Here is a 121,896-nt window from a genome sequence, read left to right on the forward strand (position 1 = left end):
TCATATCTTCCTCAGATTTCACTTCCTTAGGAGGTTTCCGAAGTGCCTACTTCAGTATTTTTCAATTGACCACAGTTGTTTTCAATTGACCGCAGTTCCGGTGCGTTCGAGTTGAGATGCTTCGGCACGAAATTGACCTCCGTAGCCTTGTACCATTCTTAAACCTCTTTCGAATAATGGCTCGAGGCCAAATCCGGTCAGAAAATTGTAGGACCATCGTGTGACCTCAGAAGAGGAAGTAGACGCTTTTGGAGGCATTCCTTTAGGTACACCTTCCCTTTGACCCGTCCTGTAGTCACGAATGGGGTGCTCTGCTTTCCACACGAGCAAATTGTTTGCCAAATTATATATTTGTTGGCAGACTTTGACATCTTCTGCTTTCTAAGGTATTCAGGGACATCGAATTTATGATGAGCAGTGAAAATCTGGAGACCCGGAAGCCTGCTTTTATATACGTCTCATCATCCATAACGAGGCAATGGGGTCTAGTCAACATTTGGGTGTAGAGCTTCCGTGCACGTGTTTTACCTACCGTATTCTGCCGTTCATCTCGATAAGGCGCCTTTTGGACTTTATACGTATGTAGTACTTCACGTTTTTTAGTATCTTGCACGAAAGATTTGGATAGATTCAGTTTCTTCGCCACAACTCGAAACTGTTGGGATTCGTCTAGAAAGATTGAACTATCTACCGTTTTGATTCATATTACGGACAGCTTCAAATTCCGGACACTGTACTTTGCATGGGAAACATTTCACACGAAATGTTTCAATTTTTGCCGTTCAAAAGTTCTCATTTTCGAGACTCGTTTTTATACACAGTTGCTATAAATATCTATACAAATTAATAATGCCAAACTGTCTCAGACGCCTCTTTGGTGCTTTGGCGATTTCAAGTAAGGATCTGACTAATCTAATTATGATTTTCATGAGCTGTCCGGGATTCGAATCAAAGTGTCCGGAGTATGAGGCAAGAATAAGGAAGCGTCCGGAATAAGAATCATGAAAAGTCCACACATTTCTATTTATTTAAAACTAGTGGTCCCGGCAAACTTCGTCTTGCCATCAAGTAGGCTGTTGAAAACCGCTATGAATCGTCCCATACAAAATGACAGTTCCGTTCACTCTCGTTTTTCGGACTTTCCCGATGAATATCCTGGAACTTTTATAAACACAAACACGTCGGAACCCTTGACGAACAAAATGGAGAAAGAATCATCCAAATCCATCGACCCGTTCGTAAGCCATTTCGTGACATAAAAACACCATTCCATTTTTATTTATATAGATTATTCATGTTGCGAAATCGAAATCTTCCACCATACGAAAGTTAATTGATTTGAAGGCTCGATGACGCGGAGGAATCATACAGAATGATTCATTTTATATGCTTTCTGATGAGTTATACTTTACTGCGGCCTTAAGTGTCCGTAATATGAATCAAAACGGTATTTGTAATCCTCAAAACTGTACAGAGATCCATTTTTGCCACTTTCGTGGTACCGATTTTTGCAACGTTCGTGGTACCGATATAAAACACGAGAAACCGTTCAATGTACCATTTCCAGCTTTCTGATGATGGCCTGATGAGATAGATTTGGATTTTGAAGTATGTGCGCAAAATTTCTTTGCGCCGCTGCTGTTCTTCCGACTCTATCTTCATAACGATTGTAAATCTGCTAGTGAAACTTACCCAGCGTAAACAAATACACATTAAACAAATTACACCGAAAATTTCAATACAAAATACCCAACGGGTATAAAGATGCAGCCATTTAAAAGTGGTGCAATTTGGTTCCGTACACCCTATATGACTGATTGAATAAGTTTTCGAGAATCATTTTTATTACGTTTTGCTTTTATGGTTTATGAAAAAATCTTTGTTTGTTTTTTTAATGAGATTTCTAAAAAAATCTCTTAAAGAAATCCAGAAGTAAGATAAGTGAAATGTCTGGAGGCATCTTTTAAATACTTCCTTGGAGATTTTTTACAGACTGTATAATTTCGAAGAAAATTACATTACGATTTCAGTGCAGAGAATTGAGAAATGATAACTATAAATGACAAATATAATACAACTGATATTTATCTGCATTTTAATTATATATTTGACCAACACTTGGAAACTATCTTTATTTTTATTTCTGTTCGCGATGAACCACTGCGACCAGTTTTCTTTGATCTTTTGTGGTATACCCGTGTCCTTTGTTTAGTGTATGTCGTTCTACTTCATTACTATTGAGAAATAATGAAGTTAGTCGTTTTTTGTATAATTATCATTCTTTACCATTTTGCATAGAACCACTTTACAACAAGATACCGCTATTTATACCTTTTGAAGAAAACAGTTTGTCACCATGAAACTCTCAAAAGCGCGCCCCTCATTCAGGTTCGGCCACTAAGCTGGTTGAATGATACTGGTTTTGACCATGCATCGATGCATCGGTACTCCAGCGTATCAAATTATTGATTTTACTAATAAGGTTCAAAGTCGTTTTTTGAACTGTGAACAGGTTCCATCACATTAGACATTTAGATTCCTTGAAACAAGAAGCTTATTTTATAATGTAGGAGGTCTGCTACTCCACTGATTCGGAATCGTTTACCCCCTATATATGCAAATATAAGCACTTGAACTCGGAAAGAACTTGTCTCATGAATTGAAACCAGCCTCAGGTGATGATTGAGTTATTTTTCCACTTTAACCTCCTCATCATCTAGGACAAATAGGTGGGTCATAGTAACATGTTACTCTCTTATACTCTTCCGACCATAACTTATCAGTATTAACAATAACAGATACAACAAGTGTACACTAAGGTAGATCTTACCTACGTAACGCACCTCGAAAAGGTGATCTACCCGCGTTACGGGTTATAACTATCTTATATCTTAGCTCCAAAATGGTCCCAAAAGTTTTTAAAAGCTGAAAAGCATTTAACAAAGCGTTTACAAGGAATTCTACGGCGTCTTTTACCGTTTCCTAGGGAATTTAAAGTGGTTTCAGAATGTTCCCAGAACTTATAGTATATTGATGTAAAACATTCTTGTTGGTTTGCAGCCAATAAAGAACAAGATGTTTTAAGTTTTTGAATAATGTGTATATTAAAAACTTTCTGTAATGAAATACATAGCTTTTAGAAAAATATCGATAACATTTTTTTTTTCGTTTACTTATGTTTAAGATTCTTACTCCTTTTTCTTTAAATGCTCACCCTTCTGAATGCCTGTAGTTTTACACCTGTATAAACATCCGATTATAAGTTTCTAATCTGGTTTTGATTCTAATTGAATTAACCGTCGTTATTACATACAGCAGGCTCCCAACTATGATAATCGAAGTTATACTTCTGAATCGATTCCACCTATCATTAGTACATATTATTAACAAATTTTTATTTTGATTTCAAGTTAAGCTTATCGACAATTATGATAATTTTGTATAACTTATACTATTGTTGGTTTATTCACAATTTCAATGTTATATCTGAGAAGGACAAATTGATTTAGAATGTATTTAGCTTTGTATTAATTTAAGGTGAAGATGAATCGAAGCCAAACTTCAAATTTTTGAGAGCACGGATCTGGAGAACCAAACATCCGTTTAAGCTGAAAACTTGATCGATTGGTCACTAGCTGGTGGTGACCAATCGATAAGGTTTTCAGCTCAAACGGATGTTTGGTTCTCCAGATCCGTGCTATTGAAAATGTGAACTTTGGCTTCGATTTATCTTCACCTTAACCTCACCATACAAATATCTCAAAAAAAAAAAAAAACTGATTAGAAACTAATTTAATATATGTTTAATTATGCAGAGCAATATAATCTTTTTAATAGGAATAAATATGTAACATATTCATTATGACCTGATTCGCTACTCACCGCACAGGAACGCACATGCGCTAGTGTCTATTAACGAGTATTTACGAGAAATTGCAAATGCATTTCAATATGGATTCTCAATAGGGTAACGACTGTTTATTTCGTTCTTAAACGCTAACAGTTGGCGCCAGCGGCAAAAAGTACAGGCAACAACCTTTCGAATATTCAGTTTCTTTCACTGGCCGCCGAGCGACGATACTGTTGTTTTAAACCCACGCTACGCTGGATTCTCAAATTTCTCAATTTTCCAACAGGAACTGGGATCGAATCCCATCCCCGAGATAGTCACTGACAAAAAAGTTGTAGTGACGACTTCCTTCGGAAGGGCTAAAAATCTCGTTAATAAAGATAAAAAAAAAAAAAAAAAAAAAAAAAAGAATTTCCAACACAAGCGCATGGAAGAATGGTAGTCGGAGAACTATCGAAACGTATGGAAAAAAATTAAAAACATAAAATACTTGCAATTAGGAAACTGGATCAACAAAGCAGTGATTAGAAATCAAGTGTAAAGTGAATACATAACTTTTTGTGTTTAGTTCATCTTCCGTGGTGCTTTCTTTGCTTCAGGATTTCGTTTTTACTACCACTGAAAAAAAAGAGCCATCTATTGCCTTTTCAGTTTCAAATATCGCCCTATTGATCTTGGCTGCTGTCAAGTCCATAAGGTGGGATTGGGGTTGCCATATACGTGAGTTAGATGCCTTTCCCCACACAAAATAAAACGAGAAAACTTCTGCTGATCAACTGTGGGATAGAGCAAAGCAGGCAGTCCATTTTCCACAATCGACATGGCATTCGTTGCTAGCGCACACATAAATGTCAGAATTTTAGAGTTGGTGGCTGATCGATTGTTCAACTGTTTAGTCCGACGAGCCGACCGAGGGGTCGTGACAATTCTGAAAAGGTATACCTACAGTAAAATATCAGAGTCAAAAGGTTCCCAGAAACTGCAAAAACATTCCATGGTCTTTCCAAAAGTTCTTTGATGAGGTTCCCAAATGTTTTTTTTAAATATAAAAAAAAGAGTTCAGGAGGAATTTGAAAGTGTTCCCATTTTCCCAAAGGGAAAAGTTCAAAAAGATACTTAAAAATTGTTTTATTATCTTTATTGACCTTTGGGCTGTCGCGCTGATGTACTTTGAACAACGTTTTTGATTTGCATGCTATCATTCTGCAACAATGATATCTATGGACACCGAACCAAAATGTATTCCTCAAGAATATTCTTAAGTTTTTGGTTCCAGTATGCCCTTTGTAATGCGGTAAATTCGACAAATATACATCATAATAATACTTACATTATATACGGTTCGAGTTGACCTTTACTTGAAATTGGTATATCTCAAAATCCACATAATTTCGAAACTTGCGGTCTTCAGTAAAGTTGTTCTGGAGGTGAAGCGCTATTTGATGGTACCACATTCAATTCGGAATTTGACCGCTAGGTGGCACTAGTGGGAATGTAACTTTCACTTTTGTTGTGTAGGAGCCTATCTATTTAGAAAGATAGCGTCTTTGGCAAAGTTGTTCAATAACTCAAGGGCTATCATTTTCCCAGCCATTCTCGCTCGAATATCAAGGGTTAAACAAATATAGCCTTTAAGCTACTGAACATCACTGCCTAAGACGTCATCTCCAATTGCATTCGGCTCCGTTATGCCTAATGGCGCCTGAGCGTGAGAAATAAATGATTAAGTAAAAAAAAAACAGACGTCATCTCTCTAAGTAGTTGAGTTCCTGAGATATTTGTAAACAAAAAAAAAAAAATAAAGCACAAAAGTTGTATGCACACTAGCGCTGCTTGGTGGCAAAATCTTGAATCTATTCGCTCCCAATGGACCAATGCACGGGTTCACTAATTTGACGTTTGAGCGGTGCCGAATTCACTCGTTGCCATGGTCACTTAAATAACACGGCACCGCTCAAACGTCAAATAGTGAACCCGTGCATAGGTCCATACGACAATTCGTCCGGTGTAAAGAAACTATAAGCAAAGAAGCGAAATGTTCCAATTGGAATTCCAAGTTTACTGTCAATGTCATTCCAATCGAGCAGGAGACTTGTCAAACACTTTTTCACACAAGCTGAAAACGGCTCACACAAAAATGTTACCGCCCACGAAAATTTTGCTTCTTCTGAAGTAGCATATTTTCTGAATACTTGAGTGTCGGTTGCAATTTTCATACTTTGCATAAAGAATGCTCTACTCATTACATTGGTTTTCAACACATTCAGTCAATTTTTCATTCGTTACCCAAACCTGTAAAAACTCAACACATAAAACCTGTGACTCACTTTTAGCGTAGGATTCAACATTGGCAGCGCTGCGTAATAGATTTGGCATAGTTGCTAGCTGATTTATTTTGAATATGATCAGATTTCGTCTCTTTATAATTTAGACTCTTTAGTCTGGTGGGGTGTGCTGCTGTCGTCATGATGATGGTTGACAAGAGCAATGTCAAACTCATTCATGGTTTCAAAACATTCGGAACAAAATATTTATTTTCATCGCTTACTTCACTTATGTATGAAATTGAATTAGATCCAATGGTGGAGAATTCATTTATCTACCCAATGGTATTTTTAGGGGCAGCGGAGAATGTCCCGAAGCGTGTTTTATTCAAGCGCAAAAATCGCTCAGGCGAAAGTTCCAATGAAACTAATCTCACATATCCTGGTTTTCCAACCTCAAACTAGTGCTCCTACCAGCCGGATCTCAATTTTTATGAAAGTAGTGCAATAATACAAAAAAACAAACGTATGTAGAACATAGAGAATGGATATTCCTACCTTTTCCGCCTAACTGTTTCACTGTGAACGGTCTTATATCAGGAAAATAAAACATTTTTCCCCACAGCGGCATGTGATGGATGCGTGAAAAATCAAATCTCTCCTCATCTGACCAGTTGCGCTACCAAAGTATAGATGGCTAACAGTATGTTGCGTTTTGCGATTGGAAGCGTATTGGCTAGAATAATGATAGCCATTGAGCTTCTGAACAACTTCGCCGAAGTTCTTACTAAGTGGCTAGGATCCTGAGATATCAGCAAAACAAAAGTTACATAAGTAGGTTAAAATTCCGAATTTAGTACTATACCATTTCATTCGACTAGAGTAGTATCCTTTGACAGATACGCGTATTTCGACCTCAACTGTAAGGCCGTCTTCAGTGTCGTGTACTAGACTCGACTTGAAAAGTTACATGCTCACTAGCGCCGCCTGGTTACAAAATCCTGCTTGGCTATAATAATGATAGCTTTTTAGCTACTGAACAACTTTTCTAAATGGTCTGCAATTTGCAAAACAAAAGTTTCATTCACACTAGCGAAACCTGGTGTCGAAGATGATTTTTTTTCAATATTTAATCTAGATCGCGAGTTATTTCATGTTGAACACGAAAAACCATGGATGTTGTACGAAATTCGCGAGACAACCGAAAAGCTAACGAAATTTTCATCTCGAGATCAACGGCTCTACTTCCTTTCCGAAGGAAGTCATCACTATAGCCTTTTTTGACTACCTCGAAGATGGGATTCGAGTCCAGGACCGCAGAAAGTGTAGCCAAAAGATACAAAATCGCTCCTCTTTCGCTTACGAGTCAAGCATAGGCGGATCATGAAATTTTTCGAATTTTCTGGGAGAACGGACGTCGTGACAAAATCCACGTAAATATCCCAGGCTACAAAAAAAATTTGCATGTTCGAAACAATACTCCAATGAGAGTCTGTTGGGAAAAAATAATGCAAATTGGTGCAAACGTTTTGGAGAAATTAACATTTTTTTTTTCTGGTACCACTCTTGCCTTATGAAGTTCTTGAAAACACAAAAATTATTTATTTATATCATTATTTAGTAATTTTCAGATTTCATGGAGACTACTCAACCGATTAGTATGTTTTTTTTTTCAGAGAAGCTTCTTACCATCTGACATTATATAACCCACATTTTTTTTTAATAAATTGACTAGAAACATATGGCGACCAAAGAATTTTATATGTCAGCGCACCAAGAAACGCCTGAATATCTTTAAAACCAGACAATGAATGATCAATATTGACACAGATTCTTAAAAGAGAATATTTTTTTAAAGCTTAAAAATATGGCAAAGATATCGAAAAACAAAATAGTTATCGTTGTTTTAATATATGTTTGTGGTTAAAAATGAAACTGCTTGCCTAGATAACAGTGAAACATTGAAATTTATGTGAAATTTCAGTTCTCCTATTAGCCGTTTCTAGCCAGAGGGTTTTAACAACTACCGAATAACTAAACATTGCATATATTTTGCAATAGGATTAAATGGACAAATTGATGTAAAATTTGCGAAAAAGTTACACGTATTTTCGGTGAGAATCGAACTCACGACTCCCTGTTCTCTAGATAGGGCGCGTTACGCCTACGCCATGGACGCAGAAGTTAACCTGAAGAAGAGGGTCTTGTTTCCCGGACTCGAAAAAATCCCGGGATTCAGGACTTTATTTTTCAAAATTCCGAGAAATCCCGTGATCCTGGGATATACGACTATGAAACTGTGAAGCAGTTTCGTGCGGATTTCAAAGCAATGTTTCGTTTTCGTTTTAAGCGTTTTCAAGCTACATTTTAATTATCATTACAAAAAAAAATTACATTCCATACATTAATATGTCACCTATGTCGAATACAAAAAGGTGCTATTTATGATGTAAATTTTAAATAAATTTCAATTTTTATGGATAAAAATAGGTGATACCGTAATCCGTAGTAACATTGATGTATTTTTATATTTCTTCAATTTTTCCTTTCACGGAACAAATGTTACAAGTTTTATATTAAAAAAATGCTGACTCCCATCGCACGTGACTTAATTTTTTAATTTGCTTTTTAAGCATGTTTAAGTAAATGATTTAAGTAATTTTTTGATTCAGCTTATACGGGGTAACATTGATCATCCGTGTAAACAACGTTCGGAAATATTGAAAATGGAAAATGTTGCTTAATTGAATACACGTATGAACATTTTCGGTAGTGTCGGTTATAATGATGAAAATCATTGTTTCAAAAAGTTGACAAATTTACGCATGAACGCAATTTATGCTAAAACTTCAATTTTTATTAGCTCATGAGTATGACAAAGAGAAGCATGCATACATGATTTAAAAATGTTCCATCAATCATTGTTTATTTGAACTTACTCCGCTGTTCAATGTTACTCCGGATTACAGTATTGATGATTTTGATATTTTTGAGCCTTCCTTAGCCGAGTAGATAGCGTCCGCGGCTACAAAGCAAAGCCATGCTGAAGGTGTCTGTGTTCTATTCCCAGTCGGTCCAGGATCTTTTCGTTATGGAAATTTCCTTGATTTCCATCGTTCTTGCCACACGATATACGAATGGCAATGCAAAAATAGCAACTTTGGCAAAGAAAGCTCTAAGGCTATAACTGTGGAAGTGCACAATGAACACTAAGCTGAGAAGCAGGCTTTGTCCCAGTGATGACGAAATGCCAAGAAGAAGAAAATTATGCTCTGGGTTTTGAGAAATGCACGTCTTTGGTTGCTATTGGATATATCATCTCATCATCATAATGTTTTCTCCGTCGAACTTCACCCAACTCGTCGTTCAGATGTTCTTATTGATCATATACTGTTCAGAGTCAAAACAAAAAAAAAACATTTGATGAGCTAATTTTGAACAGTACCAGCAATAGCATGTCAAAACAAAAAAAAAACAATTGATGAGCTAATTTCGAACGGTACTAGCAATAGAAGACTTACAACATCCAACATGTAGGAAGGAAAAAGATTTATAAGGTATAAATTCAATCATTTTACTGAATGGCGTACGACAAACGTGTCTAAATATATAGAAGCTTCATCATCATATTGCAGGTTTATAGAATGCATAGCAATATTACATCAAATACAATGTTTTAATCTTGTTCTGCGCTGAACATGTTCCGCCGCCAAGGAAACAAAAAGGCCCCCAAGATATGCAAGGAATGGTTGCAAGAAGCCTACAGTGTTTCCATTGCGTCACCTATGAACTGTCGCAAATTAGTTTCATTATTACATGGATGCATTAGCGTGTCTAATGGTTGACTGCATCTGATTTTCTAAAGCTTTTTCGCTGCCACTCTTCATCAGTCTAGTTTCCATCACTGGATAGGCTTTCCAATATCACTCATTTCGTTACTGGTTGATCCCAAATTGATTTACTCCATCAAAGTACATAACTTGTAAGTGAAACCAAATACAAAAATTCATATCCATTGAACCGAGTCTGCACGAGCGACCAAAAGCCGACATGTTAACAGGGGGTCCAACTTGTTCCGATAATTGATAATGATTCCGGTTTATTGGTGTGGATCTCACGGCTTATCACTTTTATGCCGGCTCGTGAGAACCGACAATCCCCAAAGAGGAATGAACGGAACACTAGACAAACCATTGACCGCTTTTTCGATGATGATAATCCAAGCTGATGCATATACGAGAGTTGGGGGCGATGTGGTTTCTAGGATGGGGGTAATCCACCCACCTGTGTTGCGTACGATTGTGATAATTTGAGGAGTTTCCGGTTCGTAAATCATAGCTCGACGACAACGATTTACTTGCCTGTCTATCGCTTTGCGATTCATACGTAAGCGAAAGTTAGATGACATGTGTTTAGATATATTAGATTCGTTTTATCTTGGCAGTAACTGGAAAACTTATACCCACCTAATCAACTTTTTGGCTTCATGGAACAGATCTAGGTCCTGTGACTCACAGCAGCTGGGAATGATGTGACGGTATTTATTATGGTAATCTTATCTTTGATCCCATTTGCGCTAGTTGGATGGAAGGAGAACGCCTCTGTATGCTTTGCCATGGTGGTTATAATTTAGTGGAAAATTATTTGCTGCGTTGTCTAGGTGACTTTCATTTTTATTTTTCTTATACCAAATATGGATTTCAAAAATTGCAGATAAGTGTACAATTTACGCTTTTGCACTTTTTACTTCAAATGAGGTGCCTCAGAAAGTGTGGACACAATTTTGATGACGAGAATCATAGTATTTTTCTTCAGTTAACAAATATTTGGTGTACACGCAAAAAAAATTGTGCGGTAAAAACTACCATTGTACCAGTGTACTGAGTACACGCACTTTGCGAAAAGTCGAAAAACACGTTGAAAATCCCTTCAAATTGATCCGGGTGTTGGTCCTATTCCAAGATCTACTCTTCTTCTTGCTTGTAGAGAAGAAATTTTTCGAAAAAATCAACGAAAAGTATTCGAAAACATTGTGTTTTTAACCTAAGTTTTTAGGCGTGTACTCAGTACACCAGTGCGACCGCTCGTGTAACTTTTTTTTACCGGGCCCGTCACACGAGCGGTCGCATCGTGTACTGAGTACACGCGGAGCAATTTTGATTGTACATCCAAAGCTAGGCAACATAGAATATGGATGTCTTCGACAAATTTCTTCAGTCCAACGGTACCAATTGGTCAGTGGACAGAAAACACTTTGGAAACATCCTCATCTTCCTGTGGCCATCGGATTGTGCCCCGGGGGAACCGATGTAGTGGACATTTTGCAATGCAACATCTCGAACACAAATATCTCAGGATCTAGATTTTTTAGCAAGATGGTGTCTTCGGCAAAGTTGTTCAGTAGGTCAAGGGCTAACATGTGATAGGCTGCTTGTTTCGAAATTCTGCCACCAGATGGTGCTAGTGAGCATTTAATTTTTTAAACACCGATATCTCAATATCCTGATTACCTAGAAAGATGATGTCTTCGACAAAGTTGTTCAGCAGGTCAAGGACTAACATATGATAAGCTACCTAAGAAAGAAAAACTACCACAAGATGGCGCTTGTGAGAATGCAATATTTTAATCACGGATATCTCAGGATCCCGTTTTTTTAGAAAGATGGTGTTTTCGGCAAAGTTGTTCAGTAGTTCAAGGGCTACCATGTGATGATCTTCTTGATTCGGAATTCTTTCAATAGATGGCGCTAGTGACCATGATATTTTGCGAACACAGATATCTCAGGATTCACGTTACCTATAAAGTTGACGTCTTCGACAAAAGTGTTGAATAGGTCAAGGTCTAGCATGTAATAAGCCACCCAACTTGAAATTCTACCAACAGATGGCGTATTTTGATCGCGAATATCTCAAGTAAGTCAAGTACAAACTTGTGATGGGCCACACTTGTTTGGGAATTCTTCCACTAGATGGTGCCACTGAGTATGCTAAATTTTCAACCCAAATATCTAGGATCGTGATTGCTTAATCATGAAAATGACGTCTTCAACTAAGTTGTTTATTCTGTCCAAGACTGAAGCATGTTTAACATGTAATAAACCGTTTGATTCGAAAACGGTGCTCTTCAGCATGAAAATCCCATCAGAATATACTTCAGAATTTCAAGGACAGTCAAATTTCCAGTCGATACTCAAAAGATCATCGACTCATGGAACAGATATTCTTTAGAAAGCTGATAAAAGGGAGCATTATAGTAATTATTATTTTTTTGTTTTAAGTATGGTTTCATGAGTCGATATCGAACTATGGAACATCGACTAATACAGGTTTGACTATATTTAAAAATATGACGATCAAAATCATTGCAGCCTGCTGTTGGTCGCATATATACGAATCGGTCGTTAAAAAAATGATCGATGGACACCTATGAGAATGTGACGCTTTTTTGTTTGTGCTGAAATCAAAGAACTGTCAATGGTGTTTACAATTGAGCAATATGCTTTCTCACGAGACGTCTCAAATCAGCTGATTCGGAAGGTCTGTGACAGTTCTTCTATGCAAATGCCGAACGTGTCGGTGGTTTTAAAAGGTAAACAATTATACAAAATAATGATCAAATATTATGAAGGCGTAATAGGTTTTCTAGAAAACATCTATTCTGTGAATTCAACTGAATTTTATGATAAAATTGTCAATAGCATACTGCAGTAAACGTAGTATTTTTCTGCTTTCAAACAGTATATTTCAAGCACATTGATTGGTTTAAATAATGCGAATAATAGCCTTAAAACTGGTGCTAGACTTAGTACACGTGGCTTCTCATTTCTACTTCCATTTGAAAAAAAAAAATGAAAAGGCCTATCAAATATCTAATGAGCCTATGCATGCTATAAAACGTTTGACTTTTTCTGTGCGCGCTGTTTTCGAGTTGCCCGTGAGAGAGAGCGAGACAGCTCCAATATACGGCGCACAGTAAAAGTTAAAAGAACAAAAGAACTTATGGCACGTACAGAGGCTCTTGAGCGGCCGAAAGCTGTTACACAAAAACAAAGATGGATGTGTGTTGATGCAAAGTGATATGAGAAACTCGGTTTCTCATGGCGACTCACGGGATGGCACGCACACTACAACATTGTTCGAATCACCTCGAATGTGATAGTCATTGCCTGTGTTGTTTACAAATCCATTCAAAGTGCTCTTTGTGCTAGTATTACCATATTATGATTATACTAGCACAAAGAGCACTTTGAATTTATTTGTAAACAACCAGTAAGTGAAATTATCGGTTACGGCGATAATCATAAGCCTATCTCTCAAGCTGATTTTCCGGAGGAAAAAGACGTGCCATAATATCAAACCCGACCAGTACTGCGAGAGTGTGCTCTCACGAGATGTGCATCAACGAATTTAGATTATTACCAGCAACGAGAAGTTTGCGTCCTACTTTTCTACTAAATATAAAAATAATATTGTTCAACTTGAATCTAGAGTTTGAAGTAGAATGAACCCTATATGTTTAATTTTATTTTGTGCTTATCTATTAATTTACTTGTAGCGAAATGTTTTAACATTTGACAAAACGTGTATTGATGAGCTCACATGATCAGTATCATAAGATGTTCTGAAAATTAAATGCTCACTGGCGCAGGGTTACATAATTCAAAATATAATTGCCAATAACATGTGAGCACTTTCCTTACCTAATAAATTTGATGAAGACGTCAAGTTTTAAAATAATCGGGAACTTGAGATTCTGTATTTGAAAAAAAAAATCAAACCAGGAGCTCTTTCTCTAGCCTGATGGAAGTATTTGAAATCTAGCAGCCCATTGCATTTTGAATTGAATGTGGAAGAATTTTGAGTAGGTATATTTTACACTTAACACGTTGGTCCATGACATACAGAACAACTTCATCAAAGACACTATTTTTGTAATATAATTTTATTTTCCTAATCAGGATCCTGAAATAATTCAATTCGAAAATTTCGTATTGTGGAAGAATTCCGAATCAAACTGCATATCACATGTTTAGTCGTTGATCTACTAAAAATCTTTGCTGAAAACACCATCTTGCTAAAATATCATTATCTTAAGATATTGGCGATCAAAATACAGCATATGGTGTTAGAATTTCAAGTTGGGTGGCATATTACATGCTAGACCTTGACCTATTCAACACTTTTGTCGAAGACGTCAACTTTATAGGTAACCTGGATCCTGAGATATCTGTGTTCGCAAAATATCATGGTCACTAGCGCCATCTATTGAAAGAATTCCAAATCAAGAAGATCATCACATGGTAGCTTTTGAACTACTGAACAACTTTGCTAAAAACACCATCTTTCTAAAAAATCGGGATCCTGAGATATCCGTGATTAAAATATTGCATGCTCACTAGCGCCATCTTGTGGCAGTTTTTCTTGTTAGGTAGCTTATCATATGTTAGTCCTTGACCTACTAAACAACTTTGTCGAAGACATCATCTTTCTAGATAATCAGGATCTTGAGATATCGATGTTTGAAAAGTTAAATGCTCACTAGCACCATCTGGTGGCAGAATTTCGAAACAAGCAGCCTATCACATGTTAGCCCTTGACCTACTGAACAACTTTGCCGAAGACACCATCTTGCTAAAAAATCTAGATCCTGAGATATTTGTAAACGAGATGTTGCATTGCAAAATGTCCACTACATCGGTTCCCCCGGGGCACAATCCGATGGCCACAGGAAGATGAGGATGTTTCCAAAGTGTTCTCTGTCCACTGACCTATTGGTACCGTTGGACTGAAGAAATTTGTCGAAGACATCCATATTCTATGTTGCCTAGCTTTGGATGTACAATCAAAATTGCTCCGCGTGTACTCAGTACACGATGCGACCGCTGGTGTAACTTTTTTTTGAGTGACTGACGGAAGGTTAACTTAAGCGCTCGCACCGGCAATTTTCAGAAGACCAGAAATGCGCTTGATTTTACCATGTCTGTAGTTGGAATCAGATTGTTGTAAATTATTTCTGTCAAATGTACCAGTAATGCGGTGGGGTGTACCGTAAACATAGTAAATTGGTCTGAATTTCCATGGTAGTTTTAAGAATGTACTTTTCCTTAGGGCATTCCTGTGGTACCGTAATTTCGGGTGAAATTGATCATTTTTCACGGTTTTTCTAGTCTGTTTTTTTAGAATTTTAACAATGCCACACAACTAAATGCAGGAAAACAAGAACGAAGGTGAGCCTTATCGACTCATGTACCGAAATTTTCTAACAAATGTAATTTTAGTGTTAACAAATATCTTTAAAATAAAAAATCTGAGGATCTCATTTCGGTGTGAAATTGATCACTTGTCAATACCATTATTGTTAGTTTTCCAAACAACTCTACCTGATAAATTTAAGCTCTCTGAATCCGAATATGCTTGTCAAATTCCTAACAATGTAATATTTATATAAATAACGAACAGTTAAATTTCAAGAATTACGCGGCAAACGCCTAAATGTATGCAATTTAGTACGGAATTGAGCGATATCTAACAGAAATTCAATTATGTCAACCATATGAGCTAATTGGTACGTGTTTTGGTAATGAAATCTGGTTTAGGGGTAGGTAATTGAACTTTTGAACCTGCTTGCAGTCTCAGTATTAAATTATTTGTTTCTTCTTCACTTTTCGAAACTAGCAAAAGTGCCTTTTAAGTAACGATATTATTACAAACTTCGTAGATTCGTATTCTTCAGCATCTAAAAACAGATTTCTATAGTAAATTAGGCAAATAGATCTGCAAACAAGCTGGTAAACTTGCATGCAAGTTGTAAGAAATTGATATATAATGTATTTTAAGGTGAAGATGAATCGAAGCCAAACCTCAAATTTTCAAGAGCACGGATCTGGAGAACCAAACATCCGTTTAAGCTAAAAACTTAATCGATTGGTCACCACCTGCGAGTGACCAATCGATTAAGTTTTCAGCTTAAACAGATGTTTGTTTCTCCAGATACGTGCTCTTGAAAATTTGAGGTTTGGCTTCAATTTATCTTCACCTTAACCTTTCAGTCATCGCGCTGTTTTATTTTGTACAACACAGCTGAAAAAACCTCGCTTTTCGTTCACAACAGCAGCGCAGTGGTTCTGAAGGTGGCAAACGCGCGACAACTGAAAGGTTAAAATACAATAAATATCGATTTCAGTCAACTTGCATGCAAGTTTACCAGCTTGTTTGTTGATTTATTTGCCTAATTTACTATTGAAATCTGGTTTTAGATTCTGAAGAATACGAATCTACGAAGTTTGTTATAATATCGTTACTTAAAAGTAAAGTGACCAGATGTGATTGGCTTCAATGCGGGACAAAAATGGTAAACTTATGAAAATTATTGCAAGAAATACTAAAAAGTACAAGGTCGGTTCGATTTTACCCACATGACAAAAATTTTCATGTTCCCTGAATTGAAACGTGCCAAAATCGAACGGTAAACTTTTATCACCGTAATAATGCCCACGAATTGAATTTACCTATTTTGAATGAGGTATGTCTCAAAAGGGCTCACAGAATCAATGAGATTAACAGTGCCAAAATCAAACAAGCAGAGTAAAATAATAAAATTAGGATTTTAAAGCTATTTTTTATGAAGTTTTTAATTAAACAGGCATTTTCTGATTTGCACTTTTGCTCAAAATTTCAAATGTGTTTTCTAATATTTAGTTGGATTTCCATAATCTGTTTTGAAAGAGTTAATATTGAATATTTAATAGATAAAAAATGACAAAATAAGATTAAATTTAGCTCTGGATCACGTGATATTTTCGAACCAGAATTTTCAATGAGTTGCAATCAGAATTTTGTAAGCCTCACATACCAGTTTAAGATATATTGAAGCAAAAATGTATGGTGTTTTGAACTGAATTCTTGTTAGTATTTTAGACTGATTATAATCCAAGAAAGAATCTAGAAGAATTATGAGTAGACACGGTGATTTAATTTACTAAATAAAATCCCAAGAATTCAGACTTCATTACGATCAAAATCATTGCAGGAATAGAAAAATCATTTTGAAAACAATTGGAACAATTGGAAATCAAAAGTAGATTCTGAACAAAAGCATAAAAGGGTTTCTTAACAGTGTGATGAAAAAAATCGCGTTATTAGTATTTTGTCAAGACTCTGGCTGAAATATTGTGAAAAAGTCTTGTGAAAATTTCATATTTTACCCTAATTTTGTTGGGATTCTGATAAAAGGAATATTTGTAGATTCAATAAATTTAGATCATAAATCAGATATTTTAATTAATTTTGAGTTCGAATAGAATTAGGTTAAGATTCCAATAATATTTTGCAAAAAATTCAGCACGAACTTTGTAAAAATGAGAACAAAGTCCTTTTCAAATTTAGCTTCTTTTTTTTGCGTAGAGAAAGCTGACCAATGTGTGATAGATGATTTTGAATTTCTATATAACAATTAAGAACATTTCATTGTTCAAGTTTCAAGTACAAAGTTTTTGTGTAATCCCCACAACCCGGGACGTCTGGTCACTTTACTTAAAAGGCACTTTTGGTAGTTTCTAAAAGTGAAGAAGAAACACATAATTTAATACGGTGACTGCAAGCAGGTTCAAAAATTCGATTAATACCCAAGTAACCATAAGCACTAATAATAAGTACTTAATCGGCATCATAGATGCGTACATGCATTATAATAGCACCACAAATGCTTACACACCTCATAACAGCACTTCCGCTGCATAGAAACCCTATTACAGCATCATTAATGCTTCTAAGCCTGATGCATACAGGCATTAAATAAGCACTATATTGGCTTTATATTCGAATACAGTGCATGTTTAAATGCCATCCAGTGTTTTGACAGATATACCACGTGCTTTGTGTTTGCATACAGTGCCGTAGCGTGCGGTTGGCCAGGTTGGCATCCGCCAAGGGCGCCAGCATTTGGGGGGCGCCAAAATGTGTCATACATTTGGTAAATTTTGTATGAGATTCATTAAATGAGGGCGTCTCTAAGTCACAATTCCAAAAGAAGTTCCTTATTGTTATTATGGAAAATTTGAACAATTCTTGAATCGATTTCAAAGATTATTTGATACTAGAGGTCCCGGCAAACTTCGCCGTGCCATCAAGTAGGCTGTTGAAAAACGGCATGCACTATCCCATACAAATTTGTTCGCCCATTTTTTCAACTATTCCGGAGACTTTTCTAAACTTTTTCTTCACACGAACACGTCGGAACTCTAGATGAATACAATAGTGAAAGAATTGTTCAAATCCGGTGACCCATTCGGATTCCATTTCGTGACATACAAAGACCATTCCATTTTTATTCATATATATATAGAAGATTATGGATGGACCCTATTGATTAATTATAAAATTTATCATTGGAGTGTGTAAAGTTACTTGCTTAATCCCTAAGTGATCTTTCTTGTATGTTTAATAGTCGATAAAACTGATTAGGCTTAAGCCAGGCTATTAAAATAAAGTTTGTTGTGTGAAATTGGAAGTTCATTTTGAGAAGAAAAAAGGAAAAGCAAATATACTTGATGAGGATTATAAAGACTTTTTGTTGACTGTTACAAATATTTCATTCAAACACAATCTCACAGTTTGAATTCTCACAAAATTCAGAAAGAAATTTATAGAATCTTTCACAAGGTTCTCAGAATACGGTGGATAGTTATCACAGAAAATCCTGAACAGGTCTTTCACAAGGTGAGTTTCGTGTGGAACTTCTTTACAGCTGGGCGGAATTGCCAAATCTAAACCTGGAAAAAAATCTCATATAATCTTGAACTACATTTTTTGAGAACTAGTCAGTGAAGAGCAAGCATGAGTTAAAAACAATGATTTTTTTCTAGTATAAACATATTGTTGATGTTGAACAATGATTGATAATAGTTTTTTGTTTGCGTCCGGAGTGTTTGATGTAGTGGAGATGATTTAGCATTAAGCAACATTATCCACAATATCATTTCTGAAATCTAACCTCAACAAGAGGAATAGTTGGAGGTTCTAGAACAGATTCAGTTACATAAAACATAAAAAAGCTATTGAGTATGCAGTGCTTAAAAATTCGTAGCGAATACTTATTATTTTTAATTAATAGAACAGTTTCCTATTTTTTCATGTTACTAAATAGGAATTACACTTATAAATTAAATTTTTACGAAACACAAGTTTTGTAACAATTGTCTCTGGTTATTCTAAAAATAGATTTTTTTTAATTTTTTTAAAACTTTATCCAAATGATAGATTTGCTTCCATTTATTGGAAGACTCTTGTCAAAATAACATAAAACATGTTTTCTGAAAGTGTTGCAAAGCAAAAGCTAGAAGCATCTTCAATATTGTTTTTGAAACAAATCAAAATATAGTTGACATATTGTCTGTCTCGAGATAAATCTAATTATAGCGATTATCTGCCCATGTCTTCAAAGATAAGCGCAGCGGTCACTGATAATACAGAACTTTCAAATTCGAAGCACAGTACATGAACTAGACAGCAAGTACACTCATCGTTTTCAATGACTCCTGATATCTATTACTAATACATATAGATGCACTGCTGTCATTCTGCAAAAAACACGTGCTTTCAATTCAGGCGGGAAAGATTTTCCATTCATTTAACCTTGCGGGTGTCAGTTCGCTGTAACGGCTGCGGGCGTACGACCGCCGCCGGACTCGTAAAAAACATAAGATGATCAATATTGTTTTGAGGAGATGAAAAATATTTTCAAGAAGAATTTCTTTAATGCCAAGTGGTTTCTGCAGATGCGGCTCACAAACAATAATTTTCTTATGAATCTCTTTAAAACATCTTTTAGATAATCTTCAACAGTTCTCAAGAAGAACTATCTTTTACACTTTCTATCGTTATTTACCAAATATTTTAATGCACTTTAAATTAGTTAATACTTAAACCCCAACATGATACTTTTGTGGATTTTGGTAATAATTTCATACAGTAGTTGTCCTAGCATTTAAAAAAATCTCTAATTGCGATTGATTAGTATTATTACTTGTAAATTTATCTAACATTTCATATAAATTTACACAAAATAATTTACTGCATGAAATATTGTACGCATACTCCATACTGAAGTCAATCTGTAATTTTAAAACAGATGGAAAATTGTGGTGAATGCAATGACATCCATTTTGACATTTTGTTCCATGCAACTCGATGTAACAGTTTAAGGGGGCAGGATCCGTCATTGATTTCGGAATTTTCAAAAGCAGCTTTTTTGTTCAAAATTAAGAAAATTTACATGAATATGTGTTCACTGCATTCTATTCTCCAACCGAAACACAGTGAACATATTTTCATCGAAAAATTTTCAGTTTTGAACAGAAAAACTGCTTTTGAAGTTTCGATGATGACGATAATTATGATGACGGAGCGTTGAACGTTAACTGTGTACAACCAAAGTTGATTTAAAGTGAGACATATTGATTATCACCTTCATTTTTGTTTACGGCGGATCCACATTTCGATCGCATCCTATTTGTTTGAATCCACGGCCCTCTTGATTTTGCTGGCGTAAACGGGAATGCAAAACGGTTTTTGATCGAAAGAGCATTCGAATGTAAACAAGAATAGGGGTGTATTTATATTACTCATAACATTAACTCGAAATTTGTGGAAACTTTTCCACTGTAGATCCACTTTAACCGTGGTTAATCAGTAGAGCTAGCTTAATGTGTACCGTTGATATGCATAAATTGATGCCTGACCAGCATGGTAACTTGGATGTTTAACGATAACTTCAATCTCATACAAACATACATCATGAAAAAAAAAAATGACTTAGGGGCGCCTAAAGCAAGGTTTGCCAAGGGCGCCGTGAGGCCACGCTACGACTCTGTTTGCATATAGTGGTAGAGGGAGTCAAACATAAATCTTCTCACTACTACAATTGCAGGTTTTATGACGGGGAAAAGTGATGGTTTAAATTGGTCACTTTTATTTCCAATACTATTCATCTTATGTGGCCGTAGGAGCAAAGGAGCACGACAACAACTCAACAATACGGGTGTCGCAGGTTCGAGACGCAAAATGAGGAATTTCATCATCATAAAACGAGGATCAAAATGTGGCAATTGCAAGTCCTCAAAAGGATGAAAACTACCAAAACGAATATGTCTGATATGGAGAAGTACTATCTGTATCATTTTAGTACATTTTTTGCATACTATCAGAGGTTTCCGTTTTCATTCATTCATTTATTTACCTCGTGTACCAGTTGCTTAGCCGCATACGCGAAAGCTCTCTGGCTGCGTACGCGAAAGCACAAAATATTCGCCCTAAAAACCTGGCGAAAACAACTGACGTTTCTCGCGTGGTCTTATATCAGCATTAGTGGTGCAGAGAAGCACGGTTATATCTTGGCACTATACTGGCACGCTATTTCGCCTTTTCTGGCATTATAATAGTTTTATATACGCATATAGTATATAAAACTGACATGCATCAAATGATTACCCTATATGCGCATATAATGCTGTTACCGTGCCGCATTATCGTGCTTACTGGTTACTTGGGTGGCACGCTATTTCGCCTTTTCTGGCATTATAATAGCATTATATGCGTATATAAAACTGACATGCATCAAATGATTACCCTATATGCGCATATAATGCTGTTACCGTGCCGCATTATCATGCTTACTGGTTACTTGGGTAGTACAGGTCGGACTCGATTATCCGGAGTATCGATTTTGTTTCACTCCTGATAATCGAATTACTAAGAAAGAACTTAAATATTATTTTTTCGTTGTTTTATTTATACGATACGGTGGCGTAGCTAGAATTTCTAGGAACAGTAGGGGTCTTTACAAGAAAATAAAATTTTTGATCAGCATACACAAAAAAGCACTTTTTTAAATACGTTAAAAACTACAAAACCATTCATATCGTATATTGCAATACCTAATAAGCTCAGATTTATGCATAAAAATTGAAAAACAAGAACATCAAAAAATAAATTCCGGATAATCGAACCCCGGATAATCGAGTCTCCGGATAATCGAGTCCAACCTGTATATAAAATTAGGTAACTTGGATCAAACCATGTCTCATACAAAAATTCAAGACCTATTTTGCGTCCTCGATGGATTGCATTACCGAACTAAATAATAAATCATAGTTTAACCTTCATTCAAACATCAACCAAACCAGTTCTGTCTACAACTATAACACAAAATTGTAACCTGTTCTTATATTATCTTTCAATGAAAAAATATATTCATATTAACTTTCATTCACCTCTTTCTTTCCTTGAGTTCTTTCATACTAAATATAACATACATATTTTGCAACAATGTTAGAGCATTTTGTTTCAACATCATCATCATCATCATTCACATCATCATTCCTCATTACTCGCTTCACACTCCTAATTCTTTATTCCTTTTTCATCATTTCTCATTCCTCATTCCTCACTCTTCACACCTCACTCTTTATTACTCATTTTTCACTCCTCATTACTTATTCTTCACTGAGGGATAAGTCATCATTCATCCCTCATGCTTCACTCTTAATTCCTCACTTCTTACTCCTCCTTTATCATCTCTCACTTTTCATACCTCATTCGTCTTTCGAAGAGTGAATCACTTCTCAAATCTTATAACTTACTCTTCACTCCTCATTCCTCACTCCTCATTCTTCACTTACCATTACTAACTCCTCAATCTACAGACATCACTCCTCATTCTTCATTCTTCAATCCTCATTCCTCAAATCTTACTCTTCATCCCTCATTCATCGTTCTTCACTCCTCACTCCTTATTCTTCATTCATCATTCCTTATTACTTACTCCTCACTCCTAGTTCTTCACTCATTACTCCTCGTTCTTTACTTCTCACTCCTTATTCCTCATTCCTTGTTACTTTCTCATCATTCCTCATTCCTCACTCCTCATTCCTCACTCATCACTCTACAGACATCACTCCTCATTCCTTAGTCTTCATTTTTCACACCTCACTCCTCATTCCTCATTCCTCACTCCTTACTCCTCATTCCTCATCACTCATTCCTCATGTCTCACTTCTCATTCATCATCTCTCATTTCTCATTTCTAATTCCTCATTCTTCACTACTCTTTCCTCAATTCTTACTTCTCACTTCGCATTTCTCATTCCTCACTTCTCACTAATTTTTCATTCCTCAATCCTCAATCATCATTCCTTATAATGAGAGAATGAAAAATGTTTCATTACTCATTTTTCATTCATTCCTTATTCTTCACTCCTCTTTTCTTAATTCTCAATCCTTATTCCTCACTCCTCACTTTTCATTTCTCACGCCTCACTTCTCACTCCTGATTTCTCATTCCTGATTCCTTACTCACCATTCTCAATCCCTTACTTTACATTCCTCATTCATCTCTTCTCACTCTTCAATCCTCACGCCGCATTCCTCATTCCATATTCGTCACTCCTCATAGATTTACCCTCTCGGGGGAATTGCTTTATCCTCTCGGGGGTATTGATTTATCCTCTCAGGAGAGTTCATGCATTGTCTTGACGTATTTCACCATACCTTTAAGCATAACACAATAAAATCGTTATTTGAAGAATTCTTGCAAAACTGTTTTCTGATTGTGTTTCAAGTTAGTTAATTACATTACGCTGTGTCTATTGTAGTGTCCTTTGTTTAGTGCATGTCGTGTTACTTTGTCACTATCGAGAAATGATAAAGTATTCGATTTTCTTACAGTTGTAATTTCTAACTTGATCACACGAAAGGATTCTAATTGAAATGTTCCGCTATTTATTTCCTTCGAAGAGTGTGGTGCGTGCACTCTTCACAGGCACGCTCCTTTATCAGTCAAAATCGGATCCCTTGATAAAACCAAGAAATTACACCGTTATTGTCCATTAGACTGGCCCAGCTCAGTATGGGAGAAAAATAAAGTTGTATGATTCCATGGGGCACCCCCCAGGATTATTTCTTGGGGTCAGAGGAAGCCTTTCTGAAAAAATAAGCTCATTTGGTCGTTCCATGAGCTGGCGCATTCGAATTGAAGTTAATATGGGATTTTCAGCTCAAACATATGAGCAACAGCACATCATGTACTGTTTGGTTCAGGAAAATTGATGATCACGTTCAATTGGGCCCAGAATGTCAGAAACACTACTTGATGTAATAGCGAAGAATATTGTAGAAGATTATACCATGATTAAAATTAATAAAGTTGGTGTTTTAACCATCTGAAGTATATCATGCAATACTGCTTGCATTTCTTCAACATAGCTTGGAGGTAGCTGCTAAGCGCATCATAGCCACCTATGACGCTGGGCGAGCTGAGGCACATGTCGCATGCATATAAGTGACTGTACGGGAGTGCTGATCTAAGCCTAACTTTCAACAACTGAAAGAGTAATGAAAATGAGATTAAATCCAGATACAACCTTCTTCAATTATGTTCATTAGGGTATCAACTAGTGTATTTGTCATTCTGGGCTTATTTGAACGCGAACAATTAGTATACGGAACGAAACAGTGACATAGGATCAATTTTCAATATATTTGAGACGAATATCCCATACAAACTTCAAATCGAATGCGCCAGCTGGTGGAGCAACCAATTGAGTTGAAATTTTGAGAGAACGTTTTTCTTACCCTAAGGCTCATATCTAGAGGGTGCCCCGTTGAGTTTTACAACTTTTTTGTTTAAGGGCCAGTCTATTGTCCATGCATCAGAACCCTAGTCCTTACTTCTTCAAACTAGAGAACTAAATAAATAAAAGATTGGAAAACAAATTGTTGAGTTCGACTCATTTTTTTCTTTGTCTCAAGATCATTCTCGGTAACTGAGAAAACCGAGACTAATCACTTTCAACGGGATTGAAAATGTAACAAGGACTTAATGTTCCTTTGATTAGTATTATATTCTGTTCTCTTCGTTTGAATCAGTCAGGACTAGGGTTCACTGGTAGATCTTTACCCCATAACGCACCACGAAAAGGTGATCTACCCGCGTTAACCGAAAAAGTTGGTGAGTGGTCGAATGTTAATGTCGGAATCCAAACTGTTCATTGGCAAACATTGAATAGTCGTTGATGTGGACCATCATTCTGGTCAATATTACCTTTTCAAAACGTTCACTGATAGAGGAAAGTCAGCTGATTGGACGATAGCTGTAAGCTTATGCAAGATTTTTTTTTTTTTTTTAAGGCACTCTGTGCTCGTGGCCACTACTGTGCCGGAATCAGCTGATCTGTAGCTTCTTCTTTACCGATACAGATCTATTTTTAACTTATCTATATTTACATCTTATTTTCACTCTCTCCTACTCTTTTACACCGAGCAGGTAGGAGAGAGCTCTGTTGTTAGTGAGGCTAGCTGCCTGCGAAGAGGGTCAGTTTGTCTCAGTCACCATCTGATACTGACGGAGGATGGATGTGCTCCCCCAAAGCACGGTCCTCCGTAAGGCGTCTTCTGGTGGCTGGACGGGTTTTTTTTTTGTGGAGGGGCTGGGAATTGAACCCATGACCTTCCGCTTATGAAGCGAAAGCGTAACCTCAAGGCTACAGACCCCCCTATGCAGGATTTTTGTCTGGTTTTAAAATTGGTACAACATTGGTATTCTTTCGTTTGTCAGGAAAATATGCAAACTGCTAACATTTGTAAACCTCCAGTCGTCGCGCGGTTCACTACCGTCAAAACCACCACGCTACTGTTGAGAACGAGAAGCGAGGTTTTTTCAATAGTGTTGTACAAAATACAACAGCGCGACGACTGAAGTGTTAAATACGTCAACTAAGAATTATAAGCTATTCTCAGGAAGTTTCTTGATGAGGATGTAGAAAATTCCATCATCGACAGGATTACGAATATTTATTATTCCACTATGGTCAAACTTTTGCGCTATCTAACTTTTGCAAAGAAATACTAACAATAGTAAGAGCTTAAAAATGTTATTGAATATCCAATGATACAGAATAATCAACCGTTTAAGGACGGGTTATCACATATTATTGGTCGATTTATTGCGCGATTCGATTTTCCACTTATGCCTATGTAGATGTAATTATTGCTACTGCTACTGTTTACGAACCTGGTAGTCCTATAACATCCAGTTAGTATAAATCAACCAGTTGAGATATTTCCATTCAAGGAGTAACGATGACATTAAAATTTTATTTATACGCACATCATCAACCTAATATGTATTGATTATCGTCGTAATGACCGTGCAACATGTGAGTCACGAATCGAAGGCTCAGTTGCAATTTCTTCGACACAGTTAGTTCGTTTCAGGCTTTGGAACTACGCATCTTTGCCCACCACTGTAAAGGAATATGCTAAATAAATACCTATCCTGTGCATCTTCGTAAGTTGTCTGTCGGCTTCGAATAATGCTGAATCACCGAAAATGTGACGCCATCAGCTTTTCGTCCGCGTTGTTGATGGTGCCAAATCCTTTGATCCATGTTAATGGGGCAAATGAGCCACACACATACGATAACGCGTCAGTGTCAAGAGGCTTTTGGGAAATGTTACAGGAAAATTTGATTCATGCCTATCGTATAGAATATTCACGATGCCGATTATCATGGGGCCATAGCGAAAAAATTTTGAGTTTCGAAAGGCGCCTTCTTAAGATATTGAAATTATTCTAAGTCGTATTATACACTATTGTTGGTTCCAGCTAAGTATGAGGTTTCGCTCAAGAAAAATAAAGAAATTACTTGACTGAACGGGTCCAGAAATTTCCTACAAAAAGCCCTCTTTGAAATAAAATTTCTTCCACACTCCTTTTTCTTTAACAATATGCCAAGAGGCGTCGAAAATGCGTTAATAAGTCCAATAATGTATCAAGTAACGGATCCAGCAAACGATTGGAAAATTCCAAATAGGCAAAAGTCTAAACATTTAATAGGTGAAGGAGAATATTCTTCTAATTCTGGGCATAACGTCCTCGACCGGAAATCGAACCAGACACCTTCAGTAAGACTTTGCTCGGTAGCCGCGGACTCTAACCACTCGGCTAAGGAAGGCCTCCTTAGCATAATATTACGAATTATAATTTCTTCAGAACTTATCCTTGGGATTTCTATATAAAGCGAAGTATGCACTTCAACAGAAAAGTAATCGCCTATCTCGATGCGTGGAGAATTTCTTGCAAGAAATGGTCAAGAAAAGCATTTTTTCTTTGATCGCAGTACGCAGTTGAAAAGAAATGTCATTTCAAATGGAGCTCACTGTAGAAAATTTGTTGACCATTTCTTCCGCAGAAATTTTAACTTTTCTTGAGCGGAACAGCATACTTAGCTTAAATATTGATAAGAATATTTATAAATCACTGTCAAACATACCCACTCCGAAAAAATCATGTGAAGCGAGCTGAATGACGTGAATGTATGTCACATTTCAAATAGCATAGCGTCTGATTCGGGAAACGCCGATCATAGTGCAATCGTTTTCGTGTCCATTAACGTGTAAAAATACATTTTTTGTTCAATACATCTTGAAGGACACATTTTTGTGTCGTTTTATCGTTTACATCATGTGTCGTTCAGTCATACTATGATTTACGTCCACAGTAATATCCATTATTTTTAAGAGTGTAATAAAGAAATCGTTTTGAACAATCCCTTGGAAATGTCAGTTCCGGATGAATCGATGTTATGTGGTGTTAGAAGAGTGTTCCATCAGTTGTTCCTCGTTTTTGCTAAAACAAACAGAAACAGGTGATGTGTATGATTTTCTTCCCATATAGCAAAAATCTCAACAAACTACCTTGGTTTACAAAACATTTTACAGCAGTGGCTTCCGGGGTTAGTTAGCGTTTTGCATTGTGTTAGAATGCGAGTGTTGTGCATCGTAATTGATTAGCGACGCCATATATACCAGAACTGCAGAAATTAGTCGTAAAATTACACAATTATATGAACATAAACAAATGAGAACTCCCAAGTGAGCTTATATTAAAATCCAATGCACAATGGTCGGAACCGACAACTTAACAGAAGAAAAAACTTTTTTACTCAGTGCTTGTTAATTTTAGACGTATCATGTATGAAGTTTTTCGTAATCGAATTTTGCATCTTGTTGTTCAGCAAACTTTTAGCAAACGTTTCTGTGAAACATATTGCTTAAGGGAAATGGAAGAGTGTCGGAAAGATATTGTTTTGAACCATAAATTAGATATCGAAAATTGGGCTATGAGTAGTGAGAGTTTAGAGTGGTATTCAAAATAATAAATAAATAATATATATCGTTTTGATAGCACATTTTGCAGCATTTTGGTGATTCCTAATTAAAAAAGGATTGGTTTTATAAAAAATAAGTAATATGATATATTTTATCACTTTTATAGCGAACACATTCAAAGCATTTTCAGCTTCTTTTGAAAGTCTTATACAAAACTTAATTAGTTCTGATTGCACCAGCACCGAGCTTCACCCTAGTAAATAGTAAATAGGAAAATATACCAAATTTATAATCACCATTGATCTAGTAAATGGAAAATCAACTGAACACTGCCTACTTAAACATATTCCATGCCTGGAGCAAGTCCGCAAATAGAACCAACTATCAACCATGCTTTCCCACTATTGTACTGGTTCAAAAATGTGTTTCCTCTATCCAACCCGAGATCCATCTGCTTTCGGAACAAATTTGTTTGGCGCAACAAAAGAACGAAAGCTATCGCTTCTGCAGTTTTGCTTCACTCCAGCCACAACTGGCAAACGATCGTTCCGTCCACCCATCACATCGCATCGCAAAGTCCCTTCCTCGTCGTCACACAGTGGTCCAGTTTTTTTTTCAAAAAAGCTGTCAAAAACCCAATTTCTAAATATAGTTTCAAGTTGAAAAATAAAGTTCAACATTCATCTTTTTCTTCTTGACATTTCGTCCTCACTGGGACAGAGCCTGCTTCCCAAGTAGCACGCGAAATATCTTTCAAAGAAATGCTTCCCAAAAATGGTTTCAAAGATGTATCAATGAAAGCATCTGTAACTTTTCTAGTTCTAATTCCGTTGCATTTTAATCAAAAGCTCATAAGGTTTCATTGTCGTTCCAATGAACTTCCATTTCACCCCGTGTTTGACGTCTAAAATCATTGAAATGACGGGATTTGTTGCAAATGTCCTCTGCAAGTATCAATGAAGTCAAGTTTATCATGATGTGTTCTGTAACTTTTAAAACAAACTCTTGCAACTTCTTCAAAAATACCAATTTTCATGTTATGTTTCAATATACTTTCATTAAGAGTATTCGCAACATAACATCATTGCATGCAAGATGCGTTTCAATACCAACAACTCAAGAAGATTCATCCCAGTTGCGTGAAAGTTGCACTAAACTACGTTTTTGACAGTTAAAAGTTTGTTTGTTTCCATCAAGTTGCAGTATAGTTGAGTTGCACCTCACGTGTCATGTAACAACGAAAACATGTTCTAGCAACAGTTAGTTTGCTTACATGGTGTTTCTCATATGTTGCGCGAAAGTTTTTACAAAAACTTTAGCTCTGTTGGGCTTGTCCATATTTTGCCAGTAATGAACTTGAATTCCGAAGGGTGCAGTAAAGTAATAAGCAACAAATCAATGTGGTTGCTTATATAGTGCATTGGTGAGGCAATTTTTCGAAGAGCTGCTGGAGTAGTGGGTAGAGGAGAAGATTTATGATCTAGAAGTCGGGAGTTCAATTCTCGTTTATATTTTTGTTTTTATTTTTTCCTCTTAAGTATTTTGCAACAAATATGGATTTTCTTCATAACATAAATATGTTGCGTTGCTATTCAGTGCAATTGTTAGTAATATTTTTAACGATTTTCAACTCTGATTAGTTTCAAAAGATATGTTTATTTTTGAGTTGAAACAAACTGTGTTGCTTGGGTTCTCAGCTTAGTGTTTTTATGAGAACTTCCACAGTTATTAACCGAGAGCTCTCTTTGTCGAAATTGCCATTTTCACATGCGTATTTTGTCTGGTATGTACGATGATACTCTATGTCCAGGGAAGTCAAGGAAATTTCTATTACGAAAAGATCTTGGATCGACCGGGAACCGAACCCAAACACCTTCAGCATTGCTTTGTTTTGTAGCCGCGGACTCTAACCACTCGGATAAAGAAGGCACCAGTGATATTTGAAAATTTTATTTTTTACTTTATACTTACTTTGATTTATTATTGCCGCCAGGAGCACCGTTGTTGCCTGCTGAACAGTTGGTGAAGCATGCTGCATAAAAGACAATTTAAAAGACAATTTACACCGTCTTCAGCCAAAAGCTGCACAGACTGAACAATCACGAACATTAGGCAACGGACAACACAGAACACCCATTGGCCCAGTGATGAATTTTTCGTTTGACGAAAAGTTTCCACCGATTGGAGCGGGAATCGAACCCACGCTTCGTGACACAATACGCCTAAACGACTGACGCCGCTAACCGCAAGGCCATACAAACCCACTTTATGATAATGAATAACAATTTATCATGTCGTCCAATCAATGTGGTCTTCGGCAAAGTTGTAGCAGGAAAGTTTTCACATAAGAAGAGTTTGTTCACTGTTCCATAATGAATAATGACGAAGAGTAAGAGGGCTGCACAAAAGGTGATGTTTTCCATAGTAATCTTCAAATATCGTGTGCACAGTCAAATTTTATCCGAATCATTTTAAACTTTGGGAGGATGCTATTCACTATCATAGAAATCGTTTAAGCATTGGGGAGTCAAATTTTCAAAATTTGCATCATTCATATTTAAACCATGAATAAAAATCACGAGTTTGTGAAATTCATTCTGATTCACATACGTAACGCCTTGGTAACATAGCGGTGCGTGTCAAGAATCAAAATCATAAATACATCAACTTTGATCTGAATTTTGTGATGCTCAGTTCATCAAAACGTACCTAGTTCACGGAAGCAAGATGTCAATTCATGGAAATAGAAACATATATCGCAGTGACAAGAACAAAGTTCATGATCTGCTATAGTTCACAGACTCTAGCGTTTTTTTGGGTTATGGATATCGGTCCGTTATAATTATTTCTGGGTTCGAAAATAATTACAGGATTGTCCGACACTTCGCCGAATCATTTTCTACCGAAAACCATTTCCCCGAATGTACTGTTTCCCCGAAAGCTTTTTCAAAAGACATTTTTTATTTTTAAATATTTTTAAACTATTGTTGTCATAGACTATATTTAGCAAGTTTGATAATCGCTTCAAACGAATGATTTTTTTTTTCTATGAATGATTTGAATCGAAAAATGAAAGATGATATGTTTGGATTAGAAATTGATCACAATTTTTACTGTCTGGTCTGCTTGTAAGAATATGTAAAAAAATAAATTCGGGATTCAAATTTTATGATGCTAACAATTGTATTCAAAAGGCATAAAATGTAGAAGGTAGGTTTTGAAAGAGTAGTCAAAAGATGAGCAAATCTGATGCTTAAGGTCGTTCGTCTGAAAAAAAAATCAACAACAGTTCAACACACCATGTCCAGGCTATCATTGGATCATTACTTCCATGTTAGTAGTTTGTGTTTCGTAAAGCATAAGCAGACGACTTTTAACTACAATTGATAACGTAAAAAGTAATTTTATAAATATATCTTCTCGTTCTTCCTTATATTACTGGTCAATCATTGGCATCAAAATATATTATATTTTGAAAGCTAGTCTCGCCTTCTTATCATCGTACGCATTTTTTTGAAGTTTTTATGTTTTAATGTTATCCTGCTTGCAACAACTACTGATTTTATCAGAAATTTGCTCTTCTTTTAATAAAAGGCTGTTCTTTATGGATAAATATCAATAAAAATTAACAGAGTTTCTGAAATTTTAATCTGATTTTTTCTGGTAATTATATGCTATTACTTTAAATGTTATTGTAAGAACGATTACTACAAATTCTAATATTTTGATCCAACATATTAAGTGCTTTCGATCTACTATTAATTATGATTTCTTTGCAAATAGGCATTTTTTCTACTTAATTAGCGATTATTAGCATTTTCAGTACAGTAATTTCTCGATTATATCACGAATCCAATAATTTTTGGCGTGATATACCGAAGCGTGATATAATGAAAATGGTTTTTCTGCCATCAAATTTTCATCAAAATTTGAGCTTTATTTTGCAGAAAAAGGTGAGCAGGTGGGTCAAATAGATACATGTTGGTAGTTTAGGGTTATTTTTCTATGTAAAAAGTATGAAATTCAAACAATTATTGTGGCGTAATAAAATCGAACAGAAAACCGTGCTAAAATCGAGAGTGATGTAATGAAGCGATATTAAAACGAACAGTGATAAAATCGAGAAACAACTGTATTCATTACTATCATGCTCACTGAGTTTGACGTTTCGACTAGATGACCCATTTAGGAACGTTTCAGAAAAAAATACGTTCGTCAAAATTGTTTCCTTGGATAGAAGAAAAGAAGATTTTTATCTGAAAAACTGATATTGATTGTCAAGAAACCAATTTAGTATGCTATGTTTTAAAAATATCTAGAAGGAAGACCCGACTTATAATTATGTGGTGCAAGATAAATAGATTCTAAGGATCAATGTACTCACTGTAGCTGCTGTTACTAAGTAGGGTGCAGAGCTACTTGGGCACTTCCACGATTCACTTTGGCATGGGTTTTTTTTCTACAGAATTGCCTGAAACTTTACAATAAGAAGCACTATAATATAACGCATACTTTGGCAAAGCATGAGTTCAGCAGTTTTCAAAAACCCCCGATGCCGAAGTTCCAATAATAGGATCCGGCTCCCTATAATGAATAAAATTACGTTAAATTTAATGGACATATGACATGAAGAAGTTTGACATCTTGCGTAATAATGCGAAACAATGTGAAAGAACAGCCTATTCATTATTGAAAGAAGGAATAATTCAAATTAAAATATTGTGCTATTATTCTAAGAAGTCCATAAGCCAAATATCTATACTTAAAATATACCGCTTCCAATGAAACTGTCTAACAACAAAATGTTGTTTTGCATATCAGATACTTTAAACACATAGATTTTACAACAAATTTATCAATTTCATCTAATCTTACATCAGCTATCACGTTAAACATTTTTTGCAGCAGGATCATGAATAACTGTCGGTAAGTCAATTACATTGCGATTTTTTTCTGGGAAATGGTACATTCGGAAATAGGTCATTCGAGGAAATTTCATTCGGGATTCCGGGGAAATGTCGGACATTACATTACGGTATTAGGTATCGGACAATGAGTGTTCATCTCGGAAAGAAGGAATCGTTTAAGGGATCAATCGCTTTAAATGGTATCCTAGAAGCATAATCACGTTTTGCATCAGCGATAAATTTTTCACCTTCAATGATGTAATCGAAATACCGCTCGCAAAAATAAATACTTCAAGACATCGTGCATTCAGACAGCAACCTTCACCTTTTTTCGGAAACATAAGCAGCAGCGGCATCACAATGATCCAAATATTCATACAAATAGTTATCGACATAAAAAAATAATCTCCTGTAATTCTTACTTTCGTCCCACACGTTGCACCTTTGTTGACATCTGAGTGTTTTCTCCAGCGTTATAAAAAGTGACAGCACGCATGAATGATGTTTACGTTATCAACAACAAAATCCTAATATTAATCATTTTGCTCTTGATAACTGGAACAGCTTTCTGTGAGTTGACGATATTTCTCTTTCAGCCGAGAAGCGTTACAAGATAAATAGAGCGGTTATGTTTGCATGAACTGTGTTCTTGTTACTGTGACTATTCTTTTTAAAGCTAGAAGAACTGAATCACGTTAATGAGAAGCTAGTCACGGAATATGACAAACGGTTTATGGACAAAAGGTCGAAAGACAAAAAGTCGAAAGGATAAAAGATCGAAAATGGTTTGCTTGGAGAAATTTTTTTCCTTCTTTGAAAAAAGATTTTCGACTTTTTGTCCCTTCGTTTCTGTTATTCGACCTTTTGTCCTTCGACCTTTTGACATAGATTCATGACAAAGAGTGCGTTCTGATGTCCATGATGTTTTGTTCAGGGATATCGGAAGGGTTTTTTTTATGCTCCTTTTTTCCCACTATTGCCATAATTGATACTATAGCGATAATTGGAACTTGTACCCTATTCGTATTATGTTCGAAGAACTGTGAAAATTTCATTCAAAGCAGTCCATATGTGACTAAGATCTTAATCTCTAAAATTGACCATTTTGTATGAAAAATCGGAAATGTTTCAACTCTCGCATAATTTCTGATCTCGCCCTAAAAGCCATTGGTAACCGAGTGTGTAGCTTGCTGTTACCGAGCAAACGAATGGATTTACACGTTATTCAACATTGCTACGATGAAGAGAAGATTCTTCTTTATCCCCCAGTGGTGATAGTTTTCATCCTGGTCCATGCATTTGTTTAGAAGCAAGGAGCTACACACTCGGTTACCAATGGCTTTTAGGGCGAGATCACAGGTTATGCGAGCAATGTATTGTCCAATACTGCATAAGAATTAGACTTACATATTCGGCTTCATAATTCATGAATTTTATCAGGTACGGTTGAACATTTTTTTGAACCAACTAAAACATTCTGAAAACAAAATAAAGTTTATTGTCATGAGCTTAGGATGCCAGAGCTTGTTTTGAAATTATAAAACATGCAACATTTGCTGTTCCGAAGAAATAACTACAAAATTGATAAATGTTACCCCGCATTACGGACCCCATAAAATTAATCAATTTTTTAGAATGCGGCATTTCCCAACGATTTTCTAAATCCAAACCACTGTGGCGTCATAGTCGTCCTCCCCTTCGGGAAAACATGCGTGCGAGAAAGGGGGCGACAATTTGGCTTTGCTGCTTAGGTTTATTTTCCCCATAGCAGAACAAGGTATAAATATTGAAGCTTTCTTGTGCAGCCACTCACAACGCGACTAACCTCTTATCAGTGAGAAAGTGCCAAAGCCGCTACCTTTCTTCGTTTGGGGTATAATTTTCCACCAGATCGGGATCAGTTTTTCCAGCCAGCAGTTTGACCGGTGCTGTTGTCTTTGGTGCTTGCTGTTTTCGAGCGGTTATAAGTGAGGAAATTCGAGAAACCGTGTGCCGTGTGGTCGTCTAATTGAATCGGTTTCCTGCGTTGTGTGCTTTTTGCCTGTTTTGCACCTGTTGCTTGATAGTAGCCAGTCGCCAATAATTTGACCCGCAGAAGAACACAATTTGGAGAGGAATAAATTGCCGGTTCGTCACTTCGGCCAGCAGAACCACCAGCCAGGAGGAACATCAGCGTAGTGAAGTGAGTGAGTAAGCTTTTGGAAATGAGTGTTGAGATTGGTAATTAAGAATTAATTGAATGTCATAACGAGCGGTGGACGGCTTGTGATGGATTTCGGAATTAAAAGATGGAGCGCAACACGTTGAGCGCGGGCGTTTGAGATTGATGGGATTGTGTTTCAACGGCTAAGTCGATCATTTCATTCCAAATTCGTGTTCAAAATCCAAAATTAAAACGACATAAGATTGTTTAGTGCGGGTACCAATAAGATTCAAATGTTTGTATTTTGGAAGATCGGAAAGTTCTACCGTGGGAAACATACCTTGTAGATAATTATTCAAAGATTTTCCCTTTGTAAAATTAAAGTCCTATGCATTTATTCTGAATTGTCATGTTAAATTGGCATATTTTTAGTTTATTTGTCCTATAGATGACAATATGTTAAAAAAAACTATTATAAATTTTAGGTCAAACCGATTTGTTTTGTAAATGGCTTAAATAAATTGTGTAAGAAGGATACAATTAAAATGCTGTTGAAAAGCTATTATAAGAATTAAATTAAGAAATTCTCAAAATATGGTCATCTAATATAATACTAAGGTGATTTGACACACTTTTCAAAAATCTAGAATAATTTAGAAATGTGCTCATTTTCCAAATGAAAGAAATGTTAAACGCATCGCAGCATCTCAATTGCTCAATATTATTTTAGAGATCGATCGATTCTATGCAACTATTCATTTTAAAGTTTTTTTTTCTCATTATCAAAATGATTTTTCACACAAGGCACCTTTTGTACATCAATTACGTAAGAGATTATGGAGGGGGAGGGTTTCTGATTTTTTGCGATTCATACAGTTTGATTCTAATTTTCATATAAAAAACTCATCAAGGAGGGTCAAGGGTAAAAACATCCCAAAAATTGTCTTACGTAGTTAATGGACAGTCCCATATGAGTTCGCCACTAACTATGAAGCACGTAAAATAAAAGAAAAAAAATTACTGTACCATATAAAATACTTAGAATTTTTGAGGTTCGACATTATTTCCATCTTAGCTGTAAGCCGTCTTCAGTGTTGCGTACATGAATGGGCAATTTGCATAACTTTTATTATGTTAGCACCAATTCTCAATCTTTTTCCTTTCTTTTCAGTTTAAATTTCTCAAATGTTGTTGGAACATCAAGCTTGTCTAAAACTTCAATTAGTTTTAGTGAAGAGAAGCTTCCTCCAAATCTTCCCAATTAAAAAAAAACTTTGATTCACCATTATTTGACTGTCGTTATAAGGATAACTCTTACAGAAACAAAAGCTCTCTTTAGCAACAATTTTCAGTCCCTTTGAAAATATTTTTATGTTGTAACCATTAGAGAACGACTTTTCTCAATTACTACGCTTCCAATGTATTTTATTTTTGTGTGCATTTGAAGATATTTGTTCTATAAACGAAGTAATAAAATGTAAAGTTGCAAATCATTTTGGTTTAGTTTTTTTTTTTCAAAACGGCTTCTAAGAATATGAATTTTGTAACACTTTTTAAACATTTGACAGTGAAGAATAAAACTGATGATCATAATTTATTGAAAAGAAAAGTGGAACATACCTCTAATGTGAGTTACAATAGAATGAAACATTATTTGAAATGACTCAGAAAAAAAATTGGACTATTGATGTTAAGTTTTGAAGGTGTGTTCCTTTCATGTGTCGAAAGGGGAATAATTAAAAAAATAGAGTTCTGGAGCAAGTTATAAATATATAGTATTGGGCAAAACAGTTTCAACCTTTTCGATTTTCCAAACAAAATGTTCAAATTGGAAGAGTTAGGTCTGAGTTATTTATTAAACGATTTGATTGGAATTTGAACTGTTCTTATAGCTTAAGTTATGAGTTTCATCATCCAGTTTTGAATGATTTTTCCGGTCACGAATTCAAAACCAATAACGGTTTAACTTAAGTATTTTTTAAGAATTTTAATAATTGACATAACTAAAGGGCGACGCGAAATTATTGCGACACCGAAAATGTCATGCCAATTTTTTCATAATGTTTAGAATCAAACCAAATTTTTAGGGTAGTTTTATACATATATTGATCTCAAAAATCAAAAGAAAAGTTAATCGATAGAGCCGTGAGTGTAAAATTGAAGGTATTATTGCTTGACGCCCTCCATCAAAGTCTTTACAGTGTCATCCGGTACCAGTTTCTCAGTTTTTTTTCCATTTTCTTAACATGTCCTTCTCGTCTTTGGCTGTCTTTTTGCTCATCCGAAGTTCCCGCTTCATTAATGCCCAGTACTGCTTCACCGGGCGCAGCTCCGAACAGTTTGGCGGATTCATGTCCTTTGGAACAAAATGGACAGAATTGGCCTCATACTACCCCAGGACGCTTTTAGAAAAGTGGCATGATGCCAAATCTGGCCAAAATAGCGATGCTTCGTCGTGCTGCTGCAAGAACGGCAAAAGGCGCTTTTCGAGGCACTCAGATTTGTAGATCTCGCCATTTACTGTGCCCATTGTCACGAAAGGCTCACTCATCAGTCCGTAAGAGCAAATGGCCTGCCAAATGAGATATTTGGAGGCGAACTTCGACATTTTCTTCTTCTTAAATTTGTCGTCCATATCGAATTTGCTCTTGCCGGTGAAAAACTCCAACCCCGGAGTTTGTTTAAAATCGACTTTTATGTACGTTTCGTCGTCCATCACACATCAGCCATATTTTGTCAGCAACTTCTCGTAGAGCTTCCGTGTCCGAGTTTTAGCCGTCAATCGTTACCGCTCATCGCGTTTTGGGAACTTCTGTACATTGTATGTATGTAGTCCAGTTCTCTTCTTTGCATTCTGGACGTAGCTCTGCGACATGCCGATCATTTTAACCAAATCACGGCTTGAGACGTTGGGATTTGATTTAATCATCCGCTTCACCTTTTCCTCCGTCTTCTTGTTCTCCGGTCCCGGTTTTCTTCTAGCTCCTTTGCCGTGGTCCAACGTCAACCGCTTCTGGAACCGCTTCAACACTCTGGAGACGGTGTAGTGAATGTTCAACATTTTTCCCAACTGCCAGAGTGATAGGTCAGAAAATTCCAGGTGTTTTGAAACAATTTGTTCTCTCGACTTGCGTTGGTTCACTTCCAATTTCGTTGAATCGAAAAACACGACTTCGAGTTTGACAGCATGTAAACTATACACATCAGTGCGAAAGTGTGCAAAATTTGGTTGATTTTTACCCAATGGTATAAAAGTTATGCCCTGTTGAATGTGTCGCAATAATTTCGTGTTCGCCCTTTAAGCAAATTGAAGAAATAACTTCCTATATTCAGAAAAGTTTAGGACAAGATGGAAAAGTTAACTTGAAACAGTTTTCTGTAAAAAAAACATTCAGATTTTCAGATAACTAATTTTAATTTTTTAGTCGAAATTACTTCATTTTTTAACTTGTGATCACTAGGCCGTCCCTTATTTTTCGAAAATTTTAAAAGTTATAAGTTCGTCATTGTTAAGTGCTCGTTTTGGTAAGAAGAAAGCCAGGTAAATATTTGAATTCCGTAAGTGAACGCTAAGTGGTCCCCCAACGGCCCTGAAAGTTTCAGAAGTACTTGACCCCCGTGTGCAAAATCGAGATCACTGCTCTAATGCACGCAACATGAGTATGGAAAGCCACTAGTTACAGATTTTCCTGCGTGCGTAGTTAGTCAGCAAAAAAAAAAAAAAAATTTGAAGGATATCATTTTCAATTTCGATTTCAATTTCGATTTACAATATTGTGATCCTTAGCCGAGAACTCAGCCACCCAAAGTAAAAGCTGATCAAATAAACAATAAAAAAAGTTCATATACCTTGAAATTGCATGGGAATGCAACTGAACCTGTCAACAGTAAAAATCCCTTTAATAACAAGTATAGCAGTGATCACCAAACTGCGGCCCGCGGGCCGCATGCAGCCCTCAAAAGCATTTTGTGCGGCCCGCGAACAAGTTTTGGATAGTTACGTCAAGTGGCCCGCAAGTAGTGAATTATTGATGAAAACGTTGAAATTCTTAAGTTCTTGTAACCAACTTCGGGCCATTTGTCTGCTTTTCTACATGGTCAACGATTGAATGACTATCAGGAAATAATGTACGGGCTGCCTTGATCAGCTCAGGAATAGCTTTGGTGTTAGGAATATTGTCTAACATCCCAAGGTTCCTCAAATCTTGCAGTTATTTCGTGTCCAAAGAAAAAATAATCGATAGACTAAAGGCTTCAAAATGTCCTCATACTTTTAAAAATTTCTTCACTTTCCAGTAATGTTCAGCGTTTATGTCATTAAAATGTGTCCTTGTCTTCAAAGAATGCTCGGTCTAGACCGGGCACCTCAGAAATTTTCCATAAGTGTATTAAAAAGTTTTTGAGCTTTGACTTGGTTGAAAATATTTAAAGATTTACAAAGTTCAAAGAATCATTGAAGTTGATCCCTGATGTTGCATGTCATCAAGGCTTCCTGAAATTCTATGAATCTCATATTCCTGTTCATGAAAAAGATTTTGCAATTATTTAGAAATAAAGTCAATAAAATGAATCCTCACCAGATTCTTCGCCGACTTATGACGAAATAATCGTCATCCAGTATAATCACCCCTTGTTTACATTGAAATGCCTTTTCGTTCGAAACCATTTATCATTCCCGTTTACGCCAGCAAAATCAAGTGGGCTACAGATTCGAACGAATAGGATTCATTCGAAAGTTGGATCCATCGTAAACAAGAATGCGGGCGAATAAATCTGGCAAGTCGTCGACTCGTTATCGACAAAATAATCCACGACTAACGTCATTCCAAAATAGTTAACGAACAAATTTTAATTTCTAACAATTGCTTTTCTCAAAGAATAAGGTGTTAGTTAATTCGCTTGCTACGCACCATACGATGATTTCCATCACAGAATTGCTTGTATTGGCAATTGAACCCGCTATCCTCGTGCTTCTACAATAGCTCTGTTGGTAAGCATGTTGAATTGACGGTTGAGGGATTCTTAGTTCGATTCCGATCGCGTTTTTTAGTTTTTGCTCTATTTTCATTCTTTTTCGACGACACGATTGATATTTTTAGTCAGCTCAGAGCTCCCGAACAAAGATTCGAATAACGAAGGAAGCTTATTTGTTCGTCATGACGCAAAGCCTATGTCAAGAATTACTGCAGCAAATAGTAATTCAACTGTTAAGTGACGAAGACGATTCTTTCTTTTAGTCGTTGACTTTTTTTCATTTGATGGCGAAGATTATCAACCCTCACATAACATGCGGCCCGTGTCATGTTTTGAAACCATTAAAGTGGCCCGCCCAATCAGTTAGGCTGAGGACCACTGAAGTATAGTAATACCTCGATATAACGTAACTCGATTTTTTTTTCGTTTCGTTACATCGAAGCGGAATATTTTTATTTCTTTGAAATCGTTCAAGATGTATCCATTGATAGAAGAATGTACCAAAAATTGATGTTTTCCCTTTTTTTTTGCTTTGGACAGTTTCTGAAAAAATACTGCTTGAAACATGCTAACAATTATGCAGGAACTCTATCAGGAATTTTGGCAAAAATCCATATCCAAATATTTAAGAACTTCGTGGACCATTTTTTGGAAAAATTCCCGGAATAATTCCTAAAAATATGCACAAGAGGGATTCCACGGAGGCATGCAAGTCGATTCTGATCGACCATTTCAAAAATATCTGAAACTTTGCACAGTTTTTCAGTTCCATCTAAATCGTCATTTTCCGATATCAAATCTTCAAGTTGAGTCACGACTAACTTTTCAAAAGGGTGTATGTGAAAATGGTTCAAAAATATTCAAAAAGCTGCACAGCAAAAACGGTTCGTTCGATTGTTAGACAACTAAAGAAACAAAGTTAGACAACTAAATAAAGATTCCAAAAAAAATACACACAGTAAAAAAAATTTTTTTTTGCATTAAAAACATCATTTTTGTCACAAAAACTCATATATCTCAAAAACCTATCGGAATACCAACGTAATTTTTTGAGGGAAAACGGTCCATTATATTAGCTATCTACCATAAAAATTTGGTGATGGTAAGCCAATAAACAAAAAAGAAATGACATTTCAAATATTTCACAAATTTGACACCTAGTGAAAAATTTTTTTTTTCATTGTTAATTTTTTTAGGACCGCAGTTTGTTGCTGAATTTTTTGTTAAGGGTACCACATGAGGTTAACAAGTTGTTTTCATGATATTTTATTTTATTATTCATAACTATTATAGCATCTATTAGAAAGTTAGACGCGATCCAGTGTTGTGATCTAAAGTCTTGATAGTGTCATATTTTTTATTGTACGTAACTGAAGAAAAATTCTCTCAATAGTGTTGAAACCTTTTGATAAAAGAAACCTATAAGAAATCTAATATTGAAGACAAAAGCTACAAAAAAAGTTTTCTATACAGGTATACGACTAGTTTACCTGCAAAAAGTTTACCTCGTAGAGAACAAGGCGGGTCTATACCCAGGTGATCTAGTATACGTAAAGCAGGTCGGTTTTCTCGGCGCTGGTTTTCTCCACAAAGTTAAAATCTGATTACACCTGGGTATAGACCCGCCTTGGTAGAGAATAGACTCTGTTAATCATATTTGGGAGAAAGCGAATAACTTCAACAACATCAAAAACATGATAGGTACATACCATGAACATACTCACGAAAAAGCTAAAAATATACTACCACTATGGTTATAAAAGATTTAATTGTAAAATTTTTCTTCACCAAACTAGTCAGTAAAAACTTAAAAGTGATTTTGTTTATTAAAATCTAACGAGCAACATGAGTAGTCGCTTTCTCAACTGTTGCAGGCCGTTTGCAGAAAAAAAGTGTTCGAAAGAGCTACGAAATCTCACCGAAAGCACCATAGATAAACTGAAAGCGGCTGGTTATGCTCCAATGTCTACATTGAATACAAATTTACGCATTTGTACGTCCTGCCGTTTAAACGTTGACAAACGGGCAATCTGTACATCATCGGTGGATCAGGTTGCAGGAAGTTCGAAAACAACAACAACTGAGGAATTACTAGATGCACCGACAACAACTGAGGAGTTACCAGAAGTACCAAGTGCAGATAGTCTTGCCACGGTACCATCAGCGACATCTGTTTCAACAAATCAATCAGAAGATGAGTGCATCCAGAAGGTCAACATCGAACGCTTCAACGAAGGGATAGCTGGAATAAAAGTGACTCCGATTAAATGGACGAAGATGGGTTACGTCAATTATCCCGAGAAAAAATACCGTGAAATCAACGAAGCTGTACGAAGAAACCTCTTCAAATTAGGACCTGAGGATGTGGAAAATACAGACTACGATGAGGTAATTATGAATATGAAGGAAAGGTTCTCGAATCTAGCCACGACAAGGAAAGAAAAATTATTGATTTTGTCGATGCTGCCAAGCTCGTGGTCTATTCAAGACGCCATTGATGAGTTCAAAACCAATAGAAATACAGCAAAAGAGGCAAAACAATTCAAAAATAACTGTCTTGCAACCAAAAATGCTAGGTCGAGTACTTCATTAACAGATGAGACAAAAGAAAAAATAATTCAATATTTTGAAGACGATGAAGAAAGTAGAGCTATGCCTGGCCAAAAAAATTATGTATCTGTAAAAAAAGATGGAAAGCGTCAAGCAATCCAAAAACGATTAATGATGACTACTTTGAAAGAAGCGTATACACGCTTCAAGGAAATTAACGAAAATATTAAGGTAGGTTTTTCCTCATTTGCAAGCCTTCGTCCAAGGCAATGCAAGCTTCTATCCAATTCAGGAACACATAATGTTTGGGTGTGCACAACACACGAAAATATTAACCTAATCTTACATAGTTTGAAAAGAATCAATTTATCAAAGGATATTAAAATGTTAACTGGTAGTCTTTTGTGTGAAAATACAACATCAAATTGCTATCTACGATCTTGTTCGGATTGTCCAGATTCTTCATCATTGGAAAATACTTTATTCGCTGAGTTTGAAGAAAATTATATTGATCAGTTATCATTTGAGCAATGGGTGACCACGGATAGGTGAGACCTAGAAACTATTGTAAAACCTGTAGATGAGTTTGTGTCATTTTTTTGCTTGAAATTAGAAAGTTTAATTCCTCACGACTTTATTAAAACAGAGCAATCCCGCTTTTTAAAAAAATACGAAAAATACATTACAAGATGGTGAATTTTTAGTCATTTGTGATTTTTCTGAAAACTATAGCTTTGTATTGCAAGATGAAGTGCAGTCCCATCACTGGAACGTACAACAAGCTACAATTCATCCATTCGTTATTTATTTCAATGGAAGTACGCAAATTGAACATTTTAGTTTTATTGTAATTTCCGAAGATTTAAGACACGACTCAGTATCTGTAAATTTGTTCATTGCCAAAATGATTAACTTTTTACGCGTTGATGAGGATAAAGAAATCAGAAAGATATATTTCATGTCTGATGGAGCAGCATCGCAGTACAAAAACCGTAAGAATTTTTCGAGCCTATGTTAATTTAAATCAAAGTACGGAATTGATGCAGAATGGCATTTCTTTGCTACGTCACATGACAAAGGTCCTTGTGATGCTATTGGAGGAATCATAAAGCGCATGGCCACAAGAGCAAGTTTAGCCAAAGAACGTGAGCATCCAATTAAAACTGCAAAAGAACTATTTGATTGGGCGAATCGCAGAAAAGAAGAAGATTTAACAAAATTATCATTTTGTTTTACTACTACTGAAGAGTACGAATTAACGGCATCAGAACTCAGCGAGCAATATAATAACGCGAAAACGATCCAAGGAACCCAAAAATTTCACAGTTTCATTCCATTGTCAGAAAATAAAATTAAAGCTAAACTATACTCGAACTGTACTGATAATGATGCAAAAGTGTTCGTTATTGTAAAAAAAATTAATAACAATAAATAAATAAATAAGTATTAATAAAATGTTTTCATGATCTCATAACGCATACACAAATCCAAAACTTTTAAAGTTTATATATAACATTTGAAACTCATCGATCATACTCTAAAAAAAAATATCCTGGTAAAAAAAAAATATTTTCGTGTAATCTGTTAATTCATTTTAATTTATACATATAAACATAAACATATAATATTTATACATATACATAATATTTATACATATAATATACATAATACTAATGAATACATGAAAACGACTTGTTTAATTCACGCAAGGCCCTTAACAATAAAATCAGCAACAAACTGCGGTTCCCGTAATAATTTACACCGAAAAAAATTTTTTTTTTCTACTAAATGTGAAAATTGTGACATGTTTGAAATGTCATAACTTTTTTGTTTATTGGTTTACCATCACCAAATTTTTATGGTAGATAGCTAATATAATGGACCGTTTTCCCTCAAAAAATTTCGTTGGTATTCCGATAGGGTTTTGAGATATTTGAGTTTTTGTGTCAAAAATTATGTTTTTTAATGCAAAACAAAAAATTTTTTTTACTGTGTTTATTTTTTTGGAATCTTTATTTAGTTGTCTAACAATCGAACGAACCGTTTTTGCTGTGCAGCTTTTTGAATATTTTTGAACCATTTTCACATACACCCTTTTGAAAAGTTAGTCGTGACTCAACTTGAAGATTTGATATCGGAAAATGACGATTTAGATGGAACTGAAAAACTGTGCAAAGTTTCAGCTCAATAGAAAAAAATGAATTAAAAAATTTACCAAATTTTGGTGCTGTTGCTTGGAATCACTCTGCTTGGAATCACTCACAAGAGAATTCATGGAGAAACCACAAGAGAACTTCATTGAATAAAATTGAGCTATTCTTGAAGAATGGAAAATTTTCTGAACGAATACCTTTCTAAGAGCAAACTCTGGATGATACTTGATCAATTTTCAGAGGGTTCCCGGAAGAAACTCTGGTAATAAAAAAATCCGAAGGAATTGGAGAAAAACTCCTAGGAAGAATACAATGAGAACACTTATGACAAATTCCTAGGATAGTGGACAATCTTCTTCCACATAAGAACTTGGATAAGTTCAAGTAATTTGTAGGATTGTTTTTGAATAAACTCCTGCAGAGATTCGTGATAAAATTTTTGAAGATAACCTTAAAGAATTTGTTAAGGTTTTTTGGAGATTCTCTGTACGAATTAAGCTATTCGGGATGGTTCCATGAGTCGATATCGAGTAATGGAACATCGAATCGTGGGGATTAATTTTTTTTTTCAGTTCGGCTTGTGAAAATTAGATTTGGCTATGTCACGTGCAAATGTTCTGTGGAAACATGTTTTTCAAAGTGTAAAAGTGTTTTTTTCTCGGAAGATGATTTGCTTGCGTTTTGCTCGAAAGTGCTCTGTGATGGCTCCAGCAATTGACTTTGTTTCGCGCGACCCGTTTTTTGTACCTCTTCTGTGGTTCGCGGATGCTCGGTTCGGGATAGGTTATGAACTGCAGTTTTTATATCTGCGGTGCGTGCATTTTGATGGGCATCGCCATGTTACGGCTCACGCTATTATTCATTATTGAGGAGAGTCGGATTGCAGAGGAGTTTCGTAAAAGGAATTTGATGAGTTTGTTCCGATCAGCAGCGCATAATCACAATGCGTAAATGTTAACCATTTGTCGGCCAGAACGTCTACTGAACGTATCCTATGGCACTACCCTTCTCATCAACATTCCACAACATCCCGTAACACCTACGAGAGGTCGTAGAGCTCTCTGCATCTTTCTTAAATAGGTGTTCAATCAATCATCCTTTCCCATTCCCCAGCTTTTGCATGGACGTGGCCAGGACAGCTCTCGATTATTGGAGGATGCGTCAATCTTGTCTAAGAGTTAGAGGTTAGTCCCAAATTTCTGACTTTAATTACGGACGGGAAGGAGGCAATCCTCATACAATGGTCTAGGACTGCACCACCTACGAGTTTGTGCGAAATGTTACAAACATTCCACGAATAAAAACTGAATTCCTCAATGAAACATCTTGGATCAATCCATCGACGTATTTCATTAGGAATTCCTAACGCAGTACCTGCACCGTGTTTGCCATATGTCATACGGAGGCGAAAAGGCGATTTGACTTGTTTTCTTTTATGATTCATACTACTGTAAAACGGGATTCCTTTAATAATGCGGGAAACTTTGGTACACACTCAATCTGTTCGGTAAAAATTACTGGGTTTTGGAACTACCGAAAAAGTCAGTAAACTAAAAAATGTCAGTAATCGAACAACAGAGATTTTTTACTGAAATTTTGCAGAGAGCTTTCTTTTTATATCATATATCGATAAAAAATAAAACATGGTGAAATTTACTTTTCAATCGGGTCCTAAAGGCCTGTCCCAATTTTAGTGCCAAACGCTTAAGTTTAGGCTAAAAACACATGTTTACTCAATTGTTTAATGTTTTTCTTTTGTTTAAGTTCAAAAAACATTTTTTTAGATTTTGTCTCACTCCTTAGCTTACACTCAAATTTTGGGTGTATTTTGCTTTCCGTGTCCCTTCCAAAATGTCAGATAGGAACAACCCCAGTGTTAAAACTAAATGCCCTGTGGTGTTTTTGTCGATTAAGCGAACGTCAAACATGATCAAAAATGTCAAGGTTCATTTATGGACCCAATTTTTAAATTAAAGTTTAAATATGATGTAGCCGTTATTTGAGTAGGAAAAATTGCTAAAATAGTTGCAGTAACATCCTCTTTCGTGTCATTAAATAAAAACAAGATTTCATTAAACATTTTAGGACCCAATTACGCGTGGCGACAGTTTTCATTTTACTGACTTTTTCGGTAGTTCCAAAACCCAGTAAAATTTTACCGACCCCAGTAATTTAATCTAAGTATGTAATGCAGGACGCACAACATTCCAAACGAAATGACATAATTTCTGATAATCGGTTAAGCAATGATTAGTATTTATTTGACACTCCATGGCAGAGTTATTTTCGTTTGAATTGAAAGTATTTTAGACTTTTAATTCGAATCAAATATCTTGAAAATAAAGTGGTTTAGGAGAAAACTGTCTTCTGCAAAGTTGATAACAGGACTGCTGACTTCCACTTGGTAATTGTTTTAATTCAGAATTAACGCACCAGGTGGCGCACAGACTCCAACAAATGTCGCATGTAGAAGCAACATATAAAACAACATTTCGGTTTATAAATATTTGCTTCATTCATATCACAGTCCATCGATGACATACAAAATGTGTGTCTTTGACAAAGTTGATCAACTAAATGAGATCTATCTACTTAAAACCACATTAGTTCGGAAAACACTCACAAGATGGCGCTAGTGATCGAACATTTTAATTGTTTATATCGCAGTTTAGTGATGAGATACGAAGCTGGTGTCTGCGACAAATGTGTTTAACTGAATGAGATCTATTCACCCAGAAACGAATTAGTTCGGAACACATTCACAAGATGGCGCTAGTGGTCAAAAATATGATTTTTTTGCATCTTTGTCCAGCTCTTCTTCTTATTAGCATTACGTTTTCACTGGGACAGAGCCTGCTTCTCAGCTTAGTAGTAAGCACTTCCACAGTTATTAACTGAGAGCTCTCTTTGCCAATGTTGCAATTTTCGCATTCCTATATCGTGTGGGAGGTACGATTATACTCAATGCCTAGGGATGTCAATGAATTTTCATTACGGAAAGATCCTGGACCAACCGGGAATCGAACCCAGACACCTTCAGCATGACTTTGCTTTGTAGCCGTGGACTCTAACCACTCGGCTAAGGAAGGCTTAGTCCAGATGAGATATAAATTTGGTGTCTTCGACAAAGTTGAACAACTAAATGGGACCTATTCGCATAAAATGTTTTTAGTTCGGAGAACAATCACAAGATGGTGCCAGTGGGCAACATTTTTTGCTTATATCTCAATCAAGTGATGAGATACAAAATTGGTGTCTTCGACAGAAGTGTTCAATTATATGAGATCCATTCGCCTACAAACATAGTTCTTTGGAAAACACTTGCAAAGTAGCGCTAGTCGGCAAACATATTATTTGCTTATATCTCAAACAAGTGGTTGGATGCAAAGTGGTGTCTTCAAGCAAGTTGATCAACGTATTCGTCTAAAAACTTCTTAAGTCAGGAATCACTCCCAACATAGCGCTAGTGGGGAAAAATTTCTGTCGTTTAAATGACAATCCAGTGATTGAGTTTAAAATTGGAGTCTTGGGCAAAGTTGATCACCTAATTGAGATTTATCTGCCTTAAGTCATATTAGTTCGGAAAACACTCACAAGATGGTGTTAGTGGCCGAACATTTCAATTGATTATATTTCAGTTCAGTAATGAGATACCAAGTTTGTGTCTTCGATGAATGTGTTTAACTAAAAGATATCTATTCGCCTACCCAAAAACTTATTAGTTTGCAACACATTCACAAGATGGTGCCAGGAGGCAAAGATTTTATTTGCTTGTACTGCCCTTCTACGCCAACTTGTCCCATGTTATACCCAAACCTTATGGACTGCAGGTGCATAATTGTACTCGTACGTATCTTACTTAGGGGAAAAGCACTAATTTTCGACCCACAAGAATTCTGTACCAATTTTCGGATTTTCATACAAAGCAGGCCAAAATCGTATGAATGGGTCGAAAATTAGCGCAGGGTCGAAAATTGGTGCTTTTCCCCTACGTGATAAAGCAGAAAATTGAATTGAAGCCACTGAATGATTTAGCGCTGGTATGCAACTTTCGCCTCTGGAATTTTAATTCTTTATGTTTCAATTGCTTTTTCAGGGTACGTCCATAAATTACATCACTTAAAGTTGTGCCATATTAATCTTCCTCCTTTTTCCTGTATATCACACTTTTTGTTTGGATTTCAATTTTTATATGGGTAGTCATGTTTCCCTGAAACATCCTCCTGTGTACGTGACATAAATAATGAATGACTCCTCAATTGCAGTGTTTTCCACATAATTTACATAGTAATGGGTTGAACAGCATGGAAATATATTTGATAAATCTTGAAAATAATCTAATGGAACAACTAGATATGGACGAAACATCTCAAGAATTTTTCTTGGATTCCTACCATCGAATTATTATTTTTTTTTGTGAAATAAGGTTTACTTTATGGGAATACGACTAAGAATAACAAATTTGGAGTTTAATTCCAATTGTGAGATACCTTGGGCATTAACGGGTTAAGAAACAAAAAAATTGAAAATAAAAGTTGTCAATTGTCAGTTGTCAAAATGTTTTCAATTGGCATTTTGTACAGTGGCTCAATTTCATATTCGTACAGGATACTGTATTCACATCAAGTTAGTAAAAAACTATTAAATTATGTATTGAGTTCAAAATACTTTATTCACATTGAAGGTACAGTCACCCCACAGTTATGGATAGCACACAGATATGGATCAAAGTTGCATTAAAACTGGAATATCTTCTCAAATATAGTTGGAATTACCCAAAACACATTTTACCTACGTGAACCATAAATCTATATAGCATCGCAATCAATTATAATATGCTTAACCTATGCGTACCCAACGTCTGTTTTTGAGGATTTTCAAATCTTCAATCAGCTGTTAAAAAGTCATTTTTCAACCGATTTTCATGAAACCAATGGCATGCGATCCAGATTTGTCTAAATTTGCAAGGGCCGCAAAACGGAACCGGTTCACCTAATGGTTCCGGAGTTATTCCGGATTCCGTTGGGGTCAGAACCTGTCGAAATACGAATTTTCAAACAATTTAACTTCTTTACTCGTGCTATTCGATATGTTTATACATAAAACACTACCAATATATATAACCATATACAAATAAGTGTTAATGACCTCTTTGGACACGACAATCCGTTTACTTGTGCCAGATATGTTCCGGAAGTCCTGGGGGAGGTGGTCATTCCCACAATGTTATCAGAACCATTCGTGCGACACCTCAATCTTCATGATTTGTCATATAATGAGTGGAAATGGTTATAAGAAAGTTCAACGACCATTCGGGATTGACCTGGTCACACCGGACATGTTCCGAACACCCTGGCGGAAGTGGTCAATTCCACAATGCTGTATAAGCCGTTCGTACGACATATCAAACTTCATGATTTGTGGAAACAATAACGAAAATAAATGTTCTGGACATTCATGACCATTCTGGACCGGGATACACCGGACATATTCCGGATACCTCGAGGGAAATGTCAATTTTCTAAGTTTTTCCGAAACAATTCGTACAATAACTGAAAATCCACGATTCGTCAAATAATGAGTGGAAATGACCAAAAGAAATTTTCAGAAATTAGTGTGGACAAAATTGTAAATAGAGAGATAAAAATAGAGTACACTACGCACAGGTTGAACCGTTTCAAAATAATTCTTGACAACACAATCTGAAGTCATTACTGTCTGGCTCGGATGATGCTGAAACTGAAGCTAACTGTGCTGCCATCAATGTGGACGAAATTGTAAAAAAAAGAAAGAAAGAAGTAGAGCACACAAGGAGCAGGTGCGACCAGATTATTAGAGTTTCCAAATTTCCCGTGATTGGATTTCCCGGGAAACGGGAAATACAATTACAATTTCCCGGGAAATCCAGGGATCCCGGGAAATTCTGAAAAACGTGAAAATAAAGCAAATTTGATGGAATTTTCTTTTTCAAATTATTCGTATTTCGTGTAGGGTCGGTGTTCCCTTAGTAGACAGTCCCCTTTAGTCACACTAGTGGCTTTTTATGGCCGTTTTGCTATAAATCGTTGCAAAATATTATTTGACATGAGGCTCAGGAACTATTTATTTAGGTACCATTGATATTTTGTTAAAAAAAATGATCCAAGTATAGTTTAGTTTATAATTTAAGCTCCCTTGCATCTATAGCAAATCTTTTATTCCTATAGTAGCAATAGTAAGAGAAACCTTTTTCAAAAAAATAAATAAAAATATATGAAATAAGAACCTTTTTATATCAATCGAAAGCTTTTAATCCACACTTTGAAGGAAAAATATAGAAGTTTTGTAAAAATACGGTTTTGATTTGTTTTTTGCTTTGTATCAAAGGCACATGTATACCTGTAGTGACACAAGCGATAATAAATACAAAAAAAATGAGATTTCGTATTTTTTATGTTTTTTTTCCACAAAACCGAGGTAAAAAGCGTTCAAATGACGTAAAAATAATGATTCTGGCTTTATTTTTCGATTTTAAACGAATAATTGTTCTTAGTTATGCGGCTTCAAAATTCAACATGTATTTGGTACATCGACCCTATATGTATGTATTTGATACCAGTAAATCCATGAAACTTTTATAAGCCTACTCAGTTCAGTTGGAGCCTTCCTTAGCCGAGTGGTTAGAGTCCGCGGCTACCAAGCAAAGCCATGCTGAAGGTGTCTGGGTTCGATTCCCGGACGGTCCAGGATCTTTTCGTAATGGAAATTTCCTTGACTTCCCTGGGCATAAAGTATAATCGTACCTGCCGCACGAGATGCGAATGCGAAAATGGCAAGTTTGGTAAAGAAATCTTTCAGTTAATAACTGTGGAAGTGCTCATAAGAACACTAAGCTGAGAAGCAGGCTCTATCCCAGTGAGGACGTAATGCTAAGTAGAAGAAATTCATAGCAAAGATCCATCGAAAGTTCCTTTATTTTATATAGCAAATATTCTTTTGCCAAAAACGATATTCATTTTATGAACAACTTTTTCATTACGAAAAATAAAACAAATATAAGCATCGAAATATAACTATTGATGTAGTGAGTCCATTGGTTAGAATTATATGAAAAGTAAATTGTGCGATGGTTTTTGTTTGAAAATAGATAGTAAATTTTTATTTTTTATAGAAATATGAGAAATATGAAAATCCCGGGAAATACGGGAATCCTGGGAAAAAGATAGTCATTTCCCGGGAAATCTCAATTCCCGGGAAATGGTCCTGGGAATGTAAACTCTAAAGATTACAATAATTCTTGACAACACTCCTTCTCCAACCAATCAGGAGTCAATCTCTAAATTACCTATCTAAGATGTTTGTAAACAAAACGGCAAGCACTTCTTCACCTACCCTGTCTGGTTTTTTCCACAAAGTGTGCATAATGAGTCACCTTAGTAAAGTGAACCCGCCTTGCTGAAAACAACGGTGCCAGCACCATTGTTTTCAAGTTTTATTGAAGAGCGAAGGAGAGAGAATTTCACCGTGAAATGCCTAATTGCACAGTGATATCTCCAGAAAATCGCTCTCTTTCTCTCCTTTGAGAAATCAACTTTGACAGGTTCTGGCACCGTTGTTTTCAAGTTTTGTTAAAGAGCAAAAGAGAGAGAATTTCGCCGTGAAATGAGCTATTGCCCACTGCACGGTGACGTCATCAAAAAATGTTTCTCTTTCTCTTCTATGGGAAATTTGAAAACAACGGTACCAATACCTGTAAAAGTTGACTGGTACTGGCACCGTTGTTTTCAGGTTTTGACAGGTACTGGCACCATTGTTTTTAAGTTTGGTTGAAGAGTGAAAGAGAGAGAATTTCGCCGTGAAATGCCTAATAGGTCACTTCACGGCGATATTCTATCTCTTTCGTTCTTCTAGAAAATTCATTCGATAGGAGCTGTTTCTTGTTTTTTAGTTTCCCATAGAAAGAGAACAAAGTTTGACTATTACAAGCGAACATTTTATCCATGATTCAAGGAAACATTGTGCGCTACTCGGGATATCCAGATTTTGTTCGGTATGGTCACAAACCATCTGAAATGTTTCCAATTTCATCTAAACGAAATGAGGTACACACGAATGGTTTTGGAAAAACTCAGCTTATGACCACTTCTCTTGAAGCAATCAGATTATATACAAAGGAACCCGTCCTGATTGGTCCTGAAACCGGTGTAAAATGCCGCAAAAATTAAATTTGATATATCGCATGAACAGTATTGTGGAATTGGCCTTTTCCGCCAGGCCGTACGGAACATATCTGGTGTGGCCAGGTCAATCCTGAATGGTCGTTGAACTACCAAAGGACCATTTCCACTCATTATTTGACAAATCTGGAAGTTTGACGTGTTGCACGAATTGTTTTGGAAAACTTAGAAAATGGCCATTTCCCTCGAGGTATCCGGAATATGTCCGGTGTAACCCGGTCCAGAATGGTCATGGATGTCCAGAACATTTATTTTCGTTATTGTTTCCACAAATCATGAAGTTTGATATGTCGTACGAACGGCTTATACAGCATTGTGGAATTGACCACTTCCGCCAGGGTGTTCGGAACATGTCCGGTGTGTAAGTGTAGAACTAGCCCTCGTGCGTTAAAATACACTCTAATAAAGTTTTAAAAAAAAAAAAAATGTCCGGTGTGACCAGGTCAATCCCGAATGGTCGTTGAACTTTCTTATAACCATTTCCACTCATTATATGACAAATCATGAAGATTGAGGTGTCGCACGAATGGTTCTGATAACATTGTGGGAATGACCACCTCCCCCAGGACTTCCGGAACATATCTGGCACAAGTAAACGGATTGTCGTGTCCAAAGAGGTCATTAACACTTATTTGTATATGATTATATATATTGATAGTGTTTTATGTATAAACATATCGAATAGCACGAGTAAAGAAGTTAAATTGTTTGAAAATTCGTATTTCGACAGGTTCTGACCCCAACGGAATCCGGAATAACTCCGGAACCATTAGGTGAACCGGTTCCGTTTTGCGGCCCTTGCAAATTTAGACAAATCTGGATTGCATGCCATTGGTTTCAAGAAAATCGGTTGAAAAATGACTTTTTAACAGCTGATTGAAGATTTGAAAATCCTCAAAAACAGACGTTGGGTACGCATAGGTTAATCATATTTTTTCCTTCCGTAGGAAATAAAATGTTAACCGTATTCCCAGAAGCATTGATTCATAACTGTGGGGCAATAAAAACCATACCACAGTTATGAATCAACGATAAGACGATTCCGAAACAAACGCCAAAACGTATGCTTTCACTAACACACCATTTGTTTTCCTCGCAGATAAATTGCTGTTATAATGTTTTGATCCATAATATGAGCCGATTTGATCCATAATAAGGATCCTCCTGTCCCAATGATCCACATCTGTGGGGTGGATATCGTTTGAAATTTCTAGCAAAATTGATACTTTTTCGTAAATAATCGGGAATTTGAAGCTGTATTCCCAAAAACAAATATATTCTGCAGTGCCAGGAAGGTAATTTTGTTTTGTACAGCGTCACCATGATTATTAATAACAAATTGTTCTGAAAAATGACCCTTAGTTGATCCATAACTGTGGGGTGACTGTAATAGGTGTCATCTATTATTTGCCAATCACAAAATGTTTACATTTTCATTCATCTTTGGATTAATGGAAAAGTATTGAATTTATGTCTAAAATTGACATAATTCCATATTCGTACACCTACCAGAATTCAAACGTACAACATTCAAAACTTAATTTAAATGCTCTATTTGATTGCTGAAGTGCTTTATTATGATGTTCAGATGTAGTGAAGTACATTTGGACAATTAATTAGCGGACATATATGAAGTTTAGGTAAAATTATGAGAAATGCCAGTTTTCCAATGATTTTTGCTATAATATCCAATAATTCGATCAATAACGTTTATTTTTGTCATTGGATCCAATCTATTAATTATATTCGTGAGCTCTGATAGAAAATTAGTTGAAATGTATACAGTTTACAGATATCATATACAGTTTATATCCCTTTTGAGTTCAGAAAATTGTTGTGCCATAACTTCAAAACAGTTCTAAAATGATATTTTTAATCAATATAAACCAAATTTTCATTCTGAACAACAGGTGAAGGTTAATTTCGAACTTGACTGTAAAAAGAATTTGAACTACAAACTTTGTTTTACAATACCCTAAACTACGCTGTACATACCTCCACATAATTGATGTTATCGCAATACTCAATTATCTTTAAATTAATATTCAAATTATATTCATAACAGCACCCTATTTTACAGTTTATTGATTTTATGAGAAAAATACAAAATAACTTGAATGAACAGAGAGCATTTATATACTTTTTACTAGGAAATATCCTGTTGTCTTCATCATTTTAAAAAACGTTTGTATTGCGATTACGGCAATAATGTTTATTCTGTAAATCTCTATAATCATGTTTGGTAGTAAAATGTAAATTAAAAATAATAATTACGCAATATTTTGATAGGAACATTAACTATAGATGATGTATATCCATTTAGGAGCCGAACTGAAAGAAATTGACTAAAATTTTTAGTTTTGGGTTTGTTATAAATGTTATATTACCTAAGATCCAAAAGTATAAGTTGTCGATATCCACTCCTAGCTACTTTAAAATTGATTATTATTTTTTGAAACTTGTGCAATATTCGCAGAAATCATTCATAAGGAAGTGATGTTGAAAAAAAATGTAAGTTATTGTTCGACTTAACAAATGTTTTAGCAAAAAACATGGGAAAAGTGGTATTTTTCTTAAATTTACTTGAGTTTCAAATATGTGCTCTTATAAATTTTCCAAAAGTACTCTACTACATCTGAACAACGCAACGAAGAACTTAAGTAATCATCTAGTCCATTTAAAATTAGTTTTGAATGTTGTACATTTATTTTTTGTTAGGTGTACGAATATGGAGTTGGGTCAATTATAGACACAAACTCAATACTTTTCCATAATTCCGAAGATTTAAGCAATTGAATACAGTTTGTCATTTCCAAACAATAGATGACACCTATGACTTTCATTATTGATAAAGTATATCGAAGTCCATGCACCATTTAATAGTTTCATAGCAACTTGATATGAAAGCAGTGCTCCGTACGAAAATGAAATTGAGTCACTGTAGAACAGTAGTTGTAGTAGCTCAGTCCTTTTACAGTTGTACAAGTGAAACCGGATAATGTGAGTTTCAATGGTCCAGTCGAAGATCTTTTTTGGGTGGAACTATGCTATTCAAAATCAAAAGTAACCAAATAGAAAAGCAAGCTCTCAGTTGTTAGCTGTGAAAGTGCACATAGAACACAAGACTGAGATGCATGATCTGTTACAGTTTGTATTTAACCCTAAAAATAGATAAAAATACATGTGAATTAAAATTAATTCACTTACAAAAAAAATCATAAAATCGTTCAGGACATTCGCGAACTTTATTGCATAGTACAGTTTATTTCTTTTAATTTTATTACAAAATTGACTGAAAACATTTTGTTTTGCACTTTTTAATATTTCATGTATCGCAATAAAAAAAACAGCAAAACTGAGTTAGCTACCGGCCCACAATTTCTAATTGATTTCCAATCGCACATTATCCCGGGTGCAATAAAACTGTCATTTTTATGTGTAACTTCATGGGCTCGTAAAACAACGAATCGCAACATATCGAACGGAACTTGTCGTAAAAGACCTCATTGTTGCGGCACAAAACGCCTATCGAGGCGACCGAAAAGCACACGATAAACAACAACATCCCATATTGCGGCGGAAGCGGAACACTGACTGTGGCACACATTTCTAATGTCACATTCCCATTCACGCACGGTGGACTGAATCGTAGGTCTGGATTCCATCATTGAGAGATGTTATAGGTACCGTAACACGGGGCAGTGCAGAATCCACAAATTGTATGTACACGCGAAACAATTCATTATGCAATCTTTCAACTGAAATCGCTAACTAAAACACCACTACTTGATATGAAATGAAAGCTCTAAGTCAGAATGCGGAAATAATCAGATTTCCTTCAAAAAAAAACTATCAAAGTGACCCCCTTTTACGATACCCGAGAAAAGGTTGAAAGAGAACAGAATCGAAATAGTCGAATGAAAAGGGAGACGTACCGAGTAAATTCACTTGTTGCACACCGAAATGATGCAATTATCGAAAATCGTAGCTTTGGCATTGGCTCTACGAGGATGATGATTACGATACCATTGAGCCGGAAAAAAACTAGGCTATTTGGGGAAGGGAGCTTCAGAATGGAGATCAATAGATTGAATAGATTTTGTCGTGCAACTCAGTTACCTATCTTGAATAATTTGAGGTTGGGAATTGAGACTGCAGAAGACCTTCGAATTTCGTATGAGATTTACTATAGGAAAAGCAAGCAATTCATTCAATGCTAATGTGCATTTTAGGGTTAGTATTGTGCCGATGATGTTGGACACAATCATCACCCACAACTTTGCCGAAGATCGGATTCAAATCGGACTTCTTTGTAATTAGTTATTGATAGATACCGCCAACGCCAGAATGAAGAAGATACCGTTTTGACTCGAAATCCGGAAACTTGAGCACCGGGTTAACTTTAAGCATCATTTTTTAAAATTCATGATATTTATTCCCTTAGGTTTCTGTGCTTGAATTCAAATTCAAATTATTTTTTGGCAGTTAACTGGCCCACATATCTTGTTTCTTGAAGTGGCCAGAGGAATTCGGAAATATTCTTGTGGCTAGAGTTGTTCCGGTGGGTCACTGGGTCAAAAATCACGAATACATTCTAATGAGAATCCCGTGGAAAATCTTTTGTGAATGCTGCAAGGATTACAAGTATTCTTATTCTTCCTTCTAGGATTTGAAATGGAATCCAAATTTCAAAAATAAATCACTAAAATGTGGGGACGGACCTGGTGTAGTGGTTAGAACACACGCCTCTCACGCCGAGGACCTGGGATCGAATCCCATCCCCGAGATAGTCGACAAAAATTCAGTGACGACTTCCTTCGGAAGGGAAGTAAAGCCGTTGGTCCCGAGATGAAACTAGCCCAGGGCTAAAAATCTCGTTAATAAAGATAGAAAAAAAAAATCACTAAAATTTTTCTCATAACAAAACATAATTATTCGAAACGTTAGATACCACTGTTTTAGCGTAGCATGCATAGCATAGACTGACTGTACATGCTGTAGTTGCTACTCCGTGATTGATCCGGCCTGGTAAGAATTGCACTTTGATCCAAATGAATAAGGGATGGGATTTTCCACATATTCTCGAAGTGCAATTTTAGCAGCTCTCATACTGCCCATAAAGGCATAACTGTTCCATGTGGAATAAGTAGGCATTGAGAAAAAACACTCAGATTGAAGTTTGTTCTCTCATACAAATTTTCATAATTTTCTAGTACATTTTTGCTCACCATATTCATAAGCCAATACCCCAGAGATAACTCATTTTCTTTCTATTGATCAGCAAAAAATATAAACTTGAACGCAATTCACGTTTTGCAGTAGCAATTTGGGTTGAAAGTTCATGTAGAGACTGTTATGCCTTTACTTTTCAATATGGGATTGCATTAACTTCATATTTTTCCGCAACATTTTCGAACCAAGTGTGTAAATTTGTATATGACTGGTAATGTAAATATTGAAACATGAAAGTTGCGATGAAAAAAGGTGTTGATTCGAAAATCAATATGGGACAGTTATGCTTTTATGGGCAGCATATTATTGACCAATAATGGCGCCAGTCAAGTCCCTTCATTCAATTAGGAAGGGGAAGGAACGATATTGTGTAATGATTGCTGCTTCTAGAGACCGAGAATACCTCTGCATCTCCACAATCACCACGGGAAGGGTGTTTATTAGAGAGGAAGGAAAAATGATCTGGGAGTCATCTTTGGTCGGTGATGCGATCCATGGATAAGGAGGAAAATCAAACTTTTACTTAAAACTATTATTGCATTTTGTCGATAGGTGAAAAGAGATTTTAAGATTGAAGATAAACACTTCAGTCGTCACGCTGTTGTATTTTGTACAACAGTGGTGAAAAAACCTCGTTTATCGAATGCAGCATCAGCGTGTTGGTTCTGATGGTGGCAAATCCCGCGACGACTGAAGGGTTAAGAAAATACGTTGACATTCAAAATGCCAAAACATTCAAAGGTTATTTTTAGTAATGACAAAAACAGAAAGGTTTGTGTGTTTTAAAATTGTCGACAAATGTAATGACGAACCATTCAAAGTATGTTTGAAATTAAAAAAAAAACGTTACGTTGCTACGAAAAAATGGCTTACGTCGACATTCACGTCGACATTACGTCGAACTATTCAAAGGTTATTTCAGCAATGACGAAAACAGAAAGGTTTATTAAAATTAAATGAAACACGAACAAGTCGACACTTGTAATGACGAACCATTCAAAGCTTGTTTGAAAATAACATAAAAGTAGCTTTGCAACGATATATGAATTATCATAAGCATGAAACGATCTCACCAGTAGTTTATCCTCGGCTGAACACGAAGCTTTTCGCACTCGAACTAGACGAACCGAACACGATTGGTCTTGATTCCATCGCTCGTCCCACTGAAACATGCAACCGAATCAAAAGACCACGCACTACTTATTAGATAACACTGTTTATCAAATGAAAACTTCTAGAAGTAAAGTTGAAATATTTTTGACGTAAATGAGCCATTTTGGGTTTTGTTGAGTTACCCAAACACCTGGGATTCGGAGTATTTTTAACAATATATGAAGTGGCCTATAAATGAAAACTTGAAAAAAATCTTATCATGAGAAATATCAAATCCAACTGTTTCGTAAAGGTAAAACTATCGGAAGCTAATTATGAGTATTTTGGATTTATTCAAACATTGTGCTAAGGGGACGGACCTGGTGAAGTGGTTAGAACACACGCCTCGCACGCCGAGGACCTGGGATCCCCGAGATAGTCACCAAAAATTTTTCAGTGACGGCTCCCTTCGGAAGGGAAGTTAAGCCGTTGGTCCCGAGATGAACTAGCCCAGGGCTAAAAATCTCGTTAATAAAGATAAAAAAAAAACATTGTGCTGAAACTCAGGTTAAGTAACAAAGTTCTAGTGATTTATTTTTGAAATGTTGATTCCATTTGAAATCCTGAAAAGAAGAATGAGAATGCTAGATAGTTTCTGATCATTTCTCTTTAGTATCTTCTCAGGATTTTCATTGCAATCCTCGCAGGATTCACGAAAGATTCTTCACAGGATTCTCATGAGAATGCATTCGTGATTCTATTCAGAATTCATTGAAATCATCAAAGGATTCTTATCAGGTTCCTTGCATGATTCTCATCAAAAATTTCTTTAAGGATTTTATTCAGAATTCTCTTCAGAATCCTCTAAGATTCTCATCTGAATCCTCTCAAAATTCTCGTAGAAATTAGAAATCTTCCGAAAATTCTTATCGTAATCCTTCCAAAGTTTTCATGATATCATCAGCATCGATGCCGAGTTCTCATCAGAATCCTATCAGGATCTTTTCAGACTCGTTCCAAGATACTCATCAGAATCCCTCCAAGTTACTCATTTCCAGCAATTTCATCAAAATCTCTTCAGGAAATGTTCGCATCAGAATCTTTCCAGAATTTATATTCAAAGCTTCCAGTATTCTAATTGGAATCCTTCTTGAGATTTACCTTTACGAAACTGTTGTATTTTATATCTTTATTTTTTAAATTTGCATTTTTGTGCTGCAGGATAATTCTTTCTTCGAAATATTTGTGTTTCTGAACCAAATACCGGAGTTACTTACCAGAACTTAAAATGAACACTATATGTTAGGGATGATCCAACTTTATCAGTTTCTATTTGCTCATACAGTGTTATTTGATGTTTCGCATAAATGTTATTTTTGAAGTTTAAAAATCAGTCTTTTGGGACCAAAAAAGTGGTTCTGAAAATGGCCTTAAATTGGTCACCTGTTTCTAAAATGACCGGAAAGGCTTTCAATGGCCATATTTTTCTGAATATATAATTTTAATTGGCAAAGAATGAAAATAAATATTAGATTTGGATTGGTTCTGTGTGATCACATACTTAGACTACCGGTCTCCTGTATCTGAATATGTTAAGTAGCCAAGAGTTAGGCTGATATAAATATTAATTTTATTTTATGTAACCCCCCCCTTCAAAAATCCGAAAATTTTGAAGGGGAGAAAAAAAAATTCATCATTTTTTTGACATCAGTTAGGTTTTTTTAATTTTTATAGTAAAAAACCAAGTAAAATAATGATTCAGACGACGATTAAAAAAGTTTAACAACTATCATTAGAAATAAAAATTCGAAAAAAATACTTTTTTTTCATTTTTGTTTTTTTGTTCCTTATTTATTTTTATACCCCCCCCCTCGTACCTTCCAAGTGGTCTCGGACATAAAAGAAATTGAATATTTGTATCAGCCTTATTGTAGTTAAAAAATGGTCCACATGAGCTCGGAAGACTTGATGCCTTCTGTATTCATATACTTTCACATAAATACACTCGAAATATACTGAAATTTTATCAAGATTCACTGTTGGAACAGGAGGTATACACTACATTTCCGACTGTGTATCCGGATTGGCTACCGTTATCCAAATCTTTGTGGATGCGATGCATTTGGAGGTGCAACTAAATCCCTACACAATACTGTTAAAATTTTGAGAATTGATCAATTAAGCCAAAACACGGTGCTCCCCTGAGAAAAAAAATCTCCATCAAATCTGTGCTCACCAGTCATTTTTTTATAGCTAAGTTGTATGTCTATGCAAAATTTCAAAAAAAAAAATCGTAGGGCCTGGTTTGAATTTACGCCCTTTTGATTGTATAAGTTTACTAATTCAAAGAAAATCTGAGATATTTAAACGGATTTTCATTGGCCGTGATTATCAAAAGAAATATACTATCAAAATTTGATTTATAGTTGGTTTATATAGTTGTTTGTAAATTCTATGTGGACTTTTGAATGAGAAGATCATAAAAATATGGAATAACGCCCTTTTGGAGGTGTAAATATTAAAAACACTAATTTTAAATATATTAATTAGGCATTCTTATACTGCTAAGCATGCTCCAATGTTTTCAATGACACATTGCACTTACATACCGCACAAGTCATTCACAATTAACTGATTTTTATAGGTTCTTGTGCTATCATGTAACCAAATTAGTTCTTATACAACAATACACCCGATTCTGTTTTTGCACGGATTTTCCATACATTTTTTTCCGCCAAAACCTTATTTTTACATGAAACGTCGAGAAATGGTGTTACTTTTTTTTTGCACGGTTTTTGAAATTTTGAACTGAAAACTTTTTTGCACGGTACGCATCCCCCGTTAAAAAACAGTATCGGGTGTATTCTGGATAGTTTGGTGAACCGATGTACTCACGATTCAAATTATTTTACATGCAATTCATGTTGTATATCAATGCACAGGTTGATGTCAAACAATACTTTCCGTCTTGAATTTTCGGCTATGGATAGCAGGGTATGGAACAAAATGAAATTACTGTTGCAGAAAGCAACGATACAAAATGGAAGAAAATAATGCAAAGTTCCATTATCGCATCATGGAGCAATGTCATTCAAGAACAATAGCACTCAGCTTAATGATGGGTTCAGCGTGAATATACTCAGAGGAATGAAATTCGGGGAAATAAAATTCAGGGTTATGGGGTAGAATATTTTCAAGTGAGGTTCGATTTGAGTATTGATGTTCAAGGAGGGCATGAAAAATTAAGCTCTGCAAGTGTTATAATTTTGAAATAAGTGAATCCAAACAATAACAAATATTCTTAAACGTATTTCAAGTATTAAGGCTTAATTACTTTACTTTTGCTGGCTCTACGTCCTTCAAGACATGACCTGCGCCACGATGTTACGTCAACTAACTCGGTCCATGGCTGCTAACCTCCAATTCCTCGATCGCTCCACACTTCCAAGATCCTGCTCCACTTGGTCAAACCACCTAGCTCGTTGCGCTCCCCTTCGTCTTGTACCGGCCGGATTTGAGCTGAACACCATTTTTGCGGGATTGTTGTCCGGCATTCTCACAACGTGTCCCGCCCATCGTACCCTTCCAGCTTTGGCAACTTTCGTGATACTGGGTTCACCGTAGAATTGCGCAAGCTCGTGGTTCATTCTTCTCCTCCTTACGCCGTTCTCACATACTCCGCCGAAGATCGTCCTAAGCACACGTCGTTCAAAAACTCCTAGCGCTTGCAGGTCCTCTTCGAGCATTGTCCACGTCTCATGCCCGTAGAGGACTACCGGTCTTATTAGCGTCTTGTACATGGTACACTTAGTACGGAAGTGAAGTTTACCAGACCGCAAGGTCTTGTGGAGTCCATAGTAAGCGCGATTTCCGGCAATGATACGTCTTCAAATTTCTCTGCTGCAGTTGTTATCCGACGTTATCAATGATCCGAGGTAGACAAATTCGTCCACCACCTCGAACTCATCCCCGTCGATCGTCACGCGTCTGCCTATGCGAGCTCTATCGCGCTCGGTTCATCCACCCAGCAGATATTTCGTCTTCGACGTATTTACCTTCAATCCAACCCGATCTGCTTCACGTTTCAGCTTGGTATACTGTTCAGCAACCACCTGGAACGTTCTTCCGACAAAGTCCACGTCGTCAGCGAAACAAATGAACTGATTGGATTTATTGAAGATCGTGCCCCGCATGTTAAAGCCCGCCCGTTTCATAACACCTTCTAGCGCAATATTGAACAGGAGGCAGGAAAGACCATCGCCTTGTCGAAGTCCTTTGCGTGTTTCAAACGGGTCCGATAATGCACCCGATATCTTCACACAGCACTGTACACTATCCATCGTTGCTTTGATCAGTCTAGTCAGTTTCCCGGGAAAACCATTCTCGTCCATAATTTTCCATAGCTCTTCGCGGTCGATGGTATCATAGGCCGCTTTGAAATCGATGAATAGGTGGTGCGTAGGGACTTGATATTCGCGACACTTTTGGAGGATCTGCTGCAACATAAAGATTTGGTCTGTCGTCGATCGCCCGTCCACAAAACCGGCTTGATAACTTCCCACAAATCTGCTTGCCAGTGGCAATAGACGGCGGAAGATGATCTGGGAAAGCACCCTTTTTATATATTGGGTATATTATTCCCTCCTTCCACTCCTCCGGTAGCTGTTCTGTATCCCAGATCCTGGCTATCAATCGGTGCAGACAAGTGGCCAACCAGTCCGGGCCCATTTTAATAAGTTCCGCTCCAATACCATCCTTTCCAGCTGCTTTGTTGTTCTTGAGTTGTTTGATAGCATCCTTAACTTCACCTATTGTGGGAGTTGGCACGTCTCCCTCATCCGCCGTATTGATGAAGCCATTCCTCCTGCTGTCTTGATCTTCCTCCTATGCGCCGTTTGGTGTTCATCGTAGTGCTGCTACCACCTTTTAATCACCTCACGTTCGTCCGTCAAGATACCTCCATCCTTATCCCGGCACATTTCAGCTCGTGGCACAAAGCCTTTGCGGGATGCATTTAGTTTCTTGTAGAATTTTCGTGTTTCTTGAGAACGATATAGCTGCTCCATCTGTTCGCACTCCAACTCTTCCAGGCCGCGCTTTTTATCCCGGAATAGATGGGTTTGCTGTCTTCGCTTCTGTTTGTATCGTTCCACGGTTTGACGGGTGCCTTGCTGCAGCATCATCGCCCGCGCTGCATTCTTCTCGTCTAAAACCGTCTGACACTCCTCGTCGAACCAACCGTTCCGTCGATTTGCTTCCACGAACCCAATGGCACCTTCCGCTGCGTTGTTTATGGCTGCTTTGAGACTACTCCAGTCCTCAAGAGGGGCTTCGGTGAGCTCTCCCTCTTCCGGCAACGCTGCTTCAAGGCTTTGCGCGTAATCAGTTGCAACTTCGGGTAGCTTGAGTTGTTCCAGATTGTACCGTGGTGGGCGTCGGTACCGAATGTTGTTTTTTTTTTTTTTTTTTTTTTTTGGTGGTAAAATTCAGTTTTATTTACAGGTCATTTCAGGGTACAATACAGTTATTTACAAGTCAAAGACAAACAGTTATTTACACATCGAGATGAAAATTAAGTTGGTTAACATCAATTAAACCGTTAACGTCATTAACGAAGCAGATGTATTTTACAAAAATTTTAGCATCTCAACTCTTGTTGTTTTCCTTATTCCGGGCAACGCCGGTCGCATCAGGTCTTCGAACGATAACCGTCTCCATCCATCCATCAGCGCGGTTAGCCTCTGTTGTACGACCGTCCATGCCGGGCCGACACGAGCACATTCGCTGAATTTATGCCGGAGCGTTTCGATTTGTTGTCCACCGCAGTGCACGCAAAATTCATTCTCTGCTCTCCGCATCACGAACAGCAGTTTGCGGTGCTCCCACTTCTCGTTTACCAACAGGTATAACTTGGTTCGTTCCGCCGAAGAGAGCTGCTTAACGTGGATGCTACGCCACGCACGTGGCCAGTCAATCGTTGGATGATTTTGTTCCACCTTGGGCAAGTCCGTCTGCGCGACGAAATGCCGATGGATGAGATCGGCGGAGGGGTTTTCTTGGATAGGGGGTGGAATGTGGGAGTAATTTGCAAGGATTATTTTCAGGTCGGGATTATCGATTGAAATTGCTGGGCGGGGATTGTCGTGGAAAATAAGGGATTTATAATAGGGAAGGGAATCGATCTCTTTCAGATGACGATTGATGGCGAGTGATTTTGCCTTCAACGCTGGCAGATGAAGGTTTAAGCCCCCATGCTCCTTGCTGCGCGCAAGCTGCATCATCGGAACGCGGGCAGGCATTCCTCTCCACAAGAACGCGCCCATCGTGGAGGTGACTTTCGCCGTGTGTACACCTAGTGGTGGTAGCACCGACGAAACGTACCAAAGCTTCGACGTGCCGAACGTATTTAACATAATCACTTTCTGGTGTAAGGTGAGCAAACGCAGCGAGTGTAGCCACATTTGTTGCGCAAACTTCCCCACCAGCGCATTCCAATTTATCGTTGTCATCAGTCGTATGGAGTTTGCGAAACTGATACCCAGAATTTTAACTACATCGGCTGTCTGTAGCCACTGGGTATTTATCGCATTGCCCTCATAAAAACCAACGTTGATTGACACCGTCTTTCGCAAGTTCAAGCGGGCGCCGGCAACAGCCTCGAACCGAGTGAATATTTCATTCATCAGTTCGATCTGCCCGGCTGACGTCACGATGACGCTGATATCGTCGGCGTATGCGACCAACAAATCGTTGCCGCATGCTTGCTCGAGCCTACAAACCAGGGGGTGGAGGTAGAGCACGAACAGATGCATGGACAACGGGTCACCCTGCCGGACCGAACGTTGAATCTCAAACGGACGTGAGAGACGTCCGTTGATGAGCAGCCGAGAGGTGGATCGACTGGCAATGCGCGAGAGAAGAGCGATGAGATCCCGATTAAAGCCGAGCGAGCACATGGTGTCGAAGAGGAAAGAGTGCCGGACCCGATCGAATGCGTTCTCCAAATCAAAGCTGATAAGCTTGCCGGCGCGCCGGTGGTGACGGAGACTCGCAATCCGATCTTTCAGAGCCAGAGTGGCCTGAAAAATGTTACGCTCCGAATTGGAGCATTTCTGCCCGTCGCTCAGCACGTGGTGGGCTCGCATGACGCACTCTAGCCTGGTCTTGAGAATGCGCGAGAGAAGTTTGTAATCGCTGTTGAGCAGCGAGATGGGTCGATAAGAACGGGCCGTGTTGTCGCCTCCCTTCTTCTTCACCAGCACGATGATGCCCTCCACAAAAGCAGGGGGAAGGTTGCCTGCTAGTGCTTCGTTGAGCAAGAGATTGAGCTCCCGATGGATTACATCGAACATGCGGAGATAAAATTCTCGTGGGATGCCGTCATTGCCGGGAGAACGCCGCGGGGCACTCGCTCTGATGGCAGAAAGTATTTCTGCTGTGGTGATCTCGTCCGTGCAGGCTTGATTGATGGGATCATCGGGAGGGATCACACGCTCGCATGCAAACCCGTCATCGTTGTTGTCGTCTGCTGCTTCCTCTGTGTACAGACCCGAGAAGAAGTTGAGCAGATTTGCTTCGATCGTTGCTGGCTCGGCAACGGTCTCATTCTCCTCCGTTCGCAACTGGGTGATAACGGTCCTCTTCCTTCGTCTCTCCCCCAACTGAAAAATCGATACGGGTTCTCCCGCCACGTATGTCTCGTTCATACGCATAAACATGTGCGAGAAATTTCGCTGAAGCGCCAACATTTCGCCTTTCAAGCGATTGATTGTGGCCAACATTTCTGGGTGTTGGTAGTACCCATCGTACGCTAGCCGTAATTCCGCATATAGACGCTGATGTGCGTCATGGAATTCGTCATAGACGATTCGTGATTTGCGTTTGAAGAAGGTTTTGATTTTTGGCTTAGCGTACGAAAGCCACCACTCGATCCACGACCCGTAATTTCTGCGCTGCCGAGTCCAATATTGCCACTGTGTTTGGAACTCGGCAACGTTCTCGTCGGTGAGAAGAGACGGTCGAAGGGACCAGAAACCACGGCCGGGCTCATTTCCTAGCTGGGGGAGGCAGACACGAAGTGTCAGCGCTTTGTGGTCCGTGAACGAACAGACATGCGTATGCGCGGTACGCAAATGCTCCCGCAAACCGCTGCTCACATATATGCGATCGAGGCGCGATTGTGCGTTCCGGCAAACGTAAGTGAAACCGGCATCTCGGGGGCGCAACTTTTCCCACACATCGTGGAGCTGCAACTGTTGCACAGCTGTTTTGAGGGCCGGGCTGGTGTTTGCGCTAGACGAATCGCATGCTCGAAGCACGCAATTGAAATCGCCAGCGAGGATAATGTGTTGAGTGGGATGGCGGAGATAGTAGGCTAGAGTGCCGTTGAAAAAATCCTCCCGTGCTGCGCGCTGTGCAGAGCCGGACGGAGCGTAGAGGTTGCAAATCGTGGTATCGTGCACTCGCAGAGCGATAAGGCGGCTATCCAGGCTTTTCTCGACGTGAGATACCTGAATGTACTCCTTCAGAGCAACAGCTGTTCCTCTTCTCGTGTGGTCTACATTCGTGTATACGACGAAGCCAGGCAAGGAGAGCTGGTCGTTTTCCACTTCTTGCAGACACACAATATCGAGGCTTTGGCTGTGGATGAAGGTGCGCAGCGCCGCTAGTTTCGTGGGATTGGTGATGGTGCCGATGTTGAGGGAAGCGATATTGTAGGATGTGAGAGCCATTACTGTTGTGAATCCTCATCCTGCTCGTCGTCATCGTCTTCTCGGCGTGGCTTTTTGCCGGGTGGTCGGCCTCTGCTTCGCCTGCTGCTCGTGGATGCCGACGATTCATCGGTCTCGTTGCCGTTGCCATTCTTGCTGTGCGATCGCAGCGCATGGATTGGCTTTTTGAACAAGTCCACCACAGCAACATTGGGTTGGGTAGCTTCGGTGGCTTGTTGTGTCGTTCGGTGAGATGACGACGGACCTTGCGCACGATGCTGATGCGGGCTGGGGGACGCCGTTAAATCAATCTTGTCGGATTGACTGTTGCTTTTCGTCGCCGGGGCAGACTGTTCGGTCCGACTCGGAAGCTTCGGCAGCTCGGGAAAAGCAACCGGTGAGGCGAGCGATGGCGCGGTAGAAGCTACCGATTTCGTGTTCGGTGGTTTCACACCGGACGATTTTTTCGGTGGCTGACGGATGCCACTTTGCTTCGCTACGTTGGCGTAGCTCTTCTGCACCAGCAGTTTTTTATTCTGGACACATGATATGCCAGAGTGTGCCTGCTCTTTGCAGTGTTTGCATGAGAGCACCTGCCCCTTGTACACCACATACGCTTGCTGCCCATCGATGGTGACCCACGAGTCGATGTTTCGGTTTAGTAGCATACGGGCAGACCATATGCCGAGTGGTATGCCGGCGAACTCGTAGCTCTCTCCCCACGTTAGCTCGTGAACCGAGATCACTTCACCAAACACACGCAAGAACTCCACGATCTTCTCCTTCGTCACGTTTTCGGGTAGGTCATGGACCTTCACTTCGACACTTCCATCCTCGATGGTTATTCGAAGCTTGTGCTTCTTCCCGTCTATTTCCACTTCGTGACGTCCATCGTGTTCTTCAACAATTTTCTGTGCGAGCGTCAGGTCGCCGACCTTGACGAACGCACATTGTTCACCTCTACTACACTGTAGTCTCAACACATCTTCCTTCTTCAGGCCGAGCACTGTGCGGCAAAAGCCGTGCACCTTTTCGAACGACGGCTTCACGGGGAAGTTCGAATAATCGATTCGAAAGGTGTTTTCTCGCCTCATCGCGTAATCACCACACACGCGACGCGGCACAACGGAATATCGATAGAACGATCTGAAAAAAATGCCTGACTAATGAGGAGCGCAGTCGTAAAAACGTCTATGCGTCTCAGAAGCTGAGCGATAACTGATTCACAACGGAGAGTTGTTTCAATTTCACCATCACTAGGTCGAATCGATGTTTGCACCGCGATAAGTATTAAGGCTTACTTTTTACAAATTGGCTTGAGAATGAGTTGAACGATTTATACAAATGATCTAATGATTTATCTTGTGTTTATCCAAGGCTCTTACGTGTTTTAGACATCGAAATGACCGGAAAAGCCACAGGTGAAATTATAACTTTGTGAAAAATACAAATGATCACAAAAGTATTGATAAAATATAGAGTGCCATGGTTTGGCCAAAAATGCATTACTCAGCAATTGAAGTTTAAGTTCTGGGGCTGTTCAAACAGCTGTTGGCAGCTAGTTGGGCTATAACCATATTTTATGAATAAAACTAATAATAAAAAAATGGCTCCGTAATGCTTTATCGCTTGAGCCCATAAAAAATCAGTTAATTGTGAAAGACTTTTACGGCATTTGAGTGCAATGGGCCATTGAAAAAAATATGTCATGCTTAATGGTATTAAAATGCCCAATCAATATCTTTAAAGTTAGAGATTTCTATGATTCTACAGTATCGGACATATAAAATGCACCAAAGCCGTTTTCCCATACAAAATGGTCAACTTTAGAGAGCTATATCTCCACCGCTTCTCAACCCATTCTTTTCATTTTTTTCTGTGACGAACTACAAATTTCCTCAATTTTCGAAAACTATTGTAAAAGTTGTGTGAAAACTATTGATTCAAAAGTTACTGATAGGTTGAATTTTGACATAAAAAATGCACAAAGACACAAAGTGATGTAGCAAAAAAACTACGCGTCGTAGCATCTTAGTGTCATCAGCGCATTTGTTCATTGAGTGATAAGGACCAAATGCGCTGAAGACATCGAAAGGATACGACACATAGTTTGTCTGATAGATTATTTTTCGATTTGGTGCATTTTTTATGACAAAATTCAACCTATCTGTAGCTTTTAAACCAATAGTTTTCACACAACTTTTTCAATAGTTATCAAAAATTGAGATAATTTATAGTACGTCACAGAAAAAATGAGAAAAACCGAAACGCGAAACGGCGGAGGTATAGCTCTCTGAATTTAACCATTTTGTATGGGAAAACGGATTTAGAGCATTTTATATGTCCGATACTGTATGATGAATTTCTATGATCTTCTCTTTCAAAACTCCGCCCAGATGTTACCAATAACCAAAAATACCAACTTTAAACCAAATTTTGATGGTATATTTCTTCTTATAATCACGACCAATAAAAATCCGTTTAAATAGCTCATATTTACTTTAAATTTGTGGACTTCTGCAATCAAAAGGTCGTAACTTCAAAACGGGACCCATGATTTTTTTTTTAAATTTTGCCCAGACATTCAGTATACCTATATAGAACGACTGGTGAGCACAGCTTTGATGTAGATTTTTTTTTTTTGATTATAACGGTCAGGGGAGCACTGTGAGAAGGAATTCTTCCAGTAAATCAAGGAGATTTCTTTATGAGAAATTGTTTCTAAGCCACTATGAATTCTTCCGGGAGTTCCTCTAAGAGCTTTACTAAGAATTTGTAAAAAAAACAACATCCAGGAATTCATGTAATCTTATAAGAATTATTTTTTTTGTTCTTTATAGTGGAATTTTTTGAGGGTCCTTCTAGAAAATATTTAATTTTCGCATGTTTAAGCATACCTTGATAAATTTCGCTGGTGTAATGAAATGGCATTAAGTACCTAATTTATTTTGATAGCCTTCTAGAAATACATCAAAAATTTGCCTGAAATTTTCAAATTCATTGAATTCATGAAGTGATGATTTGATTTTCAGATTCCTCAACAAATTTACCAGGAATTATTCTAAGCTTTAATTATGAGTTACTTCAAGGATTTTTCTTTAAATTTGTGTCATGGTTTTCTTAATAAATTATTATCTATCACAAAAAAATGTATGATAATCATTTAAAAATCATACAGATATTCTTCTCTGATTTCATCACAAATTACCACAGGAGTGGCTACAAGAATTCGTTAAAGATTTCATGTATTACTCTCAGATTTCTCTCTTAAGGAAATTCTCTTATGATTCTAGGCAGGGATCGTATCAGAATAATCATATTAGGAGATTTCGTAAAATGTGGTTAATCTGATAAACGAGTCTTGTAATGTTATTGCACAAACATTTAATACCGATTAAGAAGTAGACAAATTAGCTGTTTAGGCATAAATAAAGTAGGTCTGCACAATTATCAATATGTTTCTTCGTTATTTTGTTATGTATTTGTATATTATGAACTTTTTATAGAGGCATTTTTTACATAAGAGTTTTAAATTCATTGCACTTATTTTGTTACCTTCAAGATTGTTGAAATTGTTAACATTATATAAAACAAATATGAAATACTGTGAAATAAGTTCAATTTTATCTAAAACTGTGGTGCTTCCGGAAGTTAAGAAAATATCGCTAGAAGAATTGCATAAGAGCGTTTGTCTGAAATTCTTCCATTGACTTCGTCTGAAACTCACCTTAACGTCAACATATTTTTTCGTTGATTTTTCATTAATACCTTCAGAAATTAACCTTCTATTTTATCCAAAAAAATTCCATTGTGTTTTTTTTAACAAAGAATCGAAATTCTTTTCTGTTGTTTATGCAAGAATTCTTATTCTTTAAATATCTCTGTTTTTGATTATTATTTAAAAAAATATCCAGGACCTTCTGTTTGTTAAAATCTATGAATTTGAGAATCCCAAAAAAAAGTTTTTCAGGACACAATGCTAGGTGAGTTTTTGAAAATGTTTTCAGGGGTTTATTAAAAAAAAGTTGTCAGGCAACCGAATTGTACGTAAAACGAAGACACTTTTTGCGTTATTCGATGCCTGCAAAGATGTGCAAAGATTCCGTATAAGATGTCATCAAGAGACCTTATACATACAAAAGCTGATATGCATGAATATCAACATATGATGGATAATGGCGTACAATGCGAGTGTATAATTTTTTTGCGAATCAATCTGTTATCTTATGCGACTTAATTTATGATAACAAAGTTGAGTTTACAGCTGCCACGTATTGATCCGACTTACTTTTTACCTGTATACGGAACCAAACAAAATGCACGAATGAATTTAAAAACAGCGTATTATGCGAGAAAACTCGTCTACCAAACGATTTCATTCATCGTGTTTTACGGATGTGATGTAATAGTTACAAGTAAACGATTTTTTGCGTGAATGCTTATGCGACTTCTGGTTATCTGGGTTATTAAAAAAAAAAAAAATGGAAATACTTGCGAGAAATCTTGAAATTAAGAAAAAAAAAACTTGACTATCTAGAAGCGTATTGGGTGTCATTGCTGAAACGAATCGAGTTCTTAAACCTGATCAATTTATGGCGGTTTCATTAGTGAAATTCATTTCAAAATTTCCTAAGAAATTCTTTACAGTAGTTTACGAATAAAAATTTGAATAAATGTCTTGAATAAATCGAAACATTTTCACAATACATCTAAACAATTATTTCTTGAGAGCAATAAAAAAATGATGGTGGCGTCTGCCAAATACTTTTTTCCGGGCAAAGCTTTTAATTTAGAGTAATTTGTATTAAGTAATATATTTCCTCATATACAACTATGGTACAAGGATTCTGATTCCTCTACAGAAACTAGTAAATTAAATGTAATCATAATTCCTTCCAACTTATCTACTTCTGTTGTTGAACTTTCTGTGTTGAATGGTTTTACGATGTCTCATTCTCAGAATACATATTGTTATTTTTGTATACATAATCGTAAAATTAATGTACAAAAATCAAACAGGAAACCCAGGATGTTGATACACATCCGGGAAAGCGAGTGGGATGCGATCGTTATCATCTCGATTACCAAAATAATAAGCAAAGCTACCAAGGCGATACGGCTTGAAATTATTTTAAATTATACCATATAATCCCACCGTTCTTCATTCTGATTCTCTCGCGTGAAATTCATATTTGAAGGATGAAGATGCGGAAACAAAAACGACAAACAAAATAATTAATTGGACCGCTCAATAGCCTTGGTGATGGAGGGAGGAGAGATTGACTGCGGCGACCCAACCGAACCCAAATTGAGTCCAGAAGGGTATTCACAAAATTGCAAAGCAACAGGTTGGGACTGCACTGGAATCGCGAGGTCCTCGTTATTTTTATCAATATTTGTGGAAATAAGCTAAGGGTGATGGTTTTTGGGGTTTTGGCGCTTTGCTTGTCAACTATTCGTTTTGTACAAATGGCTCTGTGTCAGAAGCAATTATTTGAATGGGGTCATTTTTCATTCATGGAAAACAAAGCTTCGGTTACCTAGGGAAACGTGGGCAGTGCATTTCACTTGACGGGCAAACCGTTTGTGACGTTTAATCACGGGAACCGGAAACACCTGTTTGCATGCCCCCGGTGTGCTGTACACTTACTGAGATAGAAGGGACACGGGATGATATATGATATTTTAATGTTTGTGGGCATGCCCTCGGGCTGATGATGCGGGAGAAGTTTATTTGTGGGGGATGGAAGCGTGGTGCGTTGTGTAGCGTAGGCCTACACATGTTTGGTTTTCATTTTTATTCTTTGTACACACCAGGGGTGAAAGGTTCTATGAGCGAATCTGGAGCTGTATGGTGAATACAGTTATGTTACTAATAATGACGGTATCAGCTGTTGGTACATATAGATAACACAGCGTAACAAAAATGACATTTTTGCGTGTCTCAAGGATCAAATTATGTGTCTCTAGTAGATTTGGGGTTGCTGAATCTGGTACCATTCTCAGAAATGTTCCAGTACGTCACAATTTTTAGCTACAGGTCGCCAAAGTTGTATTAAACACTGGTTTTATTAATGTTTACATAAAATTTAAAGTACAATTTATCATACTTTTTTGTAATCGAATCCACCAAACATGCAAAATAGAACTTGAACTTTCATTTCAGACATAATTTGATTGAAATTGCGCGATTAAATTCCGATTAAACCGATTTTTTCGACATGCTTGCAGTCTCCATACAAAATTCTTCGTTTCTTCTATATGGCAAAATACAACAATTCTGTAAACCATCAAAAAATAACTTTTCCGTTTCGAAAGTAATACAAACTTTGATGATAAGTATTGTTATACACATAAAGTTTGAATTCTGTGACAAATTAGGCCAATACATTACCTTACAAGCTGGCAAACTTGCATGCAAGTTGGCTGAAATAGTCATTTTTTGCATTTTCAACAGTCAATATCTCAAAAACTAGACGTGCTATGATATTTCTGAAAACGGCAATGGATTCAGCTACCCTTAATTAAGTGAATAGCGGTATTTTGGTGCTGGAGACAAAAACGTGTTCCACAGTGTAATCAAATTAATACGGTCTTTATCTTTTTGACCTTTTCTAACGACAATTCTTCAGTTACAAATTACTCTAGAGCTTTATTTACCAAAGTTTCCGTTTTTTTGTTTGTGTCTCGGTTACTTTATGCCCAGAGGTATTAACGGAATTTCGAAATCGATAAGCTTCCTGGCTTTGCTTTATTGTATTGAAAGTTTTCACTATATTAACCCCTTCACTTCGATATTTTTCAATATTTTAGCATCAATTCTCACAGCTGCTCAAAACATTTTTTCCTTAGCCGAGTGGTTAGAGTCAGCGGCTACATAGCAAAGCCATGCTGAAGACGTCTGGATTCGATTCCCGGTCGGTCCAGGATCTTTCGTAATGGAAATTTCCTTGCCATCCTAGGGCATAAAGTATCATCGTACCTGCTACACGATATACGAATGCAAAAATGGCAACTTTGTCAAAGAAAGCTCTCAGTTAATAACTGTTGAAGTGCTCATAAGATCACTAAGCTGAAAAGCAGGCTCTGTCTCAGTGAGGACGTAAATTCCAAGAAGAAGAAGATTTTAATTTCTTGAATACAATTTATGTATTTAATACGCAACCTTTTCACACCAAGGATGTTTTCACATATTCATACACTTAGTGATAATTACCGAGTTTTCTTAGCATAACCTCAATTTCCATGAGAAAGTAATTAAGAACTTCATCAGACTGAAACAGAAACAGATATATGTCATACATGGTACAAAGGTCAAAGAGACTGCCGTCAAGTCGATCTGATCCCACCTAGAGCATCAAAACAGTATATCTCCGTACCCATCCTCGAAAAGAGCTCATTTTCCGTCGGAATGGCCAGGAATGAAAAACAAGATTAGAAAAGCAAATGGAAGCCAAATACAATACACTAGCAAGCGTTTCATGCTACCTTTGGTCCACCGTTCGACAATTCCATCCTGACAGCAGGAGTGACCCAATTCTTCCCACATAGCGTATGAGTGTTCCGTTTCTGTTTCAAATTCATCCTATGAACGTCGCTGCAGGACTCGCACTCACTCGATGCGGAATGCGATGGACCTTTTTTCCCTCTATTGAGTAAGGATAATCAACGTAGGAATGGAAAACATTTACACAACTGACACAGAGGCGTCTGGAAATGATTGGCAATGATGTTGTCCTTCTGTGAACCTGTCTGACCGGCCATAGTTAAACGACGGTTTCAACTGTCCGACGCACAGAGGAGGCAGTTTTTTAAAATGTTGGCAAAAAACTTAATAGTTATTAGTTGAAAAAACAAAGTCAAACGTGCAGCTATCATATATCAGATAGTTAAGAACACAAACGAAAATTTCAAAAAAAAAAAAAATGTTTTTCGTCATGTGTCGACTCAAAATAGATGCACGTGTCCTAAAATCCTTAATTTTTGTTAAGAACTTAACTATTTCAGCTTTACCAAAGCTGCCAATATAGCTTTTATTAAAAGTTGTGTGAAACGCAAAATATGGAGACTGCCCGACCAGTGGATTACAACAAAATTGTAGCACAATTATATCAAGATTAATTACAAATATCAATTTTTTGTTTCATTTTTGTAGAAACACTTTGAGTAGATGTAGGAAATTATAACACAATTTTATCAAAATCTATTATAACTGAGCACAATTTTATCAAAATCTATTATAAAAGCTGTTTCATATTTGTTTCAATTTTAAACACAAACTGTTATAAATTTTAACAAATATTGTTATATCTCAGTTACAGAAAAAAACAAAATGAATAACAGTTTTGTTTAAATTACAACATATTTTTTTTCAATTTTGTTCAGTGTAGAGGAAATTGTGTGTTAATTTTTGTTATTTCAACTACTAACCAGCCATGTTTTGTTAGAAAAAAATGCGCTAACTGAGTAACAAAACTTGTTACAACTCTGTTGTAATCCACTAGTTGGGCGTGCATCAAAAAGGATCTGCAATCCTAAAGCATGTTCCACCGCACTTGTCATGATCAAAACTCGTAAAATATGAAGAATTTTTGCAGAGTTTTCAAATCTGAACCACTGTGCGTCGCATTGTTGAAGGCGTTTGGGTGGACACCAATCAGTCAACGGCAGTCGGCAGCGTGGGGCTCGGATGGATGACAAAGTAAACAGCTAATCAGCCGCCCTTTTTACAACTTCCGAAACGGTGGCTACAGAAATAAAACGCAAGCCCGAGTGTGGGGCTATCCTCGTTCGTAGTCTTGCCGGTACTGTTTATGCATGCAACAGGTGGATGATGGTACAAAATTTGCTTTGATGAGGTAGTAAGCAAGCGAACCTTAATAGTGTTGCATAATTTAAGTTATAAATTGCTGCGTCTTTGGTGAAATTCTGAAATAACTTGATAACTACATGCTTTTCCTAAATATTACAAGAGAAATTGTATAATTGTACACTGAATATTATAGTTTATACATAATCATTTGAAAACTAAATAGCGGCAGTGTTTCGTGTTTGGTGATATTATCAGCTTTTTTGGTGGAGATTTAAAGGTTGCCCAAAGACGATATACGTTTATATGGAAATTACTATGGAGAAATTATAAAGAGATGCTTCAAACACGTAAGCATTGTAATGTTAGTATAGACGGATTCCATGTCAAATCGGTCAGTCACAGAACTCGACCATCTTCGATTTGGATTAAATTTTTCCCATATTTTTGTTATGGTAGAATAAGTGTTTTCCATAGAAAAATTGATCATTTTGACTCAAGTGTAACTTTTGAAAATGGCCTATAAATTATTGCATGCAACTTATTTGAAAAATTCTAACTCCGAAACTGCTGATTTCAGAGAAAAATATTCTATGAAGAAGTTGTAGTGAACCGTTTGGACTATAAGAAAAAAATATTTTATTTATTTTCATAGAAAAATCAAAAATAAAACTTAAATATTGAATTACATAAAAACCCCATTTTAAATGTTTTTTTAATTTTCACTCTAGAATCTTGATAGTAAAAAAATGTTTAGGGCAAAGTTTCATGATGGATAAATTTTTAATAAAAAAGTTTTTCTATGAACAACTTTTGGTCGATTTTCAAAATTTTGATTTGTTGTCAAAATTAATACGTTCTGATGATACAGTAAGCATCTTGAAATGATTCAAAACCACAATTATTATATGAATAATTTCTCTAGAAGTATCCATTTTCGAAATATATCGAGTTTAATGCAAAAAATATTGATTGATTATTAAAATAGGCCATTTTCATTAGTTATTCGCGTTTCTCCATTAATAATAATACGTTTTCGAGAGTAAAGACCACATTTCTTTCCACTTACTTATTTTTCTTGATGGAGAATCACGAATAACTAATGAAAATGGCCTATTTTAATATTTAAACAATATTTTTTGCATTAAACTCGATACACAGGTCGGACTCGATTATCCGGAGACTCGATTATCCGGGGACTCGATTATCCGGAATTTTAGACTTGATTATCCGGAATTTGTTTTTTGATGTTCTTGTTTTAAAATTTTTCTGAGATAATTTGGTATTGCACTATATAATATGAATGGTTTTGCAGTTTTGAAGGTATTTGAGAAAAGGGGGATTTGAAAAAGTGTTTATTTGTATATGCTGGTCAATTTTTTTTTCTTGTGAAGACCCCTACCCAAGTAACCAGTAAGCACGATAATGCGGCACGCTAACAGCATTATATGCGCATATAGGGTAATCATTTGATGCATGTCAGTTTTATATACGCATATAATGCTATTATAATGCCAGAAAAGGCGAAATAGCGTGCCATTACAGTGCCAAGATATAACCGTGCTTCTCTGCACCACTAATGCTGATATAAAACCACGTGAGAAACGTCAGTTGTTTTCGCCAGGTTTTTAGGGCGAATATTTTGTGCTTTCGCGTACGCAGCCAGAGAGCTTTCACGTATGCGGCCAAGCAACTGGTACACGAGGTAAAAAAAAGAAAGAATAAAAACGGAAACCTCTAATAGTATGCAAAAAAATGTAATAAAATGATACAGATAGTACTTCTCCGTATCAGGCATATTCGTTTTGGTAGTTTTCATCCTTTTGAGGACTTGCAATTGCCACATTTTGATACTCGTTTTAAGATGATGAAATTCCTCATTTTGCGTCTCGAACCTGCACGGGTGTCGCTTGTTGAGTTGTTGTCCTGCTCCTTTGCTCCTACGGCCAAATAAGATGAATAGTAATCGAAAGAAAAGTGACCAATTTAAACCATCACTTTTCCCCGTCATAAAACCTGCAATTGTAGTAGTGAGAAGATTTATGTTTGACTCCCTCTTACCACTATATGCAAACACAAAGCACGTGGTATATCTGTCAAAACACTGGATGGCATTTAAACATGCCCTGTATTCGAATATAAAGCAAATATAGTGCTTATTTAATGCCTGTATGCATCAGGCTTAGAAGCATTAATTATGCTGTAATAGGGTTTCTATGCAGCGGAAGTGCTGTTATAAGGTGTGTAAGCATTTGTGGTGCTATTATAATGCATGTACGCATCTATAATGCTGATTTAGGGCTTATTATTAGTGCTTGTGGTTACTTGGGTACTGTTCTTAGAAATAATTTCTGGCTACGCCACCGCATCATATAAATAAAACAATGAAAAAAAGATAAGATTTAAGTTCATTTATCGAAGATTTTAATTTTTTTCTTAGTGATTCGATTATCCGGAAAATTAGATTATCCGGAGTGAAAAAAAAATCGATACTCCGGATAATCGAGTCCGACCTGTATTTCGAAAATGGCTTATTCTAGAGACATTATTCATATAATCATTATGGCCTAGAATCATTTCAAGATGCTTACTGTATCATCAGATCGTATTTATTTTGACAAAAATCAAAATTTTGAAAATCTACCAAAAGTTGTTCTTAGAAAAACTTTTTTATTAAAATTTTTTCCATCATAAAACTTTGTCCTAAACATCTTTTTACTTTTAAGGTTCTATGGTAAAAATTTAAAAAATATTTAAAATGGGGTATTTGTGTAATTTAAAATTTAAGTTTTGTTTTGGATTTTTTTTATGAAAACAAATAATTTTTTTTCAGTGTATATATTTTTCTTATAGTTCAAACGGTTCACTATAACTTCTTCATAGAACATTTTTCTCTAAAATCAACAGTTTCAGAGGTAGAATTTTTCAAATAAGTTGCATGCAAAAATTTATAAGCCATTTTCAAAAGTTACTCTTGAGTCAAAATGATCAATTTTTCTATGAAAAACACTTATTCTACCATACCCAAAACATGTGCAAAATTTAATCCAAATCGAAGACTATCGAGCACGATTTTTATTTTTTTCGACTCATTCTGGATGGAACTTGTCTATACTATTCATTCCATAGTGAAAACTCATTCTTCAAAACAGCGGAAACTACTGAAGAAACAAATCCTTTTTGAATTAGTTTTGCTTGAGAATTTGGCAGAAGTTTGTTGGACTTTATGTGAGATGATAGCTAAATAATAGCAAAGAACCCATGAATACTTCCATCCGTCGCGGTCGGGTTGAATTGCCCTACTCAGCAACTTCCTTCATTGTAGTTTGAAGAATGATACATTACAGTACCATAGTCCGGGGTAACATTGATCAGTTTTTAGGATATTTCTTAAATATTTAATTCAAAAATGCAAATGTTCTGAGTTTTATATTTTTAAAACAAGTACTGCCACCCATAGCTCGTGACGTTATACTGTATTTTGTTTTTTGAATGATTTAAGCATGTTTACAAAAATGTTTTGAGCGACTTTTTGATTTAGCTGATATAGGGTAACATTGATCATCCATGTAAACAACGTTCGGTTATATTGAAAATTTCGTTACTTACTTAAATCATGGCCCCTGAAGCAAAATATGATGTCCAAACGCTTACATCTCATTTACTTTTTGAGTTATTTCAAAATTAAAAACACCACGAACAGCGAAATACGCCTAAAGGTAGGCAATTTCCTAAGGGAGTTCTACATTGCCAACAGTAATTCGTTAATGTTGCCTAATTGAACATACTTATACAAGTTTTGACAGTGGAATCATTTTTGGCGATGTCATTTTTAGTGAGAACAGCATTTTCCTTGCTCATATCTCTTGCAGAACCTATGTGAGACATGAATCTTCGGTAGTGTGATCCTTAACCATTGAAATCATTGTTTCGCAAACTTGACAAATTTACGCATAAAGTTAACGCAATTGTTGCATAAATCTTAATTTTTAATAGCTCATAAATATAAGAAAGAGAAGCAACATTCATGCAGTGGAAATGTTCCATCAATAAATGATGATACCAACTTATTACGAGATGAGCCATTCCGATCAATGTTACCCCCGCTGATCAATGATACCCCGGATTACGGTACTATAAGTTTCTCCATGGTAATTTCCATATAAACCTTCATCGTCTTTGGGCCACCTTTAAATCTTCACCAGAAAAACTGAAAACACTATTTTTATAATAAGGATGGTAAGGAAGATACTGTTTTGACTCGTATTCCGAACACTGAACAAGTGCACAATGGACCGAATCGACAATTTAGCCGGGAAAAAGTGTTTTCTCTGTTCTCGTAGATTTTTTTGAGTTTAGCATCTTTTAAGAAAACATGTTGAATAGGGTGGCCCTTACTAAAGTTAAAATTTTGACTCAAACTTTTTGTTTGATGAAATTTGTGGCTGCGCTCTTCTCCAAACTTTTAGAAAATGCTATTTTGAACAATTTTGTCGAAGACACTTTTGATCTAACTCTTCATTTGAGCTTAGTATATTCAGAAAGTTTTAACTAAAGGTGGGCCCAAAAATCAGATATTTTGGTCTAACTTTTTATTTTTAGTTTTACGTGAATGTGGTCTTCGGAAGAGTTGCAGAGGAAGTAAAGATACACATGTTTGCTGAACATCGCAAGTTTGTAATTCTTGTGATTTTGAAGTTATATGCAAATTTAATTTAAAAACTAAGAAATCTTTAGATGCTCATAACTCATGGAAGTTGATACGATAAAATTTTTTTAGTGGAATTCGAAAGGCCAAACAATAGGCAACTTTTGCTGCAAAAACTGTGGGAACGTAATTTTTTTGCAAATTGAGAAAATTCAATTCAAAAACACACTCAAGAGAAATGTACGAACATTTAGTTTAGGGAGGAATTTCAATAAATAAATTATGCTAAACATAGCTAATATATAGGGTAAGTGTTTCCTTAGTTGTGGGTGTTCCTATAGTTGCGGTAGTGCCGTTTTCACTGATTTTATCACATTAACCACAGATCCGACACTGCCAATCGACGTATGGGCTTGTTGATACATGGAATAGTTGAAGAGAGCGTTCAAATTGCTTTAAAACTGATAAAATATCATTAAAATTGCTAAAACTTTTCTCACTTGTGCCAATAGTTGCGGTAAAGTGTTCCTATAGTGAAGGATCCCATAAGAAAACAACGGTTACCGCAACTATAGGAACATAAATTAAAAATATACCGCAACTAAAGGAACAGTGTACCAATAGTTCTTCTTCTTTCTGGCATTACGTCCCAACTGGGACAAACCCTGCTTTTCAGATACGTGTTCTTATGAGCACTTCCACAGTTATTAACTGAGAGCTTTCTTTGCCGATTGACCATTTTTGCATGTGTATATTGTGTGGCAGGTACGAAGATACTCCATGCCCTGGGAATCGAGAAAATTTCCTTCACGAAAAGATCCTCGACCAGCGGGATTCGAACCCACGACCCTCAGCATGGTCATGCTGAATAGCTGCGCGTTTACCGCTACGGCTATCTGGGCTCCTACCAATGTATCAAGAGTGATTTTCACTGACATGCCGTGGATTACTGCGATGAAATCATTTTTCTCATTAAGTCAATGGTCGTTACTTCCCGTTACAACAATAACATGTACATTTATTGCGTTTCTTGAATTTAGGCGATTAAATGAAGTTCAATCGTCCTTAGTACCTCCACTATTGGTACATCTACCCTAGTTATTTCATCCCTGAACATTTGAGAAGTATCCAATTTAAAATGAATGTTTGTTGATCATTTTTGTGAGTCTCATTTTTTCCGAGTCCAGTTTTTAGTAAAACTATTATTATGGACCAAAGAAGTAAATCAATTTTGAGAGCTGTGCAAATATAAATTGAAGTGCTGTGCAAATATAAATAATCCCAGATGTAATCGTATTAAGCCATATCGTCAACGATGCACAGAGACCGCACTTCATACAAATGCTAGCCAAAAGTACAATTCTCACTCAAAACCTTCAAAAATGCTAATTATTTGACAAAATATGATTTTTTGAGGTTATTTAATGGAAATGATCGCTTAAAAATAACTCAATATTTCCGATACATATGACAGAATTGGTTTGAAAAAACATATTTCGTTTATTTAACCCTTGAAACCGTATCAGCATAAAATATTATTAAAATGTAATCATTTGTGTGCCAAATTGAAGTTGGTTTAGTGATGAACTTTTGGTGATTTCTGAATCTATTTGGGAGCTCATGATGTCAAAAAAGACTATCTCTACACCCAGTATAATGGTTTAATGATCTGATTCGTAGATGGACAAAAAATAAGTTTTCATATCTTGGTGCGAAAAAACGCAATTGAAGACATAGTACATCGAGTATTATCGAACATTTGCAACACATTGAGAGGTAATTGATCATTTCAAAGCGTTTCCTAGATATCCTACACTAGCTTTAAAAAATTGTCCTCTTTTCGAAGAAGCTCTATGTTATACACTTGTTGACATTCTCCATTGGTAATTATGTTAAATACGGTTCGAAAGATCTTCAAAACCAAGTACAAGATAAGTTCTTTTGAATGAAACCTGTTGAGAAAGATTGATTTAGTATAGAAACTGCAATTTTGATAGCACAACATTCACGAAATTTGTAAAATTCAAAAGTATGAATTTCAGCTGACATCCCTACTGGTCACATGTTGTGAAAAATCGAAACATACACCGATTGAGCTGAAACTTTGGGGGATTGTTAGTCAATACAAAATAAATCAAGTAAACATATTCGTGAAGGAATTTGAAAACTTATTTTTTTTTCTTTTGGCATACTTTTGACCACTGTGCGATGGTAGTTCTATGAGATATAACCATGGAATTAATGCAACTTTGAGCATTTGTGAGTCATGCCGTGGTTAGGGTTGTGCAAATATATATAGTTACTATCGATTATACCGCTATTAAATAATATACAGAAACCGATATTGAGAAATATCCAAAAACTGATAAATATTACCCCGGATTACGGTAGTATTCCTAGAAACTATTAACCCAGGAAAAAAAACAAAGAGAATCCATGAAAAAGTTTCTTGATAAATCTCTGGAGGAACTTTAGAAGAAATACAGTTCCACAAAATAAATACTAGGCGCAATGAACTGTTGAATTCTCAAAAGTGTTTTAGAAGATATATTTGGAGTTATGAGAGTTTATTTTGGGATGAATATTATTTTTCCTGGTGAGATGCAAGGAAAAGATTTCTGGAGATTCTGGCGGATTTTAAGCAGTTTCTTTGCAAGATACGTGATGGATTTCCGACGATCTTTGGCAGAAGCCTGAAGTTTTGATGGACTTCAATATTTCTCACCCATGAATGGGACGCCCAAACAACCATTAGTCATTGCTGAATAATGTCAACATTTGTTTCCGCTTCCCTTATTTCCGATCCTCTTTCTAATTTGTTTCAGTCACGATCGAACCATTCGTCATAGAATCGGTCACTCGTCACTCATTCAAGCAGCTGCCAATTTAGTGTTGAAGTGGAAAAAAAGAAAGCGCCAAAATATATTCCATCCACGAATTGTCATTTACGATTGGCACTGACAAGCCGGCTAATTTGAATAATGACCTTGTTTTTCCCCATTTCTGTCTACACAACTCAAATACCAGCAGCAGACCACACCATCCAGTAGCCGTAGTTCTCAGTCGGAAAGATGACATTGAATGTGGTTTCCGTCACTACTGTATAAAATCGTCTACAACTCCAGGTTCCGAGAGGCAATGCTGGGAATAATAAGCTCTCAACCCTTGCTGTTCGTTTTGCTCCGGCGATGGCGGCCGGAAAACAGGAAACGATGAACGGCAATCTTATCGCGATATTACAAACCCTTCTTTCTTGTGTCACTTCGCGATCCTTCGGTGGGTGGAAGAGTACAGTGTGGCCCATAAAAATATGAGAAAATTGTTTGAACTTGAATTTAGCACAAACCAGCGTCATTAAAATCTTTGTTTTTTTTAACTATTAAGTAAAATTCTGTGAGTTCAAAACCATCTTCGTTGCAGGAGTAAAAAAACTCATTTAAGCTGTTTGCAGTTACTAAACAATGTTTATCATAATCGCTATGAACTATAAATCGTATTAAACTTTCATGATTTCTTTAAAAACAAAATGAAAGTACGCTTCCAAATCCTCTCTTGTAATTGTAAAGAAAAAGTAACAGATATAAATCATGTCCAAAACAAATTAAAGATTCTCAACAGTATGTACAAATCAACTAATAGAAAAAATTCATGCTTTCTTCTCATTTTCCATATAAAAATATCGAAAACCTTGACATGACGCTTTCGCATTTTAACGGACCATGCTGTACTTACTACCTCCGGCTTGCGTTTCGTAATTCCCCGATACGATGATACCGCTTGATAAATATTAATCATTGTTATAAAACTATATTCCTTCCCATCGGATGCCCTCTTCATCTTTGCTGCTGCTACTGCTGGTGCTGATGGGTGGTAGCCTTTTCAAATGCCGAAGCAATTTGCGACATAATCTTCGCCTCTTATGCTTTATGTAACAGGGGAGAAAATTTATTTCCTCCGTTTCAACACAAACACGGCTTAGATTACCTTACACAAGGACACTCGGCGGAAAGTGGCAACCGCACTATTAATTGCATTTGCTGCATTTGTATCTCTGCTTCGCCCATAAAACACCCAGTTGGTTAGACTGAGTGACTGACAGACTATGTTCAGGTCAATTGATAACAAACGTGAAACATTTACCCTTTGTCTGGTTTCTAAGGTCAATATGACCTTATATGTACTATAATATTTTGTTAGTAAACCATGGGTTTGGGTTCGATTCCTGGTCGGTCCCGGATCTTTTCGTATTTTTTTTTGTATATGAATGATACTTCACACCAAAAGGTGCGTTCGCGTCCGAATCTTTTCGTAATGGAAATTCTTTGACTTTCCCTGAGCATATTGTATCATCGTACCTGCCGCATGTTATACGAATGCGAAAATGGCAACTTTGTCAAAGAAAGCTCCACGCTATGCCTGAACCAGATGATTATAAAAATCGAATGTACATCGGATTTTTTATCGGTAGAGTTTAGTATTTGGGTTATATTTTCATAATCGGAAAGTTTTAAAATATTCTATCGGTGAAATTTTGATTTTTTCGACTTTTTAGCCATTTTTCATACTAAATCCCATGAAATTCAAGTTTTCGACGCATTTTCCGCCCATACAAAATGTGTGGAAAAAAAATTCACCGATAGAATATTTTAAAACCTTCCGATTATGAAGAATATAGACCAAATACTGATCTCTAGCGAGAAAAAAAATCCGATGTACATTCGATTTTTATAATCGTCTGGTTCAGACATAGCGTGAGCTCTCAATTAATAACTGTGGAAGTGAATTTATTTCTAGGGGCATGAGGGGTCCAAGAAGAAAAAACCATTTTTTGACCAGCATACACAAAAAATCTATATCTTACTTATGTCCAAAACTGCTAAACCTTTTTATTATATTTTTGCAACACTTAGTCATCTCAAATTTATGCAGAAATACAGAAAAACAAGAATCCTAAAAAAACATACTCCGAACAATCAAGTCCAAAATTCCGGTTGATTGAATCCCGGATAATCGATTCGCCGGATAATCGAGTCCGACCTGTATTATGCTTTATTTGCCGTATCAGTTTAAAAACTTGAATTCATCTGCTAATGATAGAAAAAAAAAAAACGCTTTCAATGAATATAACGTGATTATCCCAAAAATATAACGCATTAATCTTGCCAATAAAAAAATTGCAACGACTTTAGTCTAAAACTATTAATAATTTATTAGAAATCCGATGAAGAATTCTGTATCTCGTGAACGCAATGCGTAAAACTTGAAAAAATAACTGTATCTTATGTAAAATTGCCTCACGGAATTGAATAAATGTAGTTCAGATGGCCGCATGGATTGTTATCATGTCCATTTAACCCAAATTCCCCATTTTTATTAGGTTTTTTGATAGGATTGACCACGTTATATGTAGGGAAACTGTGTATGAGCTATTGAAATAACGCTTTATAGTGATTTGAATGCAAAAGTTGGACCTGACCGCATAGATCGTTATCATGCCCATTTCACCCAAATTTCTCATTTCACCAGGGATTCCATATGATTTATCATATAATATGCAGAACATAATGGTTCACTACTTGCATTCCCAGAAGCTTGACATAGATTTTAGATATTGACCACTTTATCATACATTTGAGGCATCCCGGGGACCTGAAAATTATCATTTGTACGATTAATCAAATGCAGGAGTCATGGTTATCCAATTTAATCGTTTATCAGAAGGTTTACGATGATGCGTTTTTTTTAAACTCCTCGAAGTAGAGGCCACATTATAGCCGATTCTGAAAATTATCTGTGACTTGAAATTTGTCTACCTCCAGGGGCACAGAAGCACATAACCCTTGTCACCCGACCTGACCCAGTGATCCACCGCAACAACACCGGTCACATGAATATTCCCGAAATTCTTTGACCACTTTTAGAAACTAAATATGTTGGCCAGGGAGTTTGCTTTTGCTTTTGCTTCTGCAAACCTGGAGCGTCTGTACTCCATGTCAGGGGCGGCTGATCATCGTCCGAGTGCCAGAGAAGGACTCTAAGCTAAACTGTGCACTATGGCCCTCCGAACATTTAGGGGGAATGGTCCTCCGGAAATCTACGGGGTTGGTGTCAGCCCCTGCAAGCCAGCCCGTAAAAATATCAAGCAACGAATAATCAACGAGATAATGCGAACCGAAACAATCGGCGAAGACCACAGCGACGTGGAACGTGGAACTCTAAATCTCTCAACTTCATCGGGAGCACACGCATACTCGCCGACGTGCTGAAGGACGCGGACTCGGCATCGTAGCGTTGCAGGAAGTGTGTTGGAAGGGATCAATGGTGCGAACGTTTAGAGGTAACCATACCATCTACTAGAGCTGCGGCCACACACACGAGCTGGGAACAGCTTTTATAGTGATGGATGATATGCAGAGGCGCGTGATCGGTGGTGGCCGATCAATGAGAGAATGTGCAAGTTGAGGCTCAAAGGCCGGTTCTTCAACTTCAGCATAATAAACGTGCACAGCCCTCACTCCGGAAGCACTGATGATGATAAAGACGGTTTTTACGCGCAGCTCGAACGCGAGTACGACAGCTGCCCAAGCCACGACGTCAAAATCATCATAGGAGATCTAAAAGCTCAGGTTGGCCAAAAGGAGGAGTTCAGACCGACGATTGGAAAGTTCAGCGCCCACCGGCAGACGAACGAAAACGGCTTACGACTTATTGATTTCGCCGCCTCCAAGAATATTGCCATCCGTAGCACCTACTTCCAGCACAGCCTTCCATACCGATACACCTGGAGATCACCACAGTAGACAGAATCACAAAACGACCACGTTCTGATTGATGGATGGCACTTCTCCGACATTATCGACGTCACGATAGGTCCTGACGTATCGACTAACGAAAGCCAACATCGACTCTGACTACTATCTGGTGATGGTTGAACTGCGTCCAAAACTCTCTGTCGTTAACAACGTACGTACCGACGGCCGCCCCGGTATGACCTAGAGCAGCTCAAGCAACCGGATGTCGCGGCGGCATACGCGCAGCACCTCGAGGCTACATTACCGGAATAGGGTGAGCTGAATGAAGCCCCTCTTGAGGACTGCTGGAGAACAGTGAAGGCAGCCATCAACAATGCAGCTGAGAGCTACGTCGGGTACGTGGGACGGAATCGACGGAAACGATTGGTTCGACTAGGAATGTAGGCAGATTCTGGAGGACAAGAATGCAGCGCGGGCGGTCATGCTGCAGCAAAGGACCCGGCAGAACGTGGAGCGTCATAGACGGAAACAGCAACAGCAGACCCGCCTCTTTCGGGAGAAAAAACGCTTCCTGGAGGAGACGGAGTGCGAGGAGATGGAACAGCTGTGCTGGTCTCAAGAAACACGTAAGTTCTATCAGAAGCTTAACGCATCCCGCAACAGCTGTGCTGGTCTCAAGAAACACGTAAGTTCAATCAGAAAGCTTAACGCATCCCGCAACGGCTTCGTGCCGCGAGCCGAGATGTGCAGTGATAAGGATGGGAGCATTTTGACGGACGAGCGTGAGGTGATCGAAAGCTGGAAGCAGCACTTCGACGAACACCTGAATGGCGCTGAGAGCACAGGCAATGAAGGTCGGGACAACGGAGGAAATGCCTTCGTCGGTACTGCGGAGGATGGAAACCAACCTGCCCCCACTTTGAGGGAGGTTGAGGATGCCCAGCTTTGAGGGAGGTTGAGGATCACCAGCTTAAGAACAATAAAGCTGCTGGTAAGGATGGTATTGGAGCTGAATTCATAAAGATGGGCCCGGAGAGGCTGGCCCATTTGTTTGCACCGGCTGATAGGCACAATCTGGGAAACAGAATAGCTACCGGAGGAGTGAAGGAAGGGGTGATACGCCCCATCTACAAGAAAGGCGACAGGTTGTGGGCTTCATGGCCGTGCGGTTAGTGTTGCTAAGCATTTAGCTGCATCGAGTCAAGGAGTGTGGGTTCGATTCCCGCTGCAATCTGGAACACTTTTCGTCAGGAATGTATTTCGCTGTGCCACTGAGCGTTGCATGCTAGTTCGTTGTCTAGTGTGGTGCTTCCTTCAAAGGGCAAATCGTCCACTGGAAGCATTAACGTGTCAGTGTCTTTTTTAAAGTTAGATTGTGGGTATTTTCGAGCGATCACCATTCTAAATGCGGCCTACAAAGTATTTTCCCAGATCATCTTTCGTCGTCTGTCACCTATAGTAAGCGAGTTCGTGGGAAGTTATCAAGCCGGCTTCGTTGACGGCCGATCGACAACGGACCAGATCTTTACTGTACGGCAAATCCTCCAAAAATGTCATGTATACCAGGTCCCAGCTATGGAAAATCATGGACGAGAACAGCTTTCCCGGGAAGCTCACGAGACTGATAAGAGCGACGATGGAAGGTGTGCAAAATGGTGTGAAGGTTTCAGGCGAACATTCCAGTTCGTTTGGATCCCACCGGGGACTACGACAAGATGATGGACATTCGTGCCTGTTGTTCAATATTGCGCTAGAAGGTTTTATGCGAAGAGCCAGGGTACGATTTTTACGAGATCCAGTCAATTTGTTTGCTTTGCGGATGATATTGACATTGTCGGCCGAACATTTGAAAAGGTGGCAGACCTGTACACCCACCTGAAACGCGAGGCAGCAAAGGTTGGACTGGTGGTGAATGCGGCCAAGACAATGTACATGTTAGCAGGTGGGGCTGAGCGCGACAGGGCTCGCCTAGGTAGCAGTGTTACGATAGACGAGGATACGTTCGAGGTGGTCGACGAGTTCGTTTACCTAGGATCCGTGCTGACAGCTGACAATAACGTTAGCCGTGAAATACGGAGCCGCATCGTCAGTGGAAGTCGGCCCTACAATGGCCTCCAGAAGAAGCCACGGTCAAAAAAGATTCACGCCCGCACCAAATGTACCATGTACAAAATGCTCATAAAGCCGGTAGTCCTCTACGGGCATGAAACGTGGACGATACTCGAGGAGGTTTTTCAAGCAATTATTTGAACGTCGGGTTTATAGGACAATCTTTGGCGGTTTGCAGGAAAACGGTGTGTGGCGGCGAAAGATGTACCACGAACTCGCCCAACTCTACGGCGAACCCAGTATCCCGAAGGTGGCCAAAGCCGGAATGATAGGATGGGTGTTAACTAAATAAATAAAATGAAAATACCGTTTTGATTCATACTACGGACACTTAAGGCCCCAATGAAGTATAACCCCAGGAAGCATATAAAATAAAACAAACTGTATTATTCCTCGGTGCTATCGAGCCTTCAAAACACTTATTTTTCGAATGGTGGATGAGGATTGTGTTTCTGATACATGAATAATTTTAAATAAATGGAAATGTGCGGACTTTTTATGATTCTTATTCCGGGACGCTTCCTTACTTTTGCCCCATATTCCGGACGCTTTGATTCAAATTCCGGACAGCTCATGAAAATCATAATAACACAAGTCATATCATTATTTGGAATTGGCAAAATTACTAAAGAGGCGTCTAAGGCAGTTGAGTATTATAAATTTTCATAGATAGCTATAGCGAAATTTTGATTGAAATGAACCTCAAAAGTGTGAACTTTTGAACGGCAAAAAATTGAAACATTTCATGTGAAATGTTTCCCATACAAAGTAGAGTGTCCGGAATAAGACGCTGTCCGTAATATGAATCAAAACGGTATCGACTCAGATCATTATCTCGTTGTAAGCCAAATTCGAGCGCGGTTATCAACCGTTTCGAGTTCTAGAAATCGACAATCGTTGCGTTTCAATATTCAATGCCTGTCAGCAGATGGTGTAGCAGCGGGACTACTATCGAAAACTCGACTAGCGTATTAGCAAAATCAACGAAAGCATCAACCTCAGCGATTTGTGGGAGTCAGTACACAGTGCGGTGAACACATTAGCGCGAGAAGTGGTTGGTACTGCTCAACGAAGACCAAGGAACGGTTGGTTCGAATAGGTGTGCCAGAGAATGACGAACGATTTGACGAGAAGAACTTGACTAGAAGCCGGCTGCTGGTGTCTGGTACCCATCAGAGCAGAGAGCGGTACAAGGAAGCAAAGGCAGCCGAAAAACGGATCCATTGCAGAAAGAAAAAAGAGAACGAGGAGGCAGTAATTGCTCAGGCGCAAGAAGCTATGGGACAGAACGACATGTGACGGTTTTATGAAAAGAAAAGAAAAGAAAAAAAACAGCGCCGTCTCCCGCCATGTGCAACGACTGCGAAGGAAACTTGCTGACGGATAAAACAATGGTGCTCACCAGGTGGAAAGAGTACTTCGAGTCATTGTTGAACGGAGATAACGGAAGTGGATCTGGTAGAAGAATTCAAATCGATGACGATATGCAGGCTGTGGAACCTTCAACGCTAGATGAGGTAAAAAAAGCTATCAATGGGCTGAAAAACAACAAGGTTGCTGGGAAGGACGAGCTCTCGGTCGAACTTCTCAAACACGGAAGTGAGCAGCTGCACGAGCTCCCTCACAGTATCATTTGGAGCATATGGGAGGAAGAACAAATGCCTACTAGTTAGTTGATGGTCTTTGCACAAGAAAGGGCATAGACTGGAGTGCGCCAATTACTGAGGAATAACACTCCTTAATTTGGCGTACGAAATCATGTCTGGAATTCTGTTCAACAGATTGAGACCGTATAAGGAGTCCTTTGTCGGCGAATACTAAGCTGGTTTTCGAGAGGGCCGATCAACGACGGATCAAATGTTTAAACTGCGTCAAATCCTAGATAAATTCCGGGAGTACAAAGAGTTGTGGCAAATTATGTCCGAACATGGCTTTTCATCGAAGATGATTAGACTGATTCGTGCAACGCTTGATGGATCGAAATTATGTGTGCAGGTGGTGGACGAGATTTCGTTATCGTTCGTTGCTTTAGATGGATTGAAACAGGGTGGCGCTCTTTCTAACTTGATTAAACAGCGCTCGAAGGTGCTATCAGGAGAGCCGGTGTTCAGAGAAGCGGTACCATTATCACACATTCTCATATGCTCCTTGGCTTTGCGGACGATTTCGACATCATCGGGATTGACCTTCGGGCAGTGAAAGAGGCGTTCTTGAAAGGCACAAGAGGGAGACAACAAGGATCAGGCTCACGATCAACACCACAAAAACGAAGTACACGAAAGCTGGTGGTCAACGCTGGTCCGGACGAGTTTGTGGTAGCGAAATGGTGCTAGGTGGTGAAAAGTTTGAAGTGGTGGAAGAATTTGTGAATCTTGGAACACTAGTGACGTGCGATAATGATGTTACCCGCGAGGTGAAAAGACGTATTGCAGCTGCGAGTCGGACTTTCTACGAGCTCCGTAACTAGCTGAAGTTCCGTAGCCTGTAAATAAATACAACGCACAGTATTTCGATCGGCCGAAATCGTGAACATAATTCTGTAGCACCTTTAAACGTGGTTTTTTCGGAATGGTGTATTCGGACGAAAATTTTCTAAAAATATAGCGCATATTTTGACGGTAAATGTTAGTTCGCAACTTTGCCACGGGCGGCGCTGCGAAAATATTTTTTTTTGAAATGATGATCTTTAAATATGATGTCTTCGGCAAAGTTGTAGATAATTCATATACAAACAACTTTGCCAAAGACGCCTAGTGTGTATTCAGCCGCATTTCCAAAATACGGGAGTATTTTATGAACGACCCCCTAAAACTAGTTTTTCTCCGATATTTTGAAAATACGAAGTTTCCGCAACAATGTTCTACAAAATTATGTAAATAGTCAAAATGAATCATTCTCTAGAAGACACTAGTCTTCTAAAGCAGTTATAACTGTTTAAGTGCAAAATCAGTCATTTTTGGGGTCCGTGTATTTATTCGGGTGGCAGCTGGTGGCAGATGAAACCTAGTAGGATTCAAAATACATCTTTATCTTTATCTTTATTGGAGCAGGGAAAAGCTCGTGTGAGTAGAGCTTTCTTAAAAGCCCTTTCTCAAATGGGCATAAAACCTCCTATTCTTTTCACATCAACAGAATACAAATTCCCAATGATACAATTCTTAACGCTAAATTACACTATAGAACAATACGGATCTTAAAGCTAATCGTTTACATCTACTAACTTAATTATAATGTTACAACAAAATTTTACGGAACTGGTTTTTGTTGGAGACACGGGACAAATGAAAATCGAACGCATGAAAACATTGATTAAAAACGCGACACATACCACTTATAGGCTCATTATAGCCATAGTTTGTACAAAATATTGGAAGACGGAAGAACTGATGAGAACGAAGATCACGACGACGAGTATCAACATTTAACATTTCTAAAATAGTTGGACAATCTATATGAGATTGAAGAACATCGGAAATAAACGAAGCTTTGCAAACTTTACGACGATGTTCTAGAAGATCGAGATCGATCAATTTACAACGATCCACATAACTGGGCAAGTTATGCGGATCGGTCCAAGGAAGACGACGAAGAGCATAACGAACAAATTTATGCTGAACTGCTTCGATTAGTTGAATGCCAGAATCGTAGTATGGAGCCCACACTACAACACCGTACTCCAGAACAGAGCGGACAAGAGAACAGTAGAGAGTTTTCATGCAGTATATGTCATCGAAGTGCTTGGCGGAACGAAAGATCAAACCCAAGCATTTTAGCGCTTTTGATGTAATATACGCTACATGATCTTTGACGCAAAGCTTGGAATCTAGCAGAACCCCTAAGTCATTGATAGTAGACTCTCGTTTAATAGGTATCCCATAAATGGAATATTCGTAGCTTATGATTGAGTGTTTTCGAGTGAAGGTAATCACTGAACATTTGTCTGCAATCAGACTCATGTTGTTAGTTTTACACCAGTTCGTAAACGTATCAAGTTCTAACTGAAGAAACCTGGCATCTTCATTGCATGTTATGACATAATAAAGCTTATAATCATTGGGGTAAGAAAGTTTGAAACATTTGAGGACAAGGTTAAAATTATTTAAGTAGAGTAAGAACAAAAACGGGCCAATGTGACTTCCTTGAGGAACTCCCGATGGTATAGCAAAGTGTTCAGAAGTTATATTTCTTATTTTAACTGACATCGTCCGTCCTACTCAGTAGGATCTCATCCAACTTAAAAGAGGTTCGGCTAATCCTAGGCGCTCGAGTTTTGCTTTTGGACCCCAGTACATCATTAATAGTTGTAAATGTCGATAGTGTCATTAGTATCCACGAGTATCCCTTTTACTTAGAGGAAGTTTCACTAATGACCCTTATTACCCTGTAGTACTTAGTTAAATGATGGGTAGAGGGCTATGTGGCTCCATACTTCTTCTTTTTCTTCTTCTTGACACATTCTTCATCATAACGCACAACCAATAAGTTCCAAATACATTTTTGAAGAAAGTTCTCAATCTCCTGAAAAGGCGCTTTACGAAATGACTCTCCCAACAACTATTTTTCACTTGAGATTTTTGCGTTTTTTCGTGCATCCCAAGTAACCAAATAGCACTTTAATTCGCTCTGCGTGCTAGCATTATACAGCTTACACGCTTAATTGGTCGAATAATAGCACTAAAAGACCAAAAAGATAAACTAACAGGCTAGTGTTTACTACATGACACGTGCAAGAACGATGCGATGAGTAGCAAATTAAGTGATGTATCAAATTCAAATCCAAAGTCAGGCAACTGCCTCAATATCAGATCATTTTGTAAATGAGTGTTGCAACGATAAGAACTGCGTTAACATTTAAACACTGATTATATTCACAGAGTAGTGATTCAATGATTTATTCTTTTCTCAACAGAATATTTCACCAAATTTGCATAGCTTGCAAATTTGGTGAAATATTCTGTTGAGAATACTATAGTGTCTATGTACGACAAATAGCTAAAACTGCAAGCGAACAATAGTTGTATGGCGAGTCATTTTGTAAAGACTAATTGAGAACTTTGAGAAGAAGACTAGGTTTCATCTGCCACCCGAACAAATACACGGACCCCAAAAATGACTGATTTTCGCACTTAAATGGTTATAACTGCTTTTCCTTGGTATTTAGAAACCTAGTGTCTTCTAGAGAATGATTCATTTTTACTGTTTACACAATTTTGTAGAACATTGTTGCTACCGGAAAATTCGCATTTTCAAAATATACGAGAAAAATTAGTTTTAGGGGGTCGTTCATAAAATACTCCCGTATTTTAGAAATACGGCTGAATACACACTAGGTGTCTTTGGCAATGTTGTTTGTATTTGAATTAACTACAACTTTGCCGAAGACATCATATTTAAAGCTCGTCATTTCAAAAAAAAAATATTTTCGCAGCGCCGCCCGTGGCAAAGTTGCGAACTAACATTTACCGTCAAAATATGCGCTATATTTTTTAGAAAATTTTTGTCCGAAGACACCATTCCGAAAAAATTACGTTTAAAGGTGCTACAGAATTAAGTTCACGATTTCGGCCGATCGAAATACTGTGCAACGGTTGTCCAATATGGCCAAGTATGTACCAAGTGTATAAATAGGTGGATATTGTCAAGCGCATAAAACACGGCAGGCGTTTGGCTGATCACGTTGCCCGTATGCCGGAAGAACGACAAGCAAAGATAAAATTCAACAGAGAACCCAGACGGGGACGCCGACTTCGTGGTAGACCGCGCACACGATTCAATGAGCAATTTTGACGAAGACACTTCTTCTTCTTTTTGCCATTATATCCTCACTGGGACAGAGCCTGCTTCTCAGCTTAGTGTTCTTATGAGCACTTCCACAGTTATCAACTGGGAGCTTTCTTTGCCAAAGTTGCCATTTTCGCATTCGTATATCGTGTGGCACGTACGATGATACTCTATGAAGTCAAGGAAATTTCCATTACGAAAAGATCCTGGACCGACCGGAAATCGAACCCAGACACCTTCAGCATGCTTGCGAGGACACCCATTTTCTTAATCATCAGATGTAGAACCATCCTGAGATCTAGTTGAAGAACACCAGAGTTGCTATAGGAAATAAAGGAAAATGTTTTCGGAGATTGCGCCATCATGCAGTGAGATTGTCAACTATTAAATGTGCAACATATTAACACTTTCCCTGTTACAAATCTTTACCATTTGTTGGTGAGATACTAGCTACCAATTTCTCTAAATTATGTTATTTTTTTGACCATTTTAATTTTTTCTATGTGTTTGTTAAATGGAATTGTACCGTTTTGATTCATATTACGGACACTTAAGGCCTCAGTAGAGTATTAACCACCAAAAAGCATATAAAATGAATTAATCTGTAGGATTCCTCCGCGTTATCGAGTCTCTAAATCACTTAACTTTCGAATGGTGAATGAAGATTTTGATTCCGCAACATGAATAATTTTGAATAAATAGAAATGTGTGCACTTTTCATGATTCTTATTCCGGACGCTTTCTTACATTTGTCCCATATTCCAGACGTTTTGATTCAAATTCCGGACAGTTCGTGAAAATCATAATTGGAAAAGTCAAATCATTAATTGAAATCGTCAATCCACTGAAGAGACGTCTGAGGCAACTAGACATCATAAATTTTCATAGATATCTATGAAAAATACCTAATAAAATGAGCCTTGAAAGTGAGAACTTTTGAATGACAAAAATTGAAACATTTCGCGTGAAATGTTTCCCATACAAAGTAGAGTGTCCGAAATTTGAAGTTGTCCATAATATGAATCAAAACGGTATTTAATTTTCTTTTCAAAACAACTAGAAAACTAAAAATCCTTTCAAATATCATGATTTTTTTTTGTTACAAACAGAAGGCTAACGATCGATTTCTCTTTGACTTGCATTTGCAGACACATTGCTGCCGGGACTGTGTTATTGCGGCACTTACGACAGAAAACGGCTCAACGCACGTCTGAAAGCATCTGTCACATTTTGTGATCTCTTGACCAACGGCCACATCGCAAAACCAGGAAAAATGCTGTCCACCAGTATGAGCTCGAGACAGATTCTGCTCGGCCTGGCCCTGTTGCTGTGTGTAGTCAAATTGACCACCGGACGACCACAAAACGCAATCGACAACCAGGTAAGTGTCTTGTCATGGGGAAATTGGCTGTGACAACGTGCTTGGAGAAGCTTGTTATGGTATGCTATCACCTGCGGCAGAGAGTGGCAAATCGATGCGGGTTGCACTTTGTAGCTGATGATAGTCGATTAACGGAAGGCACAAATGGAGCAACAAATGGAGCAATACTGAAGCAATGTTGAATTGAAACTTAAAGTTTATGGACATGCCTTCGATATTTCAATAAAAAAAATCGCATTCGAATAGATGCCTGTAGAAATATTATAGATTTATCAAGTATCTTGACAAGAGTTGTTCTAAACACCACAAGCAGTGATGGAAATTGGCGAACATTTCTGCTGAGCGCTGGTTTACTCGCATCTGTCGTGCTCCCGAGTAACCGAAGCTAAGAGTGATTCGCGAACGTGTGCGAAGCTGTTCAGAGCCATATTGTGCTTTTGGGAAAAAGCTGCTTCCTCTCCGAGATTTATGGTTTCCAAGGGTTTTTGACTACAAACTAGTAGTTTACTGTTGATTTGATGGTTATACAATTAATTTGTCTGTCAAAACCATAATAAATCACACCTTACTCGGTTACTCGCGAGTAAACGTTCCCGAGCTTGTTGCTACTTCTTTTGATATGTTCTCCCGAGCAGACGGATGCGGACTTACTCACACCTAGCCAGTTCCCGAGTCTGTGATGTTTGTTATGCGTTGGCATACACTCGTGAGCTGCTTCGTGATGCGAACTTTTCCAGCACTGACCAAGAGGCTTTTATGACAATGATATTTGTCGTATACTTTCCTTGTAGGGCATTTTTCATTTTGGTTCAGAAATTTACATCTACTCTATCGCATGCAACTTGCATGGTTCCAGATAGCTGACTAAGTGCGGCGATGATTGGATGGAAGTCGTTCCTTGGTTATTTGTAAACTATCATGCGTCTCCATTCCCACAGAATTTCCAACACCTGTAGAGATATTTGATTAACACTCCGGCAGCTATGACTACTTTCACTTACACGAAGTGCTGTGACCCAAAATTAGTTGGAACGGTATTTTCAACTCGCTATATCTCAGTGAGTTTTCATTCGATTTCTAATCTTTTTTCACGTATCAATTTTCCCAGGTATTAAGATTACTGCAATATGTTGAGAACTCAAATTTGTACAGTATTATAATCTTGAGAACTGAAAAACCCGAGGCAAGTCTTAAAAAAATGCTGTTTTTTGCAAATAACTTTCTTTTTATCGCGAAGATCTACACATATTTTTTGCTAAAAATGAGCACAATCTTATAAGATATTAGAAATTGAAAACTTTTTGGTAATTTATCTTGAAAAGAACCACACAATCTTCACAAATTTACGTATAATACAAATAAAATGCTTATTTTGTTTGTAACTTGAAATTTATCGACCAATACATATTATCACCTTCAAGTGTACATATGTATTTAGTGAGCAACTTTCCAGAACAATGTTGTAAGTTTAACTTTCAAGAAACTACAAAATTTTCACTAAAATACGTATAATACAAAGAAAATACTCATATTTGTTTGTAACTTGAAATTTATCGCGATGACCAATACATATTATCACCTTCAAATGTACATATGTATTTAGTGAGCAACTTTCCAGAACATTTTTGTAAGTTTAACTTTTAAGACACTACAAAATTTTCACTAAAATACGTATAAAACAGAGAAAATGCTAATTTCTCGTGATAACCAATACATATTATCACTTTCAAATGTACATATGTATATAATGAACAACTTTGCAGAACAATGTTGTAAGTTTAACTTTCAAGACACTACAAAATTTTCACTAAAATACGTATAATACAGAGAAAATGCTCATATTTGTTTGTAACTTGAAATTTCTCGCGATGATCAATACATATTCTCACCTTCAAATGTACATATGTATTTAGTGAGCAACTTTGCAAAAAAAATTGTTATTTAAACTTTCAAAAGACTACAAAATTTTCCCAAAACTACGTATAATTCAAAGAAAATACACATTTTTGTTTGTAACTTGTAATTTCTCGTGATAACCAATACATATTATTACTTTCAAATGTACATATGTATATAAAGAGCAACTTTGCAGAACAATGTTGTAAGTTTAACTTTCAAGACACTACAAAATTTTCTCAAAACTACGTATAATACAAATAAAATACACATTTTTGTTTGTAACTTAATTTTTCTCGCGATGACCAATACATATTATCACTTTCAAATGTACATATGTATTTAGTAAGCAACTTTGCAGAATAATTTTGTAATTTAAACTTTCAAAAAACTACAAAATTTTCCCAAAACTACGTATAATACAAAGAAAATACACATTTTTGTTTGTAACTTGAAATTTGTCGTGATAACCAATACATATTATCACTTTCAAATGTACATATGTATAAAGTGAACAACTTTGCAGAAAAATGTTGTAAGTTTAACTTTCAAGACACTACAAAATTTTCCCAAAACTACGTATAATACAAATAAAATACACATTTTTGTTTGTAACTTAAAATTTCTAGTGATAACCAATACATATGATTACTTTCAAATGTACATATGTATGTAAAGAACAACTTTGCAGAACAATGTTGTAAGTTTAACTTTCAAGACACTACAAAATTGTCCCTAAAATACGTATAATACAAAGAAAATACACATTTTTGTTTGTAACTTGAAATTTCTCGAGATGATCAATACATATTATCACCTTCAAATGTACATATGTATTTAGTGAGCAACTTTCCAGAACAATGTTGTAAGTTTTACTTCCAAGGAACTACGAAATTTTCCCAAAACTACGTATAATACAAAGAAAATACACATTTTTGTTTGTAACTTGAAATTTCTCGAGATGACCAATACATATTATCACCTTTAAATATACATATGCAAATAGTGAACAACTTTGCTGAACAATGTTGTAAGTTTATCCTTCAAGAAACTACAAAATTTTCACTAAAATACATATAATACAGAACAAATACTGATATTGTTTGTAACTTGAAATTTCCCGCTATTACCAAGACATGTTATCACCTTCAAATGTACAGATGTGTTTAGTGAACTACTTTCCAGAACAATGTTGTAAACATAACATTCAAGAAACTACAAAATTTTCCCAAAAATACGTATAATTCAGAAAATATACTGATATTGTTTGTAACTTGAAATTTCTCGCGATGATTTATACATATTACCATTTTCAAATGTAAACATGTTTTTAGTAAACAACTTTCTAGAACAATGTTGTAAGTTTAACTTTCAAGGAACTACAAAACTCTCCCAAAACTACGTATAATACAGAGAAAATACTCATTCTGGTTTGTAACTTGAAATTTTTCGCGATGATCAATACATGTTATCACCTTCAAATGTACATATGTATTTAGTGAACAACTTAACAACTTTCCAGAACAATGTTGTAAACTTAACATTCAAGAAACTAAAAAAATTCCCAAAAATATGTATAATACAGAAAAAAATACACATTTTGTTTGTAACTTGAAATTTTCCGCTAAGACTAATACAAATTATCACCTTTAAATGTACATTTTTATCTAGTGATAAACCTTCTAGAACAATGTTGTAAATTCAAAATTCAAGAAACTACAAGATTTTCCCAAAACTTCGTATAATACAGAAAAAATACTTACTTTGTTTGTAACTTGAAATTTCTCAAGTTGACCAATACATATTATCACTTTCAAATGTAAACATGTATTTAGTGAACAACTTTCCAGAACAATGTTGTAAATTTAACATTCAAGAAACTAAAAATTTTCCCAAAATACGTATAATACAGAAAAAATACTGATATTGTTTGTTACTTGAAATTTCCCTCGATGTCACCTTGAAATGCACATTTTTATTTAGTGAGTAGCTCTCCAGAAGAATGTTTTAAATTTAACATTCAAGAAACCACAGCATTTTCACTAAAATACGTACAATACAGAAAAAATACTAATATTGATTGTAACTTTAAATTTCTCGCGATGATTTATATACTATATCACTTTCAAATGTAAACATGTATTTAGTGAACAACTTTCAAGAACAGTGTTGAAAGTTTAACTTTCAAGAAACTACAAAATTTTCCCAAAACTACGTATAATAATACTAATAGAGAAAACACTCATTCTGGTTTATAACTTGAAACTTCTCGCGATAACCAATACATATTATCACTTTTAAATGTTCATATGTGTTTAGTGAGCAACTTTCCAGGACAATGTTGTAAATTTAACATTCAAAAAATGACCAAATTTTCCTAAAAACGCGTATAATACAGAAAAAATACTTATTTTGTTTGTAACTTGAAATGTCTCGCGATGATCAATACATGTAATCACTTTCGAATGGTCATATGTGTTTAGTGAACAACTTACCAGAACAATGTTGTAAACTTAACATTCAAGAAACTACAAAATATTTTCCCAAAAACATGTACAATACAGAAAAAATATATATTTTGTTTGTAACTTGAAATTGTCCGAGATGACCAATACATATTATCACTTTCAAATGTACATGTGTAGGGTTTAACCTTCAAGAAATTACAATATTTCTCCAAAAATACGTTTAATACTACAAAAAATATCCGTCTTGTTTGTAACTTGAAATTTCTCGATTTGAACAACTTCAAATTTGCATCTGTGTGTAGTGAACAACTTTCCAAAACAATGTTCGGAGTGTAATTTTCAAGAAAGTACCATGTGCTTTTCAAAAATACAGAAATACAGAAAAAGTACCGTAAAACGGGGTAACTTTGATAGTTTTTTCGAAGAAAACTTGGATATTTATACATGTTGTTTCAAAGAATAATAGTTTATATTTTTATATCAAGTACTGGCATCCTACCTACCGATTGCCGTTGATAGATTGCCAAAAGATTAATTTTGAATGAATATATAATTTTCCATACAAGAAAGTCGGCTTTCTGTTTTGGGGTAACCTTGATAATCGAACAAAATTGAATGAATTACGTAACATTTATAGGGCATTACAAACTTCTAGGCGTTTAACGATATATAGAAATTTCTGACTAAGATTACAAAAATGGTCCCAGTTTGTGAAAATGATATTCGCTAAGAGATTTGAGACCATATTCAAGTTCTATGATAACTAGGCTGTCAAAGATAAGTGACCAACTATTCAAAACTACATCAAATTGTGATTGTTTGTGAGCATTTCGAAAATGCTAAAATCGTTTCAATTTCTAAAATTCTCAATTCGAATAAAAACAGCTCTTACATGAAGTGTCATACTAATTTTCTTTAGTTTTGCATTCGTTTTACTTAACCGATTAAAATTAATTATGACATTTGGTTTAGTATGTAGTGGGTAACGCACTATCAAAGTTACCCGCATTATCAAAGATACCCCGTTTTACGGTTCTCATATTGTTTATTACTTGGATTTTTTCACAATAAAAATCACATATAAATGTGTATATGTATTTAGTGAACATCTCTTCAGAACAATGTTTTTAGTTTTTTCCTTAAAAAAACTATAATATCAAAACAATACCCTCTTTATTTGTAACTTCAAATGTCTAGCCCAATTTCTTGACCAATGAATGTTATAACTTTAAAATCTCGTAGACTTGTGATCTCGCCCCAAAAACCAATGGTAATCGAGTGTGTAGCTCCTTGTTTCTAAGCAAATGAACGAGCAACTATTGCCACTGAGAGATAGAGGATGATCTTCTCTTCATCGTAACATTATTGAATAGCGTGTAAATCCATTTGTTTGCTTAGTTATTACAAGCTACTCATTTGGTTACCAATGGCTTTTAAAGCAAGATCATAATTTAAAGAGAAATTTATAGAGAAATGTACTTACGCATTTAGTGAACTTTTATGAATAATGCTGCAAGTTAAACCCTGAAGATTTTTTTTTTTCAAAAATACGTATAATACAGAAAAAAATACTCTCCCTGGCTTGTAACTTGAAATTTCTCACAATAACTAATACATATCATCAACATTATATTTTCATATGTTTTAAGTGAAAACCTTTCTAGAGCAATGTTGTTAGTTTGATTCTTAAGAAACTACTATATTTTTCCATAAATACGTATGAAACAGAAAAAATACTCTTCTTTACAGTAACTTGAAATTTATCGCGATAACCAATACATATAATTAACTTCATATGTATTTGGTGAACTATTGTTTAAACAATGTTGTCAATTTACCTATAATTAAACTAAAATATTATTTTTAATATCTACGTATAATATAAATATACTTTTCTTCAATGTGACTTTAAATTTTAAATTTTAATTTTAATTTGAAATATCTTGCGATAATCTACACATAATATCACCTTCAAAAATATATTGGTGTGTGATAAAAACTTTCCAAAAATACATTGGTATGTCGTAAAAGACTTTCAATAACATTGATGTTATTTAAACTTCCAAGAAACTGCAATATTTTTCCAAAAATACGTGAAATACAGAAAAAATATTCTGGAATGAAACATTTTTTTTTTGGAGGCCGATACATATGTTGTGTGAATAACTTTCAAAAAAATTCAATATTTTTTTAAGACTACGTATAATACAGAGAAAAAAATTGTTGTGTTTATAACTTATAATTTCTCGCGATGACCAATACAAGTTCAAGTCATTTCTCCCTTGCTCAATATTTCGTATCTTGATATCGCTGAATACATACACTTCAAACATATGTACATTAAAATTTGATAATATGTGGAGGTCATTGCGAGAAATTTTATGTTACAAACAAAAATGAGTATGCTTTTTTGTATTATACGAATTTTTTGGGAAAAAATTGTAGTATCTTGAATGTTAAAATTACAAGATTGTTCTGGAAAATTGCTCACCAAAACCATATGTACACTTGAAGGTAATAATATGGATTGGTCATCTCGAGAAATTTCAAGTTACAACCAATATTAGTATTTTTTCTGTATCTTACACACTTAAGTGAAAACTTTGTAGTCTTTTGAATGTTAAACTTACAACATTGTTCCGGGAAGTTGCTCACTAAATACATATGTATATTTGAAAGTGATAATATGATTTGGTTAAGTTACAAACATATATGAGTATTTTTCCTGTATATACGTATTTTTGGGAAAAATCTGCTGTTTCTTGAATGTTAAATTTACAACATTGTTCTTCAATGTTGTGCATCAAATACATATGTACATTTGAAGGTGATAATATGTATTGGTTATCGCGAGAAATTTCAAGTTACAAACAAGAATTTTTTTTTCTGTATTTAACGCATTTAGTTTCTTGAATTTTAAATTTACAATGTTTTTCAGCAAAGTTGTTCACTAAATACACATGTACATTAGAAATGTATAATATGTATTGGTCATCGCGAAAAACTTCAAGTTACGAACAAAAAAATATGTTTTCTTTAGTACACGTATTTTCAGGAAAAATTGGTAGTTTCTTGGAAATTAAACTTAGAACATTGTTCTGGAAAGTTGTTCACTAAATACATATGTACATTTGAAAATGATAATATGGATTGGTCATATTATGGAGAAATTTCAAGATACAAACAAGATTTTTTTTTCTGTATTATACGCATTTTTGAAAAAAAAAATGTAGTTTCTTGAATGTTAAATTTACAACATTGTTCTTCAATGTTGTGCATCAAATACATATGTACATTTGAAGGTGATAATATGTATTGGTTATCGCGAGAAATTTCAAGTTACAAACAAGAATTTTTTTTTCTGTATTTAACGCATTTAGTTTCTTGAATTTTAAATTTACAATGTTTTTCAGCAAAGTTGTTCACTAAATACACATGTACATTAGAAATGTATAATATGTATTGATCATCGCGAAAGCCTTCAAGTGACGAACAAAAATAATATTTTTTCTTTAGTACACGTATTTTTAGGAAAATTTGGTAGTTTCATGAAATTTGTTCTGAAAAGTTGTTCACTAAATATATATGTACACTTGAAGGTGATAATATGTATTGGTCATCTCGAGAAATTTCAAGTTACAAACAAATATGAGTATTTTCTTTGTATTATACGTATTTTAGGGAAAATTTTGTAGTTTCTTGAAAGTTAAACTTACAACATCGTTTAGCAAAGTTGTTCACTATATACATATGTACATTTAAAGATGATAATATGTATTGGTCATCGCGATAAATTTCAAGTTACAAACAAAATAAGCATTTTATCTGTATTATACGTAAATTTGTGAAGATTGTGTGGTTCTTTTCAAGATTAATTACCAAAAAGTTTTCAAATTCTAATATCTTATAAGATTGTGCTCATTTTAAGCAAAAAATATGTGTAGATCTTCACGATAAAAGAAAGTTATTTGCAAAAAACAGCATTTTTCTAAGACTTGCCTCGGGTTTTTCAGTTCTCAAAATTATGATACTGTACAAATTTGAGTTCTCAACATTTTGCAGTAATCTTGATACCTGGGAAAATTGATACGTGAAAAAAGATTAGAAATCGAATGAAAACTCACTGAGATATAGCGAGTTGAAAATACCGTTCCTACTGATTTTGGGTCACAGCCGCCGGAGTGTTAATCTTTGATTAAATTTTAAGACATTTTCTTTTATTTGGTATCTTTATTAAAATGGTTGACAAACTCAACGGACTCCAACCACACGGCTAAGGAAGGCCCAGCAATTGGGCCTTAAACATGCAAAAATGGCCAATTGGCAATGAAAGCTCTCAGATAATAGTTGTGAAAGTGCTCATAAGCACATCAAGCTACGAAGCAAACTCTTTCACAGTAGGAACGGTATGCCAGGAAGAATGTAATATAACTGCAAGGAAATTTTAAAAACAACTTCGTGATCTCTAAGATCCTTTTGAAATCCTTATAAAATACTTGAAACCCGATAAGAAGCCCTTAGGACAGTGGGCACTAGCTTTACTTATGATGCGTACTACCTTAATGCTTTTAAAACGTGGTAGAGGGGAAATAAGACAGGATTTATCAGAACAGCTTGTAATAGGATCATGCAAATCCTTTTGTTTATTTATTTTCACTGAACACGAAGACTAAATACATGGATTTTTATGGCAGCTACCTAGTAAAAGTATTGAGGACATCCAGCATCATAATTTGTCAACTTAAGATAACACTGCAGAACACGTTTTTGTCTCAAGCACTAAAATACCGCTATTTACTAGATGAGGGTTGCTGAATTCATTGTCGTTTTCAAAAATATCATAGCACGTCTAGCTTTTGAGATATTGACGGTTAAAAATGCGAAATTTGACTATTTCAGCCAACTTGTATGCAAGTTTGCCAGCTTGTGTGGCAATTTATTGGCCTAATCTGCCACAGAATTCAAACTTCATGTTTATAACAATTATTTCCAACAAAATCTATGATACTTTCAATGCTCATAAGTTATTTTTTGATTGTTTTGAAAAGTATTGTATTTTTCCATATAAAAGAAATGAATAATTTTGTATGTAGACTGCAAGCGTGCTAGAAAATCGGTTTAAACAAAATTTAATCGTGCAATTTCAACCAAATTATATCTGAAATAAAAGTTAAAGTCATATTTTGCATGTTAGGTGGATAAGATCACAAAAAAAAATCGATTGATCATACCTTAAATTTACCTTACCTTACCATACCTTAAAAACATCAATAAAAAAAAACAGTGTTTCATACAACTTTGGCAACCTGTAGCTAAAAATTGTGACGTGCTGAAACATTTCTGAGAACGGCATCAGATACAGCAACCTCAAATCTACAAGAGACACATAGTTTGATCCTTGAGACACGCAAAAATGTCATTTTTGTTACGCTGTGTAATCTTTCAGTATGTTGAACAAAGAAAAAGTTTCAGTTTCATCACCTTGAAGAAAATCTAAAGTATTCGGACCTACAAGCCAAGAGTTTCAAAAGAAAGGGTTTTTCGAAACTAAGAAGTCTGTATGAATTTGGACGCAAAAAGGCGAAGGGATAAACGGCAGCATAGAGCACCTTCGTGCTGGTCACACAATATACACATGCAAAATTGGTAAAGAAAGCTATCGGGAAATCCTTTTTTCTTTTGTTTTATTTCTCATAGAACTTTTGCACTTCTAGCAAAGGTAGAAACTTCCAGCTAAACTAACTATCTGGGGTACTAATGGGGTTTAGGCTGTGTGGTTCTCACTTAACGGCCTATTACTCTACGGTTTCTTACGGATGCATGTCTCGAGCCTGACCTTTATTTGGCTTGGGCTGCTACAAGTTCGATGTGCCCCCGGAAATACCTCGTGGTATTCCTTCAGGAAGCTAAGGACGTATTGATGCCTCTACGCTATGCCGTCCCATATTTTTCGAAAATGCGAAATGTTAAAAGTTCGTCATTGTAAAGTGCTCGTTTTGGTTAGAAAAAAATCAGGTAAAAATTTGAAGTCCGTACGCGGACGTTAAGTGGTCCTCCAACGACCCTAAAGGTACTAGGTGTAGATGACCCCCGAGCGCCAAATCGAGCTCGCTGCTCTAGTGTACGCAACATGAGTACGAATAGTCACCAGTAACAAATTGTTCTGCGCGCCACTATGGACGGTTTTCATACAAACTGGCGGCCAAAAATATTTTTTTCCATCTCATGTCGTATTTATGAATTTTGTATTTGTATTCGTATTTGATGTTTTATTTTCAAAAACAAGTTTTCGGGTCTAACTTTTGAATATGGTCTATAGCGAAATAGTAATTTTTGTTATTAATGATGCGTATAAGCCATTTATGCGATTAGCGTTGTGCAAATCATTATAAATGTTAGAACTTACATAAAAATTATGAAATGAATGATTTAGCGATATTTATTTGTTCTCTAAATTGTTTTTTAGCTGTTTTTAATAAAAAAAAAATGGTTGAAAATATTGGAAATATTCATAAAGCCCTAAATTAAAAAAGTGCAAATTTGTGCAGCTAAAATCTTTATGATCCTTTAGTTCACACCTCAAAGTACCCTTGGGAATAAATTTTAGCCTGGGACAACTTGGGACAAAAAAGTATGGGATGTGTAAAGTTTCGATATAAAATCAAATATGTTTTTTTCAGTGCACTCCCCGCATTTTTCTGAGCTAAAGTACCAGTTTTTTTATTTTATTTTATTTTCCTTCGATAGCTTTATGAATGAACTTCCGGACAGTGTATAAAGATCTGTATAAAATATTACGATTATGCAGTATATTGTATTCAATGTGTTCCTTATGTTTGCACTGAATTAGTCATTTTTCTTGAAAACTCTAACTTTGACATACTGTATTAATTAAAATATAAAAGATCTTGCCCTGATATTCCAGGAATATCTTAATAGAAATGTTTCCTATGGAATGATGTACATGAAAAACCTATCAGAACAAGCCATTTTTTCGATTATTGGCCACCTGATTGCCCATAGTGCGCGCGTTGATAATCAACATAGAAGTTTGTTTTCTTTGGGATAATTCAAATATTACGTAACGCAAAATTTGCCAATTTTAGACCCCCTCCCTCCCCCACGTAACAGCTTTTGTATGTAAAATTTAAAATTTTTGGGCCTCCCAGGAATCAAAATTAATATTGCTGTTTGCGTTTGACGTGTAAGTCTTGCTCAAATGCGTCCCAAACGCGGTAACACAAACTAATCAAAGGGCACCTAGCAACCGTGATCCATATCACCGCCAACTTAGCAAAGAAAAGCTAATTTTGACTTCGCATTCCTTATGAAAAATCTTGCCACGTTTGGTGTTACCGCATTTGATATTAGCATTGCAAACGCACACAGCAATACTAAAAACATTTTGGAATAAGTGGTCCCAGCAAACTTTGTCTTGCCATCAAGTCATCAAGTAGGCTGTTAAAAAATGTTATGGTATCTCCTATACAAAATGACATATTTGTACTCCCCCGTTTTACCAAATTTTTCGATAACTTCCCTGAACTTTTTCGTCACACGAACACGTCGGAGCCCTTCAAGAAGACAACAGTGAAATAATTGTGCAAATCGGATGTCCTGTTTTCAAGTTATTTCGTGACATTCACACACCACTCCATTTTTATTTATATATAGATATCTTATAATATTTTCTCTTTAGTTATTTGGACATATAATTCTAACGTTAAAGTCAACTTTCCAATATTTTAGTTAATATATTTTCTTTACCTAATATCTGAATCTCATAGTATGGTTTGGTCAATTATTATCCTTCAATATATTACAAAAAAATCATGAATATTAAGCCAAAATCTTCGAAACTCTTCTCTAGTAAGTTTTTGAAAAATATTTGAATTGAAAACGCGCTTAACGTTTTTGCAGGATCTTAAAAAATACGGCAAAACCTGTACAGCACTGCTCAATTCAAAGAGTTTTTCTGGTTCCTATCAGATCTCTCGAATTTAAACATATTTGAAATTCTATCATAAACTTCAAGCGTAAGCGAAATTCTTATGTGAAGCGATAGTTATTATTTTTAAATACTTTTCTATTTTGTATGCCGTAGTTGATAAATTTTTCTTTGAAAGGCTTAGAGTATACTTTGAGTATAATTCATAAAATATACAGTACTGCTAAGAATAAAGTACATCAAGGGCGATTTGCATACAATATGATCAAGTTTAGGAAATTGTAAGCTTCTAACGAACCGATTGATTTAAAATCTGAACTTCATCACATTAATAACTTGAAATTTGATTTATTCTAAATTAATCAAATTCTATTCAAAAGTTTGGATGCTATTAAAAAAATACTAATTTGAGGAAAATGCCAAAATTTTAAAATTGGAATATTTTTGAAATGTGAATATTTACAAAAAGGCATGCATCTTCATATTTGTTCACATAGATGAAGTGCATAACTTTGTAGCAGATTATACTTATCTTAAATTGTTTGTTTCCAAAGTATCTAAGTATCAAAATTCGCACGTAAAAATTTGCGGATTTATAGAACTTAGTCTTTTGCATAGAATTTGATGATTCACTTACAAATCTAATTTGAAGTTATTCCCAACATGCAGTTCAAATTTCTGGTCAATCGGCCATGAGTACTTTCTTCTTGCCAGTACTGTAAATACTTTGTTTATTTTTCAGAGAATGAAGAAAGAAATGGCTTTGAAAATTTTCAGTAATTTTTCACGCCAAACAGCCAATTGTTGTATATTTCCCTTTTGGATGAAAAAATCACCTCAAAACACTATTGGAAAGCTTATAAATAGTCGAATTTTTTTAATGTTTATAGCTCACTACCGATAATGTCACTTACACTACTTTGAATTTGGGCCCCTCATATGTTCAGACCAATCATCTCTTTCAAAACTTAAAATCAATACGTTAGTTTGTGGAATCCCAAAACGTGCTGAATTTTGTAAAGAGAATCCCCCTTTATGAGATCTGACCTGGGCCCCCGAAGCCCAAATCCGGCACTGAACACTAGGGAAGGCCCCCTCCCTCCCCCTGTTGCGTTACGTAAAATTTGAACGATCCCTTTGTAGTTCTGAAATTTATGTCAGCGTGTTATGAAGATATCCACAGTATGAGATATTATTTTTCTTAAAATTCTATGCTGATTATCAATTCGTTAGTTTGAAAACATACTCAGGCACTTCAGATCGCCCCACAAAATCCGATTGATATATTGTGGGCTTCGTGGCCGTACGGTTAGTGTTATCAAGCATTTAGCCGCATCGCGTCAAGAAGTGTGGGTTCGAATCCCGCTTCCGTCCGGAAAACTTTTCGTCAGAAACGTATTTTGACTATGCCACTGGGCATTGCATGCTAGTCTATTGTTTAGTATGGTGATTCCTTCAAAGGACAAATCGTCCACTGGAAACATTAACTTTTCTGTCTTTTTAAATGTTAAAAAATTACAAGTATATTAACAACAAAACATTTCTGATAAATACAAAACATCTGATAATCGTAACAAGTTTTTATTACACTTGCTTTTACTGTAAATTACCATCATATTCCATCACATTAGGCCAAGTACAGTGGAATTCCGTTGTTGGCAACAAAGTCGAAATTTTCAGTTGCCACAAACGGAACCGTGCCAAAATTGGAACCCATTTTTGTATTTCAAGAATATCATTAGGATGTTGTTACCTCCTTCAAAATGGTGGCCAGACTTTGAAATGGTCCACTTCAGAGCATAATTTCGTAAATTAGTAGCATTCTATGAATTTATTTACCTATCATGTTAATTGTGATTACTTAGATGTCTTGAATGATGTTTTACAGGCTTTTTGTAAACGTAAACTGTTGTAACCTTTATTCAAGAACTGTCCAATCTCTCAAAACTGTGTTAGAATACAAAAATATAATACATTTTACATGAAGGTATTTGCACAAACATTTTCTAGCTGTCAAAAAAAACTATATATTTTCTTGAATTAACATAAACATATCAGTTGACAATATTCAGTAATTTTAAAGAGTGTAGAACTAGCCCTCGTGCGTTAAAATACACTCAAATAAAGATTTAAAAAAAAAAAAAAAAAAGTAATTTTAAAATAGGCCTTTCTAACAATATGTTTCTCGCAAGACAAGGCTCTCTAATCAAACGATTGGCTGCAGTCAAAAAAACACACAGAAACAGCTTAAATGAATTTCTGTACACAAAAATTATAATATATTTTAAAACGGAATGTTGACTAGACCTTTAATAGGATTTTCCATAAAAATATAAAATTAAAATTCCTAGAGAAATAAATGCAAAATGAAACTGAACAGTGATGCTACCTCTGCGACCTGCAAGCCGTATGAAGCTTTTATGATCTATAACTGCGGCTTATAATTTCGTTCAATACACAAATAAGCTTCTTACAAGGCTTACTATAATATTCATTTGAAGTGAGTTCAATTGTGTTGTAGAAGATTAGCTCATAAGTTATAAATCAATCATATGAAATTAACGGAGTCCGATAGGAGTCTTCATGTGGCCATCGAGAATCTACAGGAACCCGCTGGTACTCGGAAGTAGCTCGCTAGAGATCCACAAGATCTAACCTTGAATTATCAGGATCTTGCTTAGAATTCGGATAGAAATTGAATTTTGCCTAAGAGTTCGCTAGAAATTTTGAGGTTATCGTTTGGAATTTAAGGATTACACTGCGATATTGCTTAAAATAAGAAGATCAGGAACGTTTGCCTAATGTTTTCCCAGTTTAGTATCATTGAAATCGAGTAGGGTTACAACTCGGTCATTGTGTCGGCCATGTTTGCATTCCGAAATGTTTCATCTTAAGATTTTGTCAGAATTACTCAAAATAAAATAACGCTAGAAATTCACAGTGTTCTGCTGGAAATTCATAACACACTTTAGAAATATTAGGAGTGCAGTACGAATCGTCAAATTTTGCGCAGTATCTTTAATAACCGTAACACATTCTCAGGATCCCGAAAAAAATTGCCTGCTAAGAATACTCAAACTTCGTTCAGATTCCTCAATAATCCGCTGAAGCCTGCTACAAAAACATAGGATTTCGCTCCCAGGAACCTCCAGGATTCAGCATAAGATTACCAGGATCTCTTAAGGATTATTTTGATTATTTCATGCGGTCTGCACCCTTGAATGATATTTCTGATATGGTACGCAGTATACTTCAACCTGAGCACCAACGTCGTAAAGTTGGTGTGTGCGTTTCAGGGGAATGTCAACGAAGGTGGAGCTCTGGAGTTTTTTAGTTCAAATGACCAAAACAAAAAAAGCAATGGTATTTACAAAAATGTACAAAATTTAATGGTATTGAAAAATGTTGCAAAAACGGAGTCCCACGGTATGCTCTTTCGTTTCAGATTAAGAATAAAATTTCTTGACTGAATGGGTAAAGAAATTTCCTACAGAGTGCCCCATTTGAAATAAACATTTCTTTTTGACTGCGTACTGTGATCAGAGAAATAAGATGTTTTGGACCATTTCTGGGAAGAAAATTTCCACGCAACGAAATAGTTGATTCCTTTTCTTGTCAGTAGCAAACCAGCCTTTAATATGCGGATTAGACAATGTAGCAATAGTTTATATATAGCTAGCCTGCTTCATAAGACTTCTCCTATACGTTAAAAATAACTTTCAATAAACTTCCACATTACCTTTCTCAGTTCGCAATGTTCGCCATCATATTCGTTTTGAATCAACTCCGGGGGCAAATTGATCATTATTTCACATTTTTTTTAATGTTATCCTTTGGAATTCAAATATTGTCAAATTTATTTCGGTAAAATCAGTACTTCATTGATCTCTATCAGTTTATGTAATCGATTTTGTTATGAAATAAAACTTAACATACAGTCACCCCACAGTTATGGATAGCACACAGATATGGATCAAAGTTGCATTAAAACTGGAATATCTTCTCAAATATAGTTGGAATTACCCAAAACACATTTTACCTACGTGAACCATAAATCTATATAGCATCGCAATCAATTATAATATGCTTAATCATATTTTTTCCTTCCGTAGGAAATAAAATGTTAACCGTATTCCCAGAAGCATTGATTCATAACTGTGGGGCAATAAAAACCATACCACAGTTATGAATCAACGATAAGACGATTCCGAAACAAACGCCAAAACGTATGCTTTCACTAACACACCATTTGTTTTCCTCGCAGATAAATTGCTGTTATAATGTTTTGATCCATAATATGAGCCGATTTGATCCATAATAAGGATCCTCCTGTCCCAATGATCCACATCTGTGGGGTGGATATCGTTTGAAATTTCTAGCAAAATTGATACTTTTTCGTAAATAATCGGGAATTTGAAGCTGTATTCCCAAAAACAAATATATTCTGCAGTGCCAGGAAGGTAATTTTGTTTTGTACAGCGTCACCATGATTATTAATAACAAATTGTTCTGAAAAATGACCCTTAGTTGATCCATAACTGTGGGGTGACTGTATCATAAAATTAGTTGTAATATCAAAAATTGAAAATGTCACATTGGGGTGAAATTGATCACTAATAAAGCATATTTTAGAATGTAAAAATTTCCCTTTCTACTAAATTTGGGTCTCCTGAATCCGAAAATGATGTCAAAATTCTTATAACTCGTGAATATCATCATTTTATTGCAAAATTAAACTTAATAATCTGCATAATATGCCTGAATGTATGCAATTTCCCTTTAAATAAGCACATTATTCAACAATAAACGATTTTATGAGCATAAAACTATTCTTATTATGCTATACGATTTCAAAAATGAGTCCAGCAGTTCACACTGAAGCTTACACAAAATTTTTACACTCAAAGTTTCCATGCAGGCTTAGCACCAGCAGATTGTTTAGTACTGACATTTCCAATATTGCTAACACCTTCAAAAATTATGAATATTTCTATGCAAAACTGCCCATAATAAAAATATAATAGTTTAAAATCATCATTAGACATCTATAAACTAGAAAACATTTAATGTATGTGATGCCAACGAAGTATTAAGAATCCTCGAAAGGAAATGCTATTTGGTACCGACCTGATCAAATTCACCCCAGTGATCAATTTGCCCCCGGATTACGGTACTTAATAATCAACTGAAAATATTTTTCAATGTGTTGCCACAATCGGGAAGGGAATGTTGCCAAAAACGGGTGTTGCAAAAATCGGGGATAGACAAAAGCGGGTGTTACCAAAATCGGGAAGGCACTGTTGCCACACTGACCTGTTGGAAGCGCTGTAAAAACGTTTCCAAAAAGCTTTTAGCAATTCTGTCAGTGTGAATCAACAGAGGATTGAGCAGCGCATAAATGTAAACAGACAAACACGTTCGAGAAAACTACGAAAGAAGCGCGGCATCGGCGTAGACTGCCAAGAATACGTCAATCCCCTTACATAGGATCAAAGAAAATTCACAATTCACAGCTGTCTTGTGATAAAAGTTTACGGAAACTATTTTAGACTATTCATACATAAAAAAATACGGCTACAAAGCTCATCACTCGCAAGTAGTCGAGCATCGTACCCTTTTGGTCTTTGATTCATAGTATCCAGACACGACTCAATTTGTTTGCCACTTTATTTACGATGCTCTCATCATATAACTTCATGTGTAGAGGAGCACTTCCCCACTTGAATGCATAATCCTGTCATAGTTGCTTGCGGTTCTGTGGCATGGCTGGTGTGTGCATCATAAGGAATAGAGATTTGCAAAAGCACCCCACTATCTACACATACAGTATCGGTTAATCGGTATCAACAGGTGGCCCGTAGTGTCCTGCTATTCATGCCTCGATAAAGTTAACTGCAAGAAGCCGGGACATGCTAGAATGACATCTAAGACTGACGACGATGATAAGGATTGTTTGTTTCCACAACTAGAACCTTTACCAATCACACATGCCATACTGTGTGGTTGGATGAGGGTTTTGTCAACGGTTGACAAGTTAATACGAAAACGATGGTGAATAGTACCGATGCGTATGTAATTTGCTGAGATGATGACGTCGCACAGTGCTTCGTCCCTTGGACAAAAGTCAAAAAATTAGCTTTCATATTCGAAAGAATCAAGTAGGCCATGATGTTGACATATATTTTGAGCGTGTAATACAGATACTAGAAAGTCCGTGCGCTTATCAAAACAAACCAAAACACCAGGTGTTGACAAGTTGTTTCTTCGTTATATATAATTTATTGTTTATGTGTCAATCCAATCCCTTTTAAATTCGCTATATTCCCATACTAATCACATTTTCAAAGTGAAAGTCGTTAAGGATCGTGTTGAAACAAGTAATTAGGAGTCATTCCGTTTAATTTTCTGTGATATATATTAAAAAATTGTAGAAAAATATGCTTCTGAACAATAAGCTCTTTAATACAGAAGAAAATTAAAACTCCTATCTTCTTCTAGCCCATACAAAAAAGTACCTCAAGGTACCTTTCCAAGGTACCGATTGTATGTCATTTTATGATTTTTAAGTTATGCTGCCACAATCATCAATAAAGATTGTTTCAAGCAATGGTATTCTGCCAATCCACGTATTCGAAAAAATCATGTTGTGGATTTCATGTACGGTTGTTATAGCATTGATTCTTTCTCCAAGATACAGTAAGGACCCGATTTTGTCAGCCCCTCGTTGAATTTTAGACTGACAAAATGGGGAACCTGACAAAATCGGGTCATTTTATTTTGTTCCTGTTTTTTTTTATATTTTGACGTGTTACATGGTTACATAGACTTTTAAGAGGGTAGCCCATTTTTTACCAGGGGCTCCCTCTCCCTTATATTGGTAATCAATTTTTAACACTTAATAAAAGGCATTGCCATTGTCCCCTCTGGCTACGCCCATGCGTGCATGGCATCAAAACATCATCATCAATTTTAATATAAACGTGGTAAAACATGACGATAACAATTTTTTGACAAATTTAAAATAGGCTGACAAAATCGGGTCAAAAAGCTGACAAAATCGGGGGTAGACAAAATCGGGGGCTGACAAAATCGGGTCAGTACTGTATTTGAAAACAAGTTCAATACGTTTAGCAAATTTTATTGCTGCAATATACACCAAAAATGGGGTAAATATAGAAGATCATACGATATTTTTGTGAAGCAAACTCCGACTGACTAGCAAAGCCAGTTTTGCTTCCGCGCCAACAGAAAATTGGCGATGCAGAGTTTTCCTATTCGGCTTAAAGGCTGGCATGGGAAGGCCTTTCATACCGTTCAATGAATGTTTAAGAAAAACCTATATATATATATATATATATATATATATATATATATATATATATATATATATATATATATATATATATATATATATATATATATATATATATATATATCTTATCAACAATAATGAACCTGAAGAGCTCGCGTTCGTAGCTTATGTATCAAATTGTTTCTAATAATCATCAAACAGAAACCCACGACATTTCAACTATCTTTGTAGAAAAGAAGATAATGATTCGTTTGATATGTTTTGGATGATTAATAGCTGGTAAATGAATTGTATTGCAAATAAAAATAAATTTTATATAACCTTTTTTATTGGGGTTGATTTAAGTCGTTGGAATAATCCGTGCTTTAATATGTTTGTAAACATTTGGCTATTGAGACACTTTAACATTTAAGCATACCACATACATCTTTTAAGCATACCACATACATCATTTAAGCATACCACATACATCGTTAAACGACTCAAGTACGTTTTCATGCGTTTTTATTTTAAATATTTATTTAAAATCGAGCACTGTTCTATGGTGTCAAATGAAAAACGTGACGTAAAAGCCACTTATGCCCTAACTGATGTAATATGTGTCATTCATGCCAATAATGAGATTTTTTGTGTATAACGACTTTCTCCTCAACTTCGTAGGGCAAAACCGCATTAAACATCCAGTTCTGACTTTTGTCTCCAAGAGCCATACGTTCGAAGCACTGTGCGTCGGTGCTGGTAATTCGATACTTTTTTTTTCGGTGGAACATCCCTTAGTGTAAAGAAAAGGGTGGTCCATAATTATCGAACTAAAAAAATCTCCCAAATTTGTTCTTTTGGGCCCTGTGAGAGTTTGAGCTACTTTCGGCTACTGTGAGAGTTTGAGTGAAATCCATTAAGGTGAAACAGTTTAGGATCAACTTATAAGACTCTAAACCCCTCTGAACAAACGTCACGCATACAGTTGGAGATCTGACTTCAAACTATAGAAATCAAGCAAACGAAATTTCAAGGTCGAAACATAAATATGTTCGTTAATCTATTTTACAACGTGCAGATTATTTCAGACACATGGCTCGAAATATATCATAAATTTCGTTTCTCATACTCTGAAGTAGGATAAGATTTCCATGTAAATTTTAACATGCTGCTGTATGTCTCACCTTATCATAAATAAATATGCATGAATGCATGAGCTAAGGCTCCTGCCCGCATTTCATCAATATACAATATACAGAAGATACATTGTGATAAATTCAAATACATGTTAGCTCCAACTTGATAGTTTTTGTGCAACCGCAAGACATTCCAAGAAGTTCAATAAAAACCTTTTCGTTTGAAATTTGCTTGACACTCGATTCTCAAAGCACGAACAATGTAGCCTTATCAATTGATTCAATGCCCCAAAGGCGAGTGCTTAAATTATCCTCTAGTACCGAAAGATGATCCTATCGAAAAGTAAACATATCGAATTCGAGCTAATTGTTATTTGTGTCGATTTACGCTTTCAGGATGCCCCCGAGATAAACCTAAACGAGCTGCGAAAGCTGTACTCCAACTACAACCCGTACGTGTCGAACTCACTGGATGACTATGGACTGGATCGGTTACAGCTGCAACTGCTGGCTCAGTACGCCCAAAGCAAGTGAGTGTCTATTGTTGAATTTTGGGGGGGTGGGAATAGTTCGGGGGTGTTGTTTTGCAATCGGATTTGGTTAATTGGCCATGGATATTCATAGAGTTTAACGTGTTCATTGGGTTAATTGATGAGCTGACAGATTATTTTGGTTCCATAGCCAACGGCATAAGGACGAAAAGTTTTAATATTATTTTTATCATCATCACCATCAATTAAAATTGGAATTGTATCGTTTCATAAATCTTCTCCTTTTTTCTGGCGTTACTTCCCAACTGGAATAAAGCATGCTTTTCAGCTTAGTGTTCTTACGAGCACTTTCGCAGTTATTAATTAAGAGCATTCTTTGCCAATTGACCATGTTTGCACGTATATATCGTGTTGCCGGTACGAAGACACGCTATGCCCTGGGAAGTCGAGAAAATTTTCAACCCGAAAAGATCTCCGGCCGGTGGGATTCAAACCTAACACTCTCAGCTTGGTCTTGCTCAATAGCTGTACGTTACCACTACGGCTATCTGGGCTCCTATTTTCTTATTATACAATTTTCATTAAAATCTTACAATCCATAATCATTATAGTAGCTGTAACCCTTACTATTATTTTACACTTTGATGCAATAATAGGCATTCCTCCATAATGGGATTTGTTATTCCGTGTTTTAGCAATGAAAATAAATGCCCGTATGATTGACCATTTGCTTCCTTTCTTTTTTTTTTCCGCAGTGCCATCGGAGGAGCTGGCGGTTGGGACCAGCTGTACCGCGCCCCGGAGATGAAACGCCAGATTCGGTACCGTCAGTGTTACTTCAACCCGATTTCCTGCTTCAAGAAGTAAACGCACTTCCACGTCAAAACACCCATCCATGAAATCATCAACCCCCCTCAAAAAGTTTTCGTTTCGGAAATGCTCCTGCGTTTTATCATCATCCGTTTGTACGAACTGTTCATGACACTCTACCTATCTAGATAAAGCCATGGTTGGCACTGCTGGGACGGAAGTGCAAAGAGCAGGCCCCCACAAAGTAAAGCACGAAGTTTAGCAGTAAGGAAGACCAATTGCAAACCCCAAATGTACTGAGTCGACCTAAGCCGCACCTAATAAGGCATATTCAAGAAAATATGCGACCAACAATACCTTCAATATGATCTTCTTTAGCATACCGGAAGGATACAATCAGTGGATCATACCGAGCAGAGCGTCATCGTTTATCTTAGGTTCTGTATAAAAAACACAACATGACTAACCATAGCATAGCAAAGCAACAATGCATCGTATAATCGTATAAATGCTAGTGAGTGCTACCCGGAAACTGAATTGCCGTTTCTCTTTGATGAAAGCATGAAATCTCACTTCAGAGTGGACTCCTTACGTCTTTCGGGATTGTTTGTAAATTACTGGACATATACTGTGAGATGATACAATTAAACGTAAACTGTCATATAAAAACAAGAAAACAACATTTTTGAACCGCTACTGTCACTGTTAAGCTAGAATGTTGTAGAATCCATAGCGAGAGGAAGCAAAATCAGATAAATAAACTATTTTTGTTAGCAATTAAAGTACTGAACCCGGAATTTGAGCGTTTCAATACTGTGCTTCGAATGTCTCCCACCCGCAACGGCAAAATGACAGATTTGGGTTACCGCTCTGGAAGTTCTTATTCCATCAATCATTTTTGCCGTTTTGTTATCTAGTGATTTGATAGCAACATTGTAGTGGGTTCAGTTCGATGCAATGGAAGACAAAGGATGTACGTAGCTGGAAGGAGGCGTGTAATTAATTAACTTGATGGGAAGATAATGGCCCAGATAGCCGTAGCGGTAAACGCGCAGCTATTCAGCAAGACCAAGCTGAGGGTCGTGGGTTCGAATCCCACCGGTCGAGGATCTTTTCTGAACTGAAATATCAACAGCAAATCGGTTATTATTCAATTGAATGCACTTTAAATTTACACGATCATGTAACATTGAAGCATCTTTAGTTGAAAATTAAACGTGATGCTGTAACAAAAGATTACTTTGATTTACTTTTACAATACTCTTCTGTTTACGCTACATTGAAATTTAAAAATTTTATCTGTGTAATCCATCATATTTTTAAAAGCTTAAATCAGGTATCAAGTAAAGCTTGCCATAAAAATGTGCTTAACTTTCTTGAACATAGAGTGTCATCATGCCTGCCACATGATATACGAATTCGAAAATGGCAAAGAAAGTTGCATGGAACCAATTGAAGATAAAATCTTTTTCAATATTTTAAGTAAGGGCGTTTCTAGGCCTATCATAAGGTCGCTTTGAGGTGTATTAGTTTTTGCATGAATGCTTGAAAACAATTTTTGGCCCATAGTGGGGCAAAAGTTCGAATCAGCGGGGCAAAAGTTCGATCCATGTATAAAATCACGGAAAAATTTGCAAATTGCCTAAAATCCACATTTTATCTTCAAATTAAGTTGCATTTGTCTGATCGTGTGAAAACTGGGTTTTAGCCAGCGAACTTTTGCCCCACAATAGATTCGAACTCTTGCCCCACCGGTAGGGCAAAAGTTCGAATAAGACAATCAATTTTGAAACTGTTATATCTAAAAATGGGTAAATATTTTGACACAAGTTTGTTCATCAAAATTATAGCCAATATGTTGAAGGTTCACTGTATGGTATTTGTTTTGTTTTAACTCTATTGTTTTCCTGGAAACTGTGATTATACCACTAAGGTCGAACTTTTGGCCCACCTTACTCTAACTGTGGAAGTGCTCTTAGAACATTAAGCTGAAAAGCAGGTGCTGTCCCCAGTGCCGTAGCGTGCGGTTGGCCAGGTTGGCACCCGCCAAGGGCGCAAGCTCTAAGGGGGCGCCAAAATGCGTGACGCACTTGGCTAAACTTTGGGAGAGACATATCCAA

At 36.5% G+C, this 121,896-nt stretch overlaps 1 protein-coding gene across 2 annotated transcripts; it reads left to right on the plus strand.

Annotated features, from left to right (window-relative positions):
- Nucleotides 1-34,978: 34,978 nt before the first annotated feature.
- LOC5566967 lies at nt 34,979-120,573 on the plus strand. Of its 2 annotated transcripts, none has more exons than XM_021845414.1 (4): nt 34,979-35,371; nt 97,504-97,736; nt 118,872-119,005; nt 119,722-120,573. In XM_021845414.1, exons 2-4 carry the CDS (start codon nt 97,629-97,631, stop codon nt 119,831-119,833), a joined length of 354 nt encoding a protein of 117 aa, XP_021701106.1. In that variant the 5' UTR covers nt 34,979-35,371; nt 97,504-97,628; the 3' UTR covers nt 119,834-120,573. The 2 variants fall into 2 exon arrangements, with proteins under 2 accessions (XP_021701106.1, XP_001651381.1); XM_001651331.2 differs by having other exon boundaries at nt 34,979-35,367.
- The last annotated feature ends 1,323 nt before the right edge of the window (nt 120,574-121,896 follow it).

This window comes from Aedes aegypti, chromosome 2 (genome assembly GCF_002204515.2).
Source record: "Aedes aegypti strain LVP_AGWG chromosome 2, AaegL5.0 Primary Assembly, whole genome shotgun sequence".
Classification (NCBI taxonomy): domain Eukaryota; kingdom Metazoa; phylum Arthropoda; class Insecta; order Diptera; family Culicidae; genus Aedes; species Aedes aegypti.

Bases quoted from the DNA above. Each gene is read 5' to 3' on its own strand.
- LOC5566967 (XM_021845414.1), top strand. From the start codon at position 97,629: ATGCTGTCCACCAGTATGAGCTCGAGACAGATTCTGCTCGGCCTGGCC. The intron at 97,737-118,871 runs GTAAGTGTCTTG...TTACGCTTTCAG, and splicing joins AAAACGCAATCGACAACCAG to GATGCCCCCGAGATAAACCT. The intron at 119,006-119,721 runs GTGAGTGTCTAT...TTTTTTCCGCAG, and splicing joins GCTCAGTACGCCCAAAGCAA to TGCCATCGGAGGAGCTGGCG.